The sequence below is a fragment of the Hypanus sabinus genome, chromosome 22 (genome assembly GCF_030144855.1).
Source record: "Hypanus sabinus isolate sHypSab1 chromosome 22, sHypSab1.hap1, whole genome shotgun sequence".
In the NCBI taxonomy this organism is placed as follows: Eukaryota; Metazoa; Chordata; class Chondrichthyes; order Myliobatiformes; family Dasyatidae; genus Hypanus; species Hypanus sabinus.
The window spans coordinates 35,021,400-35,165,578 of NC_082727.1; the positions used below are offsets into that span (position 1 = coordinate 35,021,400).

The 144,179-nt window shown below is 37.5% G+C and overlaps 1 protein-coding gene across 1 annotated transcript; it reads left to right on the top strand.

The window, feature by feature from the left end:
- Positions 1-2,274: 2,274 nt before the first annotated feature.
- Positions 2,275-116,923, top strand: LOC132379500 (phosphatidylinositol 3,4,5-trisphosphate 3-phosphatase and dual-specificity protein phosphatase PTEN-like). Its single transcript, XM_059947459.1, has 9 exons — positions 2,275-3,219; positions 42,980-43,064; positions 70,079-70,123; positions 93,565-93,608; positions 94,226-94,464; positions 98,816-98,957; positions 99,429-99,595; positions 103,300-103,515; positions 113,316-116,923. Exons 1-9 carry the CDS (start codon positions 3,141-3,143, stop codon positions 113,502-113,504), a joined length of 1,206 nt encoding a protein of 401 aa, XP_059803442.1. The 5' UTR covers positions 2,275-3,140; the 3' UTR covers positions 113,505-116,923.
- The last annotated feature ends 27,256 nt before the right edge of the window (positions 116,924-144,179 follow it).

A 144,179-nucleotide genomic window follows, 5' to 3' on the forward strand; every position in this document is an offset into this window, starting at 1 on the left:
TTGTGAATAAACCTTTGTATTTTGATGTGTTATTATCTCTTAACATTATCTGTTGATGTGCATGACTTATACAACTTAGTGAACTGCTGCCCTCCAAATTGTAAAGACGACTTCTAGGAATGGGGTACCATTCCATGGATGAGACTCGATTAGCAGCCAGCTTGCAATTGCAGTAACTCCTAAGGGATAGATCCGATTTTAATATTGACACAATGGGTGCTGCTAGTAATTGAGTACGCACACTCAATTATTTTCTTTCCATGAAGCTTGTTAATTTCTGTTTCCAATTTTATTTTCACTACACAGGACATTTGCTTTATGAACTAAAATGTAGCATCAGATCAACTCAAATTTGGACTTGATTGCTCTTCAATGTACCCAACACATCCTTACGCTTTTCTAGCACTTCCTACTACATTGTTCCTTGCAATTTTCAGAGACCCAAATAATATCTAATAATTGATCCAATCATCAATTGCATGCAGTTTCCAAACATCGATTAAGGGGTGTTGAGCTTCTTGCAATAACTTCCTTAGCTATAGTACATACTCAGCCAGTGTAATCTTTGAATTCTATAAGATTGCTAGGCTCCTCAGTACTCATTTAATTTAATGTCCGAGTTCCCACAACATTGTTCTGGACAGACCTGTTTATCCACATCAGTTTTGTTCACAATGAAAAACTCAATGTTTTGTAAATTTCCTCATGCCTGAATTTGGATCAATCAAGCCCATTGTTGCAACTTTTCCCCCTTACTTTCTCCTGTACCCTTTATTCTCCCCCCACCACACTTTTTTTAAAGTAGGGCGTTTCCATTCTACCTACAATCTCTTTTGTAAGTAATTTTCCTCATTATCATACCTCATAGTAAGAATTAATCATCATCATTAAAAAAATAGCTTTACTCATTTGCTACAAACCTGCTGAGCCAGCAACCTCTCTTACCACTTTATTAGAGAAAAATGATTTCTGCCAAAAATCACACAGGCAGTTTGATGAATAATCAGACATACTTAAACGTTTATTTCAGATTTTTATTTTCAAGTATCTCATTTCATTTTCCTTGAACTATAATGCTCATCATCCAGAGTATGAAATATAATATGGAAATCGACTTTTTACTTTCTCCTACATAACAAACGTTAAACCATCAACAGGCTTGATTCAAGTTCAAATACAGCAAGGATCGCCACATTCTCTTAATTCAGCAAAACAAAATCTGATGCATTATCATCTCTAAGTGCTTTGCAAACAGAAACCTAAAGGCCTATCCCAAGTATTAACATGCATGTCTAAGATTTGGTTGTTTTTTGACTGAATTATTATTTTTAAAATTATCAATCTCACTTAAAAGGTTTCCTCGATGTTCTGCAGCTCTTCAGCGAACCAGAATCCCGCCAGTTTCCGGCTCAACGGCAGTTCTCACGATACTGAGGGAATGACTGAAGCACATAGGGTGACGGGAATCTGTGTGCCAACCTATTTGAGACTGGGGAAGTGTTGCCATTTGGAACAATTCTGAGGCGAGCTGCCGGTTTTGACGGTACAAGGTGACGTGCCCTAGCAGACCTGTTCCTTTACCAAGATGGTGGCGGCAGGTCTTCAAGCACGGGCCGTCGCCGATGAACGCGCGTCTCTCGCCGGGACCCGGTCAGCAACCGCCCCTTGACACCCCCGCCTCCCTACCCGAGAGGAAGGATGTCAACAATCCACAGAGGACTGTTGTACACAGATCATCGCTCGGAGGGCCCACTGGGGGGTTTCGGTGCGTCACCTTGTCCGGACCAACGCCTTCACCTTACCCCAGCGCACTGCGCCTCTCTGCCTGCACAGGATATTTGACGAGGGGGAAAGAAGAGGAAGGAGACATATGAACTTTTTTCACCCCGTTCCCTTTACCCCCCTGAATACCTAACCTTTCCTCCCATCAGCCGCCACTTAAGAAGCGGCTTCACTACTTCCCCAAAAATCGCAGCGGGCACGTGATCTCCGCAAGTAGTGCGGGCCGTGCCACTCCGCCGCATCACTAATTTTGTAATACTGATTTAATTCCTCCCCCCCCCCCCCCCCCCTTCGCCTTTCAGCCTTGGCGGAATACCGGAACGGGCAGGACTCTACCTCAGTACTGTCTGCGAGCGAAGTGATGGGGCCGGCGCTGTGGAGGAAGCAAGTCTGATGGTTGACGGGAGGGAGAGCGAGAAGGGCAGTCGGAGCGCGCACTATGTTTTAATAGGCGGAGCGTTATTTTTCCCTGGCTCTCGAGGGCATTGCGCTTTTTTTTTCCCTGGGAAGCCATGATGGAAGTTTGAGAGTCCGGCGGCCGCACCGCCTCGGAAGAGCTGGAGTCGGTGCCGTGCCTGTGGCCGGAACTGGAGCCGTGGCCAGGGCCGAGCAGCGGGGGCTCGTCCCGGGAGCGATTGGCTCAGACCTACAGAGCGAGGCGAGCGAAGCGGCGTCTGGCTTCCTGCTGTCTTTTCCCCCCACCGACAATTTGATGGTTCATTTTGAACGCGGAGCGGTTTTGAATCCCGGAGTGTGGATTATATCTGACGGAACAAGAGGAGGACCGACTGCGGATATATAATTTTTTTAAAAAATATACATATATATTATATATATGTTATCTATATATATAGTTTAGAAAGGCATCTGTTTCGTTTTAATCCCTGAATTTCCCACCACCACCTCTTTTCTTCCCCCCCCCCACCTTGAACCACGGGTGAGGGTTTTTTCCCTCTCTCCTCCCCCCCGGCCGGCGGTAACGGCGGCGGCGGCGGCGGAGGTGATCGTGGAGGAGGAAAAATCGCAGGAAGAGACAGTGAATGTGGCGACCGCCCCCATCCTCCCCTTATCCTACTCCTCCTCCTCCTCCTCCCGCACTGCTTTCACTTTTACCCTACGGATTATTTCTTACCCCTCCCCCAACTCCTTCGATGGTGATGTGAAAAAAACCGGAGCGACCCCCCCGCGGAGAATATTAACGGGAGGCAAACCAGCCCATCTGTGTGGGTGTATGTGTGTGGCTTGGATTCGGTGTGTAGGCCTCTGTCTGACAGTAGTCGTAATCTGCTAGAAGCCAAGAAACCAGTTCCACATCCACCACTATAACCACCACCTCCTCTTCTGTCGGAATCACAGACATGGCTTCGAGAATCAAAGAACTTGTCAGTAGGAACAAGAGGAGATACCAGGAAGATGGATTCGACTTGGACTTGACATGTATCCATTTTGATTTTGGGGGTGCTGCTGGGGTCGTGGAAGGTGGGTTAGAAATGCTATAGGCAACCTGTTTCTCTGATCCTTAATTAAGGTTTGATTGAGGAAATGCAAATAAAACCAAGCAGTGTTTAATTTTGGATGAAAGGAGTCGAGACTGGATGTGGTTATTTTATTCCCTACTTTGTAAATTATGATTTTGCAGCTCTAGGTAGTATCAAGAGACTGCATATGCACTTCTGGGTGAGTTCTTTAACACTTAAATATTTTTGTCAATCTGTGCATTATAGTTTAATTCATAATGCCATTGTGAACATTGTATTGTGTGCTAAGGTGCTTATTGTGCAGATATAGAACTACCATGCAAAGCTTCTGCAGGAGGGATGCATACTGTAGGGAGTAGGCTAGGTCTTGGCCTAGAATAGAAATGGTTGAAATTGAATATCAAATATGTGTTTCAGCCGAAATACTCTGTATGGCTAAATACTTTCTAATGCTGCTTTGTGTTGTAGGACTTTTGCACCACCTTTTGTACAATTGAAGGGAGTCACCTCACAATATTGGAACAGTTACTTTGTTCAGCTACTCTTTCATATCACTGCTTTGAAAGATTTAACAATCCTTGATTTCAGTTTCATATTGAAGCAGTACTGCTACCTAATGAAGTGCTTGTAAGAATATTTTTTAGAAATTCATTTATTTGCTTGCATGTAATGCAATTATCTTCAGACTTTTTAAACAAATGGTTTCAGTGCTTGCCATTGCTGAACTTGACATACCTTTGATCACGGTTTTGTAGTAGTTGAATAGCAGTAGAAGGATGTCTAAGAGGAATTCTCCAACCAGTTGATCATAATATTGGAACTTTCTAAAATTGCTGTCTGATATTGTTACTTTTAAGCATATTTCAAATTCTCATAATATAGCTAATATATGTATTTTGTTAGATTTAAATTATATGTCCTACAGTTTTTAGGCAAATTATTTGTTTTTTAATGTGCTGAATCCTCTTTGAAACATCATGTAGTAGCTCTGAGGACCTGTGTCCATTGTCCAAGTAAGTAAACTTCTTTTGTACTGATCTTGTTAGTGAAATGCAAATATTTCAAACCTAATCCAGGACTTCAATGTGGTTGTATAGATAAACCTACGCACTCTGGCACCTGTTATACATTGAGTTGACTTTGTCCACTTTCATAATGTTTCTAGTATAAAAATGTTCTTGAGATGCAGTATTTTTTGCATAATTCAAGTATGGATGTTTAAAAACATTTATAAATTTTGTAAATGAAGCTGCAGAATTCGAAGTATTTTCTGCCCCATAATTTTGATGATAATTTAGTTTTAAATTGCTACACCACTTTATATTTCTTGATCCGTCATAAAATAAGTATATTACAAGTTGAAACTTTAGCCCAGCTCCTTGTAACCTGACTGGTGTCATACCATAGTGATTGTTCCCTGATCATATTTCTTTGAGCAAGAAAATTGTTCTTTTTGAGTATATAAATGCTCCTTGATCACAAAAGGGTCCTGAATTTTCCATAAATTCAAAACGCTGTCGGCTGAGAATGTAAAAAGGTTAATTAGCGACATGTTAGTATAGACTGTGGTTAATTTTAGCTGAGTCTTGTTTAGAATTAGTTAATTAGTATAGACCTGAACTACAGATTCAAAATGTGCAGGACCACAGGAGCTGCAGAACCACAATGAGTACTAACTTTTAATCTAAAATCTGCTGGAATAGGACAGTTTGTATTTTGCCTTGTAGATTGTACAAATCCAAAATAAACCTAGTTTTGCTCTTTGCCATCATGATTGGAATGACTGGTCAAGTAGAATTATGTCTTAAAAATTAGTACTTGAGTAGTTAATACGACGGGAGTAACAATGTGGTAGTTTATAGTAAACATAGCAAGTATTATGATGTAACTTGCCCTGCATGTATTAGTACCCTAGATTTTCATCTATAATCCACGACGGTATGAAATGTGTATGGTTTAACTGATCTGCTGCTGCAGTTTAAATTTTAAAGTACAGCATCATTCCCTTCAGTCACTTGCTGTGAACCTTGTGACCCATGATGCCTTCAGAAAAGACGTTGCAAACTTTATCTGTGAGATGTAAGGAATAACCAACCTACTTTCTTAATGGTGCTACGCAAAGCATTCCAAGAGTGAGATTTTGGCTTTGTACTTTGTATTTCTGTATCAGCATGGCTTTGCATTTAATGTTTCTGTCTTCAAGTTGGTGTCTCTTGGACTTGCATTTAGGTGTAAATGTTGGGTTGCACATTGAGAATGTCATCCGGAACACCACATTGCTGTAATAGCTTCAGGTAGAGTTTGATAATTTCATTATCCTCTTCAAAAAGCAGCAGAGTCTTCAGAGACAGGATTGATATTTCTCCAACCTGCATTGTAAAGTTGCTGTTTATTTTATTGTTAGTAGGATGTTTCTATGTTTGAACTTATTTATATCTGCTTATATAATTAGATTTAATTATATTTGGTATATGAAGTATTTAACTTTTGTGGAAAAGTAGTCAAATTAGTATTTCATAGTTGTACTTGAATGTTTATGTAAAGTTTAACAAACTGGATCTTGGGTTAATGTTTTTTTGGAACATTTGAGTATTGAATTTCGGAAGTAAGAATCGTATGAGAGTTGAGAGGAAAGAAGGAATGGTGAAGCTTGTCAATGTAATCCAAGGATAGGTTACTGTGTTGAAAGGCAGCAGTGTACATTGTGTATGTTCATTTAACTTTATACCTTAAGGTACTTTTTTAATGTTCATGGTTTCTAAAGTGAAGTGGCTGGTTTTAGGATGGCATAATAAAGCTTTTAAAAGACTTTTGAAGATAAATGTCTTCAGGTAAAACTTTCAGTAATGGATTACAGCATTTTGTAGCAGCATTCTCAATGATACTTGGTGTTTTAGATGTAATTTTTTTTAGCTTTTAAGGAATTTTCTCAAATACTGATCATGATTGTGTGATTCTTCGATAGAAATTTAAGTTCTTTAGAGTATTTTCTTGATGTCTGTTGGCAGTGGGCCAGAAATGAGATTTGAGTTTTGAATAATTTCTGTCCCTGGCCTCAGTGAAAAGGTTATTTTTTTCCCTCTAAGCTGGCTCATTTTCTGCTGTAATTCTCCCCATGCACAGTTTATTGGAGATTAAAATTACCTCTGTGGATTACTTATCCAAGCAGTAATTTGGGAGAAAGGTGGTGCATGTTCAGATTAACATGTATAGCTCTACTTGAGTAGTTTTTTTAACCACCCTGGCAATCAAGAGAAATTAGGTAGTTTTTGTAGATGACAATTTCATCATCTGTAGCAAGGTGAATACAATTTAGCGCAATGTACAGTTAGAATAGACTTTGGTTCTGCCTTTGTTTCTTCCCCACTCCCCCCCCCCCCCATACTATGGATTGTTGTCAACCAACTAGTCAGCGATGTGATTTATAAGGAAAATTATTTTAAAATATCTACATCTTATCGTTCCATAGAACATCCTAATAGTCTTTTGTCAATGCCTATCACAGTTCTGCATGGAGCTATAGACAGAGACAGTTGGTGAATTGCAGTACTTTTTAAAAAGCTCTAATCCTTATCCATTAGAAAATAAAATCAGAGAAAGGTAAGGTAAATCATTCAGTTACAATGTAAGTAAAATGGATTTGTATGGTTGGAAACATTTCCTTTGAATGTTATTATTCAATCTAATTAAGTTCTGAAAGAAAATCTTGCATCAGAATAACAAAACCAGTGAATCACTAATTGTAGTTTTGGTAGATTGCTTTTTGTTTTTTAACTCTGCAATATTAAAGTGAGAATGCATCAGGAAATATCCATTGTACCAATTATAATAGGCAACATTGAGTAAAGCAGCAAGCTATGTCAGATTTCAAGATTGACATTGATCTGTTTGGTTTGGACAAGTAAAAATGAATGTCTAATGAAAATAATATGAAAGAGCATTAAACCTGTTCAATCCGGACATGATACTTCCTTAATACCGATAAAAGGGTATTCTTATATAAGGGTACTCTTTTACATCAGCAATTTTTCACTTGCAAAACTTTGATAGGTTCTAAAAAGAAATACTTCATGCTATCTTACAAACTTTTTGGTGTATATCCAGCCTTCCAATTATCCATTAGAGGCAACTTTTCCACCATAAGTTTGTACTTCAAAACAGGCATTCAGTGTTTTCTTTATGAAACATCTGTGTTCAGTGAGTTCATTTGGATGCCCAAGCCTTTGAAAATGTGATGTCATTACATTTTCCTCCTTTGGGCCTTTATTATTTGGCCAAGTGAAAGGGCAAAAACTCAGCAAAGGTACTTCGAAGCTTTGTATTTTTAGTTTTTATTTGAACTAACTACTATACAGCTGAATAATCTATTCCTTTCTAATCTATTTCCAATTCCTTTTGTTACTGTTTGTAGATTTTCCATGTTTTGCAATATAAAAACATGCAATATGAGTATTTATATATATTAAGTCTCTCAGGTGACTTGGTGCCCAAAATGCATTGAAGCCTATAAAGTACTTTTGAAATATTGCTACAGTATTGCACTGTAACAAATCTAGCTAACAATACATGTACAATGTAGACAAATGTAGAACAATATGGAGGACACCAAATCATCTGTTTTCAGTTAGATTTGAGTTAGATCATGTGTTTTTGGAGGCGTAACATGAGGATACCAGGGTGAATGCTATAACTTCAACTAGTACAGCGAGTTTTTGTTTTACATTGATAGGGTAAATGTAGTGCACATTGTTACCTTTGAGCCCATCACCTGAATACGAGTACAATCACTTAATCTTATTTGATGCTTGTCATTTTCTGATCCATAATCCTAAACTCTATAATGCAGCACGATTTACATTTGTATAGAATTAAAATATGCCTATGTCATATTTTTTTCGAACTAAGTTTCTATAGTAAACTATGATAGGATTTGGCAGTGGTTTAGGCCTGTTGCAAATTGAAGGTCAAGTTACCTTTACGAGGGAGCATAATGAGTGAATTATAGAGTAACTGTTTGAGGGAAATTGATAAATGCCATCTCCATTCACACAGACCTAAGTTTGAACCTGTAAGGTTTGCTGGATTAAGATCAAAACCAGCAGGGAGAAGAAGGCAATGCAAGTAAATATTTCACACATTTAAATGTAGCAGCAAGTTTGATGGCAGTGCCCACCATTTTGCTTTCTAAAACTTGTTGGTCTGAAGTATGGCAGTGTGCATTTTTGTCGGTTGACATTTGTGAAAGTGCCATTGCATGCAGTTCCTTTTTAGAAGGTGGAAGTAACAAAGCATGTTCAGGCTTCACAATGTAAAATTAGTTTTCTGTCCTGTGGGTTAAAAATAAGTTTCATAACCATTCCTGTGTTTATGTCTGTTCTTTCTTTATTAAGCCTCATATCCTTTGTATTCTCTGAGGTGTGCATAGGTAGTACTGGGTAGCTTACTGAAATACTTGTCTGCTGCAGCATCCATTAAACTACAGCTATCTGCCTAAATTGGGGAAAAGAAAGCATATACACTTATTGATTTTGATAGTTTGACCATGGGAGAAAATAGTGTATGTTGACAAGGATATTGAGACAATTCATCTCTTCGTGAAAGTACATAACTTTCTTTGCTATCATTTATTAATAGCTGTGTAGACTGATTGTAAAAATTAAATGAAAAAAAAAATCAAGTTTCTAGTTGCAATACTGAAGCATTTTATGTCAAAATAATTGGTCTTTGGTGCACCTCTAGTTCTAGTTATTCTTATTAGGAAACACCTTGGACATTCAAAACAATTTGGGATTGGAGATTGTTATTTATTGTTGGGTCCACTGGAGGTAACAAAATCCATATTGTTAATGAGAAGTGTCTTTCTTGTGGCTGTGTAAAGTCCTATGAAAAATTATTCCCTTTAGCTTGGCATTGTGGGCCAAAGGATCTGTTCCTGTACTGTTTGTGTTTAATCCATGAGGTTGTTTTAGATCTAATTTCGGGCTACCATAAGCTAAATGTTAACACAGAACATTTTTTTCCATATTCACACTGCACCTTGAAGGTGTAAGATTATCCATCTTTTTTTATTAACATGCTTAGTTCTTCTCTGGTCCTTACAGAATTCAACTTGGAATTTGAATCATTGCGTTTGTGAAAAGGTCTGTGTGATTTTAAAAAATTACATTTGAACGAGTGGATGAGCAATTGATGTTGCATTGATTAATCGTTTAAATTCAAGCACCTAATAGATAATTTTGACACCTGTAATTAGACCAAGCATGTCCAGCACAAGCCAATCGTTACTGGTTGCAGAGACAGTTGGCAGGTGAGCATTAAGGATTGTAGTGATGGACCAGATGGGCAAAGTAATCTAATGCATTAGGATGTGGTTGTATATCTATTGAGTGTTAAGATCATACGTCTGAATAATAAAAATTATAAATTATTTAGCATGTGAAATACTTTGCACACTTTATAGGAATTTTATGCATTTAGTTTATTTGGGATCAAAGGAGGATAATCTGTTTCAGTATTTTAGTAGAACAAATGATTGTTTTCAATGCTTTCATACCAATACAACTAACTTAAAATGAATTTAATGGCTTTTCTGTGAAAAAGGTTGTGTGCTGAATGATCTGCCGTGCATGTGCAAGACTACAGTTTTAAAATCATAACAGTACTTTAGATGATACATTTTTAGCAATTGTAAATCAGCTATTATGAGGTCGGTATCTTAAATTCTTCCGCAGTGATTTGAACAGTTTGAGTTGTTTTCAATTCTGCATTAGAAAGTAATGATCAACATCAGACAAATATGTAAACATGAGGAAATCTGCAGATGCTGGAAATTCAAACAACACACACATAATGCTGGTGGAACACAGCAGGTCAGGCAGCATCTATAAGGAGAAGCGCTGTCGACGTTTCGGGCCGAGACCCTTTTTCAGGACTCAAACAAATATGTAGTCCAGTTCATTATTAATAAGTTGGTTCATAGTTCAGACAGCTGTATAATTTGCATGTGAAGTATAAGGGAGTGTAAATGCAAAGCTGCTAATTAGAAGAGCACATGCTCCTAATTTGTTTATAGAGCTTTGTTCATAATTTATGTATATTATGAATCTTTGTGTGCATTTCCTATTACATCACATTTCATGTCACCCTTTACCTCATAAATTCAGTTTGCTTATGTCAGGCCTGTGTTGGCACTGCAACATTAATTTTATTAATATCTGTTTTCATATATCATCTTTTTGTGTTGATGTTGTCTTTGTGTACTGACGTAGGTGCTTCAAAGGGGGAGAATGTGAATAGTTTAAAAAGGATCAAAACTTACACAAGTATCTGATTTGAGAACCAGCAAGTGATCAGGAAGGCAACTGGTGTGTTGAGCTTTGTTACAGTGGGATTTGATTATACGAGTAAAGGTACCTTGCTGCAATTCCATAGAGTATTGATCAGACTGCACTTAGGGTATTTTGTACATTTTTTTTGTTTTATCTAAAATCATAGTACATGCCTTGTGCAACTAAGAATCCTCAGACTGTTCCATGGACACCAGTTTTGTGGTATGAGAGTAGGCTTGTGTTCTCTGGTGGAAAGAAGGGATATCAGTGACATTTTTACAATGACAGCACTTTGGAAGTAGGGAAGATATTAGCTATAATAGGTTGCTGTCTCAGAATAAGGCAATTTAAGACGAGATGAGGAGAAATTATTTTATGATGAGCAATGTGAATCTTGGGTATTCTCTAACCTTAAGAACTGGAATTTCATTTATTCAGATTAGAAATCAGCATTTCTGGATTTTAGGGATGTGGGGATAGTGTGAGAAAATAACATTGAAGTAAAAGGTCTCACTTGAATATTATAAATGATAAAATGATTTTGAAGGACCAAATAACCTATTTGATTTCTTAGTTCAAACAGTTTATGGCTTGTTACCGCAGTTGATTTAAGATGTTTTACCCTATGCTCTACTTGCTCTTACATTTACCCTGTTCATAGTTACTGTTCGATAGGTTTGCTGAGAATGCCCGCAGGAAAAAGAATCTCAGTGTTGTATGTAGTGACATAGATGAGGGGTGATTGATAAGTTCGTGGCCTAAGGTAGAAGGAGTCAATTTTAGAAAACCTAGCACATTTATTTTTCACCCTCCTAGTGTTGCCACCATGTCCTCGTGGACCTCCTTGGTTAATGAGCCCGTGAGACAGAGGTAGCGGATGACTGCACAAAGGCTGATGTTGTCCTTTCTCTCAGACAGTGCTTACTTGCAGTTTTCAATTATCTGAAACAAATACCACAAACGTTATTAATTTCAAACTTTCTGCATAATCACTCAGAGTTGAACTGCACGTGCATGTAACGAGAGCTGTATAATTCATTTGCTTCTACCTTAGGCCACAAACTTATCAATCACCCCTGCTGTGGACCACTTCTGGAGGTCCAAGATGCTGACTTCACAAAGAAGGGATCCATGTGCTCCATGACCACTGGACAAAGCGTGTAAATGTAGGAAGGGACTATGTTGAAAAATAAATGTGCCAGGTTTTCTAAAATTGATTCCTACCTTGGGCCACGAACTTATCAATCACCCTCGTATGTACTCTGATAAAATTTACTTTGAACTTTGAAATCCAATTCTAGTTCTTATTTCTTTGGAGGTTTTAAGTATAAAGGAAAGTTTAAGCAGCCCAGATAAATTCTTAAGAATGGGCCCATGACACTCAATGTAGTTTGAAATAAAATTTGCATGAAGTCCACCAGTGTGTAAATTGATTGCACTAATTTTCAGCAGGAAGTGCTCAGTGGATGATCCATCTCAGTCTCCTCCATTAAACCCAAGCATGATAGATACCATTTTTCATCCAGTTTGATTCACTCCATGTGATTATTTTTTTTAAAAAGGCTAAGAGCAATGGATGCAGCATACGCTGTGGGCCCTGACAGCCTGGCAATTGCACTGTAATCTCTTGTTCTGGAACTTGCTATATCCTTGGCCATGTTCTAGTGCAGCTGAACCAATGGAATCTACTTGACAATGGAGAATTACTCAGGTACGTTCTGTCCTTTTAAGGTGGACACATTTAACCCAGCTAGTTACTACCCCATTAATCTATTCCTGATTATCAGCATGGTGGTGGAGAGGATAATTGATAGTGCTGTCATGCAGAGCTTGCTTAGCAACAGTTTGCGCACAGTAGCTCTGTTCAGGTTCTGTCAGACACTTGGCTCATGCCCCTTTACAGCCTTGCATTATCAGTTGCATTATTTGCAAGTTTGTTTCTTGAAGTAGGGCAGAATAGTATACTGAACTTAGATTGTGCTTAAATACAGGTCCATCTGCACTAAAACCTTTACCACGATGATAAAGTCTACGATGTGGAGTAAAATTAAGTGTTGGTACAAGCTCACTTCACTTGCTCTGGATGCGTATGCTCTGCAAGGATCCCATAGCTAAGTGTTGAATGAGGTGCTGAGATTGAGTAAGTATTTGTTTAGTTCTATTTCTTGGTTTGTGTTGAAGGGCCTTGATCATGAATCTAGCCTCATCAGCCATATCTAGAAAGAGGGGGATTACTTCAGGAGTACTTAGAGATGCTGTAATTGACAGACAGACGTACTTTGTTGATCCCGAGGGAAATTGGGTTTCATTACAGCCGCACCAAGAATAGTGAAGAAATATAGCAATATAAAACATAAATAAATAAATAATATTAAGTGAATCGTGCCAACTGGAAATAAATCCATGACCAGCCTATTAGTTGAGGGTGTCTGACACTCCGAGGGAGGAGTTATAAAGTTTGATGGCCACAGGTAGGAATGACTTCCTATGACACTCAGTGTTGCATCTCGGTGGAATGAGTCTCTGGCTGAATGTACTCCTGTGCCTAACAAGTACATTATGGAGTGGATGGGAGACATTGTCCAAGATGGCATGCAACTTGGACAGCATCCTCTTTTCAGACACCACCGTCAGAGAGTCCAGTTTCACCCCCACAACATCACTGGCCTTGTGAATGAGTTTGTTGATTTCTGTTGGTGTCTGCTACCCTCAGCCTGCTGCCCCAGCACACAACAGCAAACATGATAGCACTGGCCACTACAGACTCGTAGAACATCCTCAGCATCGTCCAGCAGATGTTAAAGGACCTCAGTCTCCTCAGGAAGTAGAGACAGCTCTGACCCTTCTTGTAGACAGCCTCCGTGTTCTTTGACCAGTCCAGTTTATTGTCAATTCATATCCCCAGGTATTTGTAATCCTCCACCATGTCCACACTGACCCCCTTGGATGGAAACAGGAGTCACTGGTGCCTTAGCCCTCCTCAGGTCCACCACCAGATCCCTAGGCTTTTTCCACGTTAAGCTGCAGATGATTCTACTTGCACCATGTGACATAAAGTTTTCCATCGTAGCCCTGTACTCCGCCTCATCTCCCTTGCTGATGCATCCAACTATGGCAGAATCATCAGAAAACTTCTAAAGATGGCAAGACTCTATGTTGTAGTTGAAGTCCAAAGTGTAGATGGTGAATAGAAAGGGAGATAGGACAGTCCCCTCTGGAGCCCCAGTGCTGCTGACCACTCTGTCTGACATACAATGTTGCAAGCACACATACTGAGGTCTACCAGTCAGGTAATCAATAATCCATGACAAAGGGATCTGATCCAAGTGTGATAACTAAAAAGGGTGTCCCTGATACTGACAGCAGAGAAACTCATTGACACGTGGAGTTCAGTTGCCATTTCCCAGTGGCCAAAGAGCAGCTGCCCTATTTTGTGGATTCTGGCTCTTAGGAGGTACAATGCTCCCTATCTTCACCAGGGTGCAGTTCCAATAAGCACACAGGGCACAGCACCAGTATAGAACAGAATAATGCTCAGTGAAGGTTAGTATGAAATAAAGACTATTATAAAATAAAGCATCATTGGCTCAATAATTTCTCAGTGTCGGGCAGGCAGTGTTGCCTGACAACAGGTGCTTGAATGAGGCACACAATTTCAGGCTGCATTGTGGAAAGAGATTACCATGCGGACAGAGGAAAAGATGGAAAAGATTCAAGGGTGTACCTAGTTTTCTTGAAGTGCAACTACCTCTCTATCTCCTGGCAACCTTGGGTCCATTACTGCTCACAGTAAGTGGGGGGGGGGGGGGGGGGGGAAGGTATGAAAGCAACAAGGTCATGCATCAGGAGCACACAGATTTTAAGTGGCAGAAGGAGTGGACAACCTCTAACAACCAATTTGCTTGCTCTATCTGTGGAAGACTGAGGATTTTGTCCTTGTTAGCCATGTCAAACCAGAAATGGAAATAAGTTGTCCTTGAAGTGTGTTCACTCTGTAGCTATGGATTGGCCAATTTCTGGCAAACGTTTTAAATTTATGTACTTGAAGTGGTGAATACAAATGCAAAAGTAGTCATTTACTATTCCAGGTGAGCCTTTTGTCTCTATGCATAGTTTAGTGGTCACAGCTTATAAAGTATGTGCCCAGCCCTATCCCATAAATGCCTGATGTCACATGCTGCTTATAAATAGTTGGACAGCCATTCTGTGGATTTCAGGAACTGTTAGAAGCTTCACAGTAAGGTTAGCTTGAATATAATCATTTTTTATATTTTTGTAATCTATAATTTCAACTTCATTAAACCGTGACAGTGTCTCTATTCTCAGCTGCTGTATGGGATCTTGGTGTACCTGGTGTAATCACTTTTCCTATCCCTATAACAGTCTACCTCAGTCCTCCTGGTATTTGCTTATGATTTGTATGGGCATAGAAAACTTCTGTATTCCCTTTCATATTAATAACACTTTTCTCATTTGCTACTTTTACTTTTATTTCTATTTCCTTCTTTTACTAATACTGATTCTTAATAGAACAGTTTACCTTGCATCATCTGCCTTTTTACCTTTCCCAACTTTTTTTCCTCTTAGGAAGGAATTTAGATTTTACTTGACACATCTGTTCTTTTAAAAGTAACCCAATGCTACTATTCAGTTCACCAGTGTCCATTTCTACTTTATATTAGCCAGGATCCTTCTCAGCCCATTGAAGATAGCCTGCCCCCAATTTAGCGAGTGTGTTTTGGATTTCTTTTTGCTTCTTCTTTATTAATCTAAACTTTAGCCAATGATAATTGTTTCTGGAGTTTTGACTCACTTCATTCCTCGGAGCAAGATTGAAAATTCCTGATTCCTTATTTGTTGGAAATGTTGCAACAGGAAAATTCTTGTGAACCCTCTTTCAAAAGAAGTCCCTTTCTTTGCCTTTACTCTAATATTTCTCTAATCACTTTTGGGGTGATAGACATCAACAGAATCATGAACAGTTTTAATCATTCTGCAGATTTGCTCACCCAACTCTTGGTTTGGTATTTTGGCCATTTTATCCATTTCTTCAAATCCATTAGTATTAATCGCTAACCTTTTTTAATATTTGTATATATTTTTATTTATAATTCATTGCATCTTTTCTATTGTATCTTGGAATGGTATGTATTGAAACTTACTCTCTATTTTGATTTTTGAGTCTTGTTACATTTCTACAATTGTATCACATTCCCACATGGCTATTTTTACTTACAGTTCATTGTTGTTATTCACCATGCTTTGTCTGTTTTATGTAGATACTTGCTTAAATCAGTGTTACCTTTTCTTTGTAGTGATAAATTTTCTTCCTTTGTGTTTCATCCTGAATATGGTCTGGCATATATAATTTTAAAAAGGCCAATGTGAATAACTAAGCTAACTAATGTAGTCTACACCAGATATTTTCCCCAGTGAAGAATTGACATTAGTATGATCTGGTGATGATTATTGAGTTACAGGCTTTGTTTTTGCAGTTGCATTTTACTTAAGAGCTATGTCATGCATTTATACACTCAGAAAACTGGCAGTAATTTGGCAAGATGTAATGCAGCTAACCTTCAGGAAAATTTTGCTTTGTATCAATTATATTTTCAATATCGTGTTTATATTGAAACAGATTTGGACTGAAGGTGTTGCTTGGCCTAGAAATGTTCTGTTGTTTCCCAACAGTAACTGAGTCAAAATAGTTTAGATTGGGTTTGATTTCTCTGTAAGGAAAGATGGGAAACTGATATCAGTGTGATATTCAAGTACTTTTGGAAGTAGAAATCAAATGCTGAGCAGGTTTTTGTTAGTTTCAAAAGTGATGTTGACTTAATAGAGAAAACAGATATCAGTTGCTATATTATAAATCAAAATTATTTTTGTAATTTTCAAGTTGATCTCTGCCTCGAGGGAAAATACCCAGACTTCAATGATTATTAATTGGTCAAATTTTTACTCTAGTTCATTCTTTAAGAAAAAAATGAAACAGAGGATAGCTTCATGAGACTAACTGATTTGAGTCTCTATCATGTGCGATTATGGTTATTTAATTTGTTCAGAAAACTCAGATTAAAAATATTGTAAGTAAAAGTGCATGCCATTTGACCTAATGAATGCAATTTCATCTCCAAGGTGTCTGCTGACCTTTTTCTAGCTCATGACAGCTTAGATGTTCACAGATTTGAACTTGGACTTTTTTTCTGTGTGACATGAAATCAAATAGAAATTGACCAGGTTTACCCTAAGAGAAAGGTCCTTTTGGAACAGAGATAGGGAGGAATTTCTTTAGCCAGAGGTTGGTGACTCTGTGGAATTCATTGCCACAGATTGCTTTGGGTGCCCGTCATTGCGTATATTTAAAGCAGTGTTTTAATAGTTCTTGATTAATAAGGGCATCAAAGGTTACGGGGAGAAGGCAGGAGAATGGGTTTGAAAGGGATATTCCATGATGGAATGGTGGGGCAGACTTGATACACTGAATGCCCTAATTCGCTCGTTTCTTATGGCGAAACTGCACAGCTTTTATATTAAGTATACCTGGATTAAATTAGAAAGAAATTCTCAGTTGAGTAAAATAATTCTGTACCATCTGCTCATAAATCTTGGGTTAACATTTGCTCCTCTCCATCTTTGCCTCTGAGTGTAGTTACTTCAGTAACCTTCTGCCAACCCCTCTCATTTACTTAAGCAAAATGTGTAAAATTGCTATTGTCATCCTTGTGCTAACCTCTGATAAAACAATGCATGTTTCAAAATACTACTACTTGTTACCTGGTCCCTCTATTCTCTCCAGTTTCTGCTAAACTGTCAACTTACTGAGTTATGCTTTTCTAATTCTGGATTTTGTCTCATCTGTGAATTTGATCACTCAATTGGTGGTTGAGACTTCAAATTCTTAAGGTCTGGAGTGTTGGAATTCTCTATATTTGCCTTCCTTGCTATCTTTTCCCTCCCTTTTAAAATTTCTGTTAAAACATACCTTTTTGACAAGCTTTCAGTAATTTGCCTTGTCCCCATTGGTGGTTTGTTAATTATATTTGAAAATGCTGATGTAATGCTCTCTGTGGGATACACTGGTTTTGTTGAAGGCAAGGTGTAAATAGAAGTTTTCAACATATGAATAAATGAATAAAACAAGCATTTGAATTAGATACTTCTGCTAATTTTGATTAGTGATTTCTGTAATGGCCCATAGTTCATGAAAATAGCATATGATTCTAAATAAAAACACAAAATACTGGCAGAACTCAGGTCTCAGCCTGAAATGTCGACAGCGCTTCTCACTATAGATGCTGCCTGGCCTGCTGTGTTCCACCAGCATTTTGTGTGTGTTGTATCCTACAGTGGGCCTTTTCTGACCGCAGGTAGCAGGTTCCATATTTTAAGATGTAAGAAGAGGCTACTTAATCACGTTTATGCCAATCCATTAACCAATTCCATTCCCTTCCCAAATGTTCCAGTAACTTAATTCTGTTTTTTCCTAAAGCCAAAGCATATCATCCTAGTTTCCATAAGAGAGTTACATCTACGATATGCCCAGCACTGTCCTATCACAGCTATTCAGTGGACTCTGGTTACTCTTTTTCTTCTCAGCCCAGAGATGGGGTGGCAGCAGCTGGTTGTATGGAAAGCATAGAAGACCAAGATACAATTGTTGTCATCCAGTCTCTTATTTTCTCTTTTCAGACAGGACCCCCCACCCCATGGTTTTGATCTCATAATGTTCTTTCCTCCCAATTCCTGTCACTGCTAGGGTGGACAAGGATTCAATGACAAATTATGGCCAGATAACAAAATCACTTTTCATACCAAATGGTGTAAATGTTCAATTGCATATCCATAATACAATTCCACAGCTATTGAGTTTCTTAACTTCACATCATTCATTCTAATATGTCTACTAATTTTAATTAATTGGCAGTTCTTTTAATATTGGTAACTTTTCATTATGAAATGCTGGTCTGAGTGGTACTTAAATGCTACCTCTATCTGTTTGGATCTTGACAATTTTCTCATATTTCTTCATGTGATAAAAGTATTTGGGTATTTTCCTCATTATGGTTCTTTCAAGTGCCTCTCTAATCAATTGTATCTTGGTCTTACATGCAGAAACTGTTCTTTATTCTCTTTGGTGTTCTGCTGTTCTAAATCATTCCTTAAGAGTTTTGTTCAATTCTTAATTCCTAATACTTGAGCTTGGTGTTATCTGATCTCTACTAATTTAATCTTTTATTCTTAGCCTTTGTGGTGCCCTGCGAAAATGAGCTCTGAGTTAACAATTAAAAGGCAATTTGAATCATGAAATGAATAACGAAATTGCAACTCGATGCACAGCATTGTTCATTTTCTTTCTTTGAGGTTTTGGGTAAATCTAAATGTTTGAGTTTCATGATCTACATTTCAAGTTTATTACTGAAGAGACTATTCTTTGCTATAACTTTACAAATTGTAAAACTCAAGATAATAAGTAGCTGTTGATTCTGAGCAATGAAGATATTTAAGGGTTCTATAACTTATGTAAGTTGAAATATTAATTTTGTATGTGATTGGCAAGTTTACAAATCCATGAAACTCATTTATTTCTATGAATGTAGATAAGTAACATGATAGTGAATTAAAAATTTAATATTGACAGGTATTGTATAAGAATGAGCAGCTAGTATAGATACTTGTGTACTTGAAGGGATTTTACTGAATTTGATCAGCATAGTGAGCATTAACAAAGGAAAATGAGTAACACTGGCCAGCAAATTTTTTTGAAAGTGTGCCTTCTACAGAATTTTTGCTGAAGTGTCAAACAATTTTCAGCCAGTATTGATGGATGACAGTTGCCCTAATAGTTTCTTCATAACTAATGGCCAGGTGAAATCTTTCACTATGCTTGTCACTGACTGCACCAAGATTTGCAGGGAAGAAGTCTATGAATGGGAATGCAAAAAACAAATCTTTAGTGACAAGTTGCACTTTATAATTTTGTATGCTTGAAACATGTTGTCGACCAGCTGCATGTAGTTTGGTGCTTTGTAGTTGCCAAGAAAATTATCAGTAACATCCTTGAATATGTTCCATGTGATTTTCTCCAGTTCTATCACGGCTATTCACTGCAAGTTCTTCAAATTGTCTGTCATTGATGACCTGTTTGATTTATGGATGAACAAAAATGCCTTCCTTAATCTTGGCATCGGTTATTCTGGGAAACATCTGTCTCAAATATTGAAATCCTTGTGCCTGGTGACAGTAGGTTCGATGCTTGCAGTCTTGAACCCAGTAATTATGCTTTTGCCTTTGACAAATCCAACTGTTTGAGTTGCTCATTTAACGGAGTGAGTTATCAGATGAGGCCAATTTGATATGAGGGGTTCAAAATCTGTATCAGTGTTGTTTTCCATGCCTGGCTTGCACGTCATGGCATCTTAACTCCATGTCTCTGGTGGCTTCGGTACTGGAAGATTATTGCCATATGTTACAGTCTCATTGCTAAAGAGAGATTGGGATATTCAGTGGATTTCTTGTTTTCTAGCAAGGGAACTAGACACTAGTCAGACAGAAGTAGCCATATCTTCTACCCTCACCATATCATTGGGACAGAAAATGTCATTAATTTCAGAGTACCTCTGAATCCAGCTCTAAAATTGACAGTGCATGTTCCACAATAAATATGAGAAGCTCAGGTTTTGTCTTGGTCACCTATTTTACACCCAAAGTAGAACTCATAGGCTTTCTCAATAAGAGGAGTTGTGCTCTGTCTTTGAGATTTAAATGTATACTTGCCAAAAATATAATGAAGTATCTCGGCTGTTGCAACATTGGTGGGACATTTGCTATCACATATATATTTTTGAAAATACAATTACTTTATTATAATGGACAGACACAATATGCTCTGTGCATAGAGCATGAGCAGCAACGTGATCACAAACTGATATATTTGTAAATGTGGTGCATAGAATGGTATGTGTGTGATGCTTTTATAGCCTTTCTAAAACCTGCTATGCCATGTGGCATCTACCCTGCCTAAGCATGTCCAGGCATGCCTGGACAAGATAGAAAACTTTTCAGCTTGCGTTGCGGTCAGCATTTTAAACTTGAATTATGAATTGAAATTATACATGTAGGTGATTTTAAAAAAGGTGTGAAAGGGAAATTTCATGGTGATTTTCAAGATCAGCAGCCCAAAATCCATAAGATATACCCAAAGATGTTCAGGAAGCAGAATCTTTGTTGTCCAGTGTAATTGGAGGTTTGCAAGTGCAAGAAAATCCTGTGTGAAACACCTTCGGTCTGTCATTCCTGGAGCATATTGCACAGATATTTTAAAAATGATTTCAGTCAAGCCTGTCATTATTATTGAGTTTATTGATTAAAGTGTTTGATGTTGCATGTGCTTCTTGATGGAGTATGTTAATAAGCCAGTGTATCTTTTCATTGAACCCAAACTAGGCTTTTACAAGTTTGCTAGTCATTGTGAAATTTACTGTATGTGTTTAATTTATTTTTTCTGTGCTATATTTTATTTGTCCATATTGTAATGTATTTGTTATCATTCAAGCCATTAATCCGCTATGTATAAATGTTATTCTCTCCCTCTGAGTTTCGATGTTTCTAGTTGGTATAATAACCAAACCCCTTGCATGAGATTCCAGAATTGGGGACTTAAACACATGTAGTTTCCTCAGAAGGTTAAGGAAGTTCAGCATGCCCCTGATGATTGGCTTTTTAAAAATGTTTATAGCTGTACCGTAGAAAGCACCTTAATCCAGATACACCACAGCTTGGTATGGCAACTGCTCTGGCTAATCTATCACACTAACAGCTTCCCCTTCATTGATTCCATTTAGTTTCCGCTACCTCAGGAAAGCAGATAATGTAAACAAGCGCCCCCCCCCCCCCACCCTAATCATTCTCTCTTCTCCATTCTCCCATGGGCAAGATCTGCAAAAGCCTGAGAGCACAGCCAATCATCACACTGAGGGACATCCTTCATCACTCTATCAGATTTTTGACTGGTGCTCTCAATTGCTAAAAGATGAATCGTTTGAACTCTTCACCTTCCATTCGACCCTGTTGTGGCCCTTGCACTTGTCTACTTGTACTTTTTCTGTACTACAACACTATATTCATTTTACAACCTTGATATAATTATATGTGGAATAATCTGGATGGCATGCAAAACAAGTTTTTTCCTATATCAGTACATGACAAGAATAAACCAATTCCAATTATTTTAATTGTTTAGATTTGTGGATCTTGCTTGCTTTCCTGACATTCTGAAACAGTTATTGTAGTTACCTATATCCGCTTGTTCCAGGTCTTTCTAACAAAAAATCTATCCTGCAAATTGTACATTGAAACCTGAATTTAATTTGTTTATGAAGTTGAATATGATTTTGCAGACTGTGGAATGTGCTGGAGTGATATGTTCTTTGTTCAGATAGGATCTGTTCCTTTGGAATTGAGTTTGCTTGTTTATAGTAAATTATCATAATTTTATAATTGTCCACAATTCATTGGATTATTTTGTACATTGTTAATCTGCTTGTATTTTATCACACCTGAAAATTTATACTGAACTTTTAATGCATCATGAAGCAGTAGGCTTGTATCACTTGCAGCTGGAGAATAAATATCTGAGTGTTTTATTTTGGAGGCGTTAACTCATTTAGAACTTCCAACAAGTGTCTCAAAGATTGTTACTTAGAGTGACATTAAACATAAGATTCCTGTGGAAAAAGACATTTCACACGTATGAATGTCAATAAAAATAAATGCATTTATGAAAAAAACTCAGCCAGTGGTGCTAAATTGAATCCACCACTTTGGGTCGGGTACCATGCAATTTACCCTTTTTGAAGTTTTTACCCTTTTTAAAATTTATTACAAGCCAAGTCAAGATTTTTTGGTGAACTTCATTAGTAAGATTTCTTAATAAATGTAGATTTATGATTAATGTTAGATTTGCAGAAATGTAACTGTATGATTACAGGAGTCCAATTCTAAGAAATTTGAATGTGGAAGCACAATTTCTTTTTAAAAAATTTAATGTGTAATTTATTGAAGATTAGAATATTAAATAACTTTAACGTAATGGCTTTATTTTGGATGGTGGAAATTTACATCTGTGCACTAATAAAATGTCTGAGTATAGATGCACTGTGATTTGATATGAGAGCCTTTCATAATATAGATGGAATGATATATCTTGAGATGCATTAAGACACTTCATCAGTGATGTAACCCGTGGTCACAGGGTGTTTTGGGTCTTTCAACATCAAACAATTCCAAATCTAATAGAGGCCTGTGAAATACAGCAGCATTTTTAAAAAAAATTACCAGTTTATTGTTTTGTCTTTGTGACTAGGAAGGGGGAGTGTACCAATTCTGAATAACTTAAAAATTGTGAAATGATATAAAACTGCAGTTAAATAAAGAGGGTAAGATGCTAAATATTTTAAACCTAGGAATGTTTTGCAAGGTGAGACTTTTTTTTAAGGTCAGGCCATTGAATGCTGGAAGTTCATTTGAAAAAATACTGAACTTTTGCATTATTTGTTCATACTTTACAGCAATTTTTAGGATGACTGATGTAGCCTTTTTCTTTGGTAATAAAGCATTTAATATTAAATTGAGCTCAAATAGGAATAAATGGGTTTTTAAAAAATTAATAACAAGATTCTAATGATTTTGGTTCTTTGTCCTTCAAACACCTGTTTTGCCCTTTATTAAATGTTGTGCAAAACAGGATCCAGATTTATTTGTGAAGTAAAGTTCTTTCAAGCTAGAGTTCCTCGTACTAATGTTTCACTGCTTTGCACCAGGGCAGCAACGGAATTTGCACAATGGAATTAGATAATTTAAGTTCCAGGAATGTTATACACAATTAAATTTGTTGTAATGAACTTTTATTTTTCAGCAGCATGCAGTCCAAGCTTGCTCCTTTTTAAATATGTAAATAAATGGAGAAATCACCTTTGTCTGGATAAAAAGCAATAATATTGAAAAATGCCAAGACATGCATATGCATTCTTTACCCTCCTCCAACTTTCCACCCCACCAGAACCCCTATCAGTACATATGCCTGTGACCAAATCAGTGATCTTTGTCCATTCCCATGTTTAAAAATTTAAATGATTTTGGCAGCATGGGAAAACAGATTTGGTAAAATTTAATTTCAGCCATGTTCATAAATGTGGTGTTCAGCTTTTCTTCAGAAATAAATAAGTTAACGGTTCAATTATTTAGTCTTTCTGTGGGAAGCTTGTGGCACTGAGATTAGAGTTGAAGTCAGAAATATTTGTACGTTTGTAGATGTTGATAATTACAAATCTCTAATATATTGAGACTTTTTTGGAAGTTGAGATTACAATTAAAAACAAATTTAAAAATACAAACTATGTAGAAGCTGTCCTATCATTTGAGTAAAGTAGTGCTGCCTGCCTGTGTGTGCCAAAAGCTGAATGAGAATCTGTTCTTCGTTTTTCTCTCTCCAGTCCTGTTGAAGGGTTTCGGCCTGAAAAGTCAATTAAATTCTTTTCCATAGATGCTGCCTGTCCAGCTGAGTTCCCCAGCGTTTTGTGTGTGTTACTTGGCTTTCCAGCATCTGCAGTTTTTCTCTTGTTTATGAGCATTTCCATGTTCAGAAGTAGCAATGGAGCAGAAATGACCATTTCATCTCCTTATGTTCAAACAATAAAGTGCTCTTAGATCTGATTCTTTAAGTTACTTTTTTAAAATTATCTTTTTGGATTTATTAAATTTAATATTAAGGTTATGAGCTATATTTGCGACTAACCTTTGTTTGGACTGTTATCCTTATTAGTAATTTAGTTTCTGATGCTCAAGTAGTAAACTTAATAATTTGAGTTTTCCCAACCTATTGTATCTCCAAATTGGTGCTCTGCAGTTTTATCCACCGCTGGCTAGAGATAAGTATTGCCTTGTTTGAAGAGAAGTAGTTCATGGTATAAACACAACTTGACAACATTGGAATCTTTAAAGAAAAAAAATTAATAAGTAAAGCCAATACTCATCTGAGATTTTTTTTATAGCTGGTACAACTTGCATATTCTGTCTTTGCATTGTTGAACTCGACACATAAAATAAGTACAAACTAGATCATCTGCATCTCTACCATCCCAAACCCTTAATGAATTCAGCTCAAAAGTGCAAAGTATTCATCCCTCACTTATTTCTATCCTATTTTTATTGGCTTATTTTGTCATACGTTTAGTCCAGATCTCAAGGCAGAAGTTCACATTGAGACTTTTGACTAAAGAAATGAAAGAAAAACATATGATGCATAGAAATTTTTCTGAAGTGTTACCTATGTATGTTTTTCAATTTTATTAAAAACAGTTGTCGAGGTATACAGTTGGCCAGCTAAATTATTTTAATTTTTCGTTTGTACCAACACATTTAAGAGAAATGTGACAAATTGCACAGCCCTTTTAATGTTAATGTGAATTTTGTAGTATTGAGAAGATGCTATTATTGCTATATTTTGCATGCCATTATGCAAAAGAAAGTGTGCTAAACCTGGCTTTGAAGCTCTTGAAAGTTTTTAAAAAACTGAAACTCAGGGCTGCAACATATTAAAACTATTTGTCTATCTTTTCTGTCACTGCTCTTTGAGTAAATGAGTGATTTCTTTCCCTATTTAAATAAGTAAAACATCAAGCCAGCACAGCTAAATTGTGAGAGGTTATTTTTAAAAGGGTTGCATTTGTAAGAAGGAACAGATTTACAAAAATATTGTTAAACAGCCTGATAGAAAAAGGTTCAGTAGATGAACTTAAAGTTCCTCTTGGATATAACAAGATATCTGTACTGTACAATTCTGATGCCATATGGAGGCTTAAGAGCAGTATTATACTTCAGGAAATCAAGTTAACTGGACGTTGTAATTTGTGGGCAAATCCCTATGTTTTATAGATAATAAGATGCTAGATTACAGATGATGGAGGATGTTAACTTAGTGTGCTCATTTATTGATTTTCACTTTTGATTATGATCATATTACACTGAGGCAAACATGTTGCTGATATGCTTTCTCAGCCATTTTTGTAAAGTTAGAGTATATTCGTGTTGCAGTCAGTAAAATTGTACTTTTCTATCCTGAGTTATGCTGTGCTTGTATAATTAATAAAGATCTTTTCAGCTGCTGTGTCCAAAATAAGTTAGTCATTGTTTTCTTGAAACAAATGAGATCTTTGGAAGCTAAAGGTTTAATCAGTTTACTGATGAAAAGTTAAAACGAAATAGACAACAGATTTATTTGTAACTGCTGAACGAGTTGAGTGTTAAGTAATCCAGAAAATTTGACTGTCAACCTACAGTTTTGTTCATCAATGTGGCGATGCAGGTATTGAACAGTCAGAAAAATTGTGGATAGTTTTTTATTGTATTGAAAACCAAGTTCACAAGTAGGATTACTTCTGAGGGCCGCATGAATGATTCTTTTTAATATTAACCATATACATGTAGATACTTATTTCTTAAATAGAAATGTTGAAGTTTAACTGTCCGTGTTTGGGCTGTTGGCAAAGAACGTATTCGTAGACTATTGTTTATTGACTCCAGTTCTACCTTCAATATTATAATTCTAAGCAGTTTCATCACCAACCCTGAGACCAAGGAGTCAACACCCTACTTTGCAATTAGATTTTCAGGTTCCTGATCAGCAATCAGTAATGAAGGACTGCAGCATCTTTGCCACCATTTTTAACCCTGATGCTGTACAAGATTATGTTCTCAGCCCCCTTCTCTACTCCCTGTGCACTCATGACTGGTTCCAGCTTACCAGGTTGCAGATGATACCACCTTGTATCTCAAGTGATGATGAGTTAAAGTATAGGAAAAAGATGGACAACAACTTCACCCTCAATGTCAACAAAACAGAAGAGCTGGTTATTGACTTCAATAAGGGGTTGATGGCACATGCTCCTGTTAACTTCAGTGCTGAAGTTGAGAGGGTTGAAAGCTTTAAGTTCCTAGGAGTGAGCATCACCAGTAACTGGTTCTGGTCTAACCAAGCAGAATACATTGTCAAGAAAGTCCACCAATGCCTCCTCTTCCCCTGGAAGGTGCAGAAATTTGGCATGTTCCTGTGACCTATATTTTTATTGATGCACCATAGAAAGATTTCCATTCTGGATGCATCATGGTTTACTATAGCAACTGCTCTGTCAGTGACCACAAGAAACTGCAGTGTGGACACATGGAAACCAGCCTCCCTTGAGACTCTGTCTACACTTCTGTTGCCTCAGTCATCAAAGATTCACCCACCCTGGCCTTCACTCTTCCCTCCCATTGGGCAGAAAGCATGTGCCAGCAGGCTCTACAACTATCCCACTGTTATAAATAAGATTATTGAATGTTCACCTGGTACGATAAGAAGGGCTCTTAACATCAAAATCTACCTCATGATTCTGCATTTTGTTTTTGTTTTTAACCTTGTCTGATCTCACAGAATGCAAGTCAAGCTTTTCACTGTACCTCTGTACATGTGACAATAATAAACCAATTCCAGTGTTTCAAAGCAACTTTTCTGTGTTCCTTCCTTGTCTACATTACTTTTCCAGCTCATTTTCAAAGCCCTGTTTGTAGTTGTTGTCGTTTTTTAATGTAAAATTGTCATACAAATTTCAGTCAACTGCTCTTTTTCAACTGACAGTGACTCATGAATTTTGAATTCTCTGTGGTTAATTGTGCTCAATAAAACTCTTGAGTAAAATTACAGGAGAACAATGTTACTTTATTAGAAAAATTTGCTGTTTGCAGCCACTAAATTGGTGCAAGGTGATCAATGGGTATGAAAGATTCTCAGGTTTCACCGACTTTTCTATACTGTGACCTATTGTACATTAATATTTACAAGTTTGTTTCTCTTGTGTAGCTTCTCCATTAATTGTATACTTTCTTGTATTTTGCCTTTGTCCCCAGAAAATTAGTCAGTGCTATGAGCTTTTTGGTCATCTTCCCTATTAAATTTTCAATGCTGCCACTTTTTCTTGGACCATTTTGGCGTCTCACTGGGATGAAAGTAGGAAAGCTGAATTTACAAATATGTCTAGCTGAACACAAGTTTACGATGTAACATCATAGTGTTGGAAGATTTTTAGGCATTGAGGTTTGAGATGCCAATTAATCATTGCTGGTTGGTAGTTTACTACATGCTGAATGAAGCTGTAGTTCATAGCCAATGAACTTGGTTAACAGTGGAATGTGGTACAAATTGACATTTTTATTGATTATATATTGGTGTGAAGTAGTTCAGTGATGTATGTATTTGTCATTTCTACCCTGTGAAAATGTCTGTGGTTATCCATTCGACCTATATCTCATAACTTGAACTCTTATCAAGTCACCTCTCATCCTCTTTTGCTCCAAACAGAAAAGCTCTTAGCTCACTTACCCTGTCTTCATAAGGCACACTCTCTCATCCAGGCAGTGTTTTGGTAAATCACCTCTGCACCCTCCCAAAGCTTCCACTTCCTTCTTCTAATGAGTTGACCAAAACTGGACACACTACTCCAAGTATAGTCTAACCAGGATTAGATGGAGCTGCTGCATTTTCTTCTGGCTCTTGAGCTGAGTGGCCCGGTAACGTAGTGGTTAGTACAATGTTCCTTCCCCCACTCCTATCTCAATGAGGACTAGCTCATGGATTTTCAGTTTTCTTCTCCTGAAATCGATAATGAACTTCTTGGTCTTGCAGACATTGAGAGAGAAGTGGTTGTTGTGGCTCCACTCAGCCAGGTTTTTAATCTACTGATTTGTCAGCAACTTTGATTCGGCCACCAGTGGTGGAGTCATCAGCATTAGAGCTGATTTTTTTTTAAAAAAAGAGTGACTCCTCGAAGTGGAGAGTGAGAGGAAGGAAACTAGTTCTGTTAACCTGAGAATTGGACTGCACATCTGAACTGGGTGCATAAAGAAAAGTTTCTGCTTCCTGCCAAATGAACTAGAGATTTTCTGTTATCTTCTGTCGTGACACTATAGGAAGTACTGTGATAAGGGTCTATCAACGTTTGTTTTTGTTGCAACAGCATATTAGATCTCTGATTGATGGCATTGGAATGAATTATTTTTAATCAACACAAATCTTGCAGGGACTCATTAAGTCAGGTAACATTAATGAAGGGGAATGTTCACATGATGCTTCAGGATCTGATGGAGGGTCTTGGCCCAATGCACCTGACTGTTTATTCCTTTAATAGAATGCTGCATGTCTTGCTGAATTCTTCCAACATTTTGTGTGTGTTTAAAGATTTCCTGCATCTGCAAAATCTTTCGTGTTCATTAATTGCTCTTAATCTTTTGCTGCTGTTTTCATGTGACAATTTGGCAATGCAGAGCAAACTAACAGACAAACATTGTCTGAATCGTTGAATGATACAAAGCTAGATGGACTAGAATGATGTTGGCTTCAAACCAATACTAACAATGCTGTGGTTGCAAACTGAGGTGACAGTTTTAGTTAATTGTAAGATGTGCCGTGTGTCTTTTGTAGGGGATTGTCAAAATTTATAAAAGAGCAGTTATATTCTGGGCAAACAGCATGAAGCATTCACCATTCAGATGGAAAAGAGAGGAGCCAACCAGATGACTTCCTAACCACTCTCTTTGCTGCTGTTTCAAAAGCTGCAGACAGGCTGGAGGAAAAATCTCGTGGCCGGGATGTGACTTAGACTGGGCATGCCACTGGTGTACTTTGGGACAACTTGGCATTTCCACAACACTTCACAAAATTGTTAAACAATACAAGTATAGCCTTTAGCATATGGAGCTAAAGATTGGGTTATGTTCTTAGTCTTCTGCCACCTAGCCATTATTTCATAACATTTGATACTTGATCCAAGCCATGCAATCTACTTGTGAATTTGAATTTTTTTGGTCAATTATGTGGCTAAGCATTCTATGAATATTCATAGTCTTTTAATCTGCATAATTTTCAGAAAGTGCCATCCTATGCACCCATCGCTTAACGCTTAAAAGCTGGTCTCTGAATTGTCTTGAACTTTAGTTAATTAGGGCTATGTTACCAGGCAGAACGTTTCAAGCAGAATAACCAGTATTTAGTTTTGGATATTATAGTGAGGTGGTACCTACCATAAGAATCAGGTCTCTGTTACTGAGTTTACTCCTTGATTCAGAAGGGAGGGGAGAGAAGAGTCAAACCATAGTGATAAGGAATTCATTGGTTAGGGGAACAGACAGGAGGTATGTAGATGAAAACAAGATTTCTGTTTGGTATATTGCCTCCCATGTGCCAGGGTTGGAGACATCTTGGATCAAGTCGATGGTATTCCTTTGATCAAGTCGATGGAGGATGTACAGCCAGAGATCGTGATACACATCAAGAAGGCAGGAGCTCAGAACATAATTCAACATGTGCAGTTATGATATTGTGGCTATTATTGGAGAGTTGATTACAGGAGGAGCAGGACTGGCAGCTCAGTATCCTAGGGTCCCATTGTTTTAGACATGATAGAGGAGGAGGTGGTATTACGAGTCAGGAAAAACACAGCAGTCACAGCAGTTCTCAGGACAGACTGGAGAGTTGTCTACTGAAGCTACATAGTTGGAACTGAAGAATAAGACGGGGTGTCCATGTTAATAGGGCTTTATAGACCACTAAATAGTTTGTGGGATTTAGAGATTCAATTTTTTTTTAGAAAGATAATTGACAATTGCAAGAAAAATCAGGTTGAGAGGAAGTGATTTTAACTTTCTACATTGACTGAGACTCCCATACTGGTAAGGACTGGATGGGAGAGAGTTTGTCTAGTATATTCAGGAAAATTTCCTTAATCAGTACATAGAGGTCCCAGCTGTAGAGAGCGTGATACTGGATTTCCTATTTGAGGAATGAGACGGCAGGTGACAAGTGTATGTAGGGTAAATCTTCGTATCTAGTGATGATAATTCCATTGGCTTCTAGATTATTATGGAGAAGGATAGGGCTAGTCCTCAGTTTGAGATTTTAAAATGAAATTGGCATTAGAAAGCATCTGACAAGTATGGTTTGGGATGTGTTGTTTTCTGGCAAAAGGAAATGGGAGATCTTTACAAGTGAAATATTGGGAGTATTGAGTTTGTATGTTCCTGTTAGAATAAAAAGCATGGCTGATAGGCATAGGAACCTTGGTTTTTAAAGTGTGTTGAGGCCCTGCTTAAGAAGGTGCATGGCAGGTGCAAGCAGCATGGAACAAATGAGGTTCTTGAATATGATAAGTACAAGAGAATATTTAACAGGGAAACCAGGAGGGCTAATAGAAGGCACGAGGTTGCTCTGGCGGACAAGGTGAAGGAGAATCTCAAAGGCTTCTGCAGATATATTAAGAGCAAAGGGTAGCAAGGGACAAGATTGATCCACTTGATGATCAGTGGTGGTCTGTGCATGGAAATGTAAGAGGTAGGTTTTTTGCGTACATATTTACTCAAGAGAAAGACAAGTGTATGGAGCAGAGGCAAAACAGTAGTGAGGTCATGGACTCTTATTACAGAAGAGAAGGCTTTTGCTGTCTTGAGGCAAATTATGGTGGATAAATCCCGAGGGCCTGACGAGTTTTCCCCTCAGACTTTGGAGATTAGTGCAGCAATTGCAGAGGCCTTGCCAGAGGTAGTTAAAATGTTTTTAACAATGGGTGAGGTGTTGGAGGTCTGGAGGATAGCAAAGAAAAAGCCAGGAAATTTTATTTTATTTCATTTCTTTAGAGATACAGTATGGAACACCCTTCCTGCACAGTGAGCTATGCCACCCAACAACCCACTTAATTAACACTAGCTTAATCACAGGACAAATTACAATGACCAGTTAACCTACTAATTGGTAGGTCTTTGGACTATGGATGGAAACCAGAGCACCTCGAGGAAACCCACATGGTTCTCGGGGAGAACATACAGAATGTATCCTCCCCCCCCATCTTAAATTCCTCCCTACACCTGTCCAGTAATCTCTTAAATTTCAGTAGTGTATCTGCCTTCACCACAGAGTCAGGTGGTGCATTCCATGCACCAACCACTCTGAGTAAAAATACTTTCCTCTAATATCCCCCTTGAACTTGAGCAGTGGTGCCCTGGGGAAGAGGTGCTGGTTGTCCATTCTATCAATTCCTCTTAATTTGTTGTATCTCTATCATGTCTCATCCTTTTCTCTCCAAAGAGTAAAGCCCCAGCTCTCTTTATCTCAGATCACAGTGCATACTCTCTAAACCAGGCAGCATCCTGGTAAATCTCCTCTGTACCCTTTACAATGCTTCCACATCCTTCCTGTAGTGAGGCGACCAGAACTGGACACAGTACTCACCGCGCACAAGTGTGGCCTAACCAGAGTTTTATAGAGCTGCATCATTACTTCGTGACTCTTAAACTCTATCCCTCGACTTATGAAAGCTAACAGCCCATAAGCTTTCTTAACTACCCTATCTACCTGAGGCAACTTTCAGGGATCTGTGAACATGTACCCCCAGATCCCTCTGCTCCTCCCCACTACAGTGGTGCCCATAAACTGCTGAAACTGACATCAGTTGTGGGTAAATTATTGGAAGGTATTTTAAGGGACAGTATATGCAGTATAAGTATTACGATAGACATGGACTGATTAGGGATTATCAATATAGCTTTGTGCTTGTCAGGACATATCTAACCTTTCACAGTTTTACAAGGAGGTTACCGTGAAAGGGAGTGGACGTTGTTTACATGAACAAACCAGAGAGTGGTGGTAAATGGTTGCCTCTCTGGAGGTCTGTGATTAATGGTGTGCTACAGGGATTAACTCTGGGTCCTTTGGCAATCTATATCAGTGATTTGGATGATAATGTAGTAAACTGGATCAGCAAATTTTAATGATACCAAGATTGGTTGGGGGTGTGTGGTGTGGTATCTAGTGAACAGTGAGGAAGGCTATCAAAGCTTGCAGTGAGATCTGAAACAGCTGCAAAAATGTGAAAATGGTCGATAGAATCTAATACAGATGTGTGTTAGGTGTTACACTTCAGGAGGATATTTCAAGGGTAGGACTTGTACAGTGAACTACAGGGCACTGAAGAGTACAGTATAACAGGTTATTCCTTGATAGTGGTGTCACAGGTAGATTGGAGTGTCAAGAGAGCTTTTGGTGAATTGGTTTTCATTAACCTGATTATTGAATTTGAATGTTATGATGAAATTGGATAAGACCTTGGTGAGGTGAAATTTTTGTGTATTTCTGGTCATCTACAGAAAAGATACAATAAAATTGAAAAAGTACAGAGAAAATTTACAAGGATGATGCCAGAACTTGAGTAGCTGAGTTATAGGGAAAGGTTGAATAAGTTAGGACTTTATTCCCTGGACTGTAGAAGAATGAGGGGACATTTGATAAAGGTATAACAAAATGGAGGGATGTAGACAGGGTAAATGTGAACAGGCTTTTTCCACTGATACTTGAGCTAGGGGTCATAGGCTAAAAATGGGGTGATGGGGAATCCATGCCAAAATGGCATAACGGTTAGAGTGGCGTTATTACAGCTTATGGCATCAGAGTTTGGAGTTCGATCCCAGTGCTGTCTGTTAGGACTTTGTGTATTCTTCCTGTGATTGCATGGGTTTCCTCTGGGTGCTCAATGTTCAAAAATGTACTGTTTGGTAGATTAATTGATCATTTATAAATTGTCCTGAATTTAGACTAGTGTTATTAGGTGGGTAGCTGGGTGGTGTGGCTTGTTGGGAAGGAAGGGCCTGTTCCACCCCATTTCACTAAATAAAATAAATTGATTGGCAAAGGGTGGGCAAAGGCCTGTTTATGTGTTGTAGTGCTCTGATTGTTTAAATAGTTCTATCGCTACTTCCCTGCAAAATAATAATGTGGCATAAAATCATTAGCTGGTTGCTTATTATTTTGCATTTTTCACTAATCATTGTAGTGTAATAGTTTTCATAGATTTTTATTTTCAGAATTAAGAACTCAGATATCAGCTAAAGTAGTTAAGTTCACTGTAGGTGTGAATGGGCTAAATTTTGATGTGAAGGAAATTCCAAGGAGCAGAGATCCAGTCATCTGAGAACTTGCATAATTCTTGGGGCACAGGGAGAGTGGTGCCATAAGAATTGTTGGTGAGTGTTTGTTGTGTGCTTTCTACTAGATGGGACAAGTGTATGTTCAGAAAGTAATTCAATGTTGAGAATTTAAGGTTGACTGTTTAAAGATGTGTATTAAATGAAGATGGGAATGATGGTTAACCAGGACTTGATGCAGAATAGATTTTAAAGGTGGTTATTATGCTGACTTGTTTCAGATTGCTGAAGCTAGTTTCAAATAACTTCTTGCTCATGTTTAAGTGCATGGGCCAGAGCTATAGAAAAGGCTGAGGATAACTAGGAAAAGGTAGAACAAAACTTGGAGAAAAAAAATTACCTTGTATTTTAACAATGTTAATAATTCTTGCACTCCCAAGTTTTGTGGCTTTTGGTTTTTGCTCATTGACACAAACAACTCATGATGTTGCTCTGCAGTGGTTGTTTATAACTCTTGGTGCTTTGAGAAGTTTTAAAGAAGGAAACTTTTCAATTAGGACAAATTTTCTTCAGAAGGATTCTGGCTAGAGCAAAATATAATTGCTTTTAACATATTGGGTCTGTTTAGAAAACTGGGGTTTTCTATATTAATTTCTCTATTATTCAAAGAGCATTGGTATTGTCTCAAAGCACGTCTTTAAAGTTGCTTGGAGCTCTGGACAATGTAAACATTTGAATGATAAATTATGACTTAAATAATTTCAATCTAATGTCTTGTCCATTTATGTCATCTCAAAGATCCCTAGAGTATTAGTCCTATCTGGTCTCATGGATTTAATATAGTCTTCCAGGCCTGAACCTCCTGGCCCTCTTAGATTTTGTTTCATTTTGTACTGAGTTGTTCCCACATGTTCCAGATATCTTCAATAATAAAGCAGAGAGAATGACAGACACTCAGCAAGTCAGGCAGAATCTATGGAAAAAGAAGCTGGGTGAACATTTCATGTTAGCAACCACCCAGATACTTTCATTTACTACCTGGTACTATTCTGGTTGCAGCTACATTCTGTTCTAGTTTCTTAGCTGGCCCTTTTCCAAATCATGAATGCACAATGTAGTTTGTGTTCCATGTCTTATTGAAAGAAAGCTACGCTGTTGGAAATACTTTGGATGAAATATTGCCTAGCCCACCTGTGTGCAAATGAAATATTTCATTGTACTGTTTGCGGAAAAGCAACAAATTCACCCATTTTCCTCTAGGCAAAATCATTTAAACTGGTTATCTAGGCATTTGCTTATCGATGGTTATGTGGACTTGGTGTCTAAATCATTAATGGTACTTCATTGCATTACAACAGTAATTTAATTATTATTTTTATTATTATTTATCTTGGCTTGTTCTTTGAGCTATTTTGACAATATTAAGTTGTCCTTGTAACTTCTGACATGCCCCATACTGTTCATGAAGTCTGTGGACTGCCAACATTGATGTATAATAGGTCTTCCACAAACTGGAATTTTCAGTCCTTACTATACACTCAGTGGCATTTTATTAGGTATCTCCTGAACCTAATAAAGTCGCCACTGAGTGTATGTTCATGTTCATCTGCTGCTGTGGCCCATTCACTTCAAGGTTTGATGTGTTGTGCATTCAGAGATGCTCTCTGCACGTCCACTGTTGTTATGCGTGGTTATTTGAGTTACCATCAGCTTGAACCAGTTGAGCCATTCTCTGACCTCTCATTAACAAAGTGTTTTTGACTTTACATGAAAATCCCAGGAGATCAGCATCTTCTGAGATAATCAAACTATTCCATTTGGCACCAACAATATTCCACAAAGTACTTGCGTCTCATTTCCTCCCTATTCTGATCATTGGTCTGAGCAACTGACCATCTTGACCATGTCTGTATGCTTTTATGTATTGAGTTACTGCCACATGATTGGCTGATCAGATGTTTCCATTAATGAGCAGGTGTACCTAAAAGTGGCCACTGAGTGTATATGTCTTCTCATAGCCTATACATGGAATACCATTGAACTCATTCATGTAAGTCATTAACATTGGCTGCAGTAGCTTTTTTCTTTTAGCAAATATGTTCGAACAAGGTTTACAGTTTAAATTAGTAGAACTAAAATAACATACCATTTTTAGGCAGTAAGTCTTTTGAGAAAAATGTAAATTAATTTTGACAGTGTATATTGTAATCCTGTGGAGAATACAACTCTTAAAACATTATATTCTTTAGGAGCGTAGGTGAATAATTATGCCATGTGCTTCTGCTTCACTCCTCCCAAATTGCTCTGTTGTGCACCTTGTAGAAGATCATCGCAATCTATGATTATTTCATTATCATTTAATATGTGCTAAACTTTCCCATTCTTTTAACAACTGCTTAATAAAACTTTACTAAAGGCAGTATAAATAATGCAAAATTCAAAGTTCTGTGTGTGACTTGGGGCTCAATATGAAGATGCAAAGAAACTTTCTACTTGGGTTATTGGTTCCATAATAACTAATTGATTGGGATCAATCCTGTTGCATTGGAATCAATCCTGTGCATGGGCCATTGGAGTTCCACCTGAGAACCAGGGAACTAAATCATTTCTAAAATTAGCATCTTGAAACTTTTAATTCTCCACCCAGCTTCTTTAAGTTGATAATTCAGCGTGATGAGCCACCAAGAAGTTTCAAATAAGTAGCGTCCTTTGAAAATGGCCAGCAATGATGATTGTGTTGAAATTAAAGACTAATCAGGTGATTGAAGTGTTGGTCAAAAATACAGGTTTGAAAAAGACCCTTAAATGTCGTGGCACACAGGTGTAGGAAAATTAAAGGCAATTGCAGTTTAAAGCAAAATTGTCATGCTGGTAATAGAATAACTATGAGAAATATTAGGAAAGTTTTAGAGGGTCAAAGTAGTACAGAAGTCTTCAATAGCTGTTAGTAGTTTGAGAAAGGTTGTGATGTTCAAACTGAGGATGAAGGTTTTAGAACTGAGGCATAGTCAGCATGGGAGATGGTACAGATCTGCTAGCACAGGCAGAGCAAGACCTGAGCATATGCCTTGATCTGAAAGTGCAAGTCCTGTGTCTCAGCATTAATAATTTGAATCAAAATACATATAAAATTCCTGCTTTAATTAGAATCAGGTTTAAAATCACTAGCAAATGTTGTGAAATTTGTTGTTTTGCAGCAGCACATTGCAATACATAATGAAAACTATAAATTATGATGGGTGATTGATAAGTTCGTGGCCTAAGGTAGAAGGAGTCAATTTTAGAAAACTTAGCACATTTATTTTTCAACATTTACACACTTAGTCCAGCAGTCGTGGGGCAAATGGATCACTTCTTTGTATGGTGCCTTGGACCTCCAGAAGTGGCCCACAGCAGGGGTGATTGTTAAGTTCGTGGCCTAAGGTAGAAGCAGATGAGTTACACAGCTCTCGTTACATGCACATGCAGTCCAATTCTGAGTGATTATGCAGAAAGTTTGAAGTTAATAACTCATCTGCTTCTACTGTAGTGCTGTTCCAGCTACTACCATCCAGGAAACAGTACTGCAGAAGAAAAGCCAGGACCAGCGGGCTCTAGGATAGCTTCTTCCACCAGGCCGTCATACTGATTAATTCATGCTGATGCTACTGTATTTTTACTAGATTGTTGCTCTGACACCACTCAACCAACTAATCTATCTCGCTCTTGTGTGCCTCCCTGTCACCAGCTGAAGTTTTGCCAATGATAGTTGTGTCGGCAAATTTATAGATGGCATTTTAGCTGTTCCTAGCCAAGTAGTCATAGGTGTAGAGAGAGTAGAGCAGTGGGCTAAGCACACATCCTTGAAGTGCACCAGTGTTGATTGTCTGAGGAGATGTTATTTCTGATCTGAACAGATTTTGGTCTCCATTTGAGTAAGTTAGGGATCCAGTTGCAGAGGGAAGTACAGAGGCCCAGGTTATGGAGCTTGTTGATTAGAACTGATGGTGTCATTGTGTCGAACACTGAGCTGCAGTCAATAAACATCAGCCTAACATAGATATCACTATTATCCAGGTGCAGGTGATCCAAGGTCGAGTGGCAAGCCAGTGAGATTGTATCTGCTGTAGACCTGTGTGTAGCGGGTCCAGGTCCTTGAACAGGAGTTGATTGTAGCCACGACAAATCTCTCGGAGCATTTTGAGTGCAATAGTTATTCTGGCAGTTCACCCTGCTCTGATTGTCACCCTTTTTGAAGCAGGCGTGCAGCTCTGACTGAGAGATTGAAGTTGATCTTAAACACTTGGTTGTCACAGGTTTTCAGAGCCCCCAGCAGGTACGCCATCAGGGCCTGACGCTTTGTGAGGGTTTACACTCTTCAAAGATGTTCTGACGCCAGCCTCTGAGACATGGATCACAGGGTCACTAGATGCTGCAGGGATTCACACAGGGTGCTTTGTTCTCCCTTTCAAAACTTGCATAAAAGATGTTCAGCTCATCTGGGAGTGGAGTATCACAGCCATTCATGTTAGGTTTTGCTTTGTAGGAAATAATGGCCTGCAAACCATGCCAGAGCTGACATGCATCTGATCTATCTCTAACTTGAATTGGCTTCACCCCTAAAGTAGCCGCCTTAGGTCTTACCTGGAGTACTTGTATAATTTCTGGATCACTGGTCTTAAATGCCACAGATCTTGTCCTCAGTAGACTATGAATCTCCTGATTGATTCATGGCTTTTGAGTAGTATATGGAAAGCTAATGCATTTCCTATAGGGGGATTAGATTTTGTCATTGTTTCAGTGGGACAAAACAACCTTGGCATACATAAATCTCTTCAATCAGCTTGTATTTTTTCCCCTCACTATGCTGAGCTTTGAGATGTTTTTTGTTTACTGTTATGCTTAATGCTCCAGCAATTGCTTGGAGTGTCAATAAAGGCCTTGGCCAATGAATTAAGGGTGCATCAAAGAAAACAAAGGAAGGTTGCTGGTCTATCTGGTGTGAATTTTACAAAGGGACAGCGTGTCCTTGGCAATTATTTTTCAGGTCATGCTAACTGAAATTAATCTACATTCTTCAGTTTGAGTTTAAAAACTGGAGTTTCCAATTGTTATTAACTTATGTGAGTTAGAAAGTAGAGTAGGCAATGTGCATCCCTAAGCCCACTTAGCAATTCAAAATGATTATGATTAACCTTGGCTACCAATTGTCATATGAATTCCCAAAACTTTTCTGCAGTTTGGAGATCAATTTATCCTGCTCTTGAATACAGTAAATGACTCTGCATCCACAGGTCCCCTCTGGCAGAGTATTGTGAAAATTCACAGGTGTCTGAGGGAAGAAATTTTTCAAGTACATTTTATGTGACTGACCCAGTGATCTGAGACTAACTTCTCCAGTTGGAGGTCACCCCAAAAGAGAATAACATTCTTGTAGCGTCTATTCTGTCAACCGTCCTTATCCCAGAATCCTCAATATTTCAATACTGTCACTTTGCAATCTATTAAGTTCAAAGTATAGTCCTAAGTCTCCATGTCATTACTCATAAGGACCCCCTTATCCCAGGAATTTATTTAATGAGCCTTTGCTGCACTCTCTAAAACAGGTTTATAAGTAAAACCAGACCTTTGTGCATTGCATTTGGTATAGTTCCACTGAAGTTCTGTATGCAAGCCTTGCTCACTTGCATGTTCCATCCTCTGGAGAGAAAAAAAAAGAATTAGGAAGAGAAATAGAATCTTTAATTGCAGTATTCTGTCACTCTATTTCAATGACACAGCTTTTCTTGTTTTCCTAAAGTGGGAACCTTACATTTACCTTCAGTATATTCCATCTGCTGCTTCTGTCAGCTTGTTTAACCTGTCCATATCTGTCATGCAGCTTACTTGCTAATGTCTGCCAGTTTGCAAATGACCTGTTTTACTTGCTGTTGTAGAGTAAAGGATTGTGGCATCTTGCAAATGACTTTTTGAAAATCTAAATATACTACATCTATTGCCTCTCTTTCATCTGCTCTCATCTGTTCAGATGTTCTCAGCATGATGTCCCTTTCATAAAGCCTTGGTGACTGCTCAATCACATTGTGTTTTAAGTTCTGTTATCATTTCCTTCATTAATTTGTCTGTAACCCATTTTTGTGCATTGATTTCCTTTCCCTCCCACGTTAGGTGCACTGGCTTTAAATTTAAATTTTCTTTATCCTGTTACCTTGACTAGAGGTGTTACATATGCCATTTTTCCATTATTTTGAACCTTGCTCAATTAAATATCCCAATTACTTGTTTAATTTGTCTTTCTGGCATTTGGTAAATGAGCATGTTGGCTGGCTTTGTTTCAATAGTTCCCATCAAATAAATGTGTTATAGAGTTTAACTGCAGTTTGCCCAAGTGGGTTAAAGTATTAACATTCAATGGGAAATCCAACGTAGCATAAAAATCGCCTCCCATTGCAGTCAGAATATCTGCATTCGTGTAGAGCCACCCCCTCCCTCCCTCTGCTATTCATCACTCATCAAGTCTTGGACATCCTCTCTGCTGATGGCACTTATGCGGAAGTCCAAGACTTAATGAACTTCAATTGAAAAATTTTGAACTGTGATTTCCAACAGCCAAGAGTTGCTTTGAGTATGAATACCACTTTTGTGATTTATCTGCTGTTAGGTGTAAAGTTTGTGATATTCCCACTGTGGTTACTGACTGAACAATGCATTTTCACTTATTTTGTACATTGATTTCCTTTCCCTCCTAATAATTGGCAACTGATATACGTGACATAAATTTTCATATTACTTGTACATCTTTATATTTAATTTCATGGTGGTTCATTCAGATTCAGAAGTTACGCTTTTTGAGCTTCGGGAATATTGTACATTCCCAATAGAAAACTGTCGAGAGTTTTTTGAAGGGACCTCAAAAATATTATTTAAGTTTAATATTTTCTATTGAAAATGGTCTCCTTTTTCTGCTCTCTGAGGTTTCCAGGTCAAGAGATTTGTAACCAAATAGGTAGACAAATGTATTTACATAATATTTTGTTTAATGTTTTAAAATATTGCTGAACATCAGAAAGGTTTATTGATGAAGGGTTTCGGCCCGAAACGTCGTTATTACCTCCTCCCATAGATGCTGTCTGGCCTGCTAAGTTCTGCCAGCATTTTGTGTTTTTTATTTAATGATATCTTTTGATTTTTTTTTACTCTGAAGATTTAAAAAAAAATGTCCTGCTGTTAAGAGATAATTTCCCTTTCCATTTTGATCACTTCTCTCTTTTCCTTGGTATTCTTCCCTCTTGGCTTGTTCTCCAATCTCTTCATTGAACTTAATCTTTTTAAACTGTGAAATTAAAGGAAAACTACAGTTAAGTGGACAAAGGCCAAGAAAGGCTATTTAAAATGTTTGTTTATTGCTAAGCAATTAATATTTAAACAAATTGCCTTTACTCATCAGGTGCAAACAATTTGCTTTTGTGCCTCTCTGTCCCAGAAATGCAATAGATATTTATCATTCATACGATACAGAATTTTAAAAAAATAGCAGTGCATATTTAAGGTTTTATCATGAGTCTGATAAATTTTACCTTTTAACTCCTTGTTTAAATTTACTTCTCTAGTATCTCTGACTAGGAATGGAACTATTTTATCAAAATCTAATATTGTAGCTAACATTTCGTTACAAATCAGGTTTGCCAAAATTGCCTTCGTCGTGCATGAATTCTGCAATTGTCAAAATTATTTTAAACTTCCAGCTAATATTTGAAACCATCGCTGATATCTGCTTTTTTCATAACTGGAAGGGCATTGCTGCATTACTCAGTATCTAGAGCAGGCCAATTGTAGACACTTGATAAAGGACAGGTAGTATTAGAGCCTGCAGTTTGTCTGCTCTAAATACTAAGTTGGCTACTATATCTCACAAACATGTCATTAAATGGCACAAATTTTGTTTTGTTTGTAAGTGTTTTGGATGCTGCAGATGTTTTTATGGTTGTAAAATGTTGAAGGGTAGAATTGTATCCTGGACTGTTGAACCTATGACATTTTAGTGAGGGTGCTGCTGTGTGTGCAGCCTGAAATACTGTAATACAAGGTTATAGAGCATGGAAATGGGTCCTTGAACTCATAATGTCTGTGCTAAACCATCTAGCACCACACCTGTAGACCATAATGTTGAGGCTTGTACCCTTTCCATGAAGAGATTTCCTCTGATCTCCAGATGACATTTCTGATATCCTGAGGCTGTGACCTTTGCATCTGGGTTCTAGCCCTTAGGAGCAGCAGCTTATAGTATTGAGTCTGCCCAGCCTAGTTAGTTTTAAATGTTTCTGAAATATCCCCTCATTCTTCAAAATTCCCCTGAATATTTGCCTAACTGAGGTAATCTTTCCTTGTCCGTTGTTCCAAGTATCGGTATTGCACTTGATGACTTACCAGTAATATTCTCCATCACTTTGCAAGTACACAGTTGGTTGATAAGTGTCTGGATTGGAGTACTGATTCTTATGCTCAGGGCAAAAGCTGCCAATTTCCAATTGTTTTCCAATTGTTGTCTAGTTCTATTGCTATTTTTGACGTGTTGAGTCAGATGAGGCCATGATCATGTACTTGGAATTCTGGCTGCAGTTGTTTGGAGGCACTTAAACTCTGCCCTTTACACAGATGTTGTGTTCTGCTTGCCATTTGATGGAATGTTCATAGATACAGAATGATTTGTATAGTAATATTGTGGAAGTACTTTATATCCCATCCATCCACCCAGTTCTGACATTTTTCACTTTCATATGGCCCCTTCAGTCCCCGTTTCACCATCTGTTATATTCCACAGTCCCCTAGAACTCTAACCAATGACTTTTCATCTGATCAGTATGGTATATAAAATTTTAATTACTGTTTTCATAAGTCCATTTAACTAGAAATACATAGTATTCTTTTAGTTGACATATAGAGGTGAATTGGTATTCAGAGTGTACTGTACAACTTCAAGAACATAAATCTTGTTGACATCTGATAAAGTTTTACATTTACGGGATAGAAGCAAGAAGGAATTTTAAATATTAAGCTGTACTTTTGTTGGTACCTTGTTGGCCTAGCACTTTTTGTGAACTAATTTCTTACAGTTTAAATGTAATTTTATTATATACACATGAATATATGGTTATAGTATTAATCCTGTTCTTTCATTCCTTGTGTTTGAATATATTTAACTGTAGCAATTGCAGTTACATCTTTCTATCCAAGAAAAATGATCAGAAATCCAAATAAACCCAGGAGACAAATCTGTGTAAAGTAATAGTCATTTGCTTTTTTGTTTTTAAATATTAATAATATTAATACATATTTTAAATATATATATTTTGATTTTGTAGTCCTTTTGTGTGTCTCACAAATATTATTGACCTTAACCGACATAATCAGATATTTATCCAAACATCATCGCCATGGGATTTCCAGCTGAGAGGCTTGAAGGTGTCTACAGAAATAACATTGATGATGTAGTGAAGTAAGTACTTAAAGACAGAAGTCATTTTTAATTTTAATTTAGAAATAGTAAAAATTTCTTTCAAATTAAAGCATTAAGTTTTGTTAATTGAAATCATTGATAGCATTTTGGTACTCTTAATAGATAAAGAGATGTAAAAAAATTTAGATTGTGCTTTCATTAATCTTGGTGTCATGATTTGCATTTCATTTGCAGTCGTGAAAGGGAAAAGAAATTGTGATTAAATTAAATGGTTTGGTTGTATTTTCCAAGATCATGTACATCTAAATTTTAAATGATTAATTCTTTTCATTTCTGAGAATGAATTTAAATCGCATATTTTTTGAAAAAGAGATCAATGGAGACCTTGAACTCAATACGTCTAAATACAGTAGGTAAGAGGATAATTTGATGGTCTGAGGTTTTTGGCGCATTTTTTAAATGTACCGATTGCAAATTATTATAAGATCTTGCATTGGACTAAATATTGCTTATGTAAGTCAGATTTGTGAATCAATAACTCAAAGCAAAAACTGGTGAAGGAAATTTCTGCAGACTGCCCGGTAGAATTTCTCACTTTGAAGTGACAGTGCTTGATTTTGAATATAACAAAACTGATATATTGCTGTTCATATTCTTAAAAAATAGAATTGCTGTGTGAATGTACATGACTGCCATTTCAGCTTATGTTCTTGATCTAGCATTTCACTTGGTTACCTAAGAATAGAATATTTGAGTATCAATACAATTCAGTTTTGTGCTGAGCTTTGGTGTAAGACAGCATAATTACGATTCTAAATGTTTCATCACTTTCCTAAAGCATTTTCAAAGTTCATAAGCATTGCTTATATTCATTGAATCATTTGCTTTGGCAAGGCCTTCAGTTCTATCAGAGGGCATCTCATTTGATTGGTTGAAGCAAAACCTAAACTTATGGCAATTGTGAAGGTTTTGCTATTATTTTCTAGATGGGAAGTGATGTGACTCCCATGTGCCACTCTGGACAATTTGCCCTGGAAATTGAATTGCCAGTTCGGGTTGTTCTTGAAGCATTTTAGAGCATTGTTGCATGTGGACTGAAGATGTGGGGCTGAAAGACGTTGCTTTTTTATTGTTTTTGACATGTTGCTCTGCAGTGAATTATAATAATTTATGCACTACTAAAGCTGCAATAAATTCAAACTTTGCTTTCTAAAGGAATGTCATATTCCTTTATGTTATTTACTTTGTCTCCAAACCAACTGAAAGTTCTGCGTGATGTGTAATTCTTGTTGATTGCAAAAAGAAATGCACCTCAAACTGCTAATTGGTTCTTCCTTCTACAAATGCGGAAGTACAGTTGAAAGTTATATTATAACTGAACAATTACTATATAGTCGATATCAGAAGCTGACATAAAATGTCTGAGCTGGTATATTTTCCCTATAGAAGACAGATCAACTACTTTAATCACTAGTTTGCTCATTTCCTGTAATCTTTAAAATCCCTCTTTTTTTTCCAAAAGTATTGTGCCAAATACCATTTTAGATGTTTTTGAACTTGTTTTAACCATATCCTGTAACTCAACATTGTGTGTATCCCCAAGCATGTTTTTCTCACTTCCTTATTTATTCTATGCATAATCTGAAATTTTAAGGTAGCACCAGAAATGATCGGTCTGTATTTGATATTTATTACAGCATCATGTAATCTTAAATGCTTCATAACATCATGTCTTTCCAGTTCTAAAGAATTACTGCTTCCTATCTTTGTTTTTAACGATGAAGAACATTTTCTGTTTGGATATTCCTGCTTGATGATTGCTACAGATAGTGAGCACCCATTTCTTACATTGATCTGATGTTGGTTTTATCAGTATATGTTTCTGTTTTGCAATCTTAATGGGAAGTGACCTTTGACCCATCCAGTCACCTTGGAAACACTAGAAAAAGTGTTGCTTGCTATTTCTTTTTCTTTTTCACTTCTTGTAGTGTTCATTTTTAAATTTTTTTTGGCTTTTTATTTTTGTTCTGGGAAAGGTTTATACTTGAAAATCCACTATTGTTTCCCTCAGATTTTGCCTGAGATACTTAATTTTTTTTGCTCAAGATTTTGCATCTCAATTAAAGACTTATTTGAATTTTTGTTTTTTCTCTCCTACCACCAAGACCACTGTAAATCAGCTTCCTATCCCTCTGCTAACAGACTGCAAGACATGAGTGGTTGCCTTAGACTAGAGGCCTGAACTCTGTCTATCACATTCTTACATGGTGACCCTATATTCGTGAGCCAGAATTAATTTGCTTTTATTTTAGCCACTTAAAACTTTTTTTCAGAAAAAAAGTTTGATTTTGGTCTGCAATTAAATTGCAAAACTTAGCTGTTATAAGATTAAAGTTTTGACAGTAATGAAAGGAGAGGCAGAAAGATCTGTGTGAGGTTTATAGTAACTGGTTGTAGTCACTGCTAAATCAAGGTGCTATTCAACAAAGTAGATGTTATCCCTGCTGTATTTTCACGTCTGCAGTATACAAGTTTGAAGTAATCATGCTAAAGTTTTAAGATGTGGACTTGGTGAAATAGAAAAGGTTAATCTGAGCCACTAGTTTACATTGCCAGATGACCTGCCATCGGTGTAATGTGGAGATAAACAAATCGGGTAAAGAACAATTGAGAAAAGTCGGAAAATGGTGATTGCTAATTGGAGTAGGTTTTCAAGCAGGAGTGAAGCCAATATTTAAACGGTTGAATTTTTTGCAATGATATGAGAAATTGGCAGTGGCTTATAATTGAACTAAACTTGTCATAGGAGTACAAGATTTACTCAGTTTGGATGTATCTTAGAATTCAGAAAAAAATATACTGTTCTTATGAAAGCAAATCATGTGTAATTCAGTTATGGTCATTCAAATATTTCCAGTAACCAGAGATTATGTCCATCTCAGTATAGCTATTTTTATTTTACAAAGTAGTGACAATGACCATTAAATTCAAAGAGTTGGGATATACTCCAATTGCCTTAAATTCCTTTTGCAAATGCCGTAAAATAACTGTTACAGCTGTTAATCATTTTCATTGTTTTAAATTCCAAAATGACTTGGTTTATTATGTTGTCTAAAGTGAGACTAAATTAATCTTTTTGTAATTATCCTTTTGCCTGGAGAGAACAATGTAGATAAACTGCTTGCAAGTCCAGATATTAGTTAACCTTTCAGTTGGAATATTGTGACTTTGTACTCCCTCAATCAGCCATAATAAAGAGCTAAATCTATGTTTTACTCTGTGAAGAGTTAGCTACTTTGCCAATTGAATACAAACAGTATCTTTGTCCCTTTTTTTTCTCTCCAGGGCTGGCTCATTGTTTTATGTAGTGGGTGGCTGTATGCACTTTTGTGGTGTTGGTAAAATTGATGTTAAAATGTTATATTTGAAAAATTGAGACACTCCTATCTTGAGATTTTCTCAATTCAGAAGAAATTTTCATTTAATTTGCTATGTTTCTCCAGACTAAATCTTAATTATGCATTATAGGTTTTCTCAGGCTTTTGAAACTTGGCTAAACGGGTGCCTCATTCCTTATAGTATTTGAGAACTAGGTTTTGCCTACAATCTCTGGTGATGGTTGCACCTTTAATGCTGGAAAGTGACAATTTATTGAGCATGATTGAATACTGTGAGCTGAGAATTTATTGTATTTAATGTTCAAAGTGCAAGAGTATAGCTATTGACTAATATTAAATGTTTTCATTCATGATACATTTTGTGTAATTTTTATGCTGTGAGAAATAGAATATGGATACAGCTTACCTAAGAAACAAATGCACATCACATTTTCAGTTTATTTAAAGTTAGTTCCCTGATTTGTTTTCCAAAGGCACATTCAACATGATCACAGTAGATGTAGCGAGTGAGCTATTGTAGTATCTGGGCCCCTTTGCATTGAGTAGTATAGGATCTCTGCCAAAGGCAGGAGGTACTGGAGAACTTGTGCAAGACCAAGCTATTAAATATGGTTTGATGTGAGCCTAATTAGTAGAGATCTGAAAGACCATCAATCAAATGTGTACTGTTGACTATTGTTCACCAGGGTTGTAGTAGAAATGAAAACACTCTGCTTTTGTATCCTTGACTTAAGATGAGGAAGATTTGAAAAATAGCCTGGTTGTCCCAATCAAAAGCTCTTGATCTTGTGTTAAGCTAGATTCAGATCCGATTCGAATGGTTTCAGCTCAAGCTGAGTATACTTAGCAAGTGAATAAGTCATCAATGCATATTATTCAGGTTAGTATATAACAAGAGTTAACTGAAACACCAACAGTAATGTGAAATTATACGCCTAAAATTGTCACTACTTAGTAGTTTTGTAGTTTTCACCAGTTGTACATACATGTGCTTGTGTAGATATATCAACAAGCTCATCTTTTTAAAAAAAAATTTTTAGGGCTGAAATATATTTGCAGGGGTAAGTGAAAATGTAACCAATTGAGATCTAAGTTCAGTTGATTAAAAATTGCTCTAGATGTAGCATTTGAATTTCCTTAGTATTTTAAGTTGGAGAATTACTGCTGAGGATTCTTTAATTACTGATCATTCATTGGTGGTAGACTAAATTATCCTTTAAGCAGGTTATTAGGGCATTGATATCCCCTGCCCATTTATTTAATTTGGCATATGAAATTTGTTTCTCTTCATGCTTCACATTTGTTGGTGAATACAGTCCTTACTGTATATTGGAGGTATAATTTTGCCAGGATATGGGGTGACCAGTAAATCATGCCTAGTGTTGCTTGGAGTGGAGTTGTGTAGCCAGTGTGGGACAATTTCATGCCTGGTTTCAGTTACTGGTTTAATTAAGGGACATTGTGGAATAAGCAGACTAACATTTCAGAGTGTTACAAAAACCATTTCATAATTCTTTTAATTATGTAACATCTAAATAAAATAATTCAGAATTGTCAGTTCAACAACTCTAGGGATTGTAAACATGGGGCTACTGTGTATGTATGATTGCATATTTATGGGTCATTAAAAATAAAACTAAATTCCCGATTGTAGCATAATAAGTTCAGTATCTTGTAAAGTGCATGGCTCATTAGTTAGCAAACACGAGGAAATCTGCAGATGCTGGAAATTCAATCAACAACATACACAAAATGCTGGTGGAACACAGCAGGCCAGGCGGCATCTATAGGGAGAAGCGCTGGCGACGTTTCGGGCCAAGACCCTTCATTAGGACTAACCGAAAGGAAAGCTAGTTAGAGATTTGAAAGTAGTGGGGGGTGGGGGGGGGGGGGAGAAATGCGAAATGATAGGAGAAGACCGGAGGGGGTGGGATGAAGCTAAGAGCTTGGAAGGTGATTGGCAAAAGTGATACAGAGCTGGAGAAGGGAAGGTATCATGGGATGTGAGGCCTCAGGAGAAAGAAGGTGGGGGGACACACCAGAGGGAGATGGAGAACAAGCAAACAACTAAATATGTCAGGGATGGGGTAAGAAGGGGAAGAGGGGCATTAACGGAAGTTAGAGAAGTCAATGTTCATGCCATCAGGTTGGAGGCTACCCAGCCGGTATATAAGGAGTTGTTCCTCCAACTTGAGTTTGGATTCATTTTGACAGTAGAGGAGGCCATATCAGAATGGGAATGGGACGTGGACGTGGAGATCCTGCTTTTTCTGGCGGAAGGAGCGTAGGTATTCAGTAAAGTGGTCTCCCAGTCTGCGTCGGGTCTCACCAATATATAAAAGGCCACACCGGGAGCACCGGACACAGTATACCACATCAGCCGACTCACAGGTGAAGTGTTGCCTCACCTGGAAGGACTGTCTGGGGCCCTGAATGGTGGTGAGGGAGGAATGCAAGGGCAGGTGTAGCACTTATTCCGTTTACAAGGATAAGTGCCAGGAGGGAGATCGGTGGGAAGGGATGGGGGGGACGAGTGGACAAGGGAGTCGCGTAGGGAGCGATCCCTGCGGAAAGCAGAAAGAAGGGGGAGGGATAAATGTGCTTGGTAGTGGGATCCAGTTGGAGGTGGCGGAAGTTACGGAGAATTATATGTTGGACCTGGAGGCTGGTGGGGTGGCAGATAAGGACAAGTGGAACCCTATCCTGACTGGGGTGGCGGGTGGATGGGGAGAGGGCAGATGTGCGGGAAATGGGAGAGATGCGTTTGAGAGCAGAGTTGATGGTGGACGAAGGGAAGCCCCTTTGTTTAAAAAAGGAAGACATCTCCTTCGTCCTGGAATGAAAAGCCTCATCCTAAGAGCTCCCCTTGTCCTTACCTACCAGCCTCCAGGTCCAACGTATAATTCTACAACTATTCATTTAAATAATACTCAATTAGATTAGGAGCAGGAATTTCTTCATTAATTAGTGTTTAAGATAAATATTATGTTTAAATGCTAATTGCTTAATTTAATTTTAGCCAATTTAAATAGTTTGGCAATGTTATTGTATGTTTCCAAATGCCAATCATTTTGAAACATTTCATTTTGGAAGAGTTTGATAGCAGGCTACAGTTTGGAAGATTATTAGTGAAAGTTTATACAGTGCATTTTTGTGGCTGAGTTTCCTGTCACCTCGTGATAGAATTTGAGAGGAAGTACTTACAGCATTTGAAGGCTTTGTTGAGTTGTAGGACAACCAGTTTGCAGCAGTAGCACTCGCTGGGATAACTCTACAATCTGTATATTGTCTTTTCTCATAGATCAGTTGCGGACATGGAGAACTTGACATTAACTGCAAACTTCTGACATCATTTCATTTTGCAGTAATCATTTTGCTATTTTTGCTAATAGAAATACTAGATATAATAGAGCTTTCATTTAAAAGCACATGGCTGAACTGTGTTAAACTAACTGTCGCATCAAAGCCCAAAATCAACATAGCAAATTTAAAATTAATGCAAACTGCTACTTTACAAATATGTACTGCGGTATTGTTTTTATTTCTAGATATTACTTAATACTTAAAAATCCAGGTAGGTGTTTATAATTCATGTAGTTTCATCTAATCCCACCAACATATGCCTCTGTAATTGTCTCTCATGTTTATCTAGCTTCCACTTAAATACATAATCCTTGCTGGATGTTTTTACCTGTTCCTCCTCCTGGCAATCTCTATTTTCTACATTAAAAAATTCTTGTGAATTTCCTTGGCTTGACTAATTCCGAATCTTGCATTTATAGCCTCTAGTTCTGTTACCCCAGTATTTGTCTTGATCTTCATTGGAAATGCAAGACGCTTGGCAATTCAAATTATATTCTCTTTTTAAGAATAAACTCTCCTTCACTATAAGTGTTTGATATTTTTAAGAACTGGTTTGTTTGTAGCACTGTAGTTGTATATTTTACAATTCTTTCCCACTAGAGACAAAACTCGTGCATTGTTTTGAACAGTGGTATTATCAATCCACCTTTGTAGTTTTAGTGGTTTTAGAATCTGTAATCAAAGGCCTTGTTCACTCATTTATTTGTTCATTTTCTAATAAATCAACCTTCAAGTTATTTGTTCCTATTTCAGTATAGTTAATGATGATGCCATCCAGGTTAGTAGGACTGTTTACATCCAGTGTAATAACCTTCTCACAGAGTTACTTGGAGTGTTCTTTTGTCTTCATGGTGTAGTTTTTACCAGATTACTGACTTACCAGCAGTTGACCTTCCAGATACAGATGTATTTTCATGACAGTCAGTTTAAACTGCACACAGGTGATCGCCACTTAACTAATTAAGACTTCTAAAACCAATTGGCTACACTAGTGATGATTTGGTATGTCATTTTAAAGGGGAGGTTGAATACTTGTGTAATCAATGACTTTGTGCTTTATATTTGTAATTAATTTAGACACATTGTAGAGATCTGTTTTCACCTTGACATGAGTCTTTTCCTGTTGATCAGTGTCAAAAAAAAAATAGCCAAGTTAACTCCACTGTGATTCAGTGTTTATAAAACATGATAACTTCCAAGGGAGGTGATATATAAGCACTGTAGTTTTGCATTTATACAAGGGGTGTTCATATAAAGGTACAGCTTATTCTTCATTATCTTTTAATATTGGTGCTCTTATTGACAATCCTGTGTATGAGAAATTGCTGACTATGAAATTTTGGTCCCTGGTGTTTATAGAATCTCTCGATTTAGTTTAATGTATTATGTTTAATTAATCTTAATTCAGTATCACATTGATTTTTTAAAAATCTGACACTTCCATTCTAGGGCTTGGGTTTTTAAGAACAGAGGAAACATTAAAATGAAATGTACTGCACAAGCTTACTGCGAACTTAAGCAAACATATGTCAGAAATGCAGCAAGCTACATAGCGAATCTTTTTGGAAAATGCTTATCTAGCATGTTACTTAATTTACTTTTGGGTCACTCTATTTCAACAATTAAGTGCTTAAATGATTTGTTTGTGAACTTGATTTGACCCATGTGTTGCATTGTCTCAGTAATTTCCTTGTTTCTCAAAACCGGACATCTGCCATAAGAAATGGTACAATAGTGCAAGTGCTGTTACTGGATTCTATTAAATGGATTGATTAAATAGCAAAGAATAGGCAGAAATTAACTTGCACAAGGAAGACCAAGGTACTAAATAGTTTCCAATAAGTTTTTTGTTTCTTCATGCCAGCAACAAATTCCCATAGAAGTTAGAAATTGGATTGAGCTGAGGGTTTATAGATAGTGGTTAAGAAAATGGCAGATGGACTATATAGTGGGGAAAAATGTTACTTGTTGTTTGTTGGGGGAGCAAGCTTTTTAATGTGGTAAGAAGCTGGTAAAAGTTGGTGTGTGATTGTACTTAAAATGCTGATATATGATATGATGGACTCTCGTGTCCACCATTCACAGGCTTTGGAGCTGGGTAAGATGTAAGTTTTGGCATTTATATCTATTTAAACACTCCAGGTGGCACCAGTGGGGGGTGGGTAGGTAATAAAAGTATGCAAGCTTTCACTTTCCTAAGCCTTATGATTCTTGAGCTAGTATTGCATAATAATCTTCAATAGATGGTTCTGATTTATTTTGCTTCAATTTGGTTTCTCTCTAAGCCTATGCAGTATCTACAAGTGTCAAACCAAACCAATAAGTACCATCAAGTGCTATTCTCGTTTAATTTTTAAGTTCACTGGTATCCCCTTGTGGATAGAAACCACAGTTACAATCTGGCACATCAAGTGTATTCATAATCTTAAGCGGGAAAGGTTCCATCAAGTCAGTTCAAAAATGAATAAGTATATTTTGACACTGTTTCTAGTGTTTATCTTTTTGCATCTTGCCGCCTGGATTATAAGGCAAGCACCTAAGGTTGACATATTTTACTATGTATTTTGTGTAACAATTTGAGGTGTATTTATTGTCGTTGCTTCCTATCTACACTGATTTAGTTTGCATCATCTTAAGCCGCCCCCCCCCCCCCCACACAAAAGTGCAATAGTTTTAAATCTTTAAAACGTCATCTCTGATTACATAGTCACAGCCAGGTTACATTTCACTATAAACCAGGATAAAACCAGAATAATTAGAAAAACTCCCTAAATGGAGAGGAAATACAGTAAAACTATCCCAGAACTTTTTGTGGGATGTTTTCAGGGCAGATTTATTTTGGCAGAATGCCCATCTGTGTAGTAGAGCACTGGTTGGTTTCACTGGAAATTGAAGATGTAAAATTTTGTCGGCATCTCCATTTTTCCTTGGTCTCATTTTTTGGTAGAACGCATTCTATCCATTGCAGTTTAATCAGCAAAAGCAAAGCAGCTTTGCATTTGGTCAAAATTGAATTCTAATGAATATCTAGCTAAAAGTACCTATTGTATATCCAGGTATGCTGAAAATCTCAAATCAGATTTGTCGCTGACATTAGTCATGATGTTTGTTATTTTGTGGCAGTGGTACAGTACATAAATTACTGTAAGTTGCGATAAAGATTTAGTGCAAAAGAGGAGTAGTGAGGCAGTGATTGTGGACTGTCCAGAAATCTGATGGTGGAGAGGAAGAAGCTGTTCCAAAAATGTTGAGTATGTTATTAGGCGCCTCTGTCTCCTTTCGAATAGTGGTAATGAGAATTTGGCATGTGCTGAAAGGTGAGGGTTCATAATGATGGATACAGCCTTCTTGAGGTACCACCTTTTGAAGATGTCCTCAGTGGTGGGCAGGCTTGTGTCTATAATGAGGCTGCCTGAGTCTATAGACTTATGAAGCCTAATACGATCCTGCGAGTTGGCACCCCCATGCCAGACAGTGATGCAACTGGTCAGCATGTTCTCTGTGGTATATATGTAGAAATTTGTTTGTCTTTAGTGACATACCAAATCTCCTCAAACTCCTAATGAAGTAATAGCCACCTGTGTACCTTCATCATGCCACCTGGATTATAAGGCAAGCACCTAAGGTTGACTTATTTTACTTTGTATTTTGTGTAACAATTTGAGGTGTATTTCCTATCTACACTGATTTAGTTTGCATCATCTTAAGCTGCCCCCCCACACACACACACACACACACACACACACACACACACACACACACACACACACACACACACACACACACACACACACACACAAAGTGCAATCGTTTTAAATCTTTAAAACGTCATCTCTGATTACATAGTCACAGCCAGGTTACATTTCACTATAAACCAGGATAAAACCAGAATAATATCAATATCAGCAGAAGATAGATTCTTGGAGACATTAATACCGATGAACTAGAAATTGCTGACTCTTCATTGAAGATTGTTTGTTTTCCCAAATTCCCCTTCCTGAAGTCTAGAATCAATTCCTTGATTTTGCTGATGTTGAGTGTAAGGTTGCTGTGACAACACTTGACCACCCTACCACATTCACATTCATTCTCATCACAATCTCAGATTCACTGGCAAATTTATAGATGCAATTTGAGCTGTGCCTAGCCATGCAGTGATGACTGAAGTGAGAGTAAAGCAGTGGGCTAAGTATGCGTCCTTGAGGTGTGCATGTGTTGATTGTCAGCAAGGAAGAGATGTCACTGGTTCCCACTGACTGTGTTCTACCAATGAGGAATTCAAGAATACAATTGCAAAGGGAGGTACAGAGGGCCTGGTTTTAAAGCTTGTTAGTTAGTACAGAGGGGATGATGGTGTTGAATGCTGACTTGTGCAGGTGGTCCAACGCCCATTGTAGACCCAGTGAGATTGCAAATGCCTTGTTGTGGCAGTAGGCAAATTGCAGCCAGTCCAGGTCCTTGCTCAGGCATGAGTTAATTCTAGCTATGACCAATCTGTCAAAGCCCTTCATCACAGTAAATATGAGTGCTACCAGATGATAGTGTTTGAGGCACCAGTATGATTGATGCCCACTTGAAGTGGATGGCAGCCTTCAACTGCAGCTGTTGAAGATGTCTTTAGCAGTCCTGTCAGTTGGTTTGCCCAAATTTTCACTGTTCTGCCAGGTATACCTTTGGGGCCTGGCACCTTATGAGGGTTCATCCTCTTAAGGATTTTCTGAGGTCATAGTCTGAGACACAGATCACAGGGTTGTCAGATACTGTGGGGATTCACAGAGGTGTAGTGTTATTCTTCCTTTCAAAGTGTACCCATGAGAGATGAGAGTGCTGTTCAAGTATTGGCTTTTTAAACTAGGCATTGAATACTTACTACTATATATGTACCTGATAAGCTAGTATGATATTTTCAGAGCTTTGGAGGAGTTCACAATAATGATCCTGGGAATTAAAAGGTTAATGTTTGAGGAGTGTTTGATGGCTCTAGACATGTACTCATTGGAGTTCAGAAGAATGATGGGGGACCTAATTGAAACCTACTAAATATTAAAAGTTCAAGATAGTGAACATGGAGAGGATTTTTCCAATAATGGGACAATTTAGGACCAGAAGACATAGCCTCAGAATACAAATGTGTTCCTGTGGAACAGACTGACTTGCTGCCTGTTGTGCTCCTGATGTTTAGGGCAACAATGAAGGTCCTCAATCTCTGGTGGTGTTGAGAGCTTTCTTCATCATGTCAGTAGCCTTCTCTTGGTTTTCACAACTGTCAGTCATGCAAGTCCCAGGTGGAGGCATGGGAATACCATTGCACTTGGATGTAGAAGGACTGTTCCTTGGTGTTTCTGTAATAATTTTGTTTTACCAGTCAGGGTTGATAACCCTGAGCTGAACTCTGAACCTGGAAGATTAGTGGACCACTCTTAGTCTGTCCTTTTACTTTGACTTGCTTGGCATAGGTGACCCAACCAAGAACTAAAGCTTAAAGCCCTGATTCCAGCCAACGTAGCTCTTCAGGTCATTGAGGCATGCAAGCCTCCCAACTGCAACAAGGTTGTGGTCCTGTTGGAGATTTGAAACAGAGATGAGGAATTTCTTTAACCAGAAGGTGGAGAATCTGTGGAACTCATTGTTGCATACAGCTGCAGAGGCCAAGTTATTGGGTGCATTTAAAGTGGAGGTTGATAAGTTCTTGATTAGCAAGGGTGCCAAAGGTTATAAGGAAAAGGTGGGACATTGGGGTTGAGAGGAGAAATCAGCCGTTATTGAATGGTGGAGCAAACTTGATGGGCTGCATGGCCCAGTCCTGCTTCTGGTTCTTGTGGTTTTATACGTGAAGTGATGGTTCAGAATAGAATTATCTGATGGTGGCAGGTTGACAACTTCAATGTTATGAGATTTGTGTCCCTGGAATGTAAGCATGCTGCACCAAAATTCTTCGCTGTTTGCCCTTGCCCTTTTGTGGAACTATGCCTACCTGATCAAATGCTCTCTATTCAGTTGAACTAGTGGATCATCTGCATTCGCACTTCTCCCTTCTTTGGCACTGTGTGCACCTCCAATATCCATCCTTAGCCACCATCTATTTTGTGTTTAGCAGTGTATTGACAACATCATTCAGGGGAAAAAATACTGCATCAGGTTTCACATAAACTAATTACATAGAAGTTCAACCTTATCACCCCTTGACACCCATTTTCCATAATTACGAGATTGCTTCATAGACTTTGCACTATTCAATAGATTTCCTTCAACAGAGCATTATGAAGACCAATATCTGGTTTCTATAACCAAATGAAACCCTCAGAAAGATATATCATGATTAAGTGAGATAATTGCAATGATGGTATCTTTAATGGAATTATTTATAAGTAAGCATTTTAACCATTTTCCACGATGCATTTGCTGTTGCTACTTTCCATGTAATATTTTATTTATTTTAAATTCTAGTTCCCAGGTGCACAACTTTTGTTTAATCCATGTTACAAAGTTGAAAAGATGAGGAATGTTGCAAATGGCAATTCAATTTACCAGTTTTGTTTTTGAATCGTATTTGCTGAACTCTCCCACTTCAGCTTGTATATACTCTTTATACACTTGGCTCAGTCTCTTATCTCTCCATTATCCACACTTGTGGTTATCTAGACATAAGCTTGCCAATATACAGTCGGCCCTCCTTATCCGCGAGGGATTGGTTCCAGGACCCCTCGCGGATACCAAAAAATGCGGATGCTCAAGTCCCTTATTCAACCTGTCTCAATGCAGTGGACCTTCAGACCCAGTGGAACCCCAGACTTTATTTAACCTGTCTCAGTGCGGCGAACAGTAGGGCCCGACGGCGTAGCTCTGAATCTGCAGCGTTTCTGTTCATGAAAATAATCATGATTGAAAGTAAAGTGGAAATAATAAAGTGATCCGAAAGAGGTGACACGCCATCGGTCATTGTAAAAGCGTTAAGCTACGTCGATCAATGATCGGAACAATTTTAAAAGGAGAAAGGCCCTGCCCTGATGAAAGCAACAATTATTACTAAGCAACGCAGTGGTTTAATTGTTGGGTTTTGAGTTTTTGATCCTCCACATCAATCCGGCAAGAATGGAGAGCGCACTTGATAGCTGTCCGTCACTGGATCGAACTCGGGAACTTCTGTTCCCGAGCCTGGCGCTGAAACATATGTTCTTAAGTGTTTTATATGCATAGAAAGATAAAATATATATACTATATACCAAGACAACTGTTTGCCTAACTGACGCTAAATAATATCAGATGTACCTGATCCGACTTAGTAAGAGAACTTGAGATTTTTTTCAATCCTGATCCACGATAACCCACGCACATCCTCCCGTATACTTTAAATCATCTCTAGATTACTTAAAATACCTAATATAGTGTAAATGCCATGTAAAATAGTTGTTATACTACATTGTTTAGGGAATAATGACAAGAAAAAAGTCTGTACATGTTTGAACAACTGGTGCTGGAAGAGCACTTCCGGGTTTTCTCGATTCGCGGTTGGTTGAATTTGTGGATGCGGAGCTCGTGGATAAGGAGGGCAGATTGTACTTAATGGTCAGATTTCCTCACTGTATCCTTATAAACATGAGGACAAACTACCTGTACCCAGACCCCAAATTTTGTTTACTGGTGGCGCAGTGACATCAGTGCCTGACTGTGGAGCGAAGGTTACCGAGTTCGAATCCAGTCGGGTTGTTCCCGGACATCTGTGCCAGGTTGAGTGTTGAGCTTGCAACTCGGTCTTGTAAAAAAAACAGTGTGCTGTGAGAAGGTTGTGGGGAACTGGGAGACCACTCACATAATCTTTCCTCCAAGACAACCATTTGGAAAAAAGTGATTGCCAAGGCTCTGGCAGAGTATGACACACAAAAAGAATTGTCCCTAAGCTACAGGATCACAATATGGGGAACAGTGAATGAAATGGAAATGATAAAAATAAATTCTGCAAAGTAAAAGTAGGAACTGGCTGTTCTGTTATGCTGTTTCCACTGGGTTGGGGAAGAGCAGGTAATGATGTAGGAATATTTTGACCTATATTTTATTTTGAAAAATTGCATCATTTTTTAAATTCCAGCATGTTCCTGACCAATCACATGTCCATAATTTTGTGCAGCCATCTGCTGTCATCTGCAGTCATCTGCTGTCTCATATTTTGGGCACTTGAACATCCTGAATTTAATTTTCCAATTGGTTATGCAATGCCTTCATCTGTTTGGCCTGGAACTGAATTTTCTTCCTCAACCTTTGTCTTTTTGCTTCCTTTATTTCCTTTTACACTACTTGAACCTATTAATTTTACTAAGTTATTCTATCTAATCATCTTGAGATATGGTTTGAGTTCAGATTTTTTGATAATTAAATAATGCTCTTTAATAAAATCTGTGATGTTAAGCATGCTGCATAATTGCAATTTCTTGAAATTTAGACAGAGATTCAAGGCTGTTTCTTTGACTCTGAAGCAACTTCCTGGGTTGGTGGTAATTACAAATGCAGGGCATCATTTCAGTCACCAAATGAAAATGTGTTTCTATAAGCAAGAAGGTGCAGTTCCAATATATTCACACTCTATGATGAAAAAGAAGAAGCAAAAGAACCCTGAAGATGTGAGGAATCATGATTTTGTTTCTTAGGCATAATATGTCCTTGCAGTTGGAAGAGAAAGCATTTCCACAGCTGTAGCTCCTACCCTGCATTCTGTTAATTTGTTAAAAAAAATTGTTTTTGTATTGAGGAATTGTATTGCAAAAGAACTGAAAGATCAATATTTCAAATTAATTATTTAATGTTCTTTTTCTCTTTAAGTCAAATTTTTGTTCATTCAGTGGTGGAACTGTTTGAGGAACATAACATTTATTTCATGCACTCTGGCTGCACAGCTGGTATTTTGTTCAGACTACTGCCTGAAGATATTGACCAATCTATAATATCAAGTAGCATTAAATGTCCTTAATGATGTTTTAGAAGATGTAGCATTTCTGTAAATTCCTTCAGGAACACTGTTTGAATACAATTGAAGTACTGCAGTATGTAAAAGCAAAAATTAACAAGTTGTATCACTATTTATTGGAATGACAAAGTTGAGGGTTTCATTTGGTAATAGAAACCAGATATTGGTCTTCATAGTGCTTCAAACTATGATGAAAGCATTGCCTCAAGTACTGTAGCAATTTCAAATTTGTTGTTCCTGAGAAAGTTGAGACTGGTTCAAATAAGATCTTATAAACTGTTTGCTGATATGTTAAACTGCATGCTTAGAAATGAAAAATTTGAAGAATTGTCAATTCTTGTTGACATCATTGGACATTTCAAGCTTCTCATGTTGACTGCAAACGTGGATTCAGTGTTATGAATTAAATCAAATGCAAATCCAGAAACAGACTAGAAGTGGAACATTTGGATGATTAAGATGCATCTGTCATCCAGATGCAAAACTAATCAGTACAGTGTTTATAGACAATGGATTTGTAATAAAGACATGCGAAAAAGCTTATAAAATGTGAAAGATTTTCTTTGTACTTTATTTCATTATACCCTTCAATTAGTACTAAAATCAAAAGTATGTGATCTTTCTGTTTTCATTGATAGGGTAGTTAAGAAGGCCTATGGGATGCTAGGCTTCATTAATGAGGATTGAGTTCAAGAGTTAGAGAGGTCATGTTGCAACTCTACAAATCTCTGGTGAGACTGCACTTAAGAGTATTGTGTTCAATTCTGGTCAGCTTATTATAGGAAGGATGTGGAAGCTATGGAGAGGGTGCAGAGGAGATTTACCAGGATGTTGCCTGAATTGGAGAACAAGTCATATGAAGCAAGGTTAGCAGAGCTGGGTCTTTTCTCTTTAGAGAGCAGAAGAATGAGAGGGGGCTTTATAGAGGTCTACAAGATTGAGAGGCATAGATCGGGTGGATAGTCAGTACCTGTTTCCCAGGGCACCAATAGCAAACATCAGAGGGCATATGTACAAAATTAAGGGAGGGAAGTTTAGGGGAGACATCAGGGTTAAGTTTTTTTATACAGAGGGTTGTGTGTGCCTGGAATGACTTGCCAGGGATGGTGGTGGAGGCTAAAACATTAGGGGTATTTTAGAGCCTCTTGGACAGGCACATGGATGAAAGAAAAATGGAAGGCTATGGGGTAGTGTGGGTTTAGTAATTTTTTTTAAAGGATTATATGGGTCAGCACAACGTGAGGGTTGAAGGGCCTGTACTGTGCTGTTGTGTTCCATGGTTCTATTCTAAATATTCATAGTATACATATTACAAAAAAAAATTAAAGTGCCATGTAAAAATTTCAGGGCATGTAAAAATTTCCTGTTAAGAGCACTGGTTGATCTACGCAGCTGTAAAAAAAAATGTCAATCATGCCTTGTTTTCCCTTCTTTGCCCCCCAACTCTTTACAAAAATATCTTAAATATTGTGACAGTAAGAACATTAAGTTCATAGAATATAATTATAGTAAAATTGCAAAAATGGATCTGTAGAGTTTGAAGAATGAAATTAGTCCATGATTTTACTAAAATATGCACCACACAGTTTCTAACACCTTTCAGTGCATTTTATGCTGCTGTCTAATTGATAAATTTGGCATGAAGCAGGACTTACCAATTAGTAGTCAGAAAGTGCTTGGTCTTGACTCTGAATTCAGTGGAGAACATGCTATGCTTTTCTACTATCATTACTGATCTGATGAATGCAGAAAAAGATTGTATTTAAAAAATGTATAGTAAATGCCCTTATGCAGTGTGCATTTCATTAATCTTTCCAGATCTTGGACTTTATTTTAAATGTTGCTTTGGAAAACAAAAGGAAAGTATGTGAAAATATAGGCTATATATGACATCATAATCAATAAAGCTTGGGTGTCAAGTTGGAGCTTGGTTTCTAACAAAAATGAGTGAGTATATGATTAAGTATATGAGTGAGTAATGTGATTGAATTGCTCTTGGCATTATATTTTTCTCACAGAACATGAGACAACACAGCACAGCTCAGCAACAGGCTCTTTCGCCTACTGTTTGTGCCAACCAAGAAACCAAATTAAATTAAACCTATCTGGCTGCACATGACCCATATACCTCCATTCCCTGTATGTTCCCGCGCCTATCCAAATGCCGCGGAAACCCCTCTCAGCATCTGTCTCTACCACCAGCCCTGGTGGCATGTTAAATTACCTACCACTGTGGGGTAGGGAACTAGTGACCAGTCTAGCAAACCTTTTATACATCCTCTGCAGAGCCTCTGTATCCATCCTTTAATGGGATGACTAATGAACCACAGCTTACGGACTGACTTTTAAGGACTCCTTATCTCATGTTCGCAATACTTTTTTTCTGTGAGTGCCTGCAAGTAAATGAATCTCAGGGTTGTATCTGGTGATATACTTTGATAAGAAATTTACTTTTCAAATGCAAAATTAATCCAATGATGCTTACACAATGCCTTTGTAAAGTTTATGTATTGATAAATGTGAAACGACTTAAAAGTTAGTATTTTAAAATTATCAGCTTGTATGACATTTGAAATATGCCATTCTGATGGAAGGGATTTGTTCTGAAGGTTTTACAAAAATCCATATTTTAGTAGTGGAGCAGAGAGGTAAATGGCATCTTTTAAAATGAAATGTGTTACAGATTTTAGAAATGATCAGCATGCCCGTTCCATTTCAATTGAATTTATAATGTGCTTTGGTTGTCATTCACATCCAGTATCCCTGCACAAACCCATGGTCTGATAGCAGGACCTGCGCAGTTTGTAAAGCTGAGATTCATGCTTTCTACACTAACCAATTGCTTGCATTTCTGCAATGCCTGTAGTATGGTTAAAGAGCATTTAACAAGGGCATAACAGGTAATTCAGTTTGACTGGAAAGGTTGGTTTTAATAGTGCCATAATGGTGGAAATGGAGTTGCGGCGATTTTCATGAGAGAATTTCAGATATGGAACCTAGCCTGGCAAAGCGTAGGCACAGATTTTGGAAAGAATAGTTGTGAAGGATCCATAGAAAATGCAGTAGATTGATGTGATAGTGGTAGGGGGTGGGGAATGATCACTTTAAGTTATCAATGGACTAGGGGCTTGGTGAATGGAAACTGATGAAGGTTAGATTATTGACCCCAGTGTTTTGTAAGAGTTGACCTTTGTGGAAGACATAAGATGTGAGCTTGCCCAGAAGAAGATTGAAACCATGATTATTGAGATAAAAAGAATGCATGATAAAAAAAGTAAAGCAAAAGAAAGCAGTGCAGTATGCTGTGTTAGTGGTCATGAGCTGCTTTTGTGATGAGCCTCTTAGGCTGAAAACAAGCTTGTGGCCCAGAGGTTGACTTTGCATAAGTGTAGGAGTCAAACATGACAGCACAGAGACAGGCCCTTTGGCCCATCCATTTCATGCCAGCCTGGTAGTCTGGTTAGTCGCATCTACTTGCACCTGGACCATAACCATCCATACCCCTCTCATCCATGTACCTATCCAAACTCCTCTTAACTGTTACACATCTCACATCTACCACTTCTGGCAGCTCGTTACGCACACTCGCATGATCCCCCTCAGATTCCTCAAGTATTTTTTCATTTAACTCTAAATTAAAAGCAGACCTCTGTTTCTAGTTTCATCCAACCTCAATGGGAAAAAAGGCTGCAAGCATTCACACTACCTGTATTTCAATTTTGTATGCCTCTGGAAGATCTCCCCTTATTTTCCTGTGCTCCAATAAAGTCCTGGCTTATTTAACCTCTCTCTAACTTGGGTGCTCGGGTCCCAGCAGCATCCTTGTAAATTTTCTCTGCACTCCTTTAATTTTATTATTATCATTCTTGTAGGCATGTGACCAAAACTGTATGTAATTCTCTAAATTTGGCCTCACCAATGTCTTATGCAATTTGAACATCCTAATTTCTGTACTTAGTATTCTGCATTATCAAGGTCAGTACACTTAAAAAAAACCCTCTCTTTATGACCCTATCTGTGATGCCACTATCAAGGAAATATGGATCTATATTCCCTTCATTCTACCACACACCTCAGTGCCTTACCATGCACTATCTGTCTTAACCTGGTTTGTCCTCCCATAGTGCAACATTCCACATTGCTGTATATTAAATTCTAAAATGGGCCATTTTTCAGCCCATTTTCCCAGCTTGTCCAGATCATCTTGGAAGCTTTGGCCTTCCTCGCTCTCCATTGTGTCCACAATCTTGGCGTCACCTGCAAATGTATAGATTCAGTTTGCCACATCATCCATATAATTAATGTAGATGACAAACTACAATGGACCTAGCACCATTCCCTGCTGCACACCACTAACAGGTGTTTCAGAGACGATCATCTGCTACCATTCTTTGGCCTCTCCCACTAGCTGATGTTTAATCTAATTGACTTCCATTCTGAATGTCAAGTAACTTAATGTGGCCCAGCCGCCCATGCGGAACTTTATCAAAGGGCTTGCTAAAGTTCATGTAGACAATGTCCACTGCCTTTCCTTCATCAAACTTCTTGGTAACCTTTTTTTAAAAAAAAACCTCAACATTCTTATACACGACCTACCATGCACAAAGCCGTGTTGACTATCACTAATCAGACCCAATCTATCCAAGTACTTGCATTTCCTGTCCCTTTTCAATATCTTCCAGTAACTTGCCCACAACTAATGTCAGGCTCATTAGCCTATAATTTCCAGGATTATTCTCGATCTTTGTGAAGCAACAGTGTCACGGATCATTATTAGGAGAATGAACCTTGTTGACTAACATAATCATGGATTAACTAAAATTGGAAACAGTCTTAAGGAAATAAAGAGAGAGGGGAACAGGATTGGGGAAATGGTGAAGTGGGGGGGCAATTACCCGAAGTTCAAGAAATCAATGTTCATGCCATCAGGTTGTAGGCTACTCAGAGGGAATATAAGGTGTTGCTCCTCCAACCTGACTGTCGCTTCATCACAGCTGTAGAGGAGGCCTTGAACTGTCATGTCAGAAAGGGAAGTAGAATTGAAATGCTGACCACTGGGTGCTTCGGCTTTTTCTGGTGAATGGAGCATAGGTGCTTGGCAGAGCAGTCTCTCAATCTCTGTTAGGTTTCACCGATATACAGGAGGCCACACTAGGAGTACTGGATACAGTAGATGGCTCCAAGGGACTCTCACTTGGAAGGACTGTTTGGAGCCCTGAATGATAGTGAGGGAGGATGTGTAGGGGCAGGTATAACACTTCTTCCACTTGCAAAGATAAGTAGGGGCAGTCAGTGAGGAGGGACAAATAGATCCCATTTCAAAATGTTACAGACTTCATTTGAGCGCTCTCCACACACTAAAGTATAGATCAATCTTCAGGTGATAAAAGCATTTGAGATATCTCCTGTCTAGTTATTGATGTTATCATTATCATCATCATCGTATGTGGTAAAATCAGTTTTTCAAATAGTATTTTATTTGCTTTGTTGCAAGTTTCTGTGCTGAATTAGATCAAAACTTTCCCCACCATGAATTCTTCATAGTTCAATTTCCGGCTGTATCCCAATTCAGAACTCTTCGACGTTCCCGATTCTTTAGATGAAAATAAAAACAATGTTGTCTATAGACTCTTATTTATTTCTGCACTACAGTATGTAGAACACTATTGGACCTTTGGACCATAGTTGACTCTTGTGCAAAACTCTGTTTGAAAATCTAGCAAAGAATGTCATGTTTTTTGAATTTATGCTATCTGGTTTTAATGTGCTGATTTGAATTCAGTCAATTAAGTAAAGCTGTAGCAAAAACAACATGGCAAGTGTTAAAGTAACAAGTGATAATTAAAAACTTATCCAAGTCGAATTTGAAGGTAGATTATAGGGTTAATGACAGGAATCTTAGTAGTGTGGAGGAGTAGAGGGATCTTACAGATCACACCCATAGATCCCTCCAGGCTGCCACAAAAAAATTGAGTAGGTAGTTAAGAACTATTGTTTGTTGGCCTTTATTTGTTGAGGGATTTGGTTCAAGAGTCACGAGGTAATGTTGTAGCTCTTAAAACCTTTGGACACTTCTGGAGTTAGGAGATGACATATCAGGATACTGCAGCAGCAGCCAGGGCCAGTGGCACTGTGGCCAGCTGCGAGGATCAACAGGGAAGGGTAATGTCAGGCAGAGTGATAGGGATAGTTTGGGGCTGAACAGGAAATCGTGTCTGCAAAAGAGATGCCAGGATGGTATGTTGCCTGACCAGGTGCTGGCATCCAGGGTGTCTGAGTGGCTGCAGAGTATTCTCAAAAAGGTGAGCAGCCAGAGGTCGTGGTTCACATTGGCACCAATGACATGGGTAGAAAGGAGTGAGAAGTCTTCTGCAGCTTGTATAGGGAGTTGTGAAGAGCAGAGATTGAAGAGAAGTAGTAATCTCTAGGTTACTCCCAGTGCCACATGCTAGTCAGAACAGAAATAAGATGATAATACAGTTCAATAAGTGGTTGTAGAACTTGTGCAATGGGAAGGAGTTCAGTTTCCTGAATCATTGGAACCCCCTCAGGTGACCTGAATAAGAGAGAAGGGATGTAGCTAAACTGGAGGGGCATCTTGCTGGGAGGTTCACCAGTTTAAGCAAGTAAAGCAGGGGGATGGGAACCAGAGAACCGGGTCGGAAACTGGAGAGATGGAGAGGAAAATGGGTGTCAGTGCCAGTAAAAACATGCAGGAGCAAAGTAGTACATATGATGGGACTGATGGTTTGAAGTGTGTGTATTTAATTATAGGAGTATTATAGTAATGGTAAGGGAACTTGGATCATAGATCAATAAGTGAAATTTTGACATTGTGGCCGTTATAGAGACTTGGTTGAGAGGACAGGAATGGGTACTTAAAGTCTCTGCTTTTTGATGTTTTAGAAAAAAATAGAGGGAGGTAAGAAGTGGTGTGTGGGTTGTATTACTAATTGGGGCCAATATCGCAGCTCCACTCAGGAGACACAATAAAGTGTTTGTCAACTGAGTTGAAATGGGTAGTATTCAAAAATAGGAAGGGTGCAGTCACTCCGATATGATTATACCACAGACACCCCAATAGCTACCGGGACATTGAGGAACAGATATGCAGGCAGATAAAGGAAAGGTATAAAAGCAATAGGGTTGTTATAGTGGGGGCATTTCACCTTCCTGAATATAAACTGGGGCTGATTTAGTAGGGCAGAATGTGTTAAGTGTATCTTGGAAGGTTTCTAAAATAAGGGTTCCCATCCTGGGGTCCACAGACATCTTGGTTAATGGTACGGGTCCATGCCATTAGAAAAGGTTGGGAGCCCCTGTTCGTATTGATAGGCCGACTAGAAGAGGGGCTGTACTGGACCTGGTGTTTAGCAATGAGCCTAGCCAGGTGAACAGTTAGGGAACAGTGAGCACAGCTGAAGTTTTCGGATAACTATAGTTAAGGATGAGTATGGACCTTATGGGAGAGTACTAAATTGGAGCAGGGCAAGTTATGAGAGTGTTAGGCAGGAACTTGGGAGAGTTAATTGCAAACAGTTTTTGGCAAGTCTACATCTAACATCTGGAGGGTGCTAACAGACTAACCGTGCAGAATTCAGGCCGGATGAGTTCTGGTAAGAAGGAAGGACAAGGATGATGTTGAGGGAGGTGATGAATTTAGTGAAGAAGAAAGAGGAAAAGTATGTAGAGATCTGGAAGTTAGAATCAGATGTAATTTTAGCTGGATAATTGCTCAGTCTCTGAAATTCATTTGCACGGAGAACAAACCTTGATCTGTTGAGAAATTCAAATGGCAAAATAAAGTTCATAATCAGAAGATATCAAGTTCATTAAATGTGGCTGATTGAAATGTGACTATGCCAAATGTACACTGGTATAATTCCATGAAGAGAATATTTGTTTTTGTCTAATGACGTGTCAGTAAAATGACTTGAGGAGAAGGCAAACTCAGAAAAGATTATCTACATTTATAAGATTCAAGTTGAAAGCAAAGTAACATTTTTAAAAATTAAATTTGAAATCAAGTACAGTAGTGTGGTTTTGACATCTTCCCAAGTGTTCTTTGGTAGACATAGGTATAACAAATCAAAGAAAATTTTCTGCAAATTAGAGACTAAAGGAAGCATAAACTGTTGGATGGAATTGTTCTCATACTATAATACTCTTATTCAGGAAATCTTTTGGGGATTTCAGGAGATACTTCCTGAAAGAAAGATTTTGCCAATTTGGGACTATTTTTACGATGATACTATATTTCCTTACTCAAAGCATTAAAAGTTATCTTGTGATCTTATCCTGTCCCTAAAGCAGTATATTTTAAATATTTCTTTATGTAAAGTAATACCCTGTTTGCTCTTGCTGTAGCTTTTTTACATCATTCAGGAGTATTTGAAAAATAAGGGATGCTGGTTCTAAGGTTTCTTTCATATCAGTTGGTTTTAATTTGATATTGTATGGTTGGTTTTTGCAGGAGTTTAGCTTATTGCCCTCTCGTACCCCCACCATTTTTATTGTTCATACCAGCTTCTGAATGTTACATGTACACATGCAACTATTTCACAATGTCTTAATTAAAGGTATTTATAAATGTATTAGAAAGCAGTGGTTTGAAATGCTTATTGTGGAATCTAGTAACCAATCTTTTAATCACATCAATGGTCATCAAGTACACTAGTGTAGGAATGTTAACTTCCTAAGCCATTGTAACACCTTCTACAAATGTAATATTATTCAACTTTGTAGAACAAGTTTTTAAAAGGGTTACGTTTAAAGGGCTTTTTTTTGGCTCCTATTTACAATAAATAATTACTGTTGGCTTGTGGTATTTTATGATTTCCTCTGAAGAGACTGTAAATGAAATGGTTCTCTGGTATTGTCAATCAAGCCAACTGTGGGTTGAATACATATTCAACCATTGTCATTGGTCGAATCGAAGATGGTGACGAATCCTCATACAGAAGAGAGATTGAAAATCTGTCTGAGTGGTGCCACAGTAATAACCTTTCACTCAATGTCAGTAAGACCAAGGAGCTGATTTTTAACTTAAGGTGGAAGAAACTGGAGTTCTATGAGCCATTACTCATCAAGAGATCAGAGGTGGAGAGAGTCAGCAACTTTAACTTTGTGTTAATCATTTTAGAGAACCTGTGCTAAGCCTAGCACGCAAGTGCAATTATGAAGAAAGCACAGTAGCACCTCTACTTAAAAGTTTACAAAAATTCAGGATGACATCTAAAACTTTGACAAACTTCTATCAATGTGTGTTAGAGAGAATATTGCCTGGTTTCATCATGGCGTAGTTGATGAACCAGAGGAGATAGCAAAGATACTTAATGAATACTTTGCTTCAGTATTCACTACGGAAAGGGATCTTGGCGATTGTAGAGATGACACAGCGGATTGCAAAGCTGAGCGTATAGACAGAAAGAGGACGTGCTGGAGCTTTTGGAAAGCATCAAGTTGGATAAGTCGCCGGGAGCAGATGAGATGTACCCCAGGCTACTGTGGAAGGCGAGGGAGGAGTTTTTCTGTGTTTCTATGTAGTATGGAAACACCAATGCTCTTGAACGGAAAATCCTACAAAAAGTAGTAGATGCAACTCATTCCATTATCAGTAAAGTTCTTTCCACCATTGAGCACATCTACATGGAATGCTGTCACAGGAAAGCAGCATCCATCATCAAGGACCCCCACCACCTAGGTCATGTTTTCTTCTCATTACTACCATCAGAAGCTGCACCACTGTTCAGGAACAGTTATCACCCCTCAATCATCAAGCTCCTGAACCAGTGGGGATAACTTTGCTTATGTCACTTGTCCCATCACTGAACTATTCCCACAACTAATGGACACACTTACAAGGACTTTTTTCATGTTTTCTATTTATTGTTTGTTTATTATTATTTCTTTTCTTTTTTGTATTTGCACAATTTGATGCCTTTGCACATTGGTGGTTTATCTGTCCTGTTGGGTTCAGTCTTTCATAGAAACACAGAAAAACTACAGCACATTATAGGCCCTTGGGCCCACAATTCTGTGCTGAACATGTACTTTAGAAATTACCTAGGGTTACACATAGTCCTCTGTTTTTCTAAGCTCCATGTATCTATTCCAGGAGTCTTTTAAGAGACCCAAGAGTATCTGCACCCCACCCCCCCACCACCACCACCACCCATTCCACCACTCTCTGTGTAAAAAAAAAACTTATCCCTGACATCTCCTCTGTACCTACTTCAAGCACCTTAAAACTGTGTCCTCTTGTGCTCGCCATTTCAGCCTTGGGAAAAGGCCTCTTACTAGACACGTGATTAATGCCTCTCATCATCTTATACACATTAATTCTATCATGCTTCTTGGATTTGCTGTGTATGCCCACAAGAAAATGAATCTTATGTAGTTGTGTATGGTGTCGTGCATGTACTTGGAACTCATGGATGGAAATTACCATTGCACGCCCATTTTGACTTCTATCATATCTGCACCTTGTAGTGCTCTAATGAAATTCATGCTAACCTTTTATTTCATTGGAGTCCTCCAGACTTGACAGACTTCAGTATTATCAGGACATAACCATGTGATTATTCATTCAATCAGCATATCCTACTATTGCTATTTACACTTAAACTTTTTCTTTTCACCTTTGTCCATGGCATTCTAACTTGGACCAAGTCTTTTACCATTTATTCCCCTTTGACAAAATGTTTCCTTTTTTTTCTTCCCTGTCCCACCTCCTTTCCCTGTACTTGTTTGAAATTTATCACATTTTTAATACTTTACAATTTGGCTAAAATGTTATTGAAATGTTAACTTTGCTCCATTGATGCAGCTTGACCTGGTGAATGTTTCTAGAAGTAGTTGTTTCAGTATCTGCAGTAACTAGTTTTCATTGATGTTAATGTTGTTCTGAGATGCACCAAGACGTTGGAACAGTTCACTTGAACCAACTTTAGGTTGCCAGCTTTCCTATTAACCCCTGCATGGTGGATTGTTGGTAACGTATTTTAACTTTGTAAAACCTTCATCTTTATATGCGTCTCTGAGCGTTTAAGAGAATTTTTAGTTTTTTCTTTGTGGCAGTAAAGAGTCATCAGCGCTGATAGTTTTTCCTTTTCCTAGTTAACATCTACTTAAATTAATTTTTGAAAGGAAAGGATGTTTAAATCTTGATCTGGCAAAAATGAGATAATTGGTAAATGTTCTTGGGGAGAAGCAATTTTTTTTTAAAACTGAAATTCATTGACCAACTGGTGATTTGAGTGTGAAATTCTATGTTTTCAAATGAAATTTTAGAGGAAAATCACTCTTAAAACTTTCTTTTTGTTTTACCTTAGGTTTCTGGATGCAAAACACAAAAACCATTACAAAATATACAACTTGTAAGTATGTTTTTACAATATTTCTTGGTTGTCTCAGGTATTGTTCAGTTTCAAAACCCAACTGTTTTAGAAAAATGCGATGTATTTTAAGTTTTTTTAAATCCATGTGCCAGTCTTTCAATTTTCCATTCACTAGAGATGGATGTCACTATTAAGGCCTTTCTTAACTGTCCTTAATTGACTTCAAGAGTATGACTCTCTTGAGCCTAAGATGGTGATGAAATATTTTTTTGAAGTGTTGTTGTTAATGTTGTGAAGATGGAATTTTCCAGTGTTTTGGCAGTGCAAATGGAAGTTGATTTTTGAGGTCATGATGGTACATAGTTTGCAGAGGAGCTTTGCAGCCCATTTCATATGCGCCAGCTTTGTCTCATAAGCTAAATCCTGTTTGTCCACACTACTCCTGTATCCCTCTACTCTTTACTATTGAAGTAACTCTACAAATGCCTTTTAAATGTTGTTACAGTATATACTTCTAGCCCTTGCCTGCTCATTCCAAATATTCAGCACCATCTGTATGTGTGTAGGAGGGGGAGGGAAACATTACTCCTTAGCTATCCCTTAAACTTCTCCCATCACACCTTAAAATTGTGCCCTCTAGGTTTAGACTTTGCTAGCTTTGGAAAAATATTGTGTCCCTTTATAATTCTTTGGACATCAATAACATCATCCTGCTGCCTCCTACATTCCAATGAGATTAATTCCAGCCTACCAAACTTCTCCTTATGATGTAACAACAGCCCTCATTCCAAAACACAAAATGCTGGGGAACTCAGCAAGTCAGATAGCATCAAGGAGGGATATGAGCAGTCAGTGTTTCAGGCCTGAAACATCAACAGTTAATTTTGCTCCATAGATGCTTCCTGACATGCTGAGTTTCCCTGACATAATTGCATATTGCTCAAGATTTCCAACAACTGCAGGGTGCTGCTATTGTGCAAGCCCTTCATCCCACACAACATCCTGGTCGATCTCTCCTACACACTCTTGTAGCCACTCGCTTCTGTAGTGTGAGAATAGAACTGTACACAATACTCTTTAGTGCAATAGTCTGTATAACTGCAGCATGACATTCCAAATCTTGTGCTGTGTGCCTTGGCCAATGAAAGCAAGCATACCAAATGCCTTTTCATTACTGAGTCCACCAGTGTTGCCACTTTCAGGGAGCTGTGAGCTTGTACTCTAAGATCTTTGTCCCTGCCACTCATTTTATGTCCTAACAGAATTTGAACTCTCAAAGTACTTCATGTTGTGCTCATCTGAATTAAATTTCATTGGCTACCAGTCTACTCAACTTTCAAGTCAAGTCATTTTTTATTGTCATTTCGACCATAACTGCTGGTACAGTACACAGTAACAGCGAGACAACATTTTTTAGGACCATGGTGCTACATGAAACAGAAAAACTACACTGAACTATGTAAAACAACACAAAAACTATACTAGACTACAGACCTACCTAGGACTGCATAGAGTGCACAAAACAATGCAGGCATTACAGTAAATAATAAACAAGACAATAGGCACAGTAGAGGGCAGTAAGTTGGTGTCAGTCTAGACCAGGCATGGGCAAACTACGGCCCGGGGGCCATTTGCGGCCCGTTAAGCTTTTTAATCCGGCCCGCAGAACTTGATGAAATTATATTAATAAACCTTGTTAACGTTTTTTCCCCGCAATTCTGGCGTTTTCCCAATAGATGACGCACTCTATATACTCTATATATCTTTGTTGAGGTGCAGCGTATTACTCCACATTTGCGCTTTACTCTTTGTTCGGCTCGACCTATTTGTGTGAACAGGCGTTCAGCGTCATGAACATCAACAAAGCCAGCCATAGATCCAAGTTAACTGACCAACACCTCAGATCCATCCTGAGAATCGCCACAACAAAACTAAATCCAGACTTTGATGCGCTGGCTAAAAAGGGAGACCAACAACACTGTTCCCACTGAAATTAAAAATAAGTTTCTTCCTTGTGTTATGTAAAAAATGCATTTGAAAATATTTTTTTCAATAAGGCTTACATGTTACATGTCATTTCTGTTAAGTGATGGACATGAGTAGTGCGCAGGTGCACGTACGTTCTCAAAATAAAAAATGCGCTCCAGATCAAATAACGAACTCCGCATACTGGCCACTGTTCTGTCTTTGTGCTAGTCGTTGTTGAGTTTTGGCACGGGACAATTGAATAAGAAGGAGCAGGACAAGTAGACCTGCATCTCCTACCGTTTTTGAAATAAAGACAGTCAGGAGGAGAGTGATGATGATAATATCTTGAAGGATAACATAATTTTAGTGCTTTAAAATAATAACTTACTATTAAAAAAAAAGCTGTATTTTATTCATTTAATTTTCAGTGTTTTAAAAGTCATTTCAATAAATAGCTAAATACTATGGGACTTCAAAGACAGATATTTTGTTGTAATGCATTTTGTTCATTTTCAATTGAAATTAAAGCACATGTTTTCTACACATCCCATGATATTTTATTTTCTCTTATGAGGTGTATTACCAAAACACTCTGTCCATCTGCTCCTGGTCCGGCCCCCTTGTCAAATTTTAGAACCCTTTGTGGCCCACAAGTCAAAAAGTTTGCCCACCCCTGGTCTAGACTCTGGGTATTGAGGGGTCTGATGGCTTGGGGGAAGAAACTGTTACATAATCTGGTCTACTGTATGTCCCACTGTATTTTAAGCAAACGTCTTTATCTGCAACTGCAATTTTTGTGCTATCTGAAAATTTAATAATTGTGCTCCCTACATTCTCATCCATGTAATTTTTCTATTATAAACAACAAGTTTCCCAGCACTGATCCCTGTGGTGCACCATTCATTACAAATTTTCAGTCAGAAAAACACTCACCCACCACTATTTTCTGCCCCTTTCACCAAGCCAATTTTGGGTCTATTTCATCTACATGCCTTGAATCACTGTGCCTTAATCTGGGCCAAACTGCTATGTAGGACCTTGTCAAAAGCCTCCCTCTCGTCTATATAGTTAAAAATGGCAAGATCAGGGGGTGTTACTGAATAAATGATAGCACTGGGTGTTTAGATAAATGTATTGCAACTATATTCAGTTGATATGCATGGCCCGAGTGTTTAAGATGCCATTGCTGAGCTATTTCTGTTGTGATGTTGAGTTTGAATACTATTGTGCTTGCACTTGTCTAGACTAGTAAAGAGTATTCTATCACATTTTTTGTGTCTACTTTACATATGGAGTTGTTAACACCCAGTCTCAATTTAGCACATTTACTTGCTGATCCATTTCAGCTTCTGGTCAAAGGTGATTTCCTGAATATTCAGTAAAACACACAATATTGAAATACATTTCCTCTAGACAGAGAAAATGTAGTGTCTCAAGTAGACAAGTCTTTTGCTTGTAAAATGTTAATTTCAATCCTGCTTTCTCAACTATGTGATCATAATATCATTAAAGTTCAAAGTAAATTTATTAAAATACTTTAAAATTACATTGTACAACCCTGAGATTCATTTTCATACAGTAACTACAAAGAAAAAGTATAGAATCAATTAGAGATTGCACCTTACAAGATGGGCAAACACCGACGTGCAAAAGACAATCTGTGCAAATACAAAAGAGAAAATAATAATTATAAATAAATAGGCAATAAATATTGAGAACGTGAGATGAAGAGTCCTTGAAAGAGCATCAGTTGGTTGTTGGTATAGATCAGTAATTGGGTAAATGAAGTTTTCCCCTTTGGTTCAAGAGCCTGATGGTTGAGGGGTTCAAGAGACTTGCTGAACTTGGTGGCGTGGTCCTGAGGCTCCTGTATTTCTGTCCTGATGGCAGCAACAAAGAGAGCATGGCTTGGATGGTGGGTGTCCTTTGGATGCTGCCTTCCTGTGATAGAACTCTATATCAATGTGCTCATTTGTGGGGAGGTCTTTACTTGTGTTGCACTGGCCTTAATCCACTACTTTTTGCAGATTTTTCCATTCGGGGGCATTAGTGTATCCATATCAGACCATGATGCAACTGGACATGTACTCGCCACTGCACATCTATAGAAGTTTCTCAAAAGTTTGAGATGAGATGCCAAACCTTTCAAAATTAAAGAAAAACTCTGTTGTGCTTTCTTTGTAATGGCACTTATGTGCAAGATGTAGGATAGATCCTCTGAAATTATAACACTGAGGAATTTAAAATTTCTGACCCTCTCCACCTCATTCTTCCAATGAGGACTGGCTCATGGACCTCTGGTTTCCTCATCCTGTTGTCAATAATCGGTCTTGTTGACATTGAGTGAGAGGGTGTTTTTGTGACACCACCCAGCCAGATTTTCTACCTCCCCCCTATATGATGAGTTGTCACCTTCTTTGATTTGGTCAATGACGGTGTTGTCAACGATCTTAAATAATGGCATTGGAGTTTTGCTTAGCCAGACAGTCATAAGTGTAAAGCAAGTTGAACGGGGGCGAAGCTCACACCCTTATGGTGCTGATGGTGGTTCTGGAGGAGATATTGTTAATCTGAATCGACTGGATTCTGCAAGTTAGACACACATTGATCAACACTCTTGTCTGCCTTATCACTAAGGCTTGCATTACAATATACACAATATAGTGTGTCAGTTTTCTGATGTGCTTGTTATGCCTTTGTCTTTACTACCTACTGCACAGACCTGATTTTGTTAATTTGTTATCCTTGACCCTGACTAAACATCTATTGTGTCCAATCCCCTTTGAAAAATTACTTTACACCCCTTCTCCCCGCCCCAACAGCATGAGCAAGTTTCCCAGCAAAGGTATTGGATCTGTTACTGTTTAAATGCTACCTGTATTAATTTCAAACATTCAACATGCCCCCATAAAGTTCCTTTTTAGCTGCCTTGACTTTAAGCTGTAATATTCCATCTCACTTTACCTCTTGAGACACTCCACCTCTCCCCAAAGCTTCATCCGAAGACTTAAGATCACTGAGTCTCTGATCATCTATCTTGGTAATCAGCATCAGTTTTTGTCTGATAATGCTTCTGTTAAAATTCCTTTAGGGATTTTTAATTTGTGGGAGTAGAATCATGCATTCATGGAATATATAGAAATGCTGTTGTAATTTAGCTACCAAATTTAAAAGGATTGGAAGTCAGGAGCAACACTTGTTTTAAAGTTGCTATATTTTGCAAAATAAATTACTTCTAATGTATCAATTTGCGTAGCAGTCTGGAGACCCTTCCTAGTAATATTTCCATGCTCTAGCAGGCACATCTCAGTGAAAGCAGATATCAGTGATAAGGTGTATCATATATTTTAATGTACTACCGGTCTTTTGGCTTCTGGGAATGTGGGTTTAAGGTTTTGATGATTTTGAAACATGGTTTACCTGGCAGCAGAAAACCCTGCCCTTCTTGTATACCTCAGTATAAAAACTAGGTACTTGGAGACCATAAGACACAGAAGCAGAATTAGGCTATTCCATTCATTGAATCTGCTCCAATGTTTGATCACAGCTGATTTATTTTCCCTCTCAACCCCTTTCGCTTGCACTCTCTCTGCAATCTTGATGCCCTTACTAATTAAGAACGTATCATCCTCCACTTTCAATTAACCCAGTGATTTGGCCTCTATATCCATCTGTGGCAGTGAATTCCACAGATTCACCACACTCTTAAGGAAATTCTTCTTGATCCCTGTACAAATGAGCATCCTTGTATTTCTAGGCTGTGCCTGGAATTTGCCCAAGCAGCATGATCAGCATGCTAGCACCACCATCCTCAACTTGCAGCTAGGCTCTAATTACAGTCTGATTTGATGGGTGGGCCACATTGTTTGCATATGTGAAACCGTCACAACAAGATTAAGGCTTCTATGTTCTTAGCAACTTTTTTGTCTTTTTAAAGATAGAATGATCTCTGGTGCAACTACTGAAAAGGCAGTGGATTTTAGATTTTAAGAATTCTTCATTTGATCAAATCTATTCCAAGCTCTCTCCTTGTTCCTTTATTTTAAAATAATGATGTTTCAGCACTGATTCTTCAACCAAATGGTTTCACATAGCAGTTCTCATAACTATAAATCAATTCATATAACTATAAATCAGTTCATTCAGCACTTTTTAAATGATGCTGAGAACTGCTATGGATTTTAATTATTAACACAATGTTTGTAAATAATAATTTTGTGTGTTAGCTTAAAACAGTTGCTATTGCCTTTTAAATAATTTAGTATTTGCATGAAGTAGGTTAGAAAATATTGACCAGAAAGCAATCCATAACATTCTGAATGAGTATTAATTGTTGGAAAACATGCTGGGGCAAATAGATACTATTGAATGCACAGCACAAGGTCCCCTTAGACATATTGTTAAAGTAGACCAGATAGGAGTCTTAATCTGAAAATTTGTGGGGAAAACTGGTACAGAAATTCAAAGCTAAAAGGATAAAGAAAATCATGTTTATAATTGGGGAGTAGGGGTTTCACCTGTTGCTCCCATGATCATTGGATGCTTGCCCTGGGACATGCTGTATCTTTCAGCATGATCCTTCACTAGAAACCCATTTCTGTGATACTTTTCATTACTGTGATATAGTAAAGATCATTGAGGTCTACAAAAATTCAAAATCACTTGGGAACTATGGGAAAAACATAAAAAACAGGTATTAGAAATGGAAACAAATTAAACCAGTGAAGTTAACTCAGATAATTTAGCAAAAAACACTTAGATTCTGACCAGTTTCTTTATTGAATTGCTTGGGGCCACTCTAACTGCACCTAAAACATGCTTGCGCAAGCAGTTTTCCAAATCAGTTGGGAAACTCTACAGATATTCCTGCTTACACCACTGGACGATTAGTTAACTCTGTCAGTGTCAGAGAAGCCAGTTATGCAATGAATCTGCAGGAAGATGCTGCCATAGTGTGACGCCCATATCACAGCATCACTCATGGTGTCTTCATATTTGCAGAATATCCAAAAGATATGCAGAAGTGTAATTGGTTTTAAAGTATTACTGTCATTACATAAACGAATACAGCAGCCTGTAGCTACACATGAAGGGTTGAAAGCAGGTGGATTTTTTGTTATGGTTATTGGTAGAATGTTTTGCCCAGAATTTTAGGCATATTGACCGGAGATTATATTTCTAAACAAAGATCAGAGAGATGGATTCAGAGAACAATTTGAATTACTTGTTAGTAAAGTTTGTAATTCCATTGTTTAAACAACAAATCATCACTTTAAGACGAGTAGTTTTAAAAACTGCTTATGCACCTACAGCATCATTTCTCTAATACTTGCTGTAAAATGGAATTATTTAGCTACGTAGCTGGCTACCATGAAATAATGAACCAAATTAGCTCTGTCTAAATGTTGCTATTATGACTCGGGTACTACACATGACTACTGCGGTGCTACTCTGAACTTGCACAACCTAAAGCTTCTAACTAGACTATGGTATTTTAATGTACGGTTTAGTTTTTCCAAAAATAATTAAATCCAATCTTTATATAAAAATCCATATTTTAGTTTGAAAATAATCAGGCTTCGAATATCTTTGGGAAAATATGTCATATGATGAAAATTCTTCCCTCCCTTCATCTCAAGAGCACTTTGGCTAGCATAAGGCAAAAAAGGAAAAACCTAGATAGAGGTATATTTGTACAAAGATATGCCTAAAGAAGTATAAAATGGAACAGGGATGAAATTAAAGATATTTAAAGACAAAATGTTGGCTTGTAAATATCAGTAGAAGGTATGAGTATGGTTTGTAGAAATATCAAGTCCTTCATGAACAAGATGGGAATGCCATGGAGTTCTACTTACAAAGGAGAATATTTCTTATACAGTAAGCAATTGCTTGGCCCAGATGAAATGTATTTAAGACTAATAATACTAGCATAGAATAAAGTTGTAAAGATCTGAAGTTATTTTCTAATAATCTCTGGCTGCAGGCATGTTATTGTAAGAATGGAAGATTGCCAATGTAGTAGAGTTGGGTTTTTTTTTAAAAAGGAGGAAGGGATGGGCAGAGTAATGAAAGACCAGTCAGCCCTTCACTAAGGGCAGACAAATTACAGTCAACATTCTGAGTGTTAGTATTAGTAATCATTTAGTAAGGCACAGATTAAGCAAGGATTTTGAGCAAGTGCTTGTTCAAAGAAAACCACATTCAATCAGCTTGAATATTTTTTTTTAAGTGGGTCAGTGAGTCTGTTATGTGGATTTTGTTAGCAAATATGATGAACTTGCAGATGGTGGTGTACCCAGAAAGCTCAGTCCTTGCGATCAAATTTGGCATAATAATATGTAACAAAGGGAATGGTTGATAAGAGTTTTGAAAACAAGAAGGCTCTTTTCAGCAGGATTTTGCAAGCCTTAATAATAGATTCCAGACTTTTACAGAATGTATATTGTAATTTAGCCTGAAATGATGGGACTTTGATTAGATGTCCAGATGATACAGATATTGGGTGATAATGCAAAATAAAGCATTGGGTGGGGGGGTGGGGGAGAAATGTAGATGGATAAGTCAAGTAAAGTATTGGCAAATGCAGTTCTATCCAAAGTGTGAGGTGGTGTTCTTGCACATGTACAAGGCATGTGAATACAGAAGTGGTGTGTAGAGGAACAGAAGAAGAATCCTTGAATATATAGGAGAGCAAGAAAATAATTGTAATAAAACAAACTGGCAAGTTTCTTTTATTGACTGAAACAGGTCTAATCTGGCACAGATTTGCCACATGAAGTTGTGGGTTACACATACACAATGCTGGAGGAACTCAGCAGACCAGGCAGCATCTGTGGCAAAAAGTACAGTCCAAGTTTGGGCTGAAACCCTTCGGCAGGACTGGAGAAAATAAGCTGAGGAGTAGATTTGAGAGGTGGGGGGAGGGGAGAGAGAAACGCCAGGTGATAGGTGAAACTTGGAGCGGGAGGGATGAAGCAAAAAGCTATGAAGTTGATTGATGAAAGAGACGAAAGGCCATGGAAGAAAGTGGGGGGGGGGAGGAAGAGCACCAGAGGGAGGTGATGGGCAGGCAAGGAGATGACATAAGAGTGGGACAAGGGGCTTGGAAACGGTGAAGGAAGGGGTGGAGTCATTACTGGAAGTTTGAGAAATTGATGAGGCTACCTGATTATTTAGAGTGAGGACAAGTTGCACTAGGCGGGGGAGAGTGGTGATGGAGGGGAACTGGTTGGGTCTGGTTTCCAGAACGAAATGGAGAGCTCTGAGACATTCCTAGTGGGGGGTGCAAGTGTATGGGGACTGGACATCTATAGTTAACAATAAGATGATGGAGACCAGGAAACCTGAAATCCTTGAAAAGATCAAGAGCATGTGAGGTATCACAGATGTATTTGGGAAGGGACTGAACCAAGGGGTATAAAACAGAGTTGAGGTATGCAGTATGAGTTCATTGGGAAAGGAACAAGCTGAAATAATGGGTCTACCTGGGCAAGCAGGTTTGTATATTTTAGGTAGGAGGTAGAAACGGGAGGTGGGCAGTAGATGGGAGATCTCCAGAGTCAGTAAGGTTGATGGTAGTATGTGAGACAATGACCTGGGGTCCTGTTCAAGGGGTAAGTAAGAGGAGATGTCTGAGAGTCATGGGTTATCACCCAACCTCGGAATCAGGTTTATTATTACTCATACATGAGGAAATTATTGCTTTTTGGCAGCAGTAAAGTGCAGAATATAAATAATTGCTGTTAAGAGAAATATAAAAAAAGTACAAAAATAGAGTAGAATATTGAGGTAATATTCATAGGCCATTCAGAAAACTGATGATGAAGGGAAAGATGCAGTTCCTAAAACATTGAGTGTGTGTCTTCAAGCTTCTGTACCTCTTCCTTGATGGTACTGTATTAAGAAGGGGACATGTCCTGAATACGAAAGGTCCTTAATGATGTGGAGAACACCACATTGGGAATACTGAACGCAGAAAATGAGATTGGAGGTACATCACCTGGATGGCAGTGAAGAAGGAGGTGTAAGAACAAAGGTTGCACAAAGGGAGAAGTGCCACCCAGTTGGTAGGGGTGGCTTGGGATGAATGGGCCATGGAATCTTGAGGGTCTAGTTCCTGTGGAAGGTGAGAAGAATGGGAAGGAAAAGGTGTGGCTAGTCGTGAGATGTTTTTGCAATTGGGGGAAATGGCAAAGAATGATGCACTGGAGGCAGAGGCTAATGGAGTGAAGCTGCGCAGAGAAACACTTCTAATTGGATGGAGGTGGGAAAAGAGCAGAAGTCTGAGAAACTAGAAATGTGATAGTGTTCCATCTGTCACAGCAGAAGAAAATCCAAGTTTCATGAAGAAGGACCCTTCATGTCTCTTGGAATGTAATACCTCACCAGATGTAGCAGAGGCAGAAAATAGGGAAAAAGAATTGAAACCCAACCATGAAACATGGTGGATGAGGTGTAATCTAGGTAGCTTTGGGAGCCACTGAGTTTATAGTAAATGTTAGTTCGTCTTCAAAGTTGGTGATAGAGGCCTAGAAAAGGGATAAAAATGTCAGAAGAATTTTGGAGCAGGGTGGAAATCAGAGAGAGTGATAAAATTGAGATCCACATCTGTGCAAGAATAAGCACCAAAACAGTTGTTGATGTAAAAGTGAAGACTTGGAATGGTACCAGAGAAATATTGGACAAAGTTTGTTCTAGTTAGGCAAGAAAAAGACAGGTGCAGCAAGGGCCTGTGGCTACACCTGTGATTTACAGGAAGTTAGCAGGGTCTCACTAGGCAAACTCATGTACATCACTTTTGATTGTTTTGCGATGGGAAACAATCTAATTTATGGTATGCTCAACTTTCATTTGGTCTACACATTCATTCATTCATTTATTGTTTTTATTGTAGTTTTATACTAAGTGTCTAGGTGAGCATCATAGATAGCATTAGTTATGTAGCAACCAGATGCACGTAATTAGTGTACCTTTACTAAACTTGAATTTGGATTATTAGGACATTTAAACTAATGCACATAAAATTTAAGTATTTAAGCCTTTGCTTGCTTGATTGATCTACAACAGTGTCAGAGGACATCTGCTAAAGAAGCAGCTAAATTATCAAGTGAAGTCTCTACGTTCAGTCATGTATTCCATCTTCCCAGCTTAAAATTAGCAGAGGCTCAGTGAACAGAAACTGAGCAGAGTCATTTGGTGAGATCTTAGAGAATTCAATTGGGCTACTTCTTGTGTAATGCAGTCATAAAGTGTGTCAGTTACATTGTTCTCAGAAGGCTGCCCCTTTAACATGCCATTGAGAGAGAATGTTTGCTTAAAAGTCTATCCCAGTCAATAGTGCTATTGGAAGTGGATTTTGAAGACGGTACATCATGCTGTTTTTCCTGTATAGTACTGCTATTGGTACTCAAAATAACTTATGAGAAAATTGATTTTACAAAGCTAGTCATATGACTTTTTAAAAGGCATAACAAGTATTGGCATGACTCTGCTCAATCGACTCAATTTAATAGTTTACACAATTAGGATTTATTTCTGAAACCAGATTGCACTGTGCAGAATACTTAAATTTCCATTATCATTCTTACAGTGGTAAAATGTGTAAATTGGGATCCAGTGATGGAGCACAACCCTCCAGAAGTATTCCCAACAGTTACACTGAGAAATTGGGTCTTTAAACAGATATCAAGTTTGATGTAACAAGTTCAATTCTTTTAACTGGAGAAGAATGACTTTGAACAGATAGTAATTTAAATGGAATTAGTTGCTCAATGTATTTGAATATAGGCATTATTATTTGCTTCAATTATGTTAGTTTTTAATTTTTACTTTAATTTTAATTATCTTTGAATAGATTTTGAATATTTTTCAGTGTTTCAGTATTAAAAGTATTTACAAATATTTAACATCTGAGTTTTACAATTGGTAAGAGAAGTTTCATGCTCAACTGGCTATTAAAGATAGCTTGGAATAGAGTTATGACATTGTAGGAGAGCAGTCAGTGGAGGCAGCTGAGTCATTCACTCCCTCAGGTAGAGTGAAACGAACCATCTCATGGGCTGGATGTGAATTGCAAGCCATTTGTTGACCCTCCTATTTATTCAAGAGCAATGTTAGTACATTTGCCAAAGCAAAAGTGCACATAATTCAAATAACACTTTGTCATATTAAATTTACAAAGATTGGTTGTTCACATGGTGCATTTTGTTTGTTTTTTGTGTTAAGATGTGGATAGTTTGAAAGGCCAGTATTTGTTGTTGATCATAAATGCACTGGATTCAACACTTGCTCAAACCATTGTAGTCTTTATGATGAAATTTACTTCCATGAAGGTTGGGCTGTTTTTGAAGTGCCCTTATATTAGCTGTTTAATTGTCTGCCACCATTTACAACTAGAAGTGGTTGAATAATCCACTGGGCGGGGGATTACATCTGATGTATACTGTTTATACTGCTTTGCTTGGTTGATATCTCATTGTTAAATACAGTAGTTGTAACCTGTGACAGGCTCTTCTGCATCTTGTTTAAATGGGTTTGATCTCTAGCTTAATAAATGGATTAGAATGATATAAGATCACTTTGCATGTGCACATTTTTAATATAGCTGAGGTTTACAGCACCTCATGAATGCCCAGTGTTGAGGTGCCAAAATTGGTGTGTGTTCATGACATTTAACATGATGATACTGCCATGCAACATGCAGGGTTTGAAGAATGGACTTTATTTCCAGATCGGCTTAGTAATAGTCAATTCCATCAATACTGTAATGTTCTGTAAGTCTCACCTCATTTAGTTGTGTTCATTTTAGTAATAGACATGAAAAATGTCATTCAGAATACATGCAGTACCCACCATATGCTTTCAGCGTGGAAGTGTACCGATTCATCAGCTATGGGAGTTTAGTAATGCTTACCCATAAATGACACAATGTCATGAGACTTTATGCAAGTTGAGGTAGAGAACTACTCCTTGCTGGATAGTGGTTAATATCTCCAGGATAAGATGTATTCAAGGACTGAAAAAGAGGAATCCAGTGTGTATACCACAAGGTTATTTACTGATGCATGAGAATAAGAAAATCATTAAATTAAAAATGGTTTAATTTGTCAAATCCAGAAGAATTTCAGAACTATGTCTCTTAAAATAAAGTCTGTTTAATTGTCATTAAACCAAGGATAAATACCCATCATTGTAGTCAAATGAAACTTCATTTCTCCAGGGCCAAGGTGCGAATCACAGTACCTACAGTCATGCACAGCACAAGGCACGTGATAGCAGTAAACATGTAGTCACACAAGAAAAGTAATGTGGCCTAAGTCAATGAATGTCATGTCCTGTAGACTGATGGTGCATGGCATGTTGCTGGCAAGAACAAGCTCGCAGGAGTCCGATCGTCATGCGCTAGTGCAACCATAGATGAACACAATCTAGCTTGTCTTTAACTAAAAGAACATTGGAGGGCATTGTGATGGGAAGGGCCAAACTCCAACCCAGCATGGATGCTTCGTTTCACTGCCTTGGCATCTCTCTCTCTCCCCCCCCCCCCCCCCCCCCCGTGGGTGGCTGCAGCAGGTGACCCTGCGGCATGAGGGCCAAATCCGCGCTACAACTGAGGCTTCGCAACCCTCCCACCGTTGGCCTCCCTAGTGAATCAGTAAACCTGACTTGCAGTATTCTACATTACCAATGTTCAGTAGGGTTTTGGGATAACAAGAAAAATGTCCAAAACAATCACTAGCAACATTTCTTAGACAGCACACTGACTCGGCCTTCCTGCAGCAGGAAGCAACATGGTTCAGTCAAACTGCAGCACCTCCACTATCATGCCATTCACTGATGGGGTCGATCTGCAGTACTTAATGTTCTTAAAATAGAGCAGAGTTTTGCATTCGTAAAGGACAAACCAGTACACACTAGGTTGGACACTGAGTGGCCACTGTGTCCGAGTGCGCTGCCATTTTACCAGAAGAGTACTCATAATGTCAAGTGATTATACAAAGAGCAAAGTAGGTCAATATAACAAGTAATGCACATTGTTGGCAATTTCTTCTGAGTACTGAGCAGATTAATTTTGTAGTCTAGTGCTTACTAAAAATGCTTCAGTTCTTGACAATTCTTTCGTTAGTGTGTTGAATTAGATCCTTTGAAACTTCATCTTATTTGACACTGATATGGACTTATGCAAATAACATGGTGGTGATTGTGTATTCATTGACTAGTATTATTTGAAAACATTGTAAATGGGCTTGTTATAATATTGTTTAGAGTTTGTGTCACAAACATGAGAAAATCTGCAGATGCTGGAAATCCAAAGCAAAACACACAAAATGCTGGAGGAACACAGCTGGCCAGGCAGCATCTATGAAAAGGAATAAACAGTTGACATTTCAGGCCAAGACCCTTCATCATGAATGTATTTGCTGATAGTTCGACCATGTGACCATACTTTGACTTTATGGTTGTGCTAATTTTGTATAGATGGAATATAAAGACCATTTTTGAGAATATATTTACTTTGACCTGGTATTTTGTATTAAAATTGGCAACTTGTAATAAGTGCTATGTTACAGACAATGCACAGAGCGGTATTGTGTTGTATTCTCCTGCAAGAGAAATTGAATCTGTTTCTAAATGATACTTCCAGTGGAGGCAGTTTTTGTTAAGAGGTAAACTTTTTGAAGCAAGCATATGGTGCATCCAAACTTAGAATTTACTCTTCAATAGCTTTTTATAGGTACTCCACTGAACTATTAATTGCCCATCCACCTTTGATAAGTTTTGTAGGTAGAGATTTGCCTTAGATCGAGGAACAGATAAAGTGTGAAGCTGGAACTCTGATAAATCACTCTTAGAATCTGAACAAAATCCAAATATATTATTTCTTCACCACGCCCATTTTTGAAAACATCAAATTTCATTGCCGGATTACACCTTCTGAATAACAGAATGTGCATTGTGGCAAAAAAACCACTGCTATGTGTGAAAACCTTGTGAATCAAAATCATTAGCCTAAGCGTTTGGCTAAATCTCATTATCAGATAGTCATGTAGGTATGGCTGGGCATACCTGAACACTTATATTAGAGATATCAAACACCTCAGCACTGAAGGAGAAGCTACTTCAGTAATTGTGGCTTTGAAAATCTGTTGCACAAAATTTATAGCAGAGTGGGAGGTGTTTCAGGGTTGTCACCTCAAAACAATCATGTAAGGAATTTCAATTTAACACCCTATTTAATGATTAATGTCAGGTGTCAATGAAACTATAGCATTGTCCCCACAAAGACCCCATTACTCAGTTTAACCAGTACTTGAATCAGCTATTTCACTCAAGGTGTGATGAGCCAAAAATTAGGTTATTACCAGATGGGAAAATGGAAAAACCCTTTCTGATTGCAGTAATGAAAATCTAAAACAATGGTACACATCCAGAATGACTGCTCCTTTTGATCTTTTCCATCACCATCTTTCATATGGTAATGCTATGGTATGGTACATCGTATGGTATTTAATGATGAGAATAAAAGTGGTTGGAGTTTGAATTGCAGTTGACTTTGAAATGCAGAAATGAGATGAAGGGTTATGATGAAGCCAACTGAGAAGGAAAAAATATAGAAACCAAGGAGGATCATCACATCCTGCTGTAAATATTGCAAAAGTAGTATTATGCCAATTGATTTATTTGCAGCAATATGCTGCATATGTTGATGTTGGTCAACGTAATCACCTTGGTCTCCAGAATCAGAAATGTATGGAGAGGAAAAATGATTAGCTAGGCAAAATATTCCAGGAACTTGGTTTTGATGGTTGTTGGAGCTATCATGAATTAAGGCTTTATCCTGCAAAATTAATCCTCTTGGTGATAACGACCAACATGAAATTCAGGTTTTAGGTTGTTTTTTTCTTTTTTAAATCTTTTTATTAATTTTAAACAAACATAAATGAAACATGAATACAGTGAGTTTGAAAGTACATAATTAATAGTTAAGTATACATTCATATAGATGATAATTCATATATAAAAAACCTCCCAAATTCATAGTAATTACGAAAAAAGGGAGTAAATAAGGAAAAAAAATACCCAAAGAAGAAAAGAAAAAACCTAACCAACATGGGCCATTGCATTATGTCAAATATACACAGTAGCGTCAATAACTCCGCACCTCCATCCAAATAATTAAGGATAATAGAAGCAGGGTTTAGGAACTGATAACTGATATGAAAATGTTGGATAAATGGTCTCCAAGTTTCTTCAAATTTAACTGAAGAATCAAAGACAACACTTCTAATTTTTTCTAAGCTCAAACAAGAGATAGTTTGAGAAAACCACTGAAATATAGTTGGAGGATTAATTTCTTTCCAGTTCAATAGGATAGATCTTCTAGCCATTAATGTAACAAATGCAATCATCCATCGAGCTGAGGGGGATAAACAACTATTATCCACCATTGGTCAACCGGAAATTACAGTAATAGGATGCGGTTGCAATTTGATATTCAGAACTGTTGAAATATTACCGAAAATATCTTTCCAGTAATTTTGCAAACAAGGGCAAGACCAAAACATGTGGGTCAATGAAGCTACTTCAGAATGACATCTGTCACAGGTTGTATTAACATGAGAGTAAAATCGAGCAAGTTTATCCTTGGACATGTGAGCCCTATGTACAACCTTAAATTGTATTAGGGCATGTTCAGCACAAATAGAAGAGGAATTGACTAATTGTAAAATTTTCTCCCACTGCTCAGTGGGTATAAGACAATGAAGTTCTTTTTCCCATTCCTTAATTTTTTCTGATACTTCTGGCTGTTTTTTTACTATCATATTATAAATGGTGGCTACTAAACCCTTCTGGCAAGGATTCAGAGCTAAAAAAAATTCCGTAATGTCCGTTGGACATAATTTTGGAAAAGACTAACATATTATTCAAGAAATTTCTAACTTGCAAATATCTTAAAAAATGAGTTTTAGGTAAATTATATTTATTAGATAGCTGTTCAAAGGACATAAAACTATTATCTAAAAATAGATCACGAAAACATGTTATAATACAAAGGCTTGATCCATAAAAGAGGGTCGAAAAAAAAGTTAGATATAAAAGGGCTTGATAAGATAAACTTATTCAAGCCAAAAAATTTACGAAATTGAAACCATATTCACAATGTATGTTTAACTATGGGATTAGTTATTTGTTTATTCAATTTAGATAAAGAAAAAGGAAGTGAAGATCCTAAAATTGAAAACAATGGAAGGTCTTGTACAGATTTACATTCCAAATTTACCCATTGTGGGCAAGATGCTTGTTCTTGTGTCCAAAATATTAAATATCAAATATTGACTGCCCAATAGTAAAATCTCAGGTTTGGCAAAGCCAAACCACCCTCCTTCTTAGGCTTCTGTAAATATTTTTTGCTTAGTCTAGGATTTTTATTCTGCCATAGAAACTAAGATATTTTAGAGTCAATAATATCAAAAAAAGATTTAGGAATAAAAATTGGAAGTGCTTGGAATAAATATAAAATTTTGGGTAACACTATCATCTTAATAGCATTAATTCGACCAACCAATGACAATGATAATGGGGACCACCTGGTAACAAGTTGCTTAATTTGGTCGATTAAAGGTAAAAAATTAACTTTAAATAAATCCTTATGTTTCTTGGTAATCTTAATACCCAAATAAGTAAAATGATATGTGACAACTTTAAATGGTAAGTGTTTATAAATTGGAACTTGCATATTTAATGGAAATACTCTTATTAAAATTCAGTTTGTAACCAGAAAAGCTACTAAACTGAGCAAGCAAGGATGAGATAGCAGGAATAGATCTCTCAGAGTCAGATATGTATAGTAACAAATCATCAGCATATAATGATAACTTATAAGTCCCTTCCCCATGGGTAATACCCAAAATATTAGGTGATTCACGAATGGCAATAGCTGAAGGTTCCAAAACAATGTCATATAGTAAAGGACTTGAAGGACAGCCTTGCCTCATATCACCGAATAACTGGAAAAAAAGGAGATCTTTGATTATTGGTGAAAGCCAAAGGTTTATAATATGTTAACTTAATCCATGATATAAATTTTGAACTAAAATTAAACTGCTGCAAAGTATTAAATAAATATGGCCATTCAACTCTATCAAATGCTTTTTCAGCATCTAAAGAAATGACACATTCTGGTATTTTGAGTGAAGGAGTATAAATAATATTAATCAATTTTCTGATGTTAAAAGATGAATAACGATTTTTAATAAATCCAGTCTGATCTTCAGAGATAATTCGAGGTAATATATTTTCTAATCTAGTGGCCAAAATTTTACTAAAAATCTTAAAGTCTGTATTCAGCAAAGATATAGGCCGATAGGATGCACATTCAGTGGGGTCTTTATCTTTTTTAAGAATTAGAGAAATAGAGGCATCATAAAAAGATTGTGGCAATTTACCTACAGTTAACACATCTTTAAAAATTTTACAAAGCCAAGGAGAGAGTATAGAGGAAAAGGATTTTAAAAAATTCTGCAATATAACCATCCGGACCAGGGGCTTTACCTGAATTCATTAAAAAAAATAGCCTCTTTTATTTCGGTTTCTGTAATAGGTGCATCTAGAAGTACGCTATCTTCTGTAGTTAATTTTGGAATATTCAATTTTCTTAAAAATTCATCCATTAAAGAAGAATCCTCAACAAATTCTGATTGATATAAAGAATTATAAAAATCTTGAAAGGTTTTAGTTTCTATTAGAGATTGCAACTAGTAGAGAAAGAGCTTGTATTTTGCAAACTGCAGATGAGGTTTTCAAAATGTGAAATTCCTCACTAATTGTACTGCCAGGTACAGTTGTTCATGTGTAATCCACTTTTATCAGTCTAGATTAAGACAGTATTTCCAAGTGTAGAATTGCTGATGCATAGGAAAACAAAAAGATGAATGGAGGATTGAAAAGTAAGGAAAGACAATTACTTTCTTTTAAAGTCACAAACTTTAATTGAGATCCATTTGAAAAAATCTTCTGCCAAGAATGCTCTCTATGCACAATTCAGTATTGGAGTTTGTATCTGATAAATTATGAGTAATAAGTGCACTTTTTGGTCTTTTTTGCTCTTTATACTGTGTTCTTTACTTCCATTAATGTACAAATTGATGAATTGGGGAAAATTGGGGAATGAGGTGAAAAATCATTTATTAGCAATGATATTACTTTATAATACATAATTAAAAGCTATTGCATCCTTTATGACTCTTCACTTGAATTCTGATGCCAATAATTGCCATGATGGATTAATTTTTAGTGGGAAAGAAGTATTGTGTAACATTGAAGCATTCTAGCTTATTATCTACATACTGGTTATTTTAGTATGTCTTGCAATTGTGAGATGCAAAACAGCATATGCCATGGTAATGTATGACATGACCTGGTATGGAACACAAATGCCCAAGAATGGAAAAATATACAAAGAGTGGCGGCTGAGCCCAATCCATCACAGGCAAAATAGTCCCCACCTTTGAGCACGTTTACAAGAAACACTGCCACAAGAAAGCAACATGCTTTATCAAGGACCACCAGCATGCATGCCATGCTGTCTTCTCGCTATCATCAGGCAGGAGCTACAGGACTCTACAGTACGTTCTTTGTCAACATCAGCTTCAGGAACAGTTATTACCCTGGAGATATCAGACTGGACAATTTCACTCGCTTCAACTCTGAACTGATCAAGGACTCTACAACCTATGTTTTCAATATCAATAATTTACTTATACTGTTTGCAGAATTTATCTTTTGCACACTGATTGTTTTTCAGTCTTTATTTAGAATCAATCTGGTTTAATATCACTGGTATGTGTTAAGAAATTTGTTGTTTTGCAGCAACATTATGTTGTAATTTGTAATAAAATAACTAAATTACAATGAGAAATAAATTTTAAAATAAATAACTAGTGCAAAAGAGAACAAAAGAAACCTGAAGTAATGTATATGGGTTTGTTGCCTTTCATTGTTTTGTAACTTGTTAATTAGTACTGAAGGTATGGTGGCAGTCAATGCTGAGATGTAATCAACAAACAGCCTGATTGCTGTTGTCCAGGTGATCCAAGGCCAAGTGAAGAGCTAGTGAGATTGTATCTGCTGTAGACCTATTGTAGCAATAATCAAATTGCAGGTTAGTTTGGAGTTAACTCTTGCCCTTGACAACCTCTCAAGCACTTCATTACAATAGATGTTGGTGTACCTGGGTGATGGCCATTGAGGCAGCTCCCCCTGCTGCTCTTGGGCACTGGCATGTTTGTCATCCTTTTGAAGTAGGTGGGAACTTCCGACTGCAGCAGTGAGAGGTTGAAGATGTCTTTGAACACTCCTGCCATTTGGTTGGCACAAGTATTCAGTGCTCTGTCAAGTACACTGTCAGGGCATTACACCTTGTGAGGGTTCACCCTCTTGAAAGATGTTCTGTTGTTGGCCTCTGAGACAGATCAGAGGGTCACCAAATGCTGCAGGGATTTGCACAAGTGTAGATTTATTTCCCTTTTAAAATTTCAGTGTTCTCCTTGTAGGAAGTAATTGTCTGTAAACCCTGCTAAAATTGACATGTATCCAATTCCATCTATAACTTCAATCAGAATTGTTTCCTTCGCTCTCAAATAGCCTTCCGTTTGCCAAACATGGACTACTTGTATAGTTCTAGTTCACTGGTCTCACTGGTCTTGAATGCCACAGGGCTAGCCTTCAGCAGACTATAAATCTCCTGGTTCATTCATAGCTTCTGATATGTCTCGTACATTCTCTGAGGCACACACTCATCATTCTTGGTGATCTATAGCTGACAGCAGTGACATCTTCAGATTTGAAGTTGAATATTATCCAGTTCCCTCAAAGCAGTCCTGTAAATGCTCGTCTGCCTTCCTTGCAAGGAGTATTATGAACAAAGCGGATGAGCTTACAGCAAGGATTGGTACTTGGAACTATGATGTTGTGGCCTCTACAGAAATTTGGATGGCTCGGGCAGGAGTGGTTACTTCCAGTGCCAGGCTTTAGATGTTTTAGAAAGGACGGGGTGGGGGGGGGGGGCAGCAAAAGAGGTGGTGGTGTTGCACTGTTGATCAGAGATAGTGTCATGACTGCAGAAAAGAAGGAAGACAGGGATTGTCTACGGAGTCATTGTGGGTGGAAGTTAGGAACAGGAAGGAATTAATAACTTTACTGGGTATATTTTATAGACCACCCAGTAGTAACATGGACATCGAGGAGCAGATGGGGAGGCAGATTCTGGAAAGGTGTGTTAATAACTGGGTTGTCGTGGTGGGAGGTTTTAATTTCCCAAATAATGATTAGCATGTCCCTAGATTGAAGGGTTTAGATGGGGTGGTGTTTGTTAGGTGTGTTCAAGAAGTTTTCTTGACATAATATGTAGATGAGGCTGCAGTTGATCTGGTATTGGGAAATGAACCTGGTCAGGTGTCAGATCTGTCAGTGGCAGGGCACTTTGGAGATAGTGATCACAATTCTATCTCCTTTACCATATCATTGGAGTGGGATAGGAACAGACAAGTTAGGAAAGCATTTAATTGGAGTAAGGGGAAGTATGAGGCTATCAGGCAGGAACTTGGAAGCATAAATTGGAACAGAAGTTCTCAAGAAAATGTGTGGAAGAAATGTGGCAAATCTTCAGGAGATATTTGCATGGAGTTCTGCATAGGTATGTTCCAATGGGACAGGGAAAGGATGGTAGGGTACAGGAACCGTAGTGTACAAAGGCTGTTGTAAATCTAGTCAAGAAGAAAAGAGCTTACAAAAGGTTCAAAAAAACTAGGTAATGATAGAGATCTAGAAGATTATAAGGCCAGCAGGAAGGAGCTTAAGAAAGAAATTAGGAGAGCCAGAAAGGGCCATGAGAAGGCCTTGGCGGACAAGATTAAGGAAAACCCCAAGGCATTCTATAAGTGTATGAAGAGCAAGAGCATAAGACGTGAGAGAATAGATCCAATCAAGTATGACAGTGGAAAAGTGTGTACGGAGCCAGAAGAGTTAGCAGAGGTACTTAATGAGTACTTCAGTATATACTACGGAAAAGGATCTTGGTGATTGTAGGAATGACTTGCAGCAGACTGAAAAGCTTGAGCATGTAGATATTAAGAAAGAGATGTACTGGAGCTTTTGGAAAGCATCAGGTTAGATAAGTCATCAGGACTGGACGAGATGTACCCCAGGCTACTTGGGAGGTGAGGGAGGAGATTGCTGAGCCTCTGGCGATGATCTTTGCATCATCAATGGGGATCTATATCACTTTTTGCAACCCTGAAATTCATTTTCTTGTGGGCATACTCAATAAATGTAATAACCGTAGAGAGAATCATTGAAAGACCCCACCAACCAAGGCAGAAAACAAGTGTACAAAAGACAGCAAAATGTGCAAGTACAAAAATATAGAAATAATAATAAATAAGCAAGAAATATTGAGAACCTGGCATGAGTTTTTGAAAGTGAGCCCATAGGTTGTAGTAACAGTCCAGTGGTGGGGCAAGGGACGTTGAGTGAAGTTAACCCCTTTGGTTCAAGAGCCTAATAGATGAGGGGGTAATAACTGTTCCTGAACCTGGTGGTGAGTCCTGAGGCTCCTGTACCACCTTCCTGATGGCAGCAGCTAGAAGAGAGCATGACCTGGGCAGTGTGTTTATTGTAGTTCTGTTTTAACTTCCTATGATAACTAAAATCTGAGGCTCATTTATCAGTTAATTTTGTTTGGCATTGATAAAATATTGACTGTACCATTAATAATTGAGATTGAAATGCTCAAGTCCTAAGCAAATTTAACCTGTTTAGTAGGTATCTTTTATGTAACTGTCTTTAGGCCAGACCAAATATTTCATTGCTAAGGTCCTCAACATTTTCAGGGAACAGGGCATCTTGGACAGCAACAGTATGATTTTCAGATAAAGTGTCCAAAGTGCTTTGACCAGAGGAGTTGCTGATCTATTCATTATCACCTGTTTAGCAAAGATGTCCCAAAAGTAAGAAGAAAAATAGTTCACTAAAAGCACTTAATTGTGTAGGTATATATTAAGTTTACCCAATTTTTAGTGTTGGGCCAGAGGAGCTAATATTTATCATATTATTTAGAGATTTTAGACTTGAAATTACACTTTTATGTCAAGTTTACTTCTGACAGTGCATGTACAGAAATTAGATATTTAATACATTTGAATGACAAACTTAGAGCAAGATACTGTTTCTTTTTTCCAAAGTTAATAAGGTCCAGCAACATCTTTGATTTCTGGTTATTCATGCATCCCCCCTTGCCTTAGGTTGTTATATTTGCGCACAATTATGAACATTATTACTTACCCTGTTGCAGTAAATATTGAGGAGTAATATGCTCAAAATATCTTTGAAATTCAGCATTATAACTGAAATATAGAAAATACATGTTTAATAGCACAAAAGCATGGTTACTACACTTTAATTTCCTACTTAATAAATAATGGCTAACACTTTTCTAAACTTTTCCCTTTCAGATGTGCAGAAAGACATTATGATGCTACTAAATTTAATTGCAGAGGTGGGTTAACTTTTATCGAACTCCATTATGAGATTTTCCTAATAGGTAAAACCTACCTTATTACATTATTTTGTTAAGGGTAGTAAAATGAAAGCCTGTGTAAAACATGCAAAATTATAGGCATTTCTCATTAGTAGTGGGTAATGGAATTAATCAGTACAGGATGTTGTGATTTCTATTGTAGTGAACAGTGTAGCAGTAATTATAATGATATGATGCTGTGATATAGAATTTTGGTGGTAGATGAATAACTTCAGAATTCCAGTAAGTATGTTGCAAGATTGTCTATTTTTATTAAACATATGCATTGTTTCCACCTTCCCATGCTGAAAACCTACATGCATGGTGTTATTTGGATTAAAGCTACTAAATTATTTTGAATCAGTAGGAAAACACTGTATATAGCATAATATTTTGTGCAATATTTTGGAATATTTATGTGCATGGTTATATATATTTTGCTAGAAGTAAATTTCAGGTAAAATTATCATGATTAAGATTTTATCAACATTTCAATTTGTTACCACTGTGCATGATACTTTCATAAAATAAGTGCTCTTGTAGAAGTAAAATGACAGTTTGATTACTTCTGTTGACACTTTGTAATCTCTTTTTAGTCGCACAATATCCTTTTGAAGACCACAATCCACCACAGCTAGAACTCATAAAACCATTTTGTGAAGACCTAGATCACTGGTTAAGTGAAGATGATAACAACGTTGCAGCAATCCATTGCAAAGCTGGAAAGGGACGGACAGGAGTAATGATCTGTGCTTATTTGCTTCATCGTGGCAAATTTTCAAAAGCACAAGAAGCCCTAGAATTCTATGGCCAAGCAAGGACTATAGATAAGAAGGTCAGTGGAAGTAGGCTTTAATATAGAGTAAATCTTAATAGCTTGCAAAAGTAGTATTTTTCTAAATAGCAAGTAGTAGTTTAATGCAATAATTATATTAATGTTGATATTTAAGAGTTGATTTAGAAAGGCCTATGAAAATACCTATTTAATTGAATTAACATGAAATTTAGTTGAATGGCAGAGTTTCAATAATTTTTTGTAAGGTGCATAATAAACCATTATATTTTGAGCAGTTGCTGCAATCTGCTACAAGAATTGGGAATGCAGTTATTAAAGAAAGTCAGCACATTCTGTTCAGTAAGAAAACATAGAAGTAATATTTATATAACTTTAGTTTCCTATCACTGAAGAATGGGTGGTCTTAAACAATTTACTGGCCCTAAAATACACTGTTTCAGAAAGTTATAAGCAAGTGATTGGGAATTTTCTTTGCACCAACAATTTACAAGTAGCATTTTGACAAGTTAAGGAGTTACCTATTTTCTTAATATTTAAAAAGAAATTACTATTTAAATTCCTAATATTCCAGCTGGATGTTTTGTAAAGCTTTACTGTATTATTTTATTTATGAAGCTAAGCAAATGTTTTAAATAGCAGACTCCTCTTGTCTGGCTATCTTCTGAAACTTGCGTAACTCATGGCACTTAGCTGACTCCATTTAGTTAATCTCTCATTTTCCCTCCAACAAATGTATCTCTCACACATTTAAATTTTATCTGTTATTTGTCTGCTAATTATGCCAATGTTTGTCTTCTAAAAATTTGTCTTCACTGTTCACTAAGTTTTGAAGTTTAGTTGCTATTGCACTATGGTATTTATCATTTAAACAATTTCTTGTCCTCATAATTATTGTCTTCTAATGTCATGGGTTTAGTTTGTGCATCTTTGACTGAATTTAACAGATTAATCTTTTGTTTTTGCAGGGTTATATTCACCACATTAAACTTCCCATGTTCAAATTTCTCTGCTTTGTCATGGAGCATAAGTTAATTGAAAGTAATTTGCTTTTATTGGGCTCAAACGAGTTGCTACCCCTGCTTTCCTTACAAATCAAGGTTACATCTCATTCAACCCAGTTCACTATTATATATTGCCAGTCATTGTCCTGATCGATTTCTTTACTGCCGGCAACTACCTTTTTGGTAGTAACACTGGCAGAGTCTACTTTACTGAGACCAATGCAACTATGCTTTTCACCATAAGATGATTTATTTGCTCAACAACTGAACATGCTCTTTCAATGTTTATTGCTGTTGTACTTTTATTTATATTGTATTTGATTTTAATGTCTCTTATGTTACATATTATTACTTGCCCTTTATTTTCCTTGTAATTCTCAGTGCTTCCTATATTCAGCTTGGTTCTCTACTATGAGCAAACAATAATCAATATATCTTGAATCATGCAGGAAGCCGTAATTTTGGAAACTTCCATTCCTCTTTATTAATCTCTAAAACAATCTCTACATAACTCATCTATTATCTGCTAAGTATTTGTGAAGTTAATTAAGCTTGAGTAAGTGCCATATTGTTTATGAATACCTGGATGAAACCATTGAGTTCTAGTGTCTCAGGAGAGCAGTATAGTTAATTGTTATTGTCAGGAGACTCTTATGAGGAAAAGGACCAAAGAGCATTAAAGATAGCTTCATGGAGGTGTTTTTAAAAAAAAGTTTTGAGAAATTCTGAATTTGCATCGCCATGATTCCAGGGATATACCAAGCCTGTAACTAACAAAAATCTAATTACGATTTTAATCATAATGTGACTGAAGTAGGTGCAGATACAGATAATGTTAGTGGAAGTAAATGTTCCAAGTGGAGAGGGACGAGGAATGTGGATACAAAATAATAAGGCTGTGAAGTAATTCTGTTATAATGCAGTTGAACTAATAGATGAAGAAATCAGAAATCTGGATTCAAATATAGTCTAGACAGGTGAGATGATTTCAAAGCTTGAAATATGATGTGCTGACTAAATTATATCAAAGACATGATACTGTAATCCAAAGTAAAAATACTCTAGATACTGGAAATATGAATTTAAAATAACTAATTCTGGAGGTTCTCGGCAGGCCAGACATCATCTGTGGAGAGGCAAATTTTGTTATCCTTTTTGGTCAATGAACTTTGAAAGGAATTCCATCAGAAACATTAACTTGTTTTTTTTTCTCCACTTATCTCCTGTGTTTTCTGATTTTTAATTGTGAAATTGTAATATTTATCAATTTGTCTATGCTTCCTGTCCTTATTAGTTTAGGAATTCCAGAAGCTAAATGTACTTCCCTTTGTCCATGATTCATGATTTTAGACTATTTGTCAGCAAGTTTCCACCCAGCTTTTATAAGCCCATTAATTTAGGTTGTGTTCTTGTAACTAATTAGATTAAACAGTTATTACTATAGTAGCTAATTGTGCTATAAACTTTGACTCTGTCATCATGATTAATCAAATTTAGAAGAGGTACTAGAAAGGTTGACTATCAGTTATGGGATGCATCTTAGATTGTAGGTGGAGGCAAGGGTAGAGTGGAGGTAAAGGATTTGCTGTCAAATCATCCCTGTATGTTGGAAAGGTGCCAGAGGATAGGAAAATGGCAGATATGATAACTTCAGTCATAGTGATGTAAAGATAGCCTTCTGTAGCAGTAGGTTAGATTGAGGGCATTTGATGCTTCATAGTTTCATTCTTGACTTGACAATACTCCTTGCAGAAACCTTGTAGGACCATGTTCTGAGTCAAAGGCTGAGCTGGGTGGGTTTATCATATATTTTTAATTTCTGTTTTTTTAAAGTCAGTTTTGTTGATGTTAAAGCACATGATGGATGCAATAAAATGATTCTCAGTTTGTCAATTTATTGCAGTTTAGTTCACTATTGCTGATTGGTTAGCTCTGATTTATGGTCTCCCTGGTAAGTTTTTAAATGTATTATCCAACAGACAAGATAAACAAAACTATTTTTCTTTGCCTTTTTTAAAAACTGTTGTCTTATCTCTAGAATAATCATGATTTGGTGACATGATGTAAGGAAAATAAAGGGCTCCGGAAATACAGATACAAATGGTTCAACTGAGATACTTGAGAGAGTGCCAGACATTTGCTTGTCTTATGTTTATTCTTGCCATGTTAGCATCATTGTTGTCCAACAATTATTACCCAACTCCAATCATCCCAAAAAAGGTAGTGATAATCTGCTACCTATAATCCTTATGATGAAGGTATTCCTGTCGTGCTGTTATTTAAGTTCCAGAATTTTGACCAATATTGAGGGAATGTCGACATCTTTCCAAATTCATATGATCCATCACTTTGAATGTAATCTAGAAGTTGATAAGTTTTCCAAGCACCTGCTGCCCTTTTTATATGTGATGGTTGTTTTATGGTTGGACGTTTTATGGTTTTATGTTTTATGGTTGGACGTGCCTATAAAGCATAGGCAGAGTATGCTGCTGGCATTGTCTCTCTCTGAAGTTAAAGAGCATAAATGTTTAAAATGCTGGATGGAACACTAATTAAGCAGGCTGCTTTATCCTGATGTCCAGTGGTAGTATGATTGGAGCTGTACACATTTCTGTCACATTCCTGATCTATTATGTAGCATATGAAAGGCTTTTGAGAGTAACTTTCATTATTTGAGGCTGTGCAAATTGAAGCTACATAACATGAACATTGAAAACTCATGAAGTTCCCAAATCGGTCCCTGTTTTAATTAAATCTGGAGTTTATTACAGGACAGGTTCTGTCTGAACTCAGACTCAGCACTATGCACTGGGGATTATATACTAGGTGCTGACTGGTAGCCTAATCACAACACAGAAGTAGGCTTTTTAGCAGCGTATTCATGCAAGGCATTGCATATCTATAATTTTCATTGCCAGCATTCAGCCTGTAGCTTCCTATGCCGTGACATTTCACATGCTCAGCTAACTTGTGCTTGGTATGATTTTGTATACCTCAGGTCACTTCTCATACTTCAGAGTAGGCTCACTCAGTCTATCCAATTTAAACTGAAATAGTGCTCTATCCCAAGGAATATTCTGGTGAATTGCTCTGTAATGCAACCACATTCTCAAGTCACTGATGAGTTAATGCATGCTAATTGACCTAATTGGATTTGTCTTATTTTTATTGGACTGGACAAATGCTGTCATGTCTTAAATATGGGTTCATATCTATGTTATTGCAACGCAAATTTGGGCATTCTTACCTGGTGTTGTGAAACTATAGTGTATGCCATACCATCTTAGTTGCCATTTTACTTTGCCAATTTACATTGTGTACTAGAATTTGAGCTACTTAAGCAATGATGCTGAATTATTAAAAAATATGTACATTTTATTTTTCTCTAGGGTGTAACTATTCCTAGCCAGAGGCGCTATGTATATTATTACAGCTATCTTTTGAAGCACAGGTTGGATTACAAACCGGTGGCATTACTGTTTCACAAGATGCAGTTTGAAACTGTTCCAATGTTCAGTGGTGGAACTTGCAGTAAGTTTTAATTTCCGATTTAGAGATAATGCTGAAAATAATGTTATATTGCTGCTTCAGTTTACTGGTATCCACTTTGTTGGTCAGGTAGAATTAAAATACAGAAAATGATCTAAACTATGGTTGAGTTATTAAGAATTTTTAAATTATAAACACTTTAAACTGACCTTTCCAATTAGATTTATTATTGTATCTTAATATCTGATAAAACTGTTAAACTGGGAAAAAACACATATATATTTTTAAAATAAGCATTTATACAGCTAAATACAGAACACCCAGGGTATAGTATGGGAGAGACTAGAACCAAGAAGTTTCAGCAGTAGTTAACCAGAGGGAGATGCATGGCATATGCTATGACATATATGATTAACATTGATTTTTATTAGAAATCTTAGTCTGGCTAGATGAGAAGAAAAAGGCCTCTGGTTTGAAAAGGACTGAAAAGCTAAGTTTTTTGTTCATTCATAGATCCTATGTTTGTGGTATCGCAACTAAAGGTGAAAATCTTCACTTCCTCTTTGGGACCGACTAGACGTGAAGACAAGTACATGTATTTTGATTTTCCTCAACCTCTACCAGTATGTGGAGATATCAAGGTGGAATTCTTCCACAAACAGAACAAGATGATGAAAAAGGTTTGTTCTAAGTAAATATGGATTCTTTTAATATCATTAGTATAACTACCTTGATGTCATGCTTCATCTTTAGTGGCCTTTAAAAATGTAAAGAATTGCATTATCTTATTCTAGCTTTTTTCCCCATTCCTCAATTGAATCACCACATCAAAATAAACAACTATTTGGCAGATTGCTGGTTGAGATTTAGCCTATTCATCAATTGACTGCATATTAAGTTGCACAAAGCTAACCATTGTTGGTAGCAATGTAATCAATGACGTGAAAAGATCAGTGGACGATTTTTAAGTTCATATATATGGTTAAGAACTGTAGAAATGAAAACTAAATTGTCTATGGGTCTGAGCAGTTCTAGTATAAAGTGAATTCCATACAACTAAGGTTAAAAATCCATTTGTACCATTGCTGCTTCTGATGTGATATTTTTACATTTCCAACAATTTTATTTCCCCTTCTGCTAAAGACCTTTGAAGAAAAAGGTACTTATGGTTTCTTTCTCAATCAACTTCCCATTTTGGAGGACAGTACTACTTGAAAGAAATGGTTTTGTCTGAAATACCAAACTACCACAATAGTGGGTGACTTTTAATTTAGCTATAAAATTGATGTTTTAAATCAACCACTACAATTTTTTGTTAAACTGTCTCATCCTTCCGTAAGCATTATCAGTTGAAACAACAGTACAGTGCAAGGATAATAATCTAAGAATGCATTTAACTAGATTTAGTTAATTTTTTTTCTTTCATTAAGGTCGTTGCAAATGAGATTTCACTGTGCCATTTTTGTTTCATTTTTAAATTTGGATATTTTTGGGCATCTCTCTGTGGTAAAGTGATAGATAATGCCCGAGTCAGCTACAGGATTTCAGTCTTGGCAGGTGGTTTCAAAGTAATATGACAGACTCTGTCAGGATTCTGCAAACTATATAACTTTACCAGTGGAAAACAGTGCCTTTCAGTGCATCTAAGTGCCAGAATTGCTGCCCTATCTCTGCTTGTATCTTGGATCAGATGACCTGTATTGATGCCATTGGCCCAACACACCAATGCATAGAAGTTTGTACTGGTGACAACAGACTGGTAGAACGTGAAGGAGAGGCTTGTATACTCCAAAGCATCTCAGTCTCCTCAGGAAGTAGAGGGGACTCTGGCCCTTCTTGTACACAGTCTCTGTGTTGGTGCTCCACTCAAGTCTGTCATCCAAGAACACCCCCAGGTACTTGTAGGTCCTCACCACACCTACATCTTCACCATCAATAATAACAGGCTGGCTTAGTCTTGGAACTGAAGGCACTTGAGAAATCAAAATACATAATTCTCATGGTGCTGCTCTGCATAACCAAATTGGAGTAAGCTCTGTTCAGCAGGTAGATTTGTGCTCTTGGTAACCAAATTGCAGGAGATCAAGGGCTGATCTGACCAGGGGTCAGAGATGAGACAGGACCAGCCTCTCTCAGGTCATCTTGATGTGTGAGGTCAGGGCATTGGATGGTTGTCATTCAAGACTTTCAGTTTGCCTTTTGTGGGTACTGGGACCACACATTGTTTTCCACACAGTCGGGACCCTTTCCACAGCAGCTCAGTAGTGAAGGTAATAAATCTGATACTGATTTCGTGGTCTTTCCCCATCAGACATAAAGGGTGATTTCCTGTGATATACAAGTGCATAGAATGAAATAGTAAATGCTCATGTGAATTTCAGTCTTTAGGAAGCAAAATGAATCTGTTCACCCAAGACAACTATTATTCTCTGTCGATCATGAAGAAGTAGTTTTTCTAGGCAAAACAGGCCAGTCTTTTTTTTTGTTGTTGAATAGTTTTAGTGTATTTTCACTATTTTGCAGATAATACTGGATTACTGTTCAAGCACAGGTGCTTTGAGAATTTTTGTCCATGGTTGTTATTTGTTTGCACTTTTCAAGTCTTTGAGCAATATAGCACGGATACAGGACCTTTGGCCCAACAGATCCATGTCAACAATGATACCCACCCAGATGGTCCCAATTTCATGCATTTGGCAGACTTTGAGTATCAGAATGGCAACTAAATAGCAAATTGAGAAAATAGCCAGGATTCCTTTCATTTCTTTAGGACACCATGTTGTTAACTTGGGACGGGGCTCTGTTCCTAAACAGTTTTTAACTAGAGTCAGTCATGTGGCTGTTAGACACTACACCATGCTTAGAGTGAATAGTTGTTTTTTAATAGTATTACCTGTGTGCATTTGTGTTCAAAAGCAGTGATTTTTGTCACTGACAGTTGGCAAGTCATAAGGAGTAAGATAATTTGGAACTGTTTTGTCTACTGCAGTTTCAAGCATTCAGGCCTGAAAATGCCAGAAACTGCCAGGAGTGAAAAGGAAACTGTTTCTCTACTTCAACAAGTTAGGAAAATAAGGGTATTTTTACCATTCTGCAGATAGTACTGGATTACTGTTCCTCAAGCACAGGTGAAAAAATTTGAAGGTATCGACATCATCTTGAACATTACAATGAAAATGAAGATTTGGAGGATGAAATCGTTGAAAGCACTTGTTTAAAGACGGTCCATTGTCTCTGATAGGCACCTGCACTGATTTTGTTCATTTACAGTCAATGACAAAAGCACAACCCTGTACACTGGATTAATTCCTCTGTCAATAAGTATTAGAAGCTAATACAGTTTTATAGTACTGTAGTAGTTTTGGTAGTGTTCTAATTTGTTCTGTATTCTATTTACGTATATAATTATTCAGTTAAACAGTAATTTGTCTTTTTGTACTTAAAAATATTTCCATGAAACTTTGGCTCATTGGGGCAGCTGCCTAATTACACCAAAATACAGTGGTACTGTTGTATTATTAACCGGAATCCACTGCTTTTTTTTTTAAATTGGAGGTGTATAGTATCTATTGGGAATGGAGTCGTATGTGATTTTTCTCTTCCCTAGCCTAGACCCACAAAGGCCTGTTATAACATTCCTAACACATTGAGGTTGGGATCAATTTGACAAAAAGTGGGAATTAAACTTAGCTCATAAATTTGCTAAGCAATTGTGAAACATTTTGGACAGCTTCCCCTATTTCACCCACAGCCATAAACTGGGAATTTATTGTTTCTTAAGTTAAAATGCTGGAGGAGATGGTTGGGCCCTCTGTTATTGCTTTTTCTCTCATTTAAAACATCAAAAGCTATTCACATACCAGATCTATATGAGCATCTTGCATGAATAAGTTTTTAAATTGTTGTAATATTTCTAAAAATACAATTTAGAACTTCATTAATTTGTATTCAAATTTAATACCTGGTCCTATTAGCCACATCCAATTTTCTTTGGTGTCTTTACCCAGAATAGTAAGAAAAATAGTCAGATTTCCAAAAAAAATGGTATGGGTGCTTAGCTGTTAGATTCATTAATCTTAATATTTCTCAACATTTCCAGAAGCTGAAAGTACTTTTGAAAACTGTACCTTTGAAATTTACTTTTGCAGATCAAGCTTGAAATATTGGGAGAAATATGCTCCCTGTGTCTTAAGTGGAAATAAAACATGACTTTATTCTCAAACCCTGCCTCCCAATCGCCTAAAACACTTCGTAGTTTTCTGTGGTGTTTTCCTATTGGTTCATTTTATGCAAAATTCTAAACATTGGTATCATTATTGAGGTAATGCATGGTCCAGATGAAGCAAATGATTTCTTGTAACTGACAAACATATTTTTTCTTCAGGATAAAATGTTCCATTTCTGGATAAATACATTCTTCATCCCGCAACCAAATGAGAACTTAGATAAAGTAGAAAATGGCAGTATAGTTTCAGACAAGGATGATGATGGTTGGCGTACAGATAATGACAAGGAATATCTGGCCCTCACATTGACTAAAAATGAACTTGACAAGGCAAATAAAGACAAGGCCAACAGATACTTCTCACCAAATTTCAAGGTTAGTAATATTTCTACCACATGTAAAAATGAGGTGATGGGTGCTGTAACATTGTACTTATTTCTCAGCTGGTACAGAATCATTTAGAAGCTCATCTTGTACGTTGTTGCATTTTGTGATTTTATGGTGATGTTTAATCAAGGAGCTTTTTTTTTAAATGCTGGAGGACCCAGTGGTTTATATTGATATTAAATTAATGTTCTAAGATAATTTTATTGTAGCTTTATAGTTTATTCCAACTGCCAAATTCAATTTTTTAAGACTATGCAGTTTGAAAATAACTTTTATACTCCATTGCTTGATTACCTAATTGGCCTAGTCCCACAAGATTTTCTTTACAGCCTTGTATCCAGTTATCTTTGGAAAGCCAGTGTGAAATCTCTTTCCATCCTTCCAGTAGTGACTCATTCACTGTCTAAAACTTTATCCTTCCTTACTCCCACTTATTGCTGTTCTCCTTTGCCAATTATCTCAAAATTCTTGCAGATTTTGGTGTTTTAATGATTTCAAATTTGATTTTAACCAGTAGAGGTTCAAAAGTACTTGTAGAATAGCATGTCCAAACCAGTAAGATTAAGCAATGATTTTTCTTTCTTTTTCTTTTTCAATCTTTTTATTGATTTTCATATATACACAAAAAAAACATAACATAATAATGAGTAAATTATGAATACAATAGACTTGAAATCACGTTGATAATAAGATAACAATATCACAATGATTTTTGAAAGTACCTTAAATTCCGGACTATAAGCCGCTACTTTTTTCCCACGCTTTGAACACTGCGGCCTATACTACGGTGCGGCTAATGCATGTTTTTTTTTCATGCCGCCAAAAACATTTTGCCTCGTAACAGTAGACCAATAAAATTGATGAGTAGTTCACAGAGGTCCAATGAAATTGTACGATAAATCAAGCGCACTTTCACAATTAAATTATTGTAAATCAGTCATTTGTACTCACCCTCATCAACATGGAAAACACTCGAAGAAAAGCATATGATGCAGCTTTTAAGTTAAAGGCGATCAATCTGGCGGTTGAAGAAGGAAATCGAGCTGCTGCACATAATCTTGGCATAAATGAATCGACGGTGAGACGGTGGAAAGGCCAGCGTGAAGAACTGAGTCAATGCAAAAAGACGACAAAAGCTTTCAGAGGTAATCATAGCAGATGGCCCGAACTTGAAAACTTTCTTGAAGACTGGGTTAACACACAGAGAGCAGGCGGCCACAGTGTTTCCACCGTGCAGATCAGACTGAAGGCTAAAGCAATTGCCACCAAAATGAAAATCAAAGATTTTAGAGGTGGGCCATCGTGGTGTTTTAGATTTATGAGACGAAAAGGCCTGTCCGTCAGGGTATGCACAACTCTGTGTCAGCAGCTCCCTCCCGACCACGAGGAAAAACTTGCTAACTTCCGCACATTCACTCAAACAAAGATAGCGGAGAATTCCATCGGGCCAGATGATATCATAAATATGGATGAAGTACCTTTGACGTTTGACCTGCCTCTCACTCGGACTGTTAATAAAAAAGGTGACTCGTCCATCACACTGAAAACAAGTGGCCATGAGAGAACGCATTTTACTTGTGTTCTGAGCTGCACAGCATCTGGACTAAAGCTTCCACCGATGGTGATTTTTAAGCGGCTGACAATGCCAAAGAAAAAATTCCCGAAAGAAATCATGGTGAAAGTCAATAAGAAAGGTTGGATGACGGAGAGTCTAATGAAGGATTGGCTGAGAGAGTGCTATGCCAAGCAACCAGGGGGATTTTTTCACAGAAAAAAACGGCGCTGCGCGTTGAGTGGGAGGCTTGGATGACGAGCGGTGAGAAATCCTTTACCAAAACAGGACGCATGCGAAGAGCATCTTTAACTCAAGTCTGCCAGTGGATCCTAAATGCGTGGAGCCGCGTCACAACATCCACCATCACCGACGGGTTTCGAAAGGCTGGACTGCTGCGTGATGAAGAGGACCGCGTGCGCTCAAGTGAGAGCGACAACGAAGAGACTGAAGTGAGTGATGAGATCCTGAGGTTGTTCAATTCAGACACTGAAGAAGAGGACTTTGATGGTTTTAGTGCGCAGGAGGAAGATGAAGAAGGCGATCAATAACTTTTCCTGGTAGGCTGCAGTATATATATTTTTTTTACCAGTCGTTAGGAGATATTGGAATGTTGTTCGTCCACTGTTCAGTAAAAAAGTATACGCAACGTAATTTGTGTGTTAGCGATACGTATGTATATTTAAAAGTAGCTGTGTTACAGGCACTGTTCGAAAAAAAGCATTTGCAATATGTATTTGTTTATGTTACCATACGGATTTAATTAAAAGTTAAAAAATCCTCACGTGTAATATCTTTCTGCGTAAATATCTCATATTACAACGTGGGACACCTGCGGCTTAAAATCCGGTGCGACCTGTACAAGTACAAAATTGATTTTCTTTCTAAAATTAGAGCGTACGGCTTTTAATCAGGTGCGCTCTGTAGTCCGGAATCTACGGTATTTTTTAATTGCACATATAACAAGTTCCCATGATTCAGGGGCCCAAATGCTGGGGCTCCTGTGGTCACACAAAGATCCCGATGTTGCAATATAATTTACCATAAGAAATGAGCAGTAAGATCATTGGAACTGTTTTGCTCACTGCAGTTTCAAGCACTCAGGCTTGGATATGAGAAAAACGGCTGGGAAGGAAAATGAAACAATTTCACTACTTCAGGTTAGGAACTATGAAGAATTTGAAGGTATTGACAATTATCTTAAATGTTACAATGAAAATGAAGATTTGCAGTATGCAGTCATCAAAAGCATTGTATGAAGGCAGTAAATTAGCTGCACTAGGTGGTTGCACTGATTTTGTTCATTTACAGTCAATCAGCAGCGTCCAAGTCCACCATTGATAACTATTAGGAACTGATACAGTTTTACAGCACTGTGGTAGCATTAGTAGTGTTCTAATTTGTTCTTTATTTCACAATTTGTTACTCAGTTAAATAGTGATTTAGTTTATTAAACTTTAACTATTTCTATGAAACTTTGGTTAATTGGGGCAGCCCAATTATATTTGTATGTTGATAGATGTGGAGAGGGAGAGATAGAGGGATGTAGATGGTGTTAGTTCAGATGGCACTTAATAAATTATTTCAAAAGAGCCCTTTTCAAAAATTGAAGGTAAATGTTTTAGAGCAAATGTAGCTGAGTCAAAGTTGGATGACCTGAAGGAAAATGATTTAAGGTTGCCTAAATTGTTTGGCTCAATGGTAAGCTATTGGTTTAGTTATAGATTTGGATTGATATAGGAAATGCAAACTAGATATTTTGATGACACAAGAATAACAATCTTGGCAAAAAGCTTGGAAAACTATTGAAGACCTCCAGGAGAAATTATTGCAGAATACAAATGAGGCAGATGTAATTATCTGTTGATTTTAAAACAAAATAGTAGAAAACAACTGAGTAAATAGAAATCAAACTGCAGAAGGTATAAATAGTGAAATGTAAAAAAAATCGTAGCAAATCAGATCGCCTTAGTGGAAAAAGTAGTGAGGTTGAAGTTTGAGCTCAAGAACACTTGGTTAAAGAAATATTAACTGTTCATTGAGGTTTCCTGATTCACTGAGTATATCCAGCATTTTATCTTATTTTAAGATTCTGAACTTCTGAGCATTTATCTACAAAGACCATTTCCATAACGTTGCATGTCTCTGTCACTGGTAACTGAAATCTCATGGTATGTTTTGCTGTTTCTGACCCTTCTTGGGTCCAGCGCTGCATAGGCCAGCTATCCAACCAAATTTGAAAAGACCGTGCCACATGTGTTGAGTTCAAGTTAGCGTTACATGTCATCAAACTTTGTAATTTGGATCGCATTGCAGTGCCAATCCAATTCAGTACTGTATCCAAAATAGTTTGATTCACTATCACTTGAGTTAACTGTATACTGAGCCAAGAAATGGATGGTGTCTTGACCCAGAAAGAAAGGGTTTATTGAGGTGCCTGTTTCAAGTTTGACAGGGTTATGATATTTGTCAAAGGAGTGTTGTTGAGAGATGTTCTTTAGTTCTAAGCTTCGACTTGGCCAGGTGATGACGTTTGCCCAATGTTGGTGGGTGAAGGTTTTTACCTGCCTTGGAATATGGCTTTTGATCATATATGTCAAATTAATATCCACATTTGATATTCAGATATAGCACAGTGTGGAAGTTACTTTGCCAACAGCCAAGGGGCATGAATTTGATTCCACCCAGGCAGTATTTAAATGTATTTATTTGATTTAGTTAAACCAGAATTTGCAGATACTGATACGAGTGTTTTTAGAGTTAACAAAAAAAAACTGTTACATGGTCTTAAAATCCCATTTGCTCACTAATGGCCCTCAGAGAAGGAAATCTGCTGCCTTAACCAGTCTTAACTTTTGTTACTCTGGACCCACCAGTGTTATTGACTCTGAGCTCCCAGCATTGTCAACTTCTGCAAATGAGTGAACTTTTTTTAAAGCATTTATGTGCCTTTGAGCCAATAGAAATGGTAGTCCTCAGTTTTGGCTCAGATTTTAATATTGCATCTAAGCAAATCTCAACCATCCTCTAGTCTCTCAATTCATCTCACTTCTTATTCACTATAGACATCTTGTGCACAGGGTCCTGCATTTCTTTATGGTGTTGCTTCATTTTCAAGATTCTCACCCTTTAACTTAATGTCCTATCACTCCCTCTCCCTAAAACTACTGGGTGCCCAGCCTAGTCTCTGCATTCATATTTTTGTTTGGCCTCCAATGCCTCCCTGAATTTGTTTTTTTTTATTAATTCTCCTATTGGTAACTGACATTAGCTGCCTCAGCTTTGAGCTCTGCAGTTTCTTCCATAAATCACACCCTTTCAGATGAGGATTAAAACCTATCTTTATCTCCTTAAATTTATCTCTGAGGTGTCTTCAGTAATTTATGAGATTTTAAATAGAGATTTAAAAATTAACAAAATACCAAAGCTGGGCTTGTGAAACTGGGGGCAATGAGATTTGTTTTTGAGTGGTTGTAACCCAAGGTTTGATGAAGGGATAATTGGCAGATAGCATACTTTGTTGTGTGAACTTGCATGATTCTGTAATAAATAATGTCTTTTAATATCTTCAGATTTTATTCTTGTAACAATAAGGATTTAAAAATTAATCTAACATTCAGTAATAAACCTTCTCACTTTAAGGCAACTATTGAGTTGAAATTAAGAATATTGGATGCTTATCACTTCATTAAACCAATCAGCAAATATCCAGCTAATTACACGAGATCTTCCAGGGGTTCTGCCTACTTCTCTCCTGAAGCACGTTGAAACATTTTAAACAAGTATTAATATTGATATCGTGCAAATTTTCATTTGTCATACATAAAGTAAAACTAATAAGAAACTGATCCTTCTAAGAATGAAATAGCTGATTTGAAGTAGGTCTGTAATGGTGAACTTTTTTGCAAGTACAACCCTGAAACACTTTTTTGAGCAAATCCTGTCAGCAGCATTTCCATTGTTCTTTCTTACTTAGTAAAAATTGTTCACTAAATTTGTTTTATTTCCTCAATGTATTTTCCTGTACAGTTACTGTAGTGATTTTCATTTTCAATGCTAATAATGAAGTTAGTAGCAATCTCAGAGCAATTGGGTGGCAGATTACTATAATTTTACTGTAGCTTGGTTTCCCCAAAGTTCATAGCTCTTATGAACTCTCTTGAACAATTCAGTCCCCAGCCTTAAACCTTAACCTGTGTCTTTTCCATAAACAGATTTTGCATAGTATAGGCTAATTTCAGCCAGCTAATACACAGATAAAACTTATGGAATAGTACTTCGAGGCTGTTGAACTATTCTGTTTCTGTTGTTACACTAGAACCTCATTACTGTACTTCCAGATTGGATATGACAGATTTTTAAGGAAAGAGACTTCACTGTAGGTTGTTGGAATATTTATAATTAAATCTACCTGTCTAACTGAATTAAATTATATATAATATCCTTGGATATTGCTCTCTGCCATCTTTTGTAGACTTACATTATTTTCTTTGCTAATTGACTCTGATGCTGATATCATCAATTCACTTAGCACCACACCATGAATGAACTACAAAAGAATTTTGCTGTTTGAAGGAATTATTTGTTTTTAATCGCAGCATCGTTATCAGGCCAGGGGATCAAACCTAGTTCTGAGGCGTGTAGTAAGGTATGCTGACATCAATCAGGCATATCTAAAAATGTTGAAATGTCCGCTTTGTAGAACTGATGCATGAGACTGCATGCTGGTTAAACAGCATGTAGTAGACAGACCTAAACAATCTCTCAACCAATTGGTCAGATCAAAGAATCTACAATCCTTTCAGATTTCATCATGAACTTGATTACGAATGGTGATTATGAATTCAGCAATGGTGAAGGTCCAGTGCTCAACAATGTCTAAAGTATTTACAACCATGTGCAGCCAGGAGTCCAGAACTGAAGATCCTTCATGGCTTCCTTGCTACCATCACAGGATCTAGTTTTCAGCCTTTGTGATATTAAAGAATAGCCAAGACCACAGAAGCTACAGGACTAAACAATATTCCAGCTGTATTACTGCAGATCTGCACTCTAAAACTAGCTATTCCTCAAGCCAAGCTGTGACAGTATAATTGGAAAATTGGCATCTACTGACAATGTGAAAAAGTGCCTTGGTATGCCCTGTTCACAAAAGGGGAACAGATCCAATTCGGTTAATTAGCATTCAATTAGTCTTGGTCATCAGCAAGCTGATACAAACAAGAGAAGATCTCCGGATGCTGGAAATCCAAAGCAACACACAAAATGCTGGAGAAACTCAGCAGGCCAGGCAGTATCTGAGGTCTCATCGTGAAGGGTCTCTGCCTGAAACATCGACTGTTTCTCTTTTCCATAGATCCTGCCTGGCCTGCTGAGTTCCTTAAACATTTTGTGTGTGTTGCTGATGGAAACAATGATCAACAGTGTGATCTAGCAACATTACAAATAACCTGTTCACCAGCAGCCAGTTTTGACTTCTCCAGAACTTATCAGAGCTTTGGTACAAACATGGGCTAAGTCTCAAATGTAAGATGATTGTGCTGCTCTTATGTCAAAGTAGTGTTCAAGAATGTGGCATCAAGGAATCCTAGTACAGCACCAGTTAACAGGCACCAAGGGAAAAACATTGCAATGATTAATTTTTTTTTCTTGTTAATTGCTTTGGCTACTCGGGCAGCAGCTCCAAAACCAAGAAGGAAAAGGGTAGCAGGTGAATGGTAACACACACACACAATGCTGGAGGAACTCAGCAGGCCAGGTAGCATCTATGAAAGAGTGTAAAAGTCAACATTTCGGGTTGAGACCCTTCATTGGGACTGGAAAGAAAGAGGCAAGTCTGAGTAAGAAGATGAGGGATGTGAGGGAAGTACAAGGCGGTAGGTGATGCGTGATAATGGGGGAGGGAGTGAAGTAATGAGCTGGGAGGTTGCTTGGTGAGAGAGATAAAGGGCTGAAGAAGAGGCCAAGACCATGAAAAAAAGGGGAGGGGCACCAGAGGGAAGTGATGGGTAGGGAAGGAGATGAGGTAAGAGAGAGAAACAAGAATGGGAAATGGTGAGGTGGGGTGGGGGGAGGCAGCAATTACCACGTTCAAGAAATTGATGTTTATGCTATCAGGTTGGAAGCTACCCAGACAGAATCTAAGGTGTTGCTCCTCCAACCTGAGTGTGGCCTCATCACGGCAGTAGAGGAGGCCAATGGATTGTCATGTCAGAATGGAAAAGTAGAAAGAATTGAAATGGGTGGCCACCGGGAGATCCTGCTTTTCGTGACGGATGGAGTGAAGGTGCTCGGAGGAACGGTGAACACACGAAATGCTGGAGGAACACAGCAATCCAGGCAGATTCTTCGAGTTGCATGCTTGATTTGAAAATATACATGTGTCTTTATCCATTACTGGGTCTAAATCCAGGAGCTCCCTTCCAGATAGTATTGTGGGTGTCTTTACGAGAAGAACTCCCATGGTTCAAAGCAGCAGTATTCCATTTACCTCAAGGGCAATTAAGGACAGGCAATAAGTGCTCAATAAAATAAAACCATTTTGGACAAGTCCATATTTATACAGTACTGTGCAGAAATCTTAAAGCACCCTAGATTTTTTTTTATGTGGGTTCATATGGCATGGCCTCCACAGAGCCCTGATCTCAATATTATTGAGGGTGCCTGCGTTTACCTAGAGAGATGGAAGCAAGTGAGACAACCGAAGTCTACAGAACAAACGACCAGCCTATTATAAAACAGCACGGCAGAGAGAATTGATGCAGTTTTAAAGGCAAATAGCAGTCACACCAAATATTGATTTGATTTTAGTTTTGTTTTGCTATGTACTGCCCTTTCATAGTAAATTTTTTAATATTTAGAAACTTCATTTTATTATTTTGGAAGTGTCTTTGCTTTACAGAAGTTTTTTTTACATGTACTTAAGACTTTTGCACATGTAACTTTTGCACTGTACTGTGTGTATTTGTGATTTTTTTAAAAAAAAGATTATTAGCATATGTGAGGACCCTGGTCCCTAGTTGAATATTTTAAATTCAAGGTATTGTAACACTTCTGTGACAGTTCAAAGTTGATTGCATCGGTTTGATCACTTTCATCTCTGTGGTTTGGATTGCTTTTGGTTTAACTCATTTGAATATTGTCACAGATAAATGAAAAGGAACATTTCCTCCTGTAAGTTCTATGTTCCACAGACTCAATTGTTAGAATATTCTTTAACATTTTAAAGCTTTGTGTTTGACTGTCGTTGGTCAAAGATTCAGATTGAGGCTTCTTCCTGTTAAGACTGTGTAACTAAATTTGGTACAAATTTGTCAATGCATGTTGTTTTTTCTCGCTACAATATTTCTCTAAGGAGCACAAAAACCAGCAAGTATTCTTGAATTTTATACCCAAATGACAGAATATTTTCTTCAATATTTTAAATTTTCTGTTCTAATTTTGTCCAAGTATTAGCATACTGTTAAGTTAGTGTGCTATACAAATTAAATGCTGATGTATATTTATCTCAGTACATAGCTAAATATAATGAGGTTCAAGGTAACATGTTAAAGATATAGATGAGTCAAGAATATTGCTATATTAAAATAAACTTTCTACTAAGTTTTTTTAATTTAAAAAAAGAGTATAACAATGGTTAAAATATATAATGGACTGCCTGCGAGGTTTTTGAAGCAAATTGCTGAGTGCTAGTCTACTCACTCAAACTCACTGCATTGTTATCCTATTTTATCCTATTTTTTAAAAAAAAACTTAAAATAAAGTAGCACAATAATCTAATTCCTTTCTGGTGCAACTTTTTGTCCATTTACCCAGTTGATATTTGGTGTTTGGCATGCAGCATTTCTGTAGCCAATATGAGGCATTTTGACCGTTGTCTGACTTAACAGCTGGGAATTACAGCAAAGACCACTGTCCCTGGATATGTGCACTTTGAAGGAAACCAGTTGAAGCATAAATTAGGTTTTTTGCTAGATTTCAAGTTCATTGGTGAATACATTTTGTCATTTCACCACCACTGCTTAACTTAACAATATATTTGTAATATTTCATGTAAAGTGATAATTGGAAATAGCCCAAAAGGATGAAGGATGTCGAAAGCAAATTGTTTATTTTTTGACAGAGGGAAAGATTCAGTAGACTCAAATTATTTTTGAACTTCAGATACATGCTAGAAGTGTAAATTAGTGTGATGTAACAAATAGGTAATTATTTTTTTATCTTCTATACCATGCAGGTGAAGCTGTTATTCACAAAAACGGTAGAGGAGCGACAACAACACCCCATGGGCAACAGTTCAACCACAGTAACGCCAGATGTTAGTGATAATGAACCAGAGGACTATAGATACTCAGACACCACTGACTCTGATCCAGAGAATGAACCTTTTGATGAAGATCAGCATACGCAGATAACAAAAGTCTGAAATATTTTTATGGGAAAATTAAAACTGCAAGAAAAAGGAAACGCTTGAATAAACTGAAAGCAAGTACCTTTTTTAATGGCAATAGGACAATGTGTCAAGTAAAATGCTACACCAATTATAGGAACAATGATCTTTTCCTGACCAATGTTGTTTAGCCCCATACACATACATCCGCGAGGTTTTGACACTGTTGTCCAATGAGAAATGATTGCGTAGATATGTATATACATTTTGTGTGTCAAATTACACATAAAAGCGCAATCAGGAAAAAAGAGGCACTTTCCCATTTAATTCCAGTTTTATAAAAAGTGGAGACAGATCTGGTGTGTACGTAGGAAGTTTTTTCCTTTTGTGTTATGTTGCCAACAGTAGGTGCTCACTTACCTGTACAAAGGTTTTAAGCCCTGCCCCTTTAAATCCATGTAACAGCAGATCAGTCTGTTATCAGCCAGGAGGATTTTTGAAAAGGTTTTGCATAAAATGCATGTTTTTTTGGGGGGGGAGGAGAAAAGGAAGTAGAAAGGATGCACAGAAAGGAAAATAAAATCCATAGTCTGGTTCCAGTACCACCTACAGCCTGTTGCACGTTTCTGCAAGGCATTCAGTCTAGTAGATAGTGTAATTGGCTGCTACTGCTGCTTGCTTTTTGTGCTTTCAAAGCACACTGGTGCTAGAAAAGGCAGCTGGATTGAGAAATTCTTTCTGGGAGGAGGCTTGAACCTTGGACAAATAAAATCTACTGGTCCACAGATGTACAGATTATGGAGTCCATGTAGGGCAAATTTTCAAGTTTTTTCCTTCCTTTCCTAAGGGGTATCGTGAGGTGGAGTCCCTTGGTAGAAATTGCTCAATTTTATAAATGTGGCAGCATGCCCGCTCAAAATATGACAGTTAATGTAAAAAGGAGAATTTTACAATGATTTAATAAGTTAGCTAGAATTATTTTAATTGGTGCTGCTCCACTATGTCCTGTGTAACCAAGGCCAGTGCTTGAAGTTGATCACTCTTTTGTTAGTACTGTTTTGGACTTCAAGTCAATATCTATATAACTTATCTTCATTACATTTGTGTAGTTCTAGCTGCTTTATTTCTATTGGCAAGATGCCTTCTTTCTCCACATCTCATATTGGCATATGATAAGGCAAAATTTGGATTGGGAGTATGCGGTGAGTTTAGGTGGCATGTGTTACATAATGTGTTATGTGGAAGTACAGATTTTACAGCCAATGTTTCAACAGAATAAACTGATTTTTAGCAAGGTCACAGTATGCACAGAATTTTAACATGAAAATTAAGAGGTTTTGTATTCATATTCTAGGAAGCTGTTTATACCTTCCTCATCTGTAACGGCATGAAATGAAGTCTCTTGTGTTCTGTTGGTTAACGTGTTAAACCAGTAGTTGTCGTCATTTCCTGTAATTGTCGGAAAATAGAACTGCATACTCCCATGGGGCCCAGCCAATTGGAGTTGCGTAGATATGGTAAAAGTCTGATGTGAGAATGTTTTTATGTTCTCTTTTAAAGAACAGAAAGAAGATTGTGTTTTAGCTGGGGAAAACTTTTGCTGGAGGGTTGATGCATTGAAGTGTACCTATTATTTTCATTACTTCAGCACAAATTTTATTATGCTTGGCCATTTGGTGATGGACAGCTACAATTACAAACATTGCATCCAGCTTCGTCTGGAAGTAACTTCCCAAAACATTTAGTGTTGGTTAGTGTCTAGATGTTTCAGTTCTGGTGTCTGTTCTTGCTATAAACCACAAATCTTTTAAATCTTTCTTTGTAGTGGTGCTTTAAAACTGTCTAAAAGCTAATGTGAAGAGCATGAGTTGTGCAGTGAAAGAGAAATGGACAAATATAGCTCAAGAGGGAAGGAGTGCAGGTTTATAGATCAAATTACAAGCTTCAGTTGACAGTTTTCTTTTATTGATGGAACTTTCCTTTTAATTTTGTATTGATTTCCCCCATCCCTTCAAAATCTCTTCATTTCTGTTGCTAATAACTGAACATTTGAGACATGCCACTTTTGAAGAGTTTCCTTATGTATAATCATCTTTCATAAAGACGTTTACCACTAAATCTTATTTTTATATTGATAATAAAAGGAAATTTTGACAACCAGGAGCAGGCAATAAAAGCCCATTTGTAAAAGGTGCACAAAAACAAGTGAAGGAAAACTTTCCTGCCTTACATGCCTTGGAAATACTTAGCTTGGCTTCAGGCAAAGTATTTATACAGCTTTATTTTCCCTTTTAACATTAGGGGGCAAAGAGGCGGCCCTTTCATCTTCAGAACACTGAAAGTAAAATTCTCAGTGTCACTTGGAACGCTAAGGAGCCGGGGTAAGAGCAGCTGCATATTGTACTGGGCTTTTGCACTGTAAGAGTTTTTTTCATATTCTGTTGAAAATCGAGAGTGTATTGGGGTCCATAAACAACTTTTCCAAACCTTCCAAAGGCTTGCATGCTGATGGTGGAAAAGGTGGCAATAGTATGTTTTCATATTCTTGTATCAATACCATCCTTGTAGAGTCAGACATGCGTTACTTTGACTGAAAGTTGTCCGGTCTCTTTTTTTATTTATGACAGTATTCATAATTAGTCTGGTAAATACATTCTGTAGATTATCTCTCTTTGAGTTTCCAGACAATATGCTTAATAAAAACAATTCTTTGGATGTGCAGCAGCTTAATGTCTGAAATTGTTTGTTGACAGCATCACTGTAAAGGAATTTATTTGGCCATCTTTAGTCATCTGTAGCCCCACTGAATTATATTTGCCACAGTAAATCACAAAGGGCAGTTGCATGGGTAGCCTCAGGGGTCCTGCACTGTGGCACAAGGTATGGGCCGAGTGGATTTCACAGGCAACATCAAATATCCAATTTTCAGCTTTAAAATATTCATAAGGTGCCAGTGTGAGAGTTCATTTCATTAGTAATACCAGATTTGTGCAATATGTTTAACAAAGCCTGTGGTTGCCACAAAGTGCCTCTTGTTTACTTAAAATACTGTTCAAAATTTTGTCATCATGCATGCAGATGGAAAAGGTGGAACTGTGCACTATAAAGGGGCTTCACTGCAGTGTAGGACAAAGCTGCCTGCTGCTCTCTGTTCAAATTTGGATTTTGTTTCATATAAAAGATGTATACAAAAATATATTTTCAGCCTGTAAAACAGCCTTTTCCATTTCAGCCTGTTAAAGATACTATTGTGCTGTGCAGCTATTTGCTCTGTGTGTAATGCTATGCACTGAGAATACACAAAAAGTAAACCAACAAATGTAAATTGTACAGGTTATTGATGCTCATAAAATCCAATGTCCATTTGTTATTGTATGTGTTGTTTGTTAACAACCCTTTATCTTACTGTTATAAACTCCACTTAAAACCGATTAAAGATTAAAGTCTCATTCTTGTCATTGTGCAATAGTTAGAATATTTTACCTTAATCTGTTTTGAATGGTTATATCTTCCTTCAATATCTCTTTGCTTAAGTAATTTACATATTGTGGGAGAAACAACACAAAAAAGCCTGCAGTTTAAGTTCCTGCCAAAGGGTCTTGGCCCGAAATGTCGACAGTACTTTTTTTTCCATAGATGCTGCCTGGCCTGCTGAGTTCCTCCAACATTTTGTGTGTGTTGCTTGGATTTCCAGCATCTGCATATTCTCTCTTATTTACAGTTTGTTTCACATTTTTTTGTGAGATTTGGTGAAATTGCTGGGTCAACTACTTCAGTGATATGATAGCAATAAGTAAAAGTGCCAGTATGTCCCATAACTGACATTTCCACCTTTTTAATGTTTTATTTTTACCTAGTTATAGCCGATCTTTTCTGTGCCATATTACTTTTTCTCTGTATGAATGACGATTCATGGACTAGCAAGGAAATGTTCATTCCAAAACCTAATTGCTCTTGAGTTTTGGATTTATTTTCCTACCCAGAGATCCAATTAATTTCATTTTTCATATGAAAAGTGGCAGTCTAAGTGCACCTTAAGCAATCTTGATAAGTTCAGGTTGGTTAAGAATTAGAACTTTGAAATTGTCTTTTCTCAGCTATTTAATGTCTGTACACCTGAATATTTATCCAGATTCCTGCCTTTCAAAGCTGAAAAATCCAGTTGTTTTGCCTCTTTCCCCGTTAGCCTTTGGTTTTCTTGCACTTAACACCATTATGTGGTTTATTTCTACATTTCCAGAATGTAAATCATTCCAAGATATCTTGCCTAAATTTTGCAGATGGATTAAGGATGTCAGAAAGCAGATGTATGTAAAACAAAGGAAATGTGCCCATTTTAAATTGAGGAATGTGCTGAAACCAATATTCTGCAGAATAGGAAGCTGGCAGAATTAAAATTAATGAGAATTTCGAACAAATACAAAAGCAAAATAATTAAATTCAAATGTTTGTATTAAAATGAATATTTGAGGAAATCAGCATACTTTATTCAGCTTGATGGAGAGATCCATTTAAAATATAGAATTAATTAGCTTGCAGTTCCAGCATTCAGAAACTGCTGGAATGATACGCTGTTTGTGGATTTTTCTGTGTCTCAGAAGGTAGTGAGTTCAAATTCCACTCAAGTTATAAGTGGATATCCATGGAATTTCAGGGATTTGATTTATAAAATACAAAGGAGGCATGGAAGAGTCTTAAATCAACAAGGTTTCAATAAAAGTAGAGATTAAGGAAAGTGAGTACCTTGACATACTGTATTTGTCCTGTTACTCTGTGACTTTAAATCTGGTTCAGCCTTTAAGGTTTATTTCGCTGATAACAATCTTGCTTGATGTGCAATACAGACACTCTCAGGTTTCAGGATTTAATCTATTAAAGGTTGGCCAGAACTCAAAGCAATAATTGTCAATTTTCAGCACCAGACTTCTGTTCTGATCTATCTTGGCTAATGCAGGGAATCAGAATGAACAAATTATTTACAGATTAGCAAGCTGTAGTTAGTTGGGTAATGTAGCCTCAACTGTTTACCATATATAATAAGTTCCCACTTTAGGTGCACCTGCACAGCTCGTTAATGCTAATATCTAATCTGCCAATCATGTGACCACAACTCAATGCATTAAAGGATGCAGACATGGTGAAGAGGCTCATTTGTTGTTCAGACCAAATATCAGAATGTAGAAGAAATGTGATCTAAGTGACTGACTACGGAATGATTGTTGGTGCCAGACAGGGTGGTTTATGTATCTCAGAAGCTGGTAGTCTACTGGGATTTTCACACACAACAGTCTATAGAGTTTACAAAAAGTGATGCAAAAATTTTAAAAAAGTGAGCAGCAGTTCTATGGGTGAAAATGCCTTGCTAATGAGGGAGATCAGAAGAGAATGGCCAGACTGGTTCAAGCAGACAGGAAGGTGGCAGTAACTCAAAATAACCATACATTACAAGAGTGACTTGCAGAGGAGCTTTTCTGAGCATGAAATATGTCAAACCTTGAAATGGATGCATTCCAGAAGCAGAAGACCACAAACATACACTTAGTGGCCACTTTATTAGGTACAGGAGGTGCCTAATAAAGTGGCCACTGAGTGTATAGTATACTTAAGCAGCATATAGTTTAAATGGAAAGGTTGCAAAATGTTTCTGTAGCGGCAGATCTCAGTGTACTCCATAAAGTGTAGGAAGATGTATGTGGGTACAGGAAATAATTTCAAAATCCAATAAAGTTAGCCTTGCGCAAGAAGAATAGACTCTAAAATAGGGATTTTTTTTTTTAAGAACTGGGCAAAAGACTGAAAATGGTTTGGGTTCCTAAGCAGTGTATTTGAGGTTTTATGGGTTCTGAAGTGGATATTAAGGTCAAAGTTGAAAATGCAGAATTTTATATAGATGGATCAAGTTGTGACCAACAGGATAATTTGTAATGTGGAGTGGCTCTTTCCATCACCTGCACATACGTCTGTGTGTACTGGATATTTGGCTTTAAGGCTCTTAACAACATCCTGATTTCTCCTCTACTTTATACAGCCATAGGGCAGAGGTTTTTCAGGAGGCAGTGTCAATGTTTCAATTCCTCAAAGGAGGTTTTGACCTGTACCTGGAATTTTACCTTCTATCCATAGTCGACTCCTGTGACAGTGCAAAACGGTATAGATTTTGACATACTTCAATGAAGGCAGACAGTTTGGTTAAGTTTTTTAAGTCTATTTCTAAAATTAAGGGATTGTTTTTGTGGAAAGATTGAGTATGTTGGATCTACCAGTGAAGCTTCGAACAGTGAGAGGTAATAACCTGAAACAATGCAAATGAGCCTGACAGGATAAATGTCTTTCCTTGGTTTTGGGAGGGGTAATGGTTGCTGAAGGTGTTTGGATTTTAAAACAGAGGGCATAATTTTAGAATAAGGAATTGCTCACTTAAGATTGGGGTGAAGAAGAATTTTTGTCTTGAGTCATAACTGTTTTAAATGATCTATTTCAGAAAGCTGTGCAGATTATTGAATATATTCCAGATTGAGGTGGACTTTTTAGATAAAAAGATTATGGAGGACAGATGTGAAATTGGGGCTGATACCTAGATCAAATTATCCATTATCATCTTCAGTTGTGGAGCCATATGACCTATTCCTGTTCTTGATATCCCCTTTGGGGTTCAGTGTGCAAGTCATTGTATTTATTGCGGCTTTGGTCTCCAGATATATTGAATGTTGAACAATGACTCCATCACTTTCAACTTAACCCTTTGATTGTGAAATTTAAAACATTGGTTGCCTGTGTAGGAGTGTTGGCAAAAATCGACACAGACATAATTACTTCTGGCGTATACTTTATTCCCAGAGCAAACAAATGGCAATGTCATGTATATATGAAAAATTCCACCCCCGAAACGTAATAATGTACCATGTAACTTACATGGCGAACTTAACCCTTAACAGTCTGGGTGAATTCTGCCTGATGAAATGAAGGAGTCCCTAAATTTTTTTAATAATGTTGTATTTAAATTTGAATTCACTTTTTAAATTTAATTTGCAAGTCTGACTATCTGTTGCACTTGGCTTTGCTATGCAAATTTGTTCATTTACATTAGAAACTGTACAGGCACAACAGTAAGTAATTTTTTGACGTATGCAGCATTACTTCCCGCTCTCCAAGCTCTCATCTTTTACATTTTGTTTTATCTATTTGTAGGTTTTCTTTTGAATTCATTCCATTTCAATCTTAAGCAGCTGCTGATGTGAAATTGCTATTCTTTTTGGTAAATTTTATATTGAGCTTTTCTATTACAGCACCAAAGCAGCTGGTGGTTGACTTTTACTCTTTTTGATGCTTTGTTTTGCTAGTGTTTACAAGATCCTTTCATAAGTATTCATCATGCTTGCTTGTTTTCATCCCATTAGTTTAGCCCAACTAGTGGAAGTTGCCTTGATCTTGACCTTGAATTGGGGTGTTGCTTTTGACCCCTGGGTATTTGTCTTAATGTTCGACAGCATTTCATGAACTTCAGTCCAGAATAAATCCCAGAATAAATCTGGGATAAACACTGTGGGAGTTGTTTTCTTGGATTTTCATCTCAACCAGGTTAAAGTCATCAACCAATTTGCAATATCCTTAGGAGTGCATGTTATTCATAAGGAAATTTGTAAGAATATAAAGACCAAAGTGGGAAAATAACTTTTGCAAGACAAAATTCAAGTTCCAGTCTAAGGTTAACAATCAGTCTAATTTTTAAAGGTAGTACCTGATCTTTAAATCAGGTAGTTTAAGGTTGTCAAAGTTGGGGGAGGCTCTCACTATCTATCAAATGTTCCCAATGGTAAGTGTATCAAATAGCTGTGACAATTATATCCAGCTCCTGGCCTTCAGGTGTGGCTTAGCTTCTAAGCAAGTGGAATTGTTTCTACTGACAGGAGAAGGGGCAAAGGCAGATTACTTAAAACTCATCATTTTGGACAGGCGGAGTTAGTCAACTGTGGTTGGCAGCTCGTCTAGAAGGAGAACTCTGTTCTCTAAGCACTGCTGCCTTGTGCCTATGTTCAATCATTGAGAACCCAAAGGAAGACTCTGGAGCTGAAGTCCCTAAGGCAGTCCAACATTGAGTTCAATGCTTATTGGCAACTCCTACAATGTTGCTGGTGGAGAAAGGGTGCCTGCTTCATGGGCAACAGCTTGCTCTCCATATCGTACTGCCCTGGCTTGCATTTCACTTAGACAGCCAGGACGCAATATCCATGGTTGATCCTGATTAATGGACGGCCTCATTTTTTTCTGGAGTGGTGGAGACTGAGGGGAGATCTGAGAGGTTTATAAGATTGAGGGGCATAGACAGAGTAGACAAACAGTATCTTTTTCCTAAAGTTGTAATGTCTGATACCAGAGGGCATGCATTTAAGGTGAGAGGGAGGAAATTTAAAGGAGATGCAAGGAGCAGGATTTTTAACAGTGGTGGGCGCCTGGATTGCACTGACTGGGGTAGAGGTAGAGGCAGGTATGTTAGAAACTTTTAAGAGTTGTTTAGATAGGCAAATGAATGTGAGGAAAATGGAAGGATAATGGGCATTGTGTATGCAAAAGGTTAGTTTAATTGGTCATTTAATTACAGTTAATTGGTTCAGCACAACTGTGTGGGCTGAAGGGCCTGTTCCTGTGCTGTACTATTTTATGTTCTATTATATTAACTTTGCATTCAGTTTGATCTGTTATAATTGCCCATATTTTCAGTCTTAATCATATTGAAATAGTTTATTGTATTCATTTTCTAGATCCTTTTTCTTCTTGGACCACTAATAATCAGTTTCTGAAGGTTCACAATCAACCAGATGTTTTTTTTCTTTGACATTGAGTTTTGGTTTTTATCAAGTTACCAGTTCATTTCACTGCTTGTTTAGTCAGTGAACATGGGCGTGCACACACAGCATATGAATATATGCACACTGTAAGGGATATCACATTGTGATTATTGTTTCACCTTCCCAACCTATTATTCACTTGAACATGGCCATTTGATAAAGTATATATGGGCCTTAATAATCTCATAACAGTTAAAGCCACAATGTGATCATTCACCTAGAATTTACTATTATTTCCATATTTTGAACATGTTTTCCATCATCAAACAAGACGTTGACTGTTTCAGTTAGTTTTGAAGTATACGCTGATAAATTTATTTTCAAACATTGAATTTGAATGCCAGCCAGTGGTGTAGTGGCATCCATACCGGAACTCATGACAAGTGGTCCCATGTTTGTATCAGGCCGGCTTCTTGCATGCTTTCCATCCATGCTGGGTTGAGTGTTGAGCTGGCAACTTGGCCTCATTAAAAATAGACAAATGCTAAAGAAATGGCAAGGTTGCTACCCAATGTGCCACAAGGTGTGGAGAGGGAACACATGTTCAGATTGAATTATCAACCACCTGAGTATTCCCAGTTTTATATTATGTTTGTTCAAATTACCTATTAATCGAGCCTAGAACTTTATTTTGAAGAGCAAGTGAATAAGCAGATATTGATCTAGCCACCTGATTGTAGTTTGTAGCATTGTTTTAATCATTACATTTAAGGGGAGAAGTTATATGTCTAGCATTGTGAAGGCAAAGGGTTAAGAGCTTTTAATACCATTATTTTCCACCATTATGCTCTTGATGGAGGTTGGGCAGTAGAGAGAAGTAGGCGGGTGGTGGTGGCAGTCACTACCACTGCACAATTGTATCAGTTATAAAATCTGAAACCATTTTGCTTATCCTCTAGCATACAATAGAATTAGGCCTCTATCCAAAAAGTGATTGGGAACGTGACCATAAAAAAAGCTATTCCTATGAGTTTTCATTTACAGCTGTGTGATCTTCTGTGCTATACATAATAGTTGTGGAGTCTGTCTTTGGGCCTATTTGCCCAGCAACTAAAATAAAAAAAAATATTGTTAGTTTCTCAGCAGCTACTTGCATCTTTTTCAAAATGATTGTGATTTAATTTTCAGCTCTTTATATTTTTGATAAATCTTGCTTAACTTCAAACTTTAAAAAATTCAGCTGAGCATAAGAACTGATCAACATGCAAGATACTGTCACATATTAAGAGACTGATCTTATCCAGATTAAGAACTAAGATACCAGGAAAAAATGCCTAATAAAGTTGAAGATGAATACTATTTGGAATTTTATGATAATAATGTAATTATACCTGTTGCCTAACTAATTGCTTGTTTCTATTGCAGTTTCCTGTATTTAAGTTTAATTTAGATTATAATCACTTGGTGTCTGGTGAGGTGCTTGTTGGTAAGTAAAACAGATAGACTAAGATGTCTGGTTTTAGGATCGAAATGACATAGAAAAACATAACAGAAATATTTACATGGCACCTTTTGTCCAGCATCAGATTGATGTGCTGGTTACAGGAGTTCACTTTGATGAAAATGATTGCCAGGCTAAAGAAGCAAATATTTTGAAGACAGACTTTAAAACTTGGTGGATGTTACAAAGCTTTTTTTGGTGGGGAGAGGGTGAGAGGGGAAGAGGTGAAGTTGTAAGAAGAACAATTATAAAGGTTTTTAATTTTAAAAAAAGGTGAACTAGAAACCAGATTTTGAGAAATATAGAATGTTGGAAGGATAGTCATACAGCACAGAAACAGACCTTTTTGCCCACATGCCCAAGCTGACTATCACTTACTCAACTACACCATTCCCAGCACTTGGTCTTTAGCTGCCCATGTTCTGGCATTTCAAGAGCTTCTCTGACTGCTACTTAAAATGTTGGAAGAGCACCCCCTTCCTTCATCTATTCAAGTTAGTGCATTGCAGATTTCAGCCACCCTCTGGATGGACAAAATTATTCATATGTCCTTTAAACCTGTATCTTCTGGTTTCTGACGTCTCACTTCTGGGGGAATCTATGTACCCTGTCTCTGCCTTCATACTTTTATAACTCTCAGTGTTAGGGTAAGGTTGAAGGGGACTGCAGAGGCAAAGATGAAGTCTAAACTAGAGTATGCAAATTTTTAATTGGTTTTCAGATTTCCATCAGTTCTGTTGTAGATCGGTGAACATAGAATGATGAATAGAAATGGTCTAGTGCAAAACAGAATTTGGGCAGTGAGGTATTGAATGAATTGAAATCTCTTAATGCTTGAGGTTATCTGATGAAGTGTTGAACTGCAACGTCCGGCTGAGAGTTTTGGCAGGAGCGATGAGGAATTATAAATGGTCTTTTATGAGGGAGAAGTGTGATTGGAAACTAAAAAGAGTTTCCAGATTTAACTTGAGTGTAATTTTGGCCCGAGTCAATAAAGGGAAATGGAGGTGGAGAGGGGACATGAAGACCATGGGTCAAGTCAAATTGGAAGTTACCAGAGAAGCCACAAATCTTGGGGGTGTGAGAAGGACATACTTAAGTGAGAGCTGTTCTACTCTGTATGATCTTAAACCATTACACAATTAAGGTTAATCTTGGGGAAATGTTAAGATCATAGATCAGACAATAAATGAACACTATTTCAGTTAATCTACTGAGCGTATTACTTAAAATAGGAAAGGTGTAGAAGCTCTCAGTTGAGTGCATGTTTATTTAAATATTTTCTGGCTCAAGCCTGATTGCGAGTGTCACCTCAACTTTTGTCTTCCTTTTACCGTAATCTGGACAAGATCTAATATTGAGTCCAGCAGTTGACTGTTTTTGGAGAATAATGCAAAAGTGTATCAAAGGCTTTAAAAATACTTACATGCATTCAAAGTAAACTTACCTAATGTTTGGAAAGTTCTTTGCTTTCAACTCCAATAAAAAGAATGACATTCTCTACACAAGTCACATCCACTATATAATCTCCAATTATCGTATAATTTCAAGATCTTTAATTCTCTTTATCTGCAGCCTTGAATCTGCTGACGAATTTACTAGCTCTAATGATGCTGTATTTATTGACCTTGCATTACTGATGGTTGTTCATCTCTCACCTTTATTTGATGCCTATTATTCAGCAATCATCTCCCTTCAAGGATATAGAACAATTGGCAATACTTTGTAATCATCGTCATGATTTTAAAATAATCGAAAATGTAGAAATGCTTTTTTATCTAATGTGCAAGGCTGAGTAAATCTCCTGACATGGGCGGGTTAAAATACCAGCACACAGCAAACTGAAGTCTATCCCCTGGTTTTAAAGTTCTAAAGAACAGACAGAAGTCCATTAACATTCCAAAGTCACAGCTAGCTGATATCATCAGCTCCAAAGCCAAAATATGTCTGTGACTTGGGCTGCGATTCTCATTGGTGGGTTCATGGAAGGAAGTGCTGATGGCCTTTGGTGAATTCTAAAAACAACACCCTTTTTAGTGCTCTCTGTGTGTTGAGAGGGGTATTAGTGTTTGAGCCTTGCAATACAACTTTGAGCTTCCTGCTGTCTACCACATGCTAAATCAGTGATAGCTCCCATTTAATCATTACTATAGGTGTTCATATCATTTTGACCACTGTGGTCTGAATCTATGCGTCTCTCAATTCAGCTACTGATGCTTATTTGCAACCCTGGCCAGTGACCAAACAGTTAGCTGGCAGTCTGCAGCTACTTCACAGTCCCAGCCAAGACATTTTCCCCACATATTTGCCAGTGATTGCAGTGATTCATTTTTTTTTACTTAGCTATAATCCATATACTGAAGTACTCTTTTATGGTGTATTTTTGTATTTTAAAAGTTCAAAGTAAATTTATTAAAGAGTGTACAGCATACGTCATCTCCTACTACCCATTATTATTCTTGAAAGCCATTCACAGTTGAATGAAGAAATACAATAGAATCAATGAAAAACTTCACACAATGACTGACCATCGACAAATAATAAATAAATGGATTGATAATGCTGAGAGTACAAGTTCTAGAATCCTTGGAGGTGAATCTATACGTTGTGAAATCAGTTCTGCGTTGAGATGCATAAAGTTACCTGTGCTGGTTCAGGAGCCTAATGGTTGAAGGGTGATAACTGTTCCTAAACCTGGTGGTGTGGGACCCGATGGTAGCAGTGAGAAAAGAGCATAGCCTAGATGGTGGGGTCCTTAATGATGGATGCTGCATTCTTGTGGCTGTGCTCCTTGTAGATGTGCTCAGTGATGGGAAGGGCTTTGTTCTTTAGTATTCAGTATGCATGTTTTATAGGTGCTATGAAAATTAGCAAAAAGAAATCAGACCTCATTGTTAAATGCAGTGTCTGTAATCCAGGTAATGACCGATGTTTTCTATAACAGCATTGCTATTGCTTTTAAAGAGGAATTTACTATTGAGCAAAACTTAATGCATTATCTGGAAGTCTCATAGGATCTACCACAGAAATAATGAAAGTTATTTTCAATAGCAGCCAAATAAAATATTCCCCTAAAATTTAAAATGCATGCACATCAGTCTGTTTTATGATGAATTTAGTTAGGGTTATTATGAATAATGAATCACACTAAACATTATTAAAGCGACCATTATAGAAAATAAAAATAGCTCATCTGATTCAAATTTTAAGTGTGCATTAATTCATTATTGTCAATGATTTGTTTAAAATAAGAAACTGAAATGTATGATTGTTGTTTTGGTTATGCTTTTGCGGTCAGGAAATGGTACATCATCCACTTTACCCAAACAAACAAATCATTAATATTATGTCGTATCATATGTGCATAAATGGTCAATCAAATAATCAATGGCTGTGCAACTCAGCCATTTTTAAAATACCATTTGAATTGAGAATAATCTTTCATACCAAATGAAGGGAGTTCTGCTATCAGCTTATTGAATTACTTATAAATGAAGTGGTCCCATTAATTTGTTATGAGAGAATTCTGTTAAATACAAACAAATCAGAAGTGTAAGATTTAGAAGCACACCTTGCATTGTTTAGGCTAATCTTAACACTTTGGCTTCATAGGGCATAGCTCGCCAAGTGCTTAACTAGACTGTCGCTCACATATGTCATGAAATTTTTTGTTTTGCAGCAACAGTACAATGAAAGGCATAACTACAAGTTACTAAAAATCCAAAAGAGGAACATTCTGCTGTTTGATGGCAGAGGGGATGAGGCTGTTCTTAAGTTGACTGCATGTCTTCAGGTTCCTGTACCTCCTTCCAAATGGTGGTATCATGAAGAGAGGCATGTTGCTGTTGAGATGAGAGCTTCACTGTCAGGTGCTGTGCAACATCAGCACACTCCCCAACAGTACCTTTGAGCCACTTCCCTTAAATCTTAATGAATTTGCATCTATATATCATTTTATTGGCTTTTTACTAAGAAAATCAAGTCCTTCCTGTTCACCCTGATTTGGCCTCTTAGTTTTATACGACCTCATTAAATCTCCACTTAATCTCCTGTGGGCAACAGAACAGTCAGTATTTGTAACGAAAATTCTCCTTCCTGACAACTTCCTTGTGAATCTCTGGCTATCCATAAGCCTATACGGTATTCCATTTAATTTTTCAAAATTTCACTAGCCTGACTCCTTCTTTTGCTGCATCTAAATCATGGAATTTCCATAATGCTATTACATACTGTAAATTGCAGAACAGCACAGAAACAGGCCCTTTGTGACAAGCATGATGCCTATCGAAACTAATCTCACCTCTTTGCATGTCATCAATACATTACATTTTTTAAAATTCATTGATATGAAACCAGGTTGGATGTGAGTAGGGTAGAGGATGTAAAAATGCCTCGGGGACATAGAAAAACTAGTAGCTGAGAAAATGACATTGGAATTGTAATGTGGAAAACTTGATCATTTTATATATTTTTAATAACACCGATATTCCAAGGCACTGAGGTGTCTGCACAAATCACCAATAGCTAGTCTGCAGGTGCAGCAATAAATTAAGAAAGCAAATGATACATTGGACTTTACACTTGTACTCGAATACTCCTGTAATAAAATTGTCCCACTGTGCAATTATTTGGGGTGTTGGTGAGACCACACCCGTACATTGAATTGGTTGCCTTAACTAAATAAAGGTACACTTTCTGCAGGTGGAGTACCATAAAGATTCACCAGACTAGTTCCTGAGGTTTTGGAGTTATTATATGAAGGAAGATTGAGGGAGTTGAATTCCATAAAGAATGAAGAGATTTCATTGAAAATTGAAAATTCTTAGAGGACTCTATAGGGTGGCTATGGGAGTGGGCATTCCCAATCCCAGCAAAGGAGTCCATACAAATGATCACAGTTTCAGAAGAGGAGAAATTTCCTCATACAGCTTAATGAATCTTTTGAATCCTGTAGTGATTTAGTCCCGAAGAAGAGGGTCTCGGCCTGAAAAGTCACCTGTTTACTAATTTCTATAGATGCTACCTGATTTGCTGAGTTCTTACAGTATTATTTGTGTGTTTCAGTGGTTTAATTATAACATTCATTTAAAACCAATAACTGCTGACTTCTGGGCCTAAGAAATGTCAGGTTATTGCAGGAAAATGGAACTGAGACAGAAGGTCACCCATAAGCATGAATGGACGTGAGCTCTAAGGATTGACCTACTTTTCCTTGTTATTTGGTTTAAACTGGGCCTTTGTAAGTGTTGCTGACATTTTTTTTGACTTAGCTGTCCATCACTAATGTTAAGCCATTGGCCTGTAATTCGTCCCTTTTGCCTCTTTTTGAACAGCATTAAAACATGAGTGTTCCTCCAGCATCATGACTGTGCCAAAGAGTTGCAAAGTGATGATTGATTACATAATTTCTTGTTTCTCTTGACCTTTGGAATCCTACTCCAAATGAAATGCATCAACGGTGCCTGTATTACCTATTTAATGGTTTTGTAAAAACAGTTTCTCTTTAAATTCAAAATCTGTGTTTTTCCAGTTTTGGGAAAATGAGTGAACTATGTTTTTATGACAGCTGCCTTCTCCCTGAGATACTGATTCATACTTGGTTTCCTCTCAAAGATACGCAGCTCCAATACAGTGCCATGTGGTTGTTTGAATGAAGGTCTCAACCCAAAATGTTGACTGTCCTTTTCCCTCTACAGATGCTACCTGACTCACTGGGTTTCTCCAGCAATTTTTTGGCTCAATTGTAATTCTCGTTTGTCAACGATTATCAACAGAACTAACTATTCAGTTTCATAGGGGATTCCATAATTGCATATCTTCATATTTTCTTTCATTAAATCACTGGAGAGCAATCAGCTATTCTTGCCTTGTCTCTGGAGCAATTGAAGGATCACATCCTGTTGCTTGTCTAATATTAGTTGTTACCAGCAGGAATAAATCAACTTGGATCATGTAAAGTTTGATATATTTGTTAGTTAATTCAACGGTACTTAATGATCACGAATGTCAGACAGAAATTCAAAATGATTTTTTTCATTGAATAGACAATAGGTGCAGAAGTAGACCATTTGGCCCCTCAAGTCTGCACCGCATATTTGTAATGAATTCATACTGCCATTATGTTACATTCAGTTTGAGATATGAGTTCAAAATGCTCACCTGTTTAAGGTAAGTGGAATTATCATTGTTCAATAACTACCATGTTTTATTAATGAATGGTTAACCATGTAATTATCAATATATCTACTTGAGTACATTTAATTTCTGATATTGAGTATAAGTTTATATTTTTTGAGTGTTATTGAAGGAAAATCCTTATTTAATTCCATGGGAGGATAAGATATGCTGTTGTTTCCACCAAAAAGAAACTTAAAATGTAAAAGTAAATAAAGTACAGAGCAAACTTAAGTCATTAAAGTTGTATATTTTAATGGTTCTTTGGACCAGCTTGCAAAGAGTTTTGTTGCAGTTGATCCTATTCTAATATTCAGTATGGGTTATCAAATGCAGGATATAGCCAGGTTAACTTCTGAAATGGGAAATAGTGAATCTGAAGCAGCAAACCCAAGTATATGTTCAGGTTATATGTAAATTTTGTGATCATACATTTGCATTGCATTCAATCCACCAAATGTTCATTTTACACAAATCATCCTTGTTAAAATATTTGGGGGGGGGGGGAAATAGTAGAATAATTAAAATATTTTATGAAATAAAAATTGCAAAATAAACATTGCAATGAAAAAATATGAAAATGCCTAATTAAAGAATAAAAATGGCCTAGTGGGGGTTTATTTGACAGTAATTGTGATACATAATATTTCCATTAGCACATTTACAAGCTATAGGCATATCAGCAAGTCAGCCATTGCAATAAAAAGAGCCACTCCTATTAGATTCCATTTGTTGCCTCTACCTTTCACCTTCCAGCCTCTGTTCCTGTTTCCACTCCCTTCCTCCATATGTCTGTCACCTAGCTTCCACCTTAATACACAGGCCATTTCTCCTCTCTTTCAATCCAGATGTTGACTGTCCATTTCCCATGACAGATGCTGCCTAACCCACTGAGTTCCTCCAGCACGGCATGTTTGTATATTGCACAGATTCACTACACCATAAGATTTTGTTCTGCACTTGTTTTCCTGCTACTGTAAGTGCATTGTTTAACGTTAATCAAAGACCTTTCCAGCTTTAGTCAATGTAGGTTGGCTCCTCCAATAACATTCGCTTATGAGTATTTGTTTAAATTACATGCACTAATTCCGTGGAACTTGAATCAATCCTGCCTCTGGAATACCAAGCAAGACAAAGGAAAACACACGCAAACTGGTGGAGGAACTCATGGTTTCCAGCATCTGCAGAAACTCTTGTGTTCCAAATAAAGAGAATGCTTGGAGACCTCAGCTTGTATGATTTTGCCCTGGATTTCAGCTTGTGCAGTCTCTTCGGTCTTCAGAACAAATTTATATCTGGGAAAATGCTAACAGAACCTGAATAAATTAAATAGAGTAACACACAAGTTTTTTTGATAAGATACTATAACCCCTTGATAAAAAGATGACTGGTATTGGGATCTAAATGAGCCACAAATAGCACCCTATCCATAATTATGAAAATTCTACACCTAAATATAACTGGTATCACCATGGCAACCAAGAGAGAAACTAACTATCCATGCTTGACATTTAACCCAGCTGCGTTGCTGAGTCATCCATTATCAGCTCTTGGTTCGCCATTGATCTATAAATGGACCAACTTTACAAGTATTCTAGCTGTGAAAGTCTAGATTTCATGCAAGTGAGTAATTCACCTTGCTAATGTCTTCTAAAGTGACCGCTAGGTGTGGGCTGGACTATTTTTCTTTCTGCATTAACAGTGTTAAATAAACTTGATGCCGCCCCATTCACAGCTACTGCACTAGTGCAATGTACCTTTCCAACCAGAGCCTCTTCCTATCAAGAAGTGCAGGGAAGGTGACCACAAATGAGTCCTTTCCAAGTTGAATATAGTCTACAGCATCTTTGGAGTTTCAGCACCAAAAATTCATTGCTACTGGATCTATTTTCTTGGAAGCCCTGGTCCAAGTACTGCTCTCATGTAAGAAAGTGATTCACCACCAGAACATCAACAGCAGTTAGGGATGGGCGATAAATGTTGATCTTGACAGCAATGTCCTTGCCCTGTATGTAGGAAAAGAAAACCTGTAAGTCAGTCTTCAATAAACTAAAAACGATCACTTTTTTTTCTGGATCCGATATTTTATCTCAAGGTGCTAAGTAAGAAGTAAAATCAGTGGAATGCTGACTGACAGTTGCACAGCAGTAGAATTTATATTGGATTGCAAATTATCCATGGTATGATTTCTCACAAAAGGCAGGGTAAAACATCTGATTAACTGCAGTTTAATTAATCTTTCATGAAGAAATAATAAAATAGTAAACCAACTGATAGGAAGCGATGGCATGAAGGTGGATACTTAAGTGAAATAGTCAAATTGGCTGGGATCTTAAGAAATCCTTAGAAAGAATAGTTATTTTTAATGGCGTAGAGTATGTTGCTCAACAATGGTAAATATTGCTAACAGTCCTGACGAAAGATGTACTGAACTGTGTTGCTGTTTGAATTCATATAAACTTGGCAACATAATAAATTAAAGGTATCATGGTCCCATTTCACTCTCACCAGGTTCTGCTTGACCTCCAGAGTATTTCTGTCATTTTTTTTTTAAATTTGTGTTTACATCTAGGAGCACTTTCCTGTGCAACTCTGGAGAATATGGGAAGAGAAAGGAATGGATGCTACAGATTATGGGGAGCATTAATTAGGAAGGAAGTTGGAATTACAGCAGTGATCTACTGGGATAATGGGATAGAATGCAAGATTTCAGGCATGGGGTAATTCTAGAGAAATTGGATTTTTCTCCTTGGACAAGAGGAATTGCACTGAGTCCATAAATATAACACACATTGAATCTGATCGCAAGTATCATGAAGAATACTTCTGAGACATTAGGATTAAATATAATATCCCTTTTCAGTCTAATGCTCCTATGTTTGACAAAATTCATATCAGCAATTAATCACCATGAATTCAGATACAGGATTAATGAGATTCCAATGTAGTGAAGAACTTATTGAAATGCCTGAAGTAGTGGCTGCTCTCTAGTCTAATAAATGTCTATTGATCTTGGTCTTGAAATTTTATCTCCTCAAATGTTCGCTATTATGTCCGATGATTTCCATTAATGAGAATCTGTCGATGGAAGACACATCCCAGGGCAATTCACAAATGGACAAATGGAAAATTAATCTGAGCAATGACACATTAGGAGATGTGTCTAAATTTTCACTAGATATTGACCTAGCATGCTAATTGAGTGTCTCAAGATCTTAACTGGGTTAATTTCATTTTATTTCCTCCACAAGTGATTTTGTTACTTTTTCAGCATGAAATGACTGTTCAGCTTGGGATTTAAGAAACCAGTCACACTGCATATAGTTTGAAATAGATCATACCTTATAGGTAGCATAATCTGCTTTGAATTTCACACAGATTTATCAGACGTGCTCATATACACCAGAGTACAATTAAATTCCAAGCGTGAAGCTCGCTGAGTAAACATAGTGACAATAAATACAGTGATAAGTGCAAAACAAATAGAATTGTACAAAGTTTGATCTCAGTCTTTGGTACAGCAATGGTAACAAAACTAATAAAGCAAAAATGTCACTGTGAATCAGGAGATCAGGGAGTAGTATCACCTATACACAAAAATTACAGGCTTAAATGCAATTGCTACAAGATAAAACACAGCTATCAGTTTTGATGAACTATATAAGTAATCCTTATTAATTTAATCATATTCTTGAACCAGTACTTCAATAATGCTTTGTGCTCAGTGTTTCCTTTACAACTTCAGCCCTTTGTTGCTGTTCTGCTGTATATTTTAGTGCATGTTAGCAGCACAGTATGACTCCCCACACTTCTAAATTCTCAAAATTACTTCAGTTTCAAAACCCAATTACCTTGAATGGTCCTGAAATGTTTTACTGCATCAAAATTCCTATTGAACTTTTTTTTAAATTTTGAGATATGGCCTTTCTGGCTCAAGAAACCTGTGCTATGTGCGAATTTCTTTAAAGGGCATTAAGGATCCAGTTGGAGCAACCTAACAACTTCAAGGTTAAAATTCCCAGAATCTTATAATAATCCCTGGCATAGTGTTTTCTCTGGAGATGGTTTTATAGATCTGGAAGTACAGGCCTGTTTTCCTTCTGTATTTAATGTGCATGCTAGTCAATGGATAACTGACAGTGGTCTTGCCCTTCCTTGCACTGCATAACATATTCATTGAATTAATTACACTCTCATTCTCCACTCTGTGCGGTTTAAGCCAGATCACATTCTTGCTTGGATGTGCACTTTTGGTAGGAATTATTGAATAGCAATCCAGAACAGTAACTTCAGCCAATGTTTCTGCTTTAACCAAGAGTACAAAGGCCAGTGAATATTGGCGCAGCTAACTTAATAAAACTCATTAAAGATCAAACATTATACTGTGGCTTTTTCGAATTTCGACCACTCCAGCTACTGAATGACTTAAGCAACCACACTATGGATGTGTTTATCATGTATGTGGTTATATTACATTCTTCTGGGGTCTGGCAGATACTTTTACTAGGATGTGTTTCAAATGCTCACCTTGCCCCGATAAGGTAGTATGGCATCCAAGTGTGAAACACCAATTATAGGCAAAAGTTTACTTTTATCTGTTCGACCAGCCATTGCGAGATACAGTTTTAGATTATTTTCATTCAGACATGATTCTAGAACAAACTGGTTATAAACTGAAGTAAAGGAAAATAATTGAATAGTATGTTTATACTGTAATTTTCCATGTTCTTTGCAACCTTGACCTCTACATGTGTGTTCCACCCTAAGTGAATATGTTTTACCCAGCTGCAAGACTGCTACCAGTTACCCATTCCTTTGAAGTCTGCCTAGTAAATCTTTTAGTGTAAAAGTTGTTTATATTTATCTTATCATTTGCTTTCTAAATTGATAAATTTGTTATTTCATATACAGAAGTTATAGTTTAAAAAAAACTTTGAGGAAAAACTAGACTAGGCCACTCTCAGGGAGGGGCAGCACCTCATATTCTCTCTGGGTGACCTCCAACCTGACATGTGAACAATGATTTCTCTAACCTTCAGTAATTTCTCCCCCCTCCCCCTTTGTTTTTCCATTCCCCATTCTGGCTCTCCTCTTACTCTTTCTCTTCTCCTCACCTGCCCATCATCTCCCCCTGCTACCCCTCTCCTTCCTTTTCTCCATGGCCCCACTCTCTTCTTCTTTGGCCCTTTTCCTTTACCCACCCATCTCAGCTTTTCACTTCACTCCCACCTATCTCCCCCTCGCCTGGTTTCAGCCATCACCTGCCAGCTTGCACTTCTTTTCCATTCCCGCAAACCCCCCCCCCCCCCCCCCCGCATCATATTCTGGTTTCTTCCCCCTTCTTTTCCAGTCCTGATGAATGGTCTCTGCCCAAAATGATGACTTGTTTATTCTTCTCCAAGGATGCTGACCGAGTTGCTGAGTTCCTTCAGCATTTTGTGTGTTGCCGCAGAAAAGCTGTTTTGCATGCTGTTCATGTATACCAATTCATCACATCAGTACAGCAAGGTGGTACAAGGGAACAATAATAGCAGCATGTAGAATATTGTGTCACAGTTACAGAGAAAGTGCACTATAGATGAGCAATATTTGTGTGACTTGATATTTTGTCTATAACAATGAAAAAATGCTTCTGAGTATTGAATTAAATTATTCAATTTTTCTTATAAAATCCTGTCAGCCATATGTTTTAAGTCGTCAACATGTATTTTGCTTTAAAAGTAAATCATTTGCATTTTGCACAATTATTTGTTCACTTAATAGAATATGTTGGCCATTTATATGGTTAACTTACTGTGTTGAGATGGGTGGGAAATTTAGATGTTACTGGTTAATCAGATGTACAGATGTTATTATTAACATTAACAATTTATTGAAGATGTTGAAAATTAAAGCATTTTTACCCAAGATTTATCAATACTAATTTTTGCCAAGAATTAACGAACAACCCTCCTACTAAACCAAAAAAAAGAGAAGTAATTTTCTAGTTATTTGAAATTTGAGTTATAACACTATAAATGTGTAATGTAGCAATAACACATTGTCAGGCATGGTCTTCTACCAAGTTCTCAAGTGAAATTTCTGCAGAGGAGATTTCAGAAAAGGAGATAACTATGTATAAAAAAAAGGCATCAAAGGGAACCCAGTTATTATTAATAGGCACACATTGTGAACATAAGTAACAAGGAAACTGTCGATGTTGGAAGCCGGCATCAATAACAAACACTCTGTTGGTAGGGACCATCCACAGACAGGTGAAAGACTGTCAGAACGTTAATACAGTTCCTCTTTCCATATAAGCACTTTGACAGTCCTATGTGCTGCTGTCCTTTGTCTTTGCTGGAAGATGTTTGGTTGGTGCTGTTGGAGTAATGTAGGCAATATTGCACTTTTTTTTAGATAACACAAACAGCAGCCACATTGTCACTGTGGTGGTTGAAGTGCCAATCACCATCCTTAACTAAAGATTAACTTCCTTTTAAGATCCTTCCACTCTTGCACATGCAGTTTAGCTTAAAAAGTGTATCGGAGAGGATGAGGCAAAAATTGTGGAGGATGATAGTATAAGGTCTGAAGTGAAAGCATTTTATCTGTCTTCATAAAGTATCGATGATCAAAGTTACTCACCATATATATTTACATGTGTTTGGAACCTGCTGTGGTGTGTTGGTCGGCGCATGTCATACAATGAAAAATATATTCAACAATATGTAGAAAATAAAATACAGATACAGAATGAAATGTGCATAAGTAAATAGTGGCATGTATTTACAATGTAAACAGCATTATAAAAGTGGTTACAGTACAGTGATGGGGTGATAGATAGAGGGGCTGGGGGTGGTCTAACTAGAATGGTTGATCATTCTAGTTAAAATAAGTCAAAGTCAGCATGGTTTCTGTAAAGGGAAATCTTGCCCAACTAATCTGTTAGAGTTCTTTGAGGAAGTAACAAGCAAGGTGGACAAAGGAGAGGCAGTAGATGTCATTTACTTGGATTTTCAGAAGGCATTTGATAAGGTGCCACACATGAGGCTGCTTAACAAGCTATAATCCGATGGCATTACAGAAAGATACTGGCATGGATAGAGGAATGGCTGACAGGCAAGGGGCAGTGAGTGGGTTGGCTGCTGGTGACTAGTGGTATTACTCAGGGGTCAGTATCGGGACCGCTACTTTTCAGATTGTTTGCCAGTGATTTAGATAATGGAATTGATGGCTTTGTGGCGAAGTTTGCAGATGATATGAAGATAGGTGAGGGGTAGGTAGTGCTGAGGAAGTGATGTGATTGCAGCAGGGCTTTGAATAATTGGAAGAAAGGGCAAAAATGTGGCAGATGAATACAGTGTTGCATAATGTACAATAATGCATTTTGGTAAAAGGAACTATGGTGTGGACTGCTATCTAAATGGGGAGAAGGTTCAAACATCAGAGGTGCAGAGAGACTTGGGAGTCCTTGTGCAAGACTCCCAGAAGGTTAATTTACAGGTTGAGTCTGTGGTAAAAAAGGCAAATGCAATGTTGGCATTTATTTCAAGGAGAATAGAATATAAAAGCAAGGATCTAATGCTGAGCCTTTATAAGACATGAATCAGGCCACAATTTGTCGACAATACTCCAAGTGCGGCCCCACATCTCAGAAAGAATGTGCTATCATTGGAGAGAGTCCAGAGGAGACTCACGAAGATGATTTCAGGAATGAAGGGGTTAACGTTAATAGCCTTTAGCACTTTTCAGAAGGGAGAATTTTGAAAAGGCAGTTTGCTGCGCAGATACTGTGTGCAATAATTTTTCCTGCTTGCTTCTCTGTTTTGGACACACATCATTGCTGCAGTGGTGGCGGTGTGTAGCCAATGACCTTTTCTGCTGGCCTGATGGTTCACTCTAGTTTTCATATATTGTGAGAAGGTGCTGCACCAAATCAGACATTTTTGACAGAAGATACTGTCATGTGAACATGATGTCAAAGAAAAATGAAATAGATAAATATGGATTTTCCTGGAAGTGTTCCAATGTTTAAAGTTGAGATGTCAGTCAGTTTAGATGGGATAACTAAGGGAAACTGGAGTGGAAATCAGGCAGAGAGGCAGATATCAGACTGTTCTAAAATGGAATTGGAGAGGTAGTAATGGGGGAGAAAGAAATGAAAGACAAACTTAAATAATTTTCATCAGTCTTCACTATGGAAGACATTAAAAGTGTCAGGGGAGAGAAGTGAGTGTAATTGATATTACTAAGAAGAAGGTACTTGGGAAAGTGAAAGGTCTAAAAGTAGATAGGTCACTTGGACCAGATGGACTACACCCCAAGGTTCTGCAAGTAGTTGCTGAAGAGATTGTAGGGGCATTAGTAATGATCTTTCTCTTTCAAGAATCACCAGCTTCTAAAATTCTACCAGAATTGAAAATGTCACTCCATGCTTTAAGAAAGGAGGGAGGCAAAAGAAATTATAGACAAGTTCACCTGTGGTTCTTCTGTGGTTATAGACAAGTTCTTCTGTGGTTGGAAAGATGTTGAAGTCCATTATGAAAGATAAGGTTTCAGGGTATTTAGAAGCAGGTGATAAAATAGGCCTAAGTCAGCATGGTTTCCTTAAGGAGAAATCTTGCTTGATGAATCTGTTGGAATTCTTTAAGGAAATAACAGGCAGGTGAGTCAGGTGATGTTGTTTGCTTGGATTTTCAGAACACCTTTGATGAGGTGCCACACATGAGGCTGCTAAACAAGAAAAAAAATCCATGATTTTATAGGAAAGATGCTAGCATGAATAGAAGATTGACTGGCAGAAGGCAAAGTGTAGAAATAAAGGGGGCCTTTTCTGGTTGGTTGCCAGTGTCTTGTGGTGTTCCAGGAGTTGGTGTTGGAACTGCATCTTTTCATGTTGTATGTCAGTGATTTGGATGACATTATTCATGGCTTTGTGGCCAAGTTTGCAAATGATACAAAGGTAGATGGATAGCTAGGTAGTGTTGAGGCAAGGAGTCTGCAGAAGGTCTTGGAGAGATTAGGAGAATGGGCAAAGAAGAGGCAGGTGGAATAGTGTGTCAGAAAGTGTATGGTACTGTATGTACTTCGGTAGAAGGAATAAAGACGTAGATCATTTTCTAAACTGTGTGAAAATTCAGAAATCAGAGGTGCAAAGGGACTTGGGTATCCTGCACAAGGAACCCCTAAAGGTTAATTTGCAGGTTGAGCTGGCGATAAGGAAGGCAAATGCAATGTTGGTATTCATTTCAAGAGAACTAGAATATAAGAGCAAGGATGTGATGTTGAGGCTTTATAAGGCATTGGCCAAACTGCGTAGAACATTACAGCACAGAAACAGGCCTTTTGGCCCCTCTTGGCTGAGCCGAACCATTTTTCTGCCTAGTCCCACTGACCTGCACCTGGGCCATAATCCTCCAAACCCCTCTCATCCATGTACCTGTCCAAGTTTTTCTTAAATGTCAAAAGTGAGCCTGCATTCACCACTTCATCTGGCAGCTCATTCCACACTCCCACTACTCTGTGCATTAAGAGCCCCCCCAATGTTCCCTTTAAACTTTTCCCCCTTCACCCTTAACCCATGACCTCTGGTTTTTTCCTCCCCTGGCCTCAGTGGAAAAAGCCTGCTTACATTCACTCTGTCTATACCCATCATAACATATCAATTATACACCTCTATCAAATCACCCCTCATTCTCATGCACTTGGAGAATTGTGAGCAGTTTTGGGTCCCTTATCTGAGAAAAGATATGCTGGCTTTGGAGAGTGTCCAGAGGAGGTTCATGAGAATAATTCCAGAAATGAATGGGTTAGTATATAAGGAGCATCTGATAGTTCTGGGCCTGTAGTTACTGGAGATTAGAATAATGGGGGAGGGAATTAAAACATCAGATATTGTAAAACCTAGATAGAGTGGGTGTGGAGAGTATGTTTCCTGTAGTGGGGGAGTCTGGGACATGAGACCACAGCCTCAGAACAGAGACAAGGAGGTGTTCCATTATCCAGAGGGTGGTGAAACTGTGGACTTCATTGCCACAGCTGACTGTGGATGCCAAATCATTTGGTATATTTAAAACATAGGTTCTCAATTAATAAGGGTATGGGGAGAAGGCGGGAAAATTAGTTTGAGAGAGATAATAGATCAATCGTGTTGAAATGGCAGAGCAAACTCAATGGACCAAAAGGCTCCTTGCAGCACGTACTTCTCCTATTTCTTCTGGTCCTGTGATCAAACTCTGACCTCTCCCTTTTAATGTGGGAATGGTGCCATGAGGAGGGGAGGGTAGCAAGTATTATAGCCCCCTCAGTGAAAAGTGATAACTTCATAGTTACAGGCTGATCTGCCAACAATGGAAACAGGCATGCTTCCAAAACCAATAATGAGCCTGGATTAATATTTGCTTGATTAAACATGGGTTAATGAGTAACAGCCAACATGATTTGTTCTACGAGTTTTTTTGAGCTGTAGTTTCTGGTGGGGTTAGTATTTATTGCCTGCTCCTGTTTGCTCTGAGAGGTGGTGGTGTGCCTTTTCTTTGACTCACTGATATCAGTCTGAAACAACAATTTACATGATGGACTCGATTAACTTCACTAATTAAATAAGGGAGAAGAATGACAAAGGTAGTGGAGTTAATATTCTTTCAAAAGTCATTAGATAAAGTTCCACGTCAGAAACGTTATCAAAATCTTACCAAACAGCAAGGATTGAATAGATTAAGAATCTTATCAGACTTGAGGGACAATCTGACAGAGGTCATGAAAGTTATAAGAGTTTGATTGTTTGGAACTTGAGAGCTTATTTCTCCATGACTTCTCCAGGAGAGTTCAGAAATAAAAGATGCCCACCGATATGTTTAGATGGGTTTGATTTCTTTAGTGCATCTTAGAAGGGTTTTTGGAACAGAATGTGGAGAGTTTAGCCAAAGAAGAAAACATACTGGATCAAGTTTTGGGAAATGAACCAGGCCAGGCGACTGAACAGATAGCGGCCAAACACATTCGGAATAGTGACCACAACTTGTCATGTTTTAAGATGGTTATGAGCAAGGATGAAATGGCATCTTGCAGGAAGGTACTAAGTTAGGGGAGGGCAAATTATGACAGGATAAGACAGGAGTTAAGGGGCATTAATTAGGAGCAGTTGCCTTTGGACAAGTTCATAACCTGATATGTGGGAGCTGTTTAAAGACCAGCCAATCAGAGTCTGGGATTGGCCAGCTCCAATGAAGAGTAAAGACAAAAATGGTAAGGTAAGGGATCTTTAGATGACCGGACAGATCCTGCTCATCGGTTCTCCCCACACTAGGCTTCAAGCATTTATTAGCTTTCTCCAACAGTTCTTGATAATTTTTGTACTTCAAGTACCTGTACTGAACTTGCCAAAATGTCCTCAATGCTGCAAAGGTGCATTTAGTTCTCTCTAAGCTTGTGGAAAAGCAATGTACCTTTTTGCCTAGACTTTGCAAGCTTAGTTAGCACTGTTACAACTCAAACCACACTTTAATGTTGTGAAAAATCATGGCTCTCCACTGTAAATTACTGGACTTTTTCTTAAACACAGGTTTGTCCAACTTTAATAGTAAAACATTTTCTCAGCCACAATTAACCCTTCTATTAATCTAATGCTTATCAATCGTGTCTTTAACATTATGTGATAAAGTTCTGCTTTCACCTTAAAATGGCAAACACTAAAATCTGTAACTAAACTTGTATCTGAAGTTGTATGAGAATTTAAATACAAGTATTGTGTGCAGTTTGCCAAGGTGGCTTGTGGTTTCTAGTTTAGACAGTGTTGCAAGTATTACTGTATACCACCAGTAAATGAACTCCCAGAATCATTTTATAACAAGCATCACAGTACAATAAATATTGCAACCTAACACCATAAATTCACTACCCAGAGTTTAATAAGTAATAATGTCAATAATTTTGGCATTGCCATTCAAGAAGATCCAAACGCCAGGAAAAAAAATTATTTAATGATATTGAACAATTTTGTGAAGAACAAAAAATATTTTTAGTCAGATTTTCTCTAATAAAGAGGCATTAAGTTAAATCAACTGATCAAAAATCAGATTGAATCAAATTATGTTTCTTACTAGTTTGATCATCTCAAATGTTGCTCATCTCAAATCATCTCAAATGATCAATCTCAAATGTTGCTCACCACTAAAGCTCTTATTGAACGCCTAGGCAATTTCCATAGTTTGCTCTGGAACAGAATTGAGCCATAAACCTATCCAAATAAAATGAGCACCCAGGGATGAATGTGATCATCTATTTTCCAATCTCTATAACATTTTTATCCCATGTGCAGTAAATTGCTTAGGAATCTTTGAGCCAAGTGTTCTGCTTTTTTAAAAAATTCACAGAATTGCCATATTAACTGGTTATGAGGATTTCCTGTTATATTTTGGGGAAGCGAGAGGAAGACATGTGTTGGCCTTGTCAACCTGAAACTAAAATGAACCAACAATGCACGGCAGTTTCTGTCCAGTCGCATTACAAGCATATTGGTTCCTGAGTGAATCACAGTGGTGAATGGGGGTGTGCTGGACAATAACATCTGGTCATCTTGGTGTCAATGCCCAGTTTTGAGTTGCCAGAATTATTGTGATTCAATAGCATGATTGTGGTGCCACACAACAAGAGGACAGTGTCACAGATAGATGCATTTGCAAAAGTAGATGGATAAGGACATGTTTGAGTGTCATGCTCGCCACTGCCATGTCTGAATCCATTTCCTGAGTCAATGGTTGGTATTCTGTCTGGTTCAGTCCTTTTCTGTTGGTTTAATAGACCACTTCAGAGTGCAGTTAAGAGATTGTGGGCAAGGAGTTACATACGGCCCAGATTAGGGTCAACGCATTTCTTCCCTCGAGGGGCTTCAGTGAACCAAATGCAATTCTTATGAAATCCAGTGGTTTCACGTTCACCATGACAGAAGTAATTATAAATTCTGGGAGGATATAATAATTGAATTTAAATTTATTGGAATTTGTCTTCACATTTATGGATTGCTTGTCCAGGATACAACTCCTGAGAGCAGTAATGTATTATAGAACCATAGAACACTATGGCACAGTACAGGTCCTTCAGCCTGCCATGTTGTGCTGACCCATATAATCCTTTAAAAAAAGTGCTAAACCCACACTACCCCATAACCCTCCATTTTTCTTTCATCCATGTGCCTGTCCAAGAGGTTCTTAAATACCCCTAATGTTTTAGCCTCCACCACAGTCCCTGGCAAGTCATTCCAGGCACTCACAACCCTCTGTGTAAAAAAAACTTAACCCTGATGTCTCCCCTAAACTTCCCTCCCTTAATTTTGTACATATGCCCTCTGATGTTTGCTATTGGTGCCCTGGGAAACAGGTACTGACTATCCACCCGATCTATGCCTCTCATAATCTTGTAGACCTCTATCAAGTCCCCTCTCATTCTTCTACCAATTATTATTGGTTTATTATTCTCATATTTACAAAGAGACAGTGAATAGCTTTTGTTTGCAAGCACTGCAGGCAGATCGTTGCTAAACTTCAGCACTTCAAAGTAGTTTAAAAAAACAGAATGCAAAATAGTGTTACAGATGCAGAGTAACAAAATAGTGTTACAGATGCAGAGTAAGTGCAGTGCAGATAGAGAGATACGTTGCACGGGCAGCACACAAATTGCAGGAACTCAGCAAGTCAGGCAGATCTATGGAGGGAAATAAACTGTCAATCTTTTATGCCAAGACCTTTGCAACATTGAGGTAGACTGGGAGATCAGAAGATCAAGAGTTCATCTTTTAGCTTATGGGAGATCTGTTCAAGAGCCTGATACCAGTGAAATAGAATCTATCTTTCAGCTTGGTGGTCTGTGTTCTCAAGCTCTTGTACCTTCTGTCCAATGGTGGGGGGTGAAGAGAGACCAGGCTGGGAGAGAACTTGATGTTAATGCCTGTTTTTCTGAATGAACAGGAAGTATAGATAGAGGAGAGGTTAGTTTGTGTGATGGGCTGGGTTATATACACAACTCTCAGAAATTTCTCGAAGCCTTGGACAGATCAGTTGCATTATAAGTTGTGATGCATTAGACAGTACGACTTCTATGGCGCATTTGCAAAATTGGTAAGAGTCATCAGGGACATGTTGAATTTCCTTTGCCATCTGAGGAATGGAAGTAGAGATGTTGGTGTGCTTTCTTGCCATAGTGTTGACACAGCTGAACCAGTTCAAATTGTTGGTGACACTTACATCAAGCTGAAGGTCTCAACCACCTCCA

Coding starts and splice junctions, on each gene's coding strand:
- LOC132379500 (XM_059947459.1), top strand. CDS start 3,141: ATGGCTTCGAGAATCAAAGAACTTGTCAGTAGGAACAAGAGGAGATAC. Junction 99,596..103,299: donor AGAACAAGATGATGAAAAAG/GTTTGTTCTAAG, acceptor TTTTTTCTTCAG/GATAAAATGTTCCATTTCTG. Junction 103,516..113,315: donor ACTTCTCACCAAATTTCAAG/GTTAGTAATATT, acceptor TATACCATGCAG/GTGAAGCTGTTATTCACAAA.